The 135,354-nt window shown below is 39.7% G+C and overlaps 2 protein-coding genes across 4 annotated transcripts; one reads left to right on the top strand and one right to left on the bottom strand.

The window, feature by feature from the left end:
• Positions 1 to 18,014: 18,014 nt before the first annotated feature.
• LACTB2 (lactamase beta 2) lies at positions 18,015 to 56,525 on the bottom strand. Of its 2 annotated transcripts, none has more exons than NM_001243410.1 (7): positions 56,342 to 56,525; positions 48,893 to 49,056; positions 42,203 to 42,329; positions 25,791 to 25,969; positions 22,527 to 22,675; positions 19,580 to 19,661; positions 18,015 to 18,938 (listed from the first exon to the last, which is right to left on the bottom strand). In NM_001243410.1, exons 1-7 carry the CDS (start codon positions 56,461 to 56,463, stop codon positions 18,895 to 18,897), a joined length of 867 nt encoding a protein of 288 aa, NP_001230339.1. In that variant the 5' UTR covers positions 56,464 to 56,525; the 3' UTR covers positions 18,015 to 18,894. The 2 variants fall into 2 exon arrangements, with proteins under 2 accessions (NP_001230339.1, XP_084876493.1); XM_085020367.1 differs by lacking the exon at positions 56,342 to 56,525 and adding an exon at positions 51,679 to 53,198 and having other exon boundaries at positions 48,893 to 49,735.
• A 200-nt stretch (positions 56,526 to 56,725) lies between these two features.
• XKR9 (XK related 9) lies at positions 56,726 to 88,151 on the top strand. 2 transcript variants are annotated; one of them, XM_001924668.5, is made up of 5 exons: positions 56,726 to 56,760; positions 59,670 to 59,750; positions 66,439 to 66,988; positions 79,509 to 79,729; positions 87,455 to 88,151. In XM_001924668.5, exons 3-5 carry the CDS (start codon positions 66,717 to 66,719, stop codon positions 88,081 to 88,083), a joined length of 1,122 nt encoding a protein of 373 aa, XP_001924703.2. In that variant the 5' UTR covers positions 56,726 to 56,760; positions 59,670 to 59,750; positions 66,439 to 66,716; the 3' UTR covers positions 88,084 to 88,151. The 2 variants fall into 2 exon arrangements, with proteins under 2 accessions (XP_001924703.2, XP_084878271.1); XM_085022145.1 differs by having other exon boundaries at positions 56,726 to 56,833.
• The last annotated feature ends 47,203 nt before the right edge of the window (positions 88,152 to 135,354 follow it).

The raw sequence follows: 135,354 nt of genomic DNA, 5'->3' as shown, positions 1-135,354 counted from the left end.
GGCAGGTCACTGCTGTGGTTCAAGTTCCATCTTTGGAACTTCTGCATGCCATGGGTGTGGCCAAAAAAAAAAAATGTTAGCTCTTATTATTTTCCTACTTTCTGATCAAACACTTGCTAGTTTTACCTACCTCCAAATCACCTTCCAAATTTATATCAGAATAATAATTCTAACAGGATTTTTTGATGGCCTCCCTTCTCCTTCATGGAAAGGTAGCATGACTGAATGGCACTTCATGGTTTGGCTTCTGCCTGTCCACACAGGCTCATCCCTGCCTGCTTAGGCCCCGGTCTCTTGGTACCAGCATTATTGACTCCCTACCATATACACATGATAGTATGGCATCTTCCTAGACCCTCCCCTGGCTTCCTGCTGGCTGCTGCTTGTGTCTGGAATGTTTTATCCCCTCCCCTCTTCTCCCCAGCATAGGCCTACGGTTCCTTTAGGTCTCCCGCACATATGATCTCATGGAAACCTTCCCTGACTTCTGTGGTCCCTTCTAATGATTCAATTGCTTTTTTTTTTTTTTTTCTTTTTTGGCCACCCACTGAAAAAGAAAGTTCCCAGGCTGGGGGGTCAGATCAGAGCCGTATTTGCAACCTAAGCTGCAGCTGCGGCAATGTCAGATCTTTAACCCACTGTGCCAGGCCGGGGATCGAACCTGCATCCTGGTGCTCCCAAGACGTCACCGCAGCAGGAACTCCTTAATTGCATTTTTAAAAACAATTTTTTAAATGAAATATACTTTATGGTCACCTATTTCAAGAGTATATTTCGATGGTTTTTAGTATATTTATAAAGTTGGGCCACCATCCCATAATCTAACTGAGAACATTTTTATTATCCCCCAAAGAAAGACTTAGTTTTTTGTTCTTGAAACTCATATATGGAATGAAAGACAGACAATAAACAAGTCATTACCAATGGGATGGGCATTTTCAAGACTTGTTTTGGTGAAGGATGCAGTGAACATATTCTAGGTCATTTGGAGATTAATTGTCCCACTAAACTGAAAGGGACTCTTTCAAACCTTGAAATTTAGTTGTCACTGTTGTGTGAGAAAATACCCCCATTTGTTTTTTTTTGTTTGTTTGTTTTTTTCTTTTAGGGTTTCCTCTGTGGCATATGGAAGTTCCCAGGCTAGGGCTGCTACCAAAGCCACAGCAACACTGAATCCAAGCTGCATCTGTGACCTGTGCTGCAGCTCGAGGCAACATCGGATCCTTAACCCACTGAAATCCTTAACCCACTGAGTGGGGCCAGGGATAGAACCTGCTTTCTCATGGATACTAGTCGGGTTCCTAACCCACTGAGCCGCAATGGGAGCTTCCCCCACTGGCTTTTTTTCAGTTGCAGAAACCTACTATAATGTGGTCAGCCTAGGCCTGGGGGTGACCACTGGATTTGGCAAGACAGAGGTGCGTGTCAGTTTTCCAGGATGCCAAGACAGAGTTTGAATAATAAGAGATTTATCACCAATAGCATTTGTGAAAAGTAAACAGGAGAGGAGTGGGTAGACAGAGCCTCCAGCCCACGATGCTGGTCTGACAGCAGTGAAGGGAAGGAGGGAGGGCTGGGTGGGAAGAGCGTCAGACTGAGGTTCAGCCTGAGAAAGTTTCCCCCGGCTCAGTGCTGAGCTCTGACACATTGAGCAGAAGTGTGGGTCCTTGTTCTGCTGCTGTGCTCAGTCAGGGGCTGGGCACTCCTGCTACCTTCCAGAGAAGGCTGCAGCTCTCTCAGGCTCTGGTACCCACCCCTTCCGTGGCCCCTTGAAGCATCCCGTGGTCATTGTCTCAGGATATGCAGTATCCCTCGTGGTTTCCCCACGCCCTGCCCATACCTCAAAAGAGCCCTTTGATGAAAATTTCCCCTAATTATCGAATTTAAATTTGTCATTTGCTCCTGCTAAGATCCTGATTTATTGCAAAGATCAGTAGTGACCTTCAAGAGAGGTTTTCTTTGGGATGATGGGAATAAATGGCTCGTTGGAGTGAGCTCAATAGAGAACGGGAAGTGCCAGGATGGAGGCATGAGAATAAGCAACTCATCTGAGGAGAGTGTCCTCTAAGAGGAGCCAGAGAAATGGGCAAGGAGCTGGAGGGGGGTCGAGGGTTCTAGAGAAAGTTATTGTTTTCTTTTTGGAGATGATCTGTGTGAAAAATTGTTTTTTTGTCTGAAGTATAGATGATTTACAAAGTGATTCAGTTATACATGTGTATACATTCTTTTTTCATATTCTTTTCCATTATGGTTTATCACAGGATATGGAGTATAGTTCTACAGTAGGACCTTGTTTATCCATTGTGTTTGTAATAGTTTGTATCTGCTAACCCCTCCACCCCCCCCAATCCATCCCTCCCTTCCCATGGATATGATCTCTTATATATTTGCAGGCAGAGAGAATGACCCATTAGAGAGAGGAGTTTCTTCTACTGGAGGTACTTGCAGGTACCTAAGAGGTGAGGGCATTTAGTAACAGGGGTGCGGTTCCCACAGTAACCAGAGAGCAGGTTGCTGATAGGTTGAGAATGGCGAAGGGCAAGATGAAGTTGTCTTCAGAGTTCCCTGGTGGCTCAGTGGCTTAAGGATCTGGCATTATTAGTGCTGTGGTGCCGGTTTGATCCCTGGCCTGGGAATTTCTGTATGCCTCAGGCACAGCCGAAAAAAAAAAAAAAATAGATGAAGTTGTCTTCTGGTTGCTTCTATGTTCTTAGTAAAATATGAGATGAAATCATCAGGAGCGGGGACAGTGTACTGGAGTTTGAGGAGAAAATGGGGTAAAATTGTGGGAGGCTGACTGGATGAGAGGAATGTAATCGGCCAGCAGTGCCTACTTGAAACTTGGGGACCTAAATTTAAAGGGACACTGGAAGTTCCCGTGTGACTCAGCAGGTTAAGTATCCAGGGTTGTCCCCGCTGTAGTGCAGGTTCGATCCCTGGCCCCGGGGGACTTCCTCATGCTGCAGGTGCAGCCAAAAATATAAATACAGGTGGAGGGATGGAGAAGGCAGAGTGGGGGTTTGCCAGGCCAGCATGACCGAGGGGCAAGGACGTCGAGGGGGAATGAAGACCAGGCCAGGGGTGATGAAGCAGAGGCTATGAGCATGTGGCCCTTCCCCTCATTAATCTGTCACCCACCACCTTACAAGCCACCTTTTTTGCTGTGAAAGGCGAACCGCTCCTAACTGTGGCCCTGAGGCTGCCTGGCTCTGACTTCTGGTTGAGTTCAGCCAATGAAGACCACTGACCAAGAACCAGAAGGGAGTTGGGAGGTGTATCCCTCCACCCCCCCCATCCCCCTAGCCTTACTTTGGTTCTGGTGGCGGCTGTGTTTTCATGTGACCACAGCGCTGTCCGCCCTGCTCGCACCATCCCAGCTCTTTCTGGGCTCAGCACCTCCTGCCCTCCCCACCTCTTCAGGCTGTTGTTGGTTCCTCATCACTGGAGCCTCTGTCTCTGGTGGTTTCCTCAGCCGGCCCCTCCTCGGTCAGTGGGCCGTTCATGGGACTCTCTCCAGGTAACCCCTTCTGAGCGTGCCGTCTGTTCTTGTCATTTCGGTGTCCCCAGACCCAGAGGACAGAGTGCAAGGGACTCTGAAGGGGGTGCGCCCATGGGGTTGGGGTTGAAGATGCTTGGAGTGAGGCTATTGGCTGAAGGGGAAGTGGTCAGAGAGCAGGATGCTGGGATGAGTACTGGGGTCGCTGGCAGTGATGAAGGGTGAGGGTCACCAAGGCAGACCGATGGGGACATTTTGGAAACAAGGAGTCCAGGCAGTTGTGGGGAAGGTGCTCTCCACACACTCTGCACCTCCTGTTGTCAAGAGGGACTGAAGGAGCAGAATAGCGACTAGTGGGGGAGCCAACTAACGTCTGGCACAAAGGGAGAGGACACAGAGAGCCAGAAAGCTTGGTTAGTGGCTTGGGGGTAGTGGGTGGTGTAGTTGGAGAGTGTGGGCTTCCAGAACAGCTGGGCTTGCTTTCTTTCATTTTTCTTTTTAGGACCGCACCTATGGCATATGGAGGTTCCCAGGCTAGGGGTTGAATCGGAGCTGCAGCTGCCAGCCTACACCACAGCCATATCAACTCCGGATCTGAGCCATATCTGCAACCTGCACCACAGCTCGTGGCATCACCGGATCCTTGACCCACTGAGCGAGGCCATGGATCAAACCTGTGTCCTCATGGATACTAGTTGAATTCATTACTGCTAAAGCACCCCTGGGACTCCACTGGTGAGGTTCTTAACCCGCTGAGCCACAATCTGGAACTCCCAGAGGAGCCGGGCTTTCAGAGTGAGGGAGGAGACCTGTCTGTCAGGTGCACGGAAATGCCCACTGCCCCCCTGGGCTCTGTGGTGTGCGGGGCGTGGGAGGAAAGAGCAGTCACCTCCTGAGAAGACTGCGGGGGAGGCAGGTTTCAGTTTCCACTTGGGGCTGCGGGCAAGTTCCTGTGTAAGAGGGCAAAGAAGACGTGTGGGAAGGGGTGGAGGGTGTGGAGCTTTGCAGAGGACACAGTTGGGTTCAAGGGGCTGCAGCGGAAGGGCTGGGGGGAGGTGAGCTTAAGTCTCATAAGGGGATGGAGAGCCACGTGGAGGAGAGAACGGGCTGATGATGGGTGACACTGGAGGTTTGCCTTGGGAGGGGACTAAGCCCGAAAGGTGGGTGCTATCCAAATGGGCTTTTAGGGAAAAGTGGGGAATCGATTCTAATTTTAGCTTCCTTCTCAGGATGGGCGGCTTCAGAAGTTTATAGGGAGGCGTGACTGCCGTTAAGTCCTCTGAAGCTGGGTCACAGTGCTGGGAATGTGGTTGGTTCAGGAGGTCTCTCCTAGGCAGACTGATTGCTCAGGTGTGTCCAGTTTTTTTTTTTTTTTTTTTCCTGCTTGTAAGGCTGTGCCTGTGGCATATGGAGGTTCCTGGACCATGGGTCCAATCGGAGCTGCGGTGCTGCAGCTGGGCCTATGCCACAGCCATCGGTAACACCAGATCTGAGCCACATCTGCGACCTACCCCATAGCTTGCAGCAACACCAATCCTTAACCCACTGAGCAAGGCCAGGGATTGAACCCAAGGCCTCACAGAGAAACTTTTTTTTTTTTTTTTTAAGGCAACACCAATGGCACATGGAAGTTCCTAGGCTAGGGGTTGAATTGGAGCTGCAGCTGTTAGCCTATGCCACAGCCACAGCAACGTTGGGTCCTTAATCCACTGAGTGGGGCCAGGGATTAAACTTGCATCCTCATGGATACTAGTCAGGCTCGTTTCCAGTGAGCCACAATGGCAACTCCCATGTTGGGTTCTTAACCCACTGAGCCACAATGGGAACTCCCAGCTGTGTCCAGCTTTGGAGGCCATTGTGTATCCAGCATGATGCTGGCTCCTGGGTGTCTGGGTAACAGGTGTTTTGGCAAATGTAGCTTGGACCCCGAAATGTGGAGATTTTCAAGATATTTTTAATGATTTAAAAAAGGACAAAAAGGAGTTCCCGTCGTGGCGCAGTGGTTAACGAATCCGACTAGGAACGATGAGGTTGCGGGTTCGGTCCCTGCCCTTGCTCAGTGGGTTAAGGATCCGGCGTTGCCGCGAGCTGTGGTGTAGGTTGCAGACGCGGCTCGGATCCCACGTTGCTGCGGCTCTGGTATAGGCTGGCAGCTACAGCTCCGATTCGACCCCTAGCCTGGGAACCTCCATATGCCGCCGGAGCGGCCAAAGAAATAGCAAAAAGACAAAAAAAATAAAAATAAAAAAAATTAAAAAAGGACAAAAAGCAGGTTGTTTGAAATGGGGTCTATCCAGGAATATCTGTGGAAAGGGTCACTGTAATTGTGAGAAATAGAAAAAAAAAGGAAAGCTGGTCTTTGCCCTCAAAGAGGTTTCCTCTAGTTGGTTGTGCAAGACCTACATCAAAAGGGAAAAAACAGTTCTGAGATGATGGGAAAGTAAATAAGAATGTGTCTAATAGAAGTAAGAGCTTCACTTATGATGGAACATGTAATGTGAGAAAAAAGAATGTATACATATATGTGTAACTGGGTCATCATGCTGTGCAGTAGAAAAAAAAATAAAAGGTGAAAAAAAAAAGTAAGAGCTAAAGTGGACTGCTGAATTTCAACATCTAAGGGCAAAAGGATGGAAAAGCAGACATTAATATTCTTTGCATAACTACTGTGTTCCAGGTATTTTACTTTCACATGGGTTTTATCATTTCATTTTCACAGAAACCCTGCAAAATAATTGTTATTTTAACCTAGAAAATGGGGAAACTGGAGTTCCTGTTGTGGCTTAGCAGTAACAAACCTGACTAGTTTTGGAAAAAAAGAGAAAAAAAAAAAAAAGGAGTTCACGTCGTGGCAGCAGAAACGAATCCGACTAGGAACCATGAGGACTCAGGTTTGATCCCTGGCCTTGCCCAGTGGGTTAAGGATCTGGCGTTGCCGTGAGCTGTGGTGTAGGTCGCAGACGCGGCTCAGATCCCATATTTCTGTGGCTGTGGCGTAGGCTGACAGCTGTAGCTCCAATTGGACCCCTAGCCTGGAACCTTCCATATGCCGTGTTTTTGGCCCTAAAAAGACAAAAAAAAAAAAAAAAAAAAAAAAAAAAAAAAGGTGGGGAGACTGAGGCTCAGAGAAGTTAAATCATTTGCCCAAAGTCCCAGAGCTGGAATCTGTCTGACAAACCCATTCCTGTTTTAATATAAATAGTCTTGCGGGGATTTCACTTACCAGGATGACCCTGGACTTCTGCTCTGGAAACACAAAGCCTTTTTTTTTTTTTTTTTTTCTGCTTTTTAGGGCCACACCCCGGGCATATGGAAGGCCCCAGGCTAGGGGTCTAATCAGAGCTATGGCTGCCGGCCTATGCCAGAGCCACAGAAATGCTGGATCCTTAACCCACTGAGCAAAGCCAGGGATCGAACTTGCAACCTCATGGCTCCTAGTTGGATTCGTTTCTGCTGCCACGACATGAACTCCTTTTTTTTTTTTTTCTTTTTCAAAGCAGATCATTTATCTGTTTACACGCTTTGGTTATATCATTTACAGTAAGTTTTAGGAACATAAAGTTACACTCATGTTGTCAGGAAATTGTATTTCTCTGAGAAAGCAAAATCACTCCATTAATAGTTGGAAAGGATATAATTTTCTTGAGTATAAATTTTACTGCTATGGAAACTATAAACCAAATTTCTAATGCAGTGTTGTTACCCTTAGGAAAGTTTGGCAGGAAAGGACACGCCACGCTTGGAGGTGGATTTGGCGGTTGAGGGACAGCTGGCTGTGCAATGGTTATGCAAAGGCTGTGACCCACCTGGACCACTCTTGGGTCCCCCCAGGGGCGGGACTGTGACTTTTTGACCTGCGGAAGCTTAAGGAGCCCAAGATGGAGTGTCTATCCTTATTTATCCTCTGCCTTACTTGATTTTATTTGGTCTCCCTTTATTTGGCAAATCCAGGGCCTGAGCTAATGCTTCTTTGGTAGAAAAGAGATCAGTTCCAGAAAGTGGTGAAAACCAACTGAAGAAGTGGAAACAGAAAGTGTAACTGCTTTCCAGAAGTTTAGCTTCAGTGGGGAGGAGAGAGCAGGGTAGGTCACTAAGGAAGAGTAAGGGAGGGTTTTTGGTTTTTGTTTTGTTTTGTTTTGTTTTGTTTTTTAGGGCCACACCTTTGGCACATAGAAGTTCCCAGGCTAGGGGTACAGTCGGAGCTGCACCTGCCGGCCTACACCAGAGCCACAGCAACGCCAGATCCAAGCCATGTACGTGACCTATGCCAGACCTCATGGCAACGCTGAATCCTTAAGCCACTGAACAGTGCCTGGAATTGAACCCTCATCTTCATGGATACTAGTTGGGTTTGTTACCGCTGAGCTACAACGGGAGCTCCTTCTGTTTATGTTTGAAGGATGTGACAGTTGAGCACGTTTAGACAAGGAGAGAAGGGGGAAAGGCAGAGGTTGAAGGTACTGGGGAGATGGGGAGAGGTGGGAAGATTGGAGGACCGGAGTCTCTAAGGTTTGGGATCCTCCGACACAGGAGGAAGGGGCACCTCTTTTCACACTGGCAGGAAGGAGGGAGAGGGAAGGTCAGCAGAGCCGAGGCAGCCGCAGACTGAGTGGAGGTTCTGCCACATGGCGATGAGGTCAGGAAGGGCAGTGCCCGGAAAACTGGGAGCCATCTCCCAGTTTTGAAGGGTTGCATGGGGAGTGACAGCTGTAAGGGTGGTGTGAAAGATGACCAATGACCACAGGAGCAGGGTGGCCCTGGAGTGGCTTGGGCAGGAGGAGATAGTCAGCCCTACTGCAGAGGGCTTGGTGCTTTGAGGGGAAGGCTAGGATATAGTTTAAGCAATTGGTCAAGAGAATGTGGGACGAGGGGTGGAGGATGCAGGCAAGGTTTCTTTACAATGGCATCGATTTTCTTAGCTATAACTCTTGCAGTTGCAAGTGGTTGAAAAGAAGATCAAAAGAGTCAACAGATTCAAAAGAAACGCTTTGGGAATTGGGATGCATTGTGGGTCTTAGAAATTAGAACCGGCACTTGACCTCATCTCGATTCTCGGTATAGCTTTTTTTCTTTTCTTTCTTTTTTTTTTTCCAGGTTGGCTTCTTTTTTCCTTGTAGTCCATGGACTTCATTTACACAGCAAAGAACATGGTCACTTACAAGTTCTAGCAGAAAAATCCCAAGGAAAGACCTAGACTAGGTTGGCTTGGTTGTATGATCATTTCTGGGTCTCATATTTTCTCCACGGGTAGGGTAAGTGAGTCTTGTCTTAGAAGGTGCAGAGGTGGGGGCTGTCGGGCAAATAAGAACATGAACCAACATAAGTGTGTGGGGAATATGGTGGGAAGGTTCTAAAGGTAGAGGAATAGCAGGAAGTGGTTGGACCAGGAGAGAAAAATCCAACAGTAGTGTGGACATGAGTGAATGAGAGGAATAGATAGATGGAGTGGCTTGTATTTGAGGCGATTGACAGGGAGATGTGTAGTAGGAGGGATTTTTGTCTCAGCAGACACGGATAGAGGAGGGGGGTCTTACTTTGAATTTGTTTCACTTGCAAGAGGGTCCTAGTTCTCATGAACAGACAGGAATATGGTGGTAGGTAAATGGTTCCTGGGGAGACTGGTACATGGGGACACAGCAGCAGACTGGGGGGGGATGCTTCATAAAGCGACTAGGGATTTACCTTTGCCAAGGAGACCACCTAGTAGATCACTTTCACCTGAGGAGAATGAAATAATGGGAGCATCATTCTGCACAAAATGCTTTGCTCAACTGCTTCTAAAATTAGAAGGTCTTATGCCTCAGGGAATCTGTAACTGGTGAGCTGACCTGGTATCCTGTAGCCATCAGGAGAATGGTGTATGGCTCAGTGCCTAGTAGAACCAAGGTCTTGGGGTGGTGGCCAAGGATTTTTTGGAGCCGTTTCCTTGTTTGCATCAGCCTTTGTGCTGGAAGACAAAGCTTATATACAGTGCAAGTGAAACCAGTTAAAATGTAGACAATTCTTTGCATTCCCCTCAGCAGCGTTGATGCACAGTATTAATTTTAACCCCTATCGACCAGGAACATGATGCTTTTCCCCATTTCAAGTAAGGAAGCAGAGGCTCCATAACATAACTTGTTCAGGATTTTACAACTATGACATTTTAACCCCCAAGAGGAAAAAATGTATTTTTATCTTATAAAACTATGGTAAGATTTTACTAAAAGAGTAAATATGGAGTTTGTGGAGCTTAACTGATACAAGTCCAAGTGAAATAATCACAAGGACATATGTGAACGTGTTCTGTTAACAACAATAGCAAAAAATAGCAACTGGTATTATTATTATTCTAGACCCTCTATTACTTTGATTTTGTACTTCCTGGTTTCCTTTGATTTTCTTTTTCTTTTCTTTCTTTTTTTTTTTTTTAGGGCTGTACCTATGCCATATGGAAGTTCTCAGGCTAGAGGTTGAATTGGAGCTGCAGCTGCTGGCCACCAGCACAGCCTCAGCTAAGCCATATCTGAACCGCATCTGTGACCACCATCCGTATCCGTTGCAGCCTGCGGCAATGCCTCATTTTCTTTTAAAGTCTTCTGTCTTTTCTGTTTTCTGTCTTTGTTGCTGTTGTTGTTGTTTTTCAAGAACTTTCTCAACTTTGTTTTCCAACTATTTTGGTTACATATTTTTATTTTCCAAGGCATTTTCACAGAGCTGCTTTTCACAGTATCCCATTCTTGTTTTATATGTTATCATACCTTCTCTTATCTCTGTAAGGATGCTAATAATTAAAATTTTTTTCTCTATGTTGTACTGTTTTCCTGACTCCTACTCTTTCTCTCCTTGTTTGATTTATGTTTATATTAAGAGATAGTGATTGGAACCTGGATATGGGTATGTTGTCAAATTGTAGGTGTTACTGGAGGGGGATGTGGCCATTGTGTTGTCACAGACACCTAGAACTGTCTGTGAAGGTGTTTCCCTCTAGATCATTAACTATCTCCTGAGATGAACTTCCAATCTTCTACCTGGCTTTTTTTTTTCTTCTTCTTAAGGCCACACCTGAGGCATATAGAGGTTCCCAGGCCAGGCGTCAAATCAGAGCTGCAGCTGGGGCCACAGCCAAAGCCACAGTCACAGCCACAGCAACGTGGAATCCGAGCCGAGTCTGCAACCTACACCATAGTTCATGGCAATGCCAAATCCTTAATCCACTGAGTAAGGCCGGGGATCAAACCTGCACCTCATGGATACTAGTCAGATTCGTTTCCGCTGAGCCACGATGGGAACTCCCACCAATCTTACTGTTAGAGCAGAGCAGCATTGCACCTTCTGCAGCAGCTGGTGCCTCCAAGTCCCCATCTCCTTAAAGTGTTGTTAGGGTGAACTGGCTCTCTTCCCGTCTGCAGCAATTTTAGGCTCTAGTTTTATCACTTCTCTGACTCTATCCGCTGTCTTGCAAAATTTGGTTAAAATCTCTGCAGTCTCCTCTTGCACTGTCTTCTCAAGTTTACACATTTTCCTGTTATTTTTTTACTTGTGTCTCTGTAAATCTAATATATATTATTTTTTACTGGGTCTTGGGAAGGAGTGGCAATAAACATGCCCTCCATCTGCCATAAATCAGTACCAAGAATGACCTTTTCAAAGAATAATGCTTAATATGCTTTTTAAAACTGCCTACAATGTTACTGGCTTTTAATGTGGATTTGTTGGGGATTCAGAATTTCAGCATTTTTGAGCAATCTTTCTCGGTAAAACTGGTAATAAGCAGCCACATTTTGGGGCATTTAATGTTATCCAGTCCAATAATGGATATGATAGGCAAAACCAGCACATAAAATAGGAGTCTTCATTTAATACCGCTGACTGTTCCTTTTTGGATGCCCCTCTTGGCTGCTGTCACACACTCTCCAAGGGGTTATCTTATCCTTGCTCAAGCTTTCTTCATCTTTCTGGCTAATTGTCTTCCCTTAGACCCGCCCCAAGGTTGCTTTCATTGCAGCCTTAGTGCTGGGACCTTCCTCATTTCTCTGTCACCCAGATGACCTTCATAAGCTTCTGTGTACATTGAGGTGCAGGTCAATTTTGCCAGAGGGCAAGTAGCTCCCCTCTGTTCCGAGGACTAGCTCAGTAGATTGCTTGAAACAGACTCAGGCCTTTTATTTTGAAGAAATGTTTATGATTTACTGATTTATTTTGGCTTGATGTGTGATTTCATTTCCCAAACCAGGGACTGAACCTGGGCTGCAGCAGTGAACATGCCAAATCCTAAGCACTAGACCACCAGGAAACTCCCAACTTTACTTTTTCCTGAAGTGACAACATGGAGATAGGAAAATACTTGTAAATAACTTTAAAATACTCAAAAAGTCATCAGAAACACACAGAGAAGATGCAGGTTTCACAGAGTTGGCCTCATCATCCTATGAGCTACTGCAGAGAGCTCTGGTTTATTTATTATCTATTTTACGTACACTGGAAAGAAGAGCAAGCTGTTCAGTAAGGAATCAGGACTGGTCCAGAATCAATACTGGCCCCGGGAGTTCCCTTTGTGGATCAGTGGGTTAAGAACCTGACAGTGTCCATAAGGATGCGGGTTCGATCCCTGGCCCCACTCAGTGGGTTAAGGATCCATCATTGCCTCGAGCTGTGGTATAGGTCACAGGTGTGGCTCGGATCTGGCGTTGCTGTGGCTGTGGCGTAGGCCGGCAGCTGCAGCTCTGATCTGACCTCTAGCCTGGAAACCTCCATGGGCCGCAGGTGCGGCCGTAAAAAGAAAATGAAAATATAAGCTTTGACCCTTTTCTCCGTCTGAGAAAAGACCTTACCCACTCTGGCCACAGGGTTAGGCACGTGACCAAAGCTGGGCCAAGTACAGTTCCTCACATTTCCTTGATCACAGGGATGGGCCTGAGAAACGGGTAATGAGCCAGTATAAATCACTGAGTTCTTCCTCTCAGGTTTCCCAAGCTGAAGCTGGAAGAATTGGCTTTCCCTGCTGGCTATGAGTGATTAGTAGCCCACAGCTGCCTGTGACCCATGTCCCCCACCATGTGAGGGAGCCAGTCGGCGGTGGAGGTTCTGATCCGAAAAAGAGAGACAGTCTGGGGTGTAGTGATGGGATCCAAATCTTCATTCTTGTTCACAAGCCTGCTTTACCTTCATCCTTCTCAGGTTGGCTACATGTGCCAACCAACTACACTCCCTCCTTTTTTTTTTTTTCCCCCAGCTGCCCTGCGGTATATGGAGTTCCTGGGCTGGGGTCAGATCCAAGCCGTATTCGTGACCTATGCTGCAGCTGTGGCAACACCAGATCCTTTAACCCACTGTGCTGGCCTAGGGATCAAACCTGCATCCTAGGGCTGCCAAGACACTGCCAATCCCATTGCACCACAGCAGGAACCCCCCAATTTCCCTTTGTGCTTGGTTGAAAACAAGTGTCTTTCATATGCAACAAAAAGCATTCTGTTTAGCCCCACCTCTATAAATCTAAGTGCTCACTCGGCATCTTCCTCTAGATGTTCCTGGCACCTCAAATTCGCATCTGTAGGACAATGCATCATTCCTTCCTTCCCCCCGCCACCCGCCCCATTTCCTGCATTCCCTCATTCTGCTTATCAACACAGCTGCCCAAGCCCAGAAATCTATAGCTCTATTGGACTTCTTCCTTTCCACCTGATCCCTATCCCTCAAGACCTACTCGGTCTCTAAGTTCTCGTCCTCTTCTTAAATACTTCTCATATCTTCTACTACCTTTGTGTTTTGTTTTGCTTTGTTTTTTAGGGCCACACTATGGGCATATGGAAGTTCCCAGGCTAGTGGTTGAATCAGACCTGCAGCTGCCAGCCACAGCCACAGCCACAGCCATACTAGATACAAGCTGCACCTGTGACCTACACCGTAGGTCACGGCAATACCAGATCCTTAACCCACTGAGCGAGGTCAGGGGTCGAACCTCCATCTTCATGGATGCAGTAGGTTTGGTACTGCTGAGCCACAATGGGAACTCCTCTTCCTATGTTTTGAGTCTCCCTTGGCCTCTTTTTTCTCCTCACCACCCCCATGCTGAAAAGGCCATCTTGGAATGTTTATCATGCGTGATGCCTCTGTTTCTTTTTTGTTTGTTTGTTTTTTTGTCTTTTTAGGGCTGCACTCTCAGGCTATAGAAATTCACAGGCTAGGGGTGGAATCAAAGCTACAGCTGCCAGCCTATGCCACAGTCATAGCCACACCATTTTCGACCTACACCACAGCTCATGGCAATGTCACATCTTTAACCCACTGAGCAAAGGATTGAACCTGTATCCTCATGGATACTAGTCGGATTTGTTTCCACTGGGCCATGACGGGAACACTCATGATGCCTCTGTTGAATGGGGTACCTTTCTGATAAAATTTCCTGGGATCCTTCTGGTCCCAGATGCTTGGTCCAGAGCAGTTACCATATAGGCTGATCAGTTAACACCTAAGACAGGATGGCAGGAGAGCTCCTGAAAGGGATAAGGAAGATTAATTACACCAATCAGGTCCTTTTCTGTGAGGTGATCTCAATCTGAGACACCTAGGAGGCTATGCAGTGGTTGCAAAATAGAAGCTGAAGATTTACAGAGAGAGGGCAGAGGTAGACAGCTGGGAGAATGTAGAAACTCCTGAGTAAACAGAAAACGAGCCAGCAGAAGCAATGAGTAAGCCACAACTCCTGGGTGTATTGAGTGGAGGGTAAAGGAATTGGCTGGAGTGATGGAAACAAAAGGAAGAACAAAAGTACCGACACGGTCAGGGATAGACTCGCTGTTGAGGAGGTGACAAAATAATATGAGCCCCTCCGGACCACCACCTGCTGTCCAGTTGCTAAGTGGTGTATCCTCCAGCCTGTGTGGAGCCTGGCCAGATGACAGCACACCAGTTCCTGTAGGTTTCTGTCTCCCCATGAGCTGCTTCTTAGCCCTATGACCTCAACCCACATGGTTGAGTCATATAAGTTAGCTCCCCAACCATGCGATGCTTTGCCATTTCTCTGTTTATGTGCATGCACTTTTTCTTCCAACTAGAACCGCGTTTTCATCTCCCCAGCACCCTTCACTTTGTCACCTGGCTGCCGCTGACTCATCTTTCAAGATTGGGTGTAGGCTTCTCTAACCCAATCATGTTACACTCTTCCTTTATGCCAAACAATCTACCTCTACTGCATATTGTGAGTGTGTGTCTCCATAACTAGAATGTGAGCTTCTTGTGATAGCAGAGCTGCTGTTTTGTCCCCCTTAATTCCCAGTGCCTGGCCTGGTACCCACACAAAACAGGCTTAGTGAATGTCATTGTTTTGGTTAAAGTGCAGTTGCCTAGACTCATTCAATAACCAACACGTTTTAGTAACTGCCCATTCTCACCCCTCCTTATTGCAGCTTGAAGTGTGTCATGGTACCTTAAAAAGATGAGTCTGTGGCTTTGTGTGTGAGATTCCCCCAGTTCAGAATGCCCTTCTCATCTTTGCCACCAACTCCTCCCAAGAATGGGAGTAGGGAGATCAGAGTTAAGGGTTATTTCGGTAACCCAGGCAGGAGGATGAAGGCCTGGGCTAAGGAGCACTGGTGGAGTACGATGTGGCGATAAATTCTAGCAGTGGAATAGTTAGTAAGTACTTGGTAAAGCATTGGATATGAGATGAGGGAGGGGGCATATCAAAAATGACTCCTGGCGGAGTTCCTGTGGTGGCCCAGTGGGTTAAGGATCTGGCCTTGCTGTGAGCTGGGTATAGGTCTCAGAGGTGGCTCAGATCCCACATTGCCATAGCTGTGGTATAGGCCAGCAGCTACAGCTCTAATTCAACCCCTGGCCTGGGAACTTCCATATGCTGAATGTGCAGCCCTGAAAGGCAAAAACATAAAAATTAAAAAAAGAAGGGAAAGAATGGAGAAGCAAATAAGAGGTAACTAAATATTCACATATTCATATTATCACATTTCTTCCTGTCTAAATTCTGTGGTTATGTGCCTACTTAGGGATGGGAGCACTGATTTGATTTTTTTTTTTTTTTTTTTTGGTCGTGTTGTTGGGGAAGATACTTGTAATTATTTTTTCATTTACCATTTTAAACTTTAAATTTTTTGGCTGCATCTGGTGGCTTATGGAAGTTCTCAGGCCTGGGATTGAACCTGCTACTTATGCCAGCTTTGGCAACACCAGATCCTTTAACCCACTGTGCCAGGCTAGAGATTGAACCTCTGTAGCAACTGAACTACTGCTGTAGTTGGAGTCTTAACCGACAGCAGCAACTCCCCATATGAACCATTTTATTTAAATTTTTTGTTTTTTTTTTTTTTTGCTGTTTAGGGCCACAGCTGAAGCATATGGAAGTTCCCAGGCCAGGGGTCCAATTGGAGCTGTAGCTGCTGGCCTACACCACAGCTGCAGCAACATCAGATCTGAGCTGTGTCTTCGAGCTACAACACAGCTCATGGCAACACCGGATCCTTAACCCACTGAGGCCAGGGATCGAACCCACAACCTCATGATTCCTAGTCAGATTCGTTTCTGCTGCACCACAATGGGAACTCCTACTTGAACCATTTTAAAGTGTACTGCTGAGCGGCATACATTCACACCAAGGCATGTACAATCCTGACCACCACTCATCTCCAGAATTTTATCTTCCTAAACTAAAATTCCTCACCCACCAAACAGTAACTCCCCATTTCTCCCTCCTCCTAGTCCCTGGCATCTACCATTCTACTGTCTTTACCATTCTACTGTCTAACACGGGTAAGGATCCCGTGTTACTTCAGCTGTGGCAACTGTGGCTTGGATCTGATCCCTGGCATTTGCCTACTCTAGTTACCTCATGTAAGTGGAATCAATGTAGTATTTGTCCTTTAGCGATGGCTTCGATCACTTGGCATAATGTCTTCAGGTTTCACCCCAATTGCAGCATGTGCCAGAATTCCCCACCTTTGAAAGGCTAAATAATACTCCATTGTATGCATGTACAACATTTTATTTCTCTCTTCATCCTTCAGTGGACTCCTGGGTTGCTTTCACCTTTTGGCAACTGTGAATAATGGTGCCATGACCTGGTGTAGATAATCTGTTCAAGTCCCTGCTTTCAGTTCTTTGGGGGACCCACCCAGAAGTGGAACTATGGAGTTCCTGTCGTGGCTCAGTGGTTAACGAATCTGACTAGGAACCATGAGGTTGTGGGTTCGATCCCTGGCCTTGCTCAGTGGGTTAAGGATCTGTGGTTGCTGTGAGCTGTGGTGTAGGTTTCAGACATGGCTTGGATCCCGTGTTGCTGTGGCTCTGGCGTAGGCCGGTGGCTACAGCTCTGATTGGGTCCCTAGCCTGGAAACCCCCATATGCCGCAGGAACGGCCCAAGAAATGGAAAAAAGACAAAAAAAAGAAAAAGAAAAAAAAGAAGTGGGACTATTGGATTGTATGGTAATTCTGTTTTTGAGAAACCATTATACCGATTTTCATAGAGGCCGCACCATTTTACATTCTCACTGGCAATGCACAGGGTTCTAATTTCTCCGTATCTTTCTCAACACTTATGATTTTTTTTTAGTAATTAACCATCCTAATGGGCATGAGGTGCTAGCTCATTGTGGCTTTAATTTGCATTTCCCTCATGATTAGTGATGTTGAACATTTTTTCATGTGCTTACTGCCCTTTGTATATCTTCTTGGGACAAATGTCTATCAAGCCCTTTGCCCATTTTTGAATTGGGTTGTTTTCTGTTGTTGAGTTCACAGTTACTTTGAATGTGGAATGGTGTTAAGAAAACAACAGGTCTCCAGTGTTTAGAATGGTTTAAAAATGCTAGGGGCCTTGGGAAAAGGGGCAGGAAGAAGTGAGGATGGAAATGTTTTAAAGAATTTTTAAAAAAAGCCTTTAGGGAAGAGTAGAGAAAGCATACCCTCAGGATTCTGAACTCACGTTTGTATTGCCATTCGGTAACCTGATGGGTTAAATAAACATTGGTTGGCTACCTTAGACCCTATAACTCTATTTATAAAAACATTACTTATGGAATCCCCACTGTGGCGCAATGGGATCAGTGGTGGCGTCTATGCAGTGCCAAGATGCAGGTTTGTTCCCCAGCCTGACACAGTGGGTTAAGGATCCCGTGTTACTTCAGCTGTGGCAACTGTGGCTTGGATCTGATCCCTGGCCCAGGAACTCCATAAACTGCCAGGTGGCCAAAACAAACAAAAAGACACCAAAAAAAAAAAAAAAAAAGTTACTTATATAAAGAAATGCCCTGTCTTACAACCTAATTTTAAAAAAACTTTTGGGAGTTCCTGTCGTGGATCAGCGGAAATCAATCCGACTAGGAATCATGAGGATGCAGGTTCGATCCCTGGCCTTGCTCAGTGGGTTAAGGATCTGGTGTGGCCATGAGCTGTGGTGTAGGTCACAGACGCGGATGGGTCTGGCGTTGCTATGGCTGTGGCAGCTATAGCTCCCATTCAACCCCTAGCCTGGGAACCTCCATATGCCCTGGGTGTGGCCCTAAAAAGATAAAAAAACTCACAACCTTTTTTTTTTTTTTGATCGATTGATTTTTATTTTTTCTGCTGTACAGCATGGGGATCAAGTTACACATACATGTATACATACTTTTTCCTCCCATTGCTGTGTTGCGATGTAAGTATCTAGACATAGTTCTCAATGCTACACAGTAGGATCTCACTGTAAATCCATTCCAAGAGCAATAGTCACTGCCTTTTGATATATGATTCATATATGTTAATGACTATATTCTAAAACCTAAATTTGGAAAGTAAGTTAGTTATATTAATAGATGACAGAAAGAATTATTTATATGCAATGACTTTAACTGGAAATTTAATATTTTTCTAACACCAAACGTTGATTTACATGAATCACTTGTGGGATGCCATTATAAGAAGAATATACATGACACAGGGCTATAGAACTGATACATTATCATGATATAATTGAGAGAAACATGAAAACAAACCTGTAATCTACAGATATAGACAAAAGTTGTGGAAAAGAAAAGATTACACTGAAATCTGTGTTGTTAAGTGAAGCAGCTAGAAAAAACAGTATTACTGACTGCTGGTAATACATAAATAATCCTCCAAAATAATATCCAGTTTGAATTACATATATTTTATTATTTTAAAAGAAACTATTTCTTTTACCTATTGAAAATGGATAAATGATTGGATTTTGAATTTTTGGTAAAATATTATAAGACCTAGGTTAGATAGCCAATATTATAGGTGTAAAATATAATTTACATATTTTAGAATAAATACAATGTTATTTTAAAGTATATCTAGGGTTATTTTTATATTGTGTAAGCTATATTCTCTGTGAATAATTCCTAGTTAACAAAACATACCATTGTCTAAAAACAGCACAAGAAAAGCTTTTATTAATCAGAAACTAAAGATGAGCTCTCCACTTCTGGTCAGGATCCATGTTGCTAACTGTGTAAAGAAAATGAGAGAATACAAATTTAACAACAGCTAAGCAAACCACTGGATTTTAAGTTATCTTGTAGCTAGAAAAAGCGTGGGTTCCTAAAAGAATTCTGTTGGTCGACACAAAGTTGGTTTTTTTTCTTTTGGTACATATAAAAACGTTGCTGAAGCTTCTACCCAAAAGCCAATTACGAACCGCTTGGTTTCAGAGGAGCAAACTTCTAAGACTGTTAATTTGATGAATCAGTTTAATACCAGTGAACAATCAGCGAGTCACTGCTTTCATATTTCTGCGTTTACTACCTTTACTATCATTAAAACCTTTGGCTGTTTCTAAACCTTGCACCTGCAAAATCTGTGTGGTCTGCAAGAGGGGAAGCCATTTTCCTGCCACACCTGTGACTGTCGCTTTGTGGGGGGAGGGCTGGAACCCCACGCGGGATTCTAATTCCTGTGAGAGCTGCTGTTCCCATTTGTGGTCCAATGGCCTTTCGCTACTGACCCTCCTTTGTGCCCGTCTCTCTAACTTAAAGTGCCATTCAAGGGAGAACTCTCATGGGTGGTGGTTTTCCCTCAAAGGAAACTGCTTGGTTTGTTAAAAACCATTTTAAATGCTGGTGATAAAAGAACTAAAAGAGAATACTTACATATTTTCCCATCTTTTTCTAATTTTTTCAAATGAAGCAAGACATTGTTTTTGGCCATTTTATGTAAATGCTCAGGAATATTCTAAAAGGAAAATGGGGTGAAAGGAATGCAAAGGAAAAAAATTTTAACTCGAGCACATTTTTATGTAGTAATAATCAAAACAATTTCATCTTGTAGCTGTCTTACTCGTTTTTAAAATTCTAAATAGTTTTGATGATGCTATAGAGAGTTGGTCCTATGGTTTATTTACTGGGTGACATGATAATATCTTTGAAGATTTTTATACAAGTATGTATATATTTTTTTTAAGATTTTAATTTTTTCCATGAGAGCTGATTTTCAATGTTCTGTCAGTTTCTGCTGTACAACAGAGTGACCCATCCTCCAGCATGTTCCATCACAAGTGACTAGATATAGTTCCCTGTGCTATACAGCAGGATCTCAAGTATGTATGTTTCAACCTTAAAGCTTTTTCCTTAACTTTTGCTATGCTAGTAATGTCGTGTTGACAAGTGCTGTCTGAATGGTAAAATATTTATTCTCTATATATTGTATTTTATTAGTATAGCTGATTATAATATTATATAAATGCCAATATAGTGATTCACAATTCTTAAAGGTTATACTCCATTTGATACTTAATATAAAATATTGGCTTCATTCCTGGTGTTGTACAATACGTGCTTGCAGCTTATTTTATACATAACTGTTTATACCTCTTAATCCCCTACCCTTTTTGCCCTCTCCTCACCAATAACCACGAGTTTGGAGTTCTCTTGTGGCACAGTGAGTTAGGGATCCGGCTTCATCACTGCAGTGGCTTGAATTGCTGCCGTAGCTGGGGTTTGATCCCTGGGCCAAGAACTTCCACATGCTGCAGGCTCGGCAAAAGCAAAAACAAACAAAAGCAACTCACTAGTCTGTTCTTTACAGCTATGAGTCTGTTTCTTTTTCGTTATATTCACTAGTTTGTTGTATTTTTTAGATTCTGCATCATCAGTGGTAACGTATAATAATATAATATTTCTCTTTTATTCTTTTTTTTTTTTTTGCTTTTTTTAGGGCTGCACTTTTGGTGTATGGAAATTACCAGGCTAGGGGTCAAATCAGGGCTGCAGCTATCGCCTGCGCCACAGCGCACAGCAAAGCGGGATCTGAGCCGCATCTGTGGCCTACACCATAGCTCCAGTAATGCTGGATCCTTAATTGAGTGAGGCCAGGGATCGAACCTGCATCCTCATGGATGCAAGCTGGGCCCAATTTATCACTGTATAGTCTAGAGTGGCTAAACTCTCGAATAAGGAAGAAATAAACTTGCAGAATTTAAATATTTTATTTATTTATTTGGCCACACCCACAGCATATGGAGGTTCTGGGGCCAGGGATCAAATCCAAGCTGTAGTGATGACCTATGCTGTGGCAATATAAAATAATATATTATTTTAATATAAAATATTGGTTTCATTCCTGGTGTTGTACAATACGTGCTTGCAGCTTATTTTATACATAACTGTTTATACCTCTTAATCCTGTGGCAATGCCTGATCCTTAACCCACTGTGCCACAGTGGGAATGTCTACGTATTTACATTACCCATTTGCTCCTGGCACTTTTAATCTTCAGCCCTTTTAATCATTCATCTCTCCCTTTTAGAGCAAAGCACACCAAATATGATTTAATTGGTTTTTGATAATGTAGGCCTATGGGACCTTAAGGCCCTTTACTAACTGAAAGTGGCCCAGGTTCCTTTTCAAGCTCATCTTTAGTTATACTCTCATGTAGTTGTGGGAGTTGTAAAACCCAGGTTATCTTATTCCATTCCTAATCCCTAAGCTATAACTGCCTACATAGCAGGTGTGTAAGAAACATTTGCTCAAAAACTAAATTAGGAGTTCCCGTCGTGGCGCAGTGGTTAATGAATCCGACTAGGAACCATGAGGTTGCGGGTTCGATCTCTGCCCTTGCTCAGTGGGTTGACGATCCGGCATTGCCGTGAACTGTGGTGTAGGTTGCAGACGCGGCTCAGATCCTGCGTTGCTGTGGCTCTGGTGTAGGCCAGTGGCTACAGCTCCGATTGGACCCCTAGCCTGGGAACCTCCATATGCCGCAGGAGCGGCCCAAGAAATAGCAAAAAGACCAAAAAAAAAAAACCAAAAAAAACAAAAAAAACCCCAAAAAAACTAAATTATACTGATCAGCTGCCACATGGTGTTGATATGTAGGGATGTGCTCAGATGCCACTGAGTGAGGGGCTCCTTCTCGCTACATGAGATGACCCTAGTCATGTTCTTCTTCGTGGTCTTTTTCCTTTTTATCTGCTCTTAGGCATGGCTACTACTTCTATCATCCCAGTACCTGTCTCTGGCAGATCATTCCTTCTCATGTGCTGCCATTACCTTATGACACCAGACAATCACAAAGACGAGAACTGGTGTTCCCGCTCTGGCGCAATGGGATTGGTGGTGTCTCTGCAGTGCCTGGCACAGTGGGTTGGGAGATCTAGTGCTGCTGCATCTGTAGTAGTGTTGGCTGCAGCTGCAGCTCTGATCTGATCCCTGACCTGGAACTCCATGTGCCTCAGGGTAGCCATAAAATTAGCAAAACAAAACAAAACAAAACAAAAAACAAGACCAGAATCAGACATAAATCATAATAAAGCTAAACCATCAGGCTATTGCCAATGGTCTTTCCTACAGAGTCATAAGATGCTTCGTACTAGCTCAGAATGGTTATTTTTGTTCTGTGGGCCAGTGTTTGTTTGCCTCACTTCTGTGTTCTTCTTGGAAGTTGAGATTGCTGGTCTCAAATCTCTGCAAGTGACATTACTTAGAAAATTAACAGACACATTGTACTCTGGGATGTGAGGAGTTGACACATCTGTAACCTATTGGATAGATCATTCTATTAAAATGGTGGCTGTGTACAAACAAGAGAAATGAAAATTACCTTGTAAATCATTTTTACAAGCTCCATTGCTGTGAATGACTTTCCAAAGTTCTCGTCAAATACCGTAAGAATTTGCTGTTCTCGGATATTTCTATGAGAAATGTATTCTAGAATTTTAGCTTCAGCATTGTGGATTACTGGGCCATGTCCTAAATCAGAATGATTATAAAAGTTATTTTGACCACATAAAAAATTTTAAGTACAACCGAAGTTAATTCACTCTATTTAAAAATAATTCACACGGGGAGTTCCCGTAGTGGCTCAGTGGTTAACGAATCCGACTAGGAACCATGAGGTTGTGGGTTCGATCCCTGGCCTTGCTCAGTGGGTTAACGATCCGGCATTGCCATGAGCTGTGCTATAGGTCACAGACGCAGCTCAGATCCTGCGTTGCTGTGGCTGTGGTGTAGGCCGGCGGCTACAGCTCTGATTAGACCACTAGCCTGGGAACCTCCATATGTCGAGGATGCTGCCCTAAAAGGACAAAAATAAAAATAAAAATAAAATAAATAAATAAATAAGTAAAACTAATTCATATGGTGAACTGAAAAGTCATACTAGATACAAAACAAGTAAGAATTATCTGGAAAATACACAGGTAACAAAAGATTAAAAAAAATCACATGCGATGCCAAAAACCATTAGAGATTTATATCAAAAGCCATTATTAAAATATTACGATGTCCATAAAGAACAGAACATAAAATGTGACAATAAAAATATAGCAGTAAAAACAGTAACCACAATAGTAACAATAGGGAATATTCATAAAGTTTTCAATATTTGCCAGACACAGCTCTAAATGCTTAACATAGATTATTCTTACAAGAATCTCATGAAGTAGGTACTTTTATTATCCCCCTTTACAGCAGAAGCTGAGGCACAGGGAGGGTAAATGACTTGCCCACATAGTTACATAGCTAACAAGGGGTGGAGCTGTGGTTCGAACTCAGGAGTTTTTCACTACACTGTGCTCTTACCCACCATGCTGCACTTACTTATAAATAATTGAAAACGGGAACGTAAAAAGTAGCTTCATGTAAGTGACCAAGCACTATTAAAATTTGTGGAGTTCTCTCATGGCTCAGTGGGTTAAGGATCTAGTGTTTGTCACTGCTGTGGGCAATGGTTACAGCTGTGGAGTGGATTCACTCCCCAGCCGGGAACTTGGGCCAAAAAAAAAAAAAAAAATCACAAGAACTGCAGAATCTTAAGAATCTTCTGTATTGGCTAGAAATTCAGAAATGTTGATAACTTGGATAAAACCATACTGAAATTTACTTGCTCTTCAAGACAGTGAAAATGAATGCATTACAAACGTCTGCAAGTGTTTAAAGTAATTGAGAACAAAATATCTAGAAATGGACTAACCTGTTAAGTAAAGGGCTTGGGCTTTCAGATACTGACTATCATTTACTAGCTGTGTGGCCGTGAACATCTATGAATCTCTGAGCTCATGTCTTCAGCTACCTGCTTCACTGGGTTTTTGTGAGGACAGCTCTGTGATGGTCCCTGCACCGTGCCTGGTACAGTCTTTGGTATTTGGTAGCTATGGCTGCACAGGAGCTCCTGCTGGGCTAATAAGCCAGTTCACTGGATTCACCCAGAACCTGGATGAGGCAGCCTCTCATTAGGTTTGCTCCAGTGTAGGTGCATCAAAGGTCAATTCTCGGAGTTCCCGTTGTGGCTCAGTGGAAACGAACCTGACTAGCATCCATGAGGATGTGGGTTTGATCCCTGGCCTTGCTCAGTGGGTTAAGGATCTGGTGTTGCAGTGAGCTGTGGTGTAGATTGCAGACGTGGCTCAGATCCCGTGTTGCTGTGGATGTGATCAGCAGCTGTGTTCTGATTCGACCCCTAGCCTGGGAACATCCATATGCCATAGGTGAGGCCCTGGGGAAAAAAAAGTCTATTCTCTTCTCTTTCAAATCAGCTGTCAGCGTCCACTCCTTTTAGGTCATGTGTTAATCCAAATGCCAAGCTCTACTGTGTGTTTCCTATTCCCTCAGCAGTAGGACTCAAGAGAGAATATAAAGGTATTAAAGCTACCGTATTTATAGATGTTCCCCAGGCTCTTTGGAAACAAGTTAGAAGGACTTAAAAAAAGGAAGTAATCGGAGTTCCCGTCGTGGCACAGTGGTTAACGAATCCGACTAGGAACCATGAGGTTGCGGGTTCAATCCCTGCCCTTGCTCAGCGGGTTAACGATCCGGTGTTGCCGTGAGCTGTGGTGTAGACCACAGACGTGCCTTGGATCTTGAGTTGCTGTGGCTCTGGCGTAGGCTGGCAGCTACAGCTCCGATTGGACCCCTAGCCTGGGAACCTCCATATGCCACGGGAGCGGCCCAAGAAATGGCAAAAAGACAAAAAAAAAAAAAAAAGTAAGTAATCAAGTGTCTTCTTCCCTCTGAGGGCCTCTTGCTGGGTCCTGTATCTTTCTTAGCTTTTAGGAGGGAAGGGATATCCCTACTATTGAGGAGGGCAGTGACAGCTGAGAAACTAGCAGCAGGCTTCTTTTTCTGGAGAATTGAAAGAAACATACAATTTTACAGTTTAAATGGAAGCTACTGATATTTCTGTAGTGTGAATTAAAAAATTAGGCTCAGAGGAATTTCCATCATGGTTTACTGGTAATGAATCCGACTAGTATCAATGAGGACATGGGTCTGATCTCTGCTAAGGATCCGGTGTTGCCGTGAGCTATGGTGTAGGCTGCAGACGTGGCTTGGATGTGGGCGTTGCTGTGGCTGTGGTGTAGGCTGGCAACTGCAGCTCCAATTCAACTCCTAGCCTGGGAACTTCCATATGCTGCAGGTGTGGCCCTAGAAAGACCAAAAAAAGAAACCAAAAAACAAACAAACAAACAAAAAAATAAATTATGCTCAGAGGTCAAATGTAAGTTACCCAAGGTTGTTTTACAAGCTAAAATGTAGTCCACAACAGAATCAAGTTAATAAAACTGAAGATATCTTTTAGAATGAAAAAAATGTTCTGGTTCCAATAAGTTTATGTCCTTTGTTGAATCATGCTACTAGTAGGTATATGTTAAATAACAACCCTCAGACCTTTATAAAAGGTTATTAATATAACTCTCGGCCTTCTTTTTAATTGCACTGCTAGATAAGACTTAGGGGTGTAACTTAGAAGGAAGAAATTTATATGTGTCTCCCCAAGGCCTCAAACACAAAGAACACACAGAGCCAAATCAAAATGAATCCTCATCATGTGACACAAATGGTTTGCCAGATTAAAGAAATCACCCACCTGGATATATAACATTAGCTTTGACTTTTAATAAGTTTTTCAGGGAATTCATATAATCATAGAGGTCTTCAAATATAGTTGTTCCTTCCCCCAGGATGCAATCTCCAGAAAAGACGGCATTTTCTTCTTCCAAAAGCAGGGCCATATGATCATCAGTGTGGCCAGGTGTGTATATAACTCTGGTTGAAAGAAGAAAAGAGTAACAATTATGAACCCTTAGGCTTAAAAGAAACTCTAAGAAGGAAATTATTCTCTCTCCTTACTTCTGGACAAGACAGAAGTAAATGAGGTCAAGTTTTTTAAAAAACTCTTTTTTCTCTTGTGGCCCACTGAAAATTATCATTAGAAAACTCTTAGGTAGCAAAATCAAATTTCTCACTCTGAACTGTGGATTTAATACTTCTGCCACCTCTTCGGTCTTATTTTGTAAGTCATAAGTACTGATCACAACAAATTGGAAACCAGAAAGGAAAGTACTTGAAGGAGATAAAAATCACAATCACTCTCCTACTCAGTGCTTTATTATTTAAGAACTTTTTTTTCAAATATGTATGTATGTATGTATATATACATATGTACACACAAACACACTATGGTAGGACTGAGAAAAAAAGTGCTTTCATATGTTATGGTGGGAGTGCAAAATGGTACAGCTCATATGGAGAATTTGGCAATTTTCTAGCAAAATCGCATACATATTAATCATTTGATCTCTCATCCCACTGCTAGAATTTACCCTGCAAAATACACCTCTACAAATATATGTAAATTATTAATTATATGTAATAACAAACTATTAGGAACATCCAGATGTCCATCCATAGGGCACTATGGATACTAAAGTATGGTATATGCACACAATGGAATACTATGCAGCCATGAAAACGAATGAGGACAATCTCTATGAGTTGAAATGAAGTAATTTGCAGGACATGCTGTCAAACGATAAAGAGAAAAGTTCAGAGGGTGTTCCCAGTATGCTCTTTTGTCTAAGAAAGATGGGGAAATAAAAAATATATGTATATATGTCCTTATTTTTGCAAAAAGCAAGTCAGGGAGAATAAATAAAAAGTAATGAATACAGTTGCCTATGGGGGGTAGGCAGGTAGGGCAGAGGGAACAGAGATGGGAGACTTCTTCTTCTTTTTTTTTTTTTTTGCCTTTTTGCTATTTCTTGGGCCGCTTCCACGGCATTTGGAGATTCCCAGGCTAGGGGTCTAATCGGAGCTGTAGCCACTGGCCTATGCCAGAGCCACAGCAACGCGGGATCTGAGCCGCGTCTGCAACCTACACCACAGCTCACGGCAACGCTGGATCGTTAACCCACTGAGCAAGGGCAGGGACCGAACCCGCAACCTCATGGTTCCTAGTCGGATTCGTTAACCACTGCGCCACGACGGGAACTCCGGGAGACTTCTTTGATTAAAACTTTGAAAAAAGTTTTTTAACCTTCAAGCTATGTACATTTTAATATACTCTAAACATAAAATTAAAGAGATAAAAGAAAACCTTAACATTGAATACAGGAAGAAGTGAGGAGTTCCTGTTGTGGCTCAGTGGTTAACGAACCTGACTAGTATCCATGAGGATGTGGGTTTCATCCCTGGCCTGCTCAGTGGGTTAAAGATCTGGTGTTGCTCTGAGCTGTGGTATAGGTTGCAAATGGGGTTCGGATCTGGCATTGCTGTGGCTGTGGCATAGGCTGGAGGCTACATCTCTGATTCGACCCCTAACCTGGGAACCTCCATATGTCATGGGTGTGGCCCTAAAAAAAAAAAAGTGAATCTTACCATATACTAGGTAGATGACATAGCCATAGGCTTATTGTTGGCAGTGTTATTGATTATTGTGTTTCTGAAATGAAAGTGTTTATTGTATGATAGTATAAACAAATAAATAAACTGATGTGGAGAAGCAAGGTTTTCACTGTGGGTAAGGGAAAAATATATTTGAAATGAGGGAATTAAGGTTTTGGGGTTTTTTTTTTTTTAGCTTAGAAGTGGTCTTTACTGTTATATATAAAATATATCATTACACTGTTTTATATGTTACATATAATTTACATACATAAAGGTAAGGTATACCCATAATTATACACATATATACATACAACACACATATACATGAAACTGCCAACACTTATGACTTGAACACATTGGGACTTGAACCCACACTTTTTAAATTGGAATCACTCATCTGGTGTCTTGACTTACTGAGGTTCAGCTTCTTTGTGCCTCAGCACAGAAGGAATTCAGTGAGAAACAATGTGATAAGCAAGGAATAGGTTTATAAGATAAGACGATTGTGAGAGATGCAGGCAGGCAGGCAAGGAGGCTCTGCCCTGAGGATTAGGTGGGCTACATTTTTTTTTTGTGGGGGTTCTTGTGTTGTTTATTTTTGGGGGGGTTATTAATTGAACTGAGGAATCATGAATTCATCATTTCATTCTCTTTTTTAGCTTTGTCTTTAAAGTAAAATGTGTTATGGAGGCATTCTGTGTTAGATAGCAAGGAGAATCCTTCTTTAAGAATGCCAGCAAATAGAAAAAGACAGTGGAAGAAATAATAGAATAAGAAAAGTCACAATTTTTCTACTTCCAATGTATTAATTGATTAAGGCAAATATCATCAATAGGTGCTAAAACCACTGGATGAAAGACAGTTGGGAAGCAGGACAGTCCCCAAATCTCAATCACAGACTACTAACAACACAGGGAAAATAACCTTGACAATGAAGGGGGCTGGGGTCATCATGTTAACCAAGAGATCAAATTCATACCATCAGTAGTGTGACAACCTGACTTTATGTGTATCCCTGATGTGAGGTCATAAAATGCCACCTACCGTACATTCCAGCCAAAAAGGTTGAGGTGGGGTCTAATCATGAAGAAACAACAAGGCAAATCCAAAATGTGGGATACTCTACTGATAACTGACACAAACTGTCAAGGCCATGGTGGGGTGGGGGTGGCGAAAAGCAGAGGTTCTGTTCTGATTTAAACAGGCTAAAGAGACAGAATAAGGAAATGCAATGCATAAAACTTGATTGGATCCTGGATCAAAAAAAGAAATGGAAACAGGAGTAAAAGATATTTTTAGGAAAAACTGGGGAAATATCTAGGAGTGAGATGTCATAAAGTGTGCATTTTTTTTTTGGTTGTTGTTGTTGTTGGCTTTTTAGGGCTCTACAAGCGGCATATGGAAGTTCCCAGGCTAGGGGTCAAATTGGAGCTGCAGCTGCCGGCCTACACCACAGCCACATAGAATCTGAGCTGCATCTATAACCTACACCACAGCTCACAGCAATGCCGGATCCTTAACCCACTGAGTGAGGGCAGGGATCAAATCTGCGTCCTCATGGATACTAGTTGGGTTTGTTACCAGACAGTGGGAACTCTCTCAGAACTTATTTATAACTGGAAGTCTGTACCTTTTGACCACCTTCATCCATTTTCTCCACCCTCTACCTCCTGCTTCTTACAAATACCAATCTGTTCTCTGATTCTATGAATTTGGTTTTTATAGATTCTCCATGTAAGTGAGCTCAGACAGTATGTCTTTTTCTGACTGATTTCACTTAGCACAAGGCCCTCAAGATCACCCATATTGTTGCAAATGGAAGGATTTCTACATTTGTTATGGCTGAATAATATCCCATTGATACATACCACAGCTTCTTTGTCCTTTCATCTACTGATAGACACTTTAGTTGGTTGTGTGTTTTGGCTATTATAAATAGTGCTGCATGGGGGTGCAAATATCCCTCAAGGTAGTGATTGCATTTTCTTTGGCTATGTACCCCAGAAGTGAAATTGCTGGATTATATGCTTTTACTATTTTTTTGGCTTTTTTTTTTCATTTTTAAAAGTTTTGTTCACTTGCATGTGGAATCTAAAGTATGGCTCAGATGAACCTATCTATAGAACAGAAACTGACCCAAGGACATGGGCAGTGGACTTGTGGTTTCCAAGGGGGAATGGGTGGGGGAGGGAGTGGGATGGACTGGGCGTTTGGGGTTAATAGTAGATACAAACTGTTACATTTAGAATGGATTGACAATGAGGTCCTGTTGTAGAGCGCAGGGAATTATGTCTAATCACTTGTGATGTAACATGATGAAAGATAATATGAGAAAGAAAGTGTGTATAGGTGTATGATTGGGTCATTTTGCTATATAGCAGAAATTGACAGAACAATGTAAATCAACTATATTAAAATTTTTAAAAAGTTTTATTGAAGTATAGTTGATTAAAAATATTGTGATAATTTCTGCTGTAGAACAAAGTAATTCAGCCATACATGTACACACATCCATCCTCTTTCAAATTCTTTTCCCACATAGATTATCACAGGATACTGGGTAGAGTTCTCTGTGCTATATGGCAGGTCCCCATTGGCCAGTCTTTCCATATACCACAGAATAAATGCTTTTACTACCACTAACAGACATTTTTAAAGGTCTTTGGCATATTTATGTCTTAACAATATATTTTAATATCTGATTAAAATTTTTCACTTAATATACTGTGTTTTCCTACGTCATTAAATATTTTTTCTACAACATGATTCTTTTTTTTTTTTTTTTTTGGTCTTTTGTCTTTTTAGGGCCACACCCACAGCATATGGAGATTCCCAGGCTAGGGGTCTGATTGGAGCTGTAGCTGCTGGTCTACACCAGAGCCACAGCAACACCAGATCAGAGCCACATCTGCGAACCACAGCACAGCTCACGGCAACACGGGATCCTTAACCCACTGAGCGAGGCCAGGGATCAAACCTGCAACCTCATGGTTCCTAGTCAGATTTGTTTCCACTGTGCCATGACGGGAACTCCTAGAACATGATTCTTAATGTTTGCATAGCATTCCACTATTTGAGTGAATCACAATTCATTTAATTTCTTATTACTGGGCAGTTTTCCTCCATCAACAACACTGAGATGAGCATCCTTAAAAATGGTGTTTTTCGGTTGTTTCCTGATTTGGTATCAGAGGTTTTTTTTTTTTTTTTAAACAGAGCAGTTATGCTATTTACATATTCCTCCTATTCCTCCATAATGAATATGTCTGCCTCACTTTAGTCATTAAAGTTTAAGCTTTCTGGTTTTTAGATTTCCTTGCTGTCACCTTTGGGTATAGGAACTGCATTTTCTTTCCTCTTGTCTTTTTCTAGTGATTTGTAAGCGACACACACCAGTAGATGTAAGGAACTGAGCAAACGACCTTCTCTTAATGGCAGGTTTTCACTGAAATGTGAATAATACGTGTCTCAAAGGATTGCTGGGAGATTTAAAGACATGCATTTAAGCGCTCAGCATAGTATTTTGCACAAAGTTGCATGCTTAATAAATGGTATATATTTTATTTTAGTAGTGGTTTTATGAAAGTTTAAAAAAAACATGCTTTTTCTTTCTTATTAAAAATTTTAAGGCTGAAGCAGTTTTTGTCTATTTCACCCCAAGATAATAAAAATTCGGCATACCTTCATTTTCTTTGTCCTCTCCTCTAAATTTCAGTTCTTGTTGATAAACAAAACTATAATATTTTAAAAGTGTAACAAATATTTTATCTCAATAATTCCTATTCACCTTTACATGAAGGTTTATGTCTCTCCTGACAATAAGCCAGTTCTAGAGCTAAGTCTAAATAATTTGTTCTGTGAAGTAGCCCTTGGTTTCTCAGCCACAATCTTCTATATTGGTTATTTTTTCCTCTTATGAGTCCTATACTTTGAGGTATACTTCTATTATTGTGGGTTTCACATTGTTTTCCTGTTTATTTACTATTCTACCTCACAAGGCTAAGAACCCCTGAAAGGTAGGAATCTTGTTTTATTCTCATCTTTACATCCCCAGTGCTACACTCAGTAGTAGCTAATATATATACATTGGGCCACACCCACAGCATGTAGAAATTCCCGGGCCAAGGATCGAACCCATGACACAACAGCAACTCAAGCTGCTGCAGTGACAGCACTGGATCCTTAACCTGCTGAGCCACAAGAGAACTCCACTATATTACTTTCCAGTGGCAGGCACTAAGGGATTCACAGGCATTATACGTTTAATCCTTCTACTATTATGGGGTGGGTACTATTAATAATCTCTATTTTACAGTTTAGATAACTGAATCACAGGAGACAGCAATCAATGTCTGATGAAGTCAGGCTTACATTATATTTTATTTGGCTTAAGAGGGTAATTATCCTTCTCTCTGCCTATTCTAAGTAGTACTGCATCTTTATGTGCTTGGACTACTTTAAATACATCTTCTCAATGATGGATTTTTGGGGTGAGGATAGGGCAAATATAATTCTATATTTGTATTTACTATTTAGGAAATGAACGTGTGTTTCTGGTTAAAGACAATGGATTGAACACCTGCATCTTTACTTTTCTTCCTGAAACACCAACAAGTCAACCATAAAGAGATTTTTAAAAAATGGCATAAACCCACAGGGGGGAAGGAAATGAACCACATCATTAAAATTTTAGAAGCTAGGAAGAAGACAGATGAGTGAGAAGTGACTTAAGAGACACGAGAAAACAGAAGTCTTAGCTGGCAGTGATGAAAGCTAAGACCCAACCAGCTGTGCACCATGAAATTCTCTGGTCTCAGGATTTGGGGCACCAGGAACCTGACAGGAGAAGGTGAAATGGGGGAGGGGAGGCTAAAATATGAAGGAGGATTGGTTGAGAGTCTGTTAAACAAACATTCAGATCTTTGCCCTCCCATTTTTTTTTGTCTTTTTGCCATTTCTTGGGCTGCTCCCACAGCATATGGAGGTTCCCAGGCTAGGGGTTGAATCAGAGCTGTAGCCACCTGCCTATGCCAGAGCCACAGCAACGCCAGATCCAAGCTGCGTCTGCAATCTATACCAAAGCTCATGGCAACGCTGGATCCTTAACCCACTGAGCAAGGCCAGGGATGGAACCCACAACCTCATGGTTCCTAGTCGGATTCGTTAACCACTGAGCCACGATGGGAACTCCTCCCCTCCCATCTTGAGTAGCCTGACAAGCACTCCAGCCCCACGAAGGGAAGAGTTAATCTCTGAAGAGGGTAAAACAGGCACAGATGGAGGTAGTGACCCTACCCTGGAAACAGAATCCCCGAGCTGCCTTTCCACACTCAGCTTCCATCCTACATGAAGATTAGAAGAGTCTTTTCTGGGAAATGTTAACAACTCAGGAAGAGAGGCTCTAAGGTACCAGTGTCAGAAGTTCCCCATCTAAGCAACTCATCTAGATTGCCCATCGAATGTGAGGGGACTCACAACCTACAGAAGCCCTCCTCACATTCTCAGAGCTCCCAACTAGCTCTGTAGTCTCCCTTAGAAAACACGAGTAAATGGCAGATCACCAGGCAGCTGAAGAAAGCATCTTGCACAGAGGAGAGAAAACAAAAACAAAATAACTTGGAGGCCACACACTACGAGGAGGAAAATGTCCAAAAACCTAAGAAAACACCCCCCCACCCACCCCAAGGAAAAGCAGGCCCACAAAAACTGTATGTCCTCAGAGAAGAAACTGCAACTGTGAAACAAGAAAGGATAGTATGAAAGGAGCATTTATTAGGGAGCAAAAGGAGCTCCAGAAAACGAAAATGTGAGAAGAGAAATGAAAAATTTAATAGGATTAGGACATAAATCGGATAAAAACCTCCAGGCAAGTACAGCAAGAAAGGTAAAAAGATGGAAAATAGGAAAAGACAAAAGTTCGAGGATGAGTCTAAGAGTTCAAACAAAACAATGGAGGTTTTAGTAAATGAAGCAGAACAATACAGATGAGAGAAAATAATCAAGGAGAAACTTCAAGAACACTTGTGAGGACTGAAGGACACATTTTTCCAGACTGAAAAGGTGTCTCAAGGATCCAGCATTGTACACTCCCACCAAGGTACATCACTGGGAAATTCCAGAACATAAGTGAAGAATAAGAAAAAAAAATTGTAGGAATCAGAAAGGTTTCAGATTTCTTTATTGCAACATTATAATTAGCAGGCAATGAAATCTTGTTCATGACACTGAAAAGGAAAAAAGTCTTTCAACTTGGAATCTATACTCAGTGCACCTTAAATTTGTTGGATTAAAAAAAGACATTGTTAGACATGTAAGGTTTTAAAAATGCACCCTTTCTTGGGAAGATACTGGAGATGGGCTCTACCAAAAAGAGAAACTATTGGAAATGTGTTCTGCCAAAGGAGTACCAAGAAAGAAGATTATGGGTACCGGAAATAGGAGATCCAAGACTGGAGAGAGGCAAAGGGGAGCCCCCCAGATGAGTGTGAAGCGGATTCTGGGATGACAGTAGCGTCAGCCTGGAGGGAACCCATCCAGGACACAGCAAGTCAAGAGACTATGAAGCAGGTTCTTCCAGAAGATGATCCATTTAAACATCCTGGGAGGACATTTATATAATGAGCTGAATTAAGGATACATACATAGAAATCTATCCAAATAACAAAGCAATTATTAAAACTGCAGGAAAGGAAAAGTAAGCATAGTTTACTACATGGTTCAGCTGTAAATAATATGAATAACATAAACATTAAATTATGACATCAGAAGGCTGGAAAATAGGAATGGTGCCCATAAATAGAAGTAGAAAGACCAATTCTACTTTTTTCAGAGTGGGAAATTAATAAGTAAATACCTAGAAGGAAAAAACAAGATGTAGCAAGGGATCAAACAGTCCTTCAAGGTTTGTTACTGTTACTGCTCCACCCTGTTTAATTTTTTCTCCCTCGAGGCATCCATTTTCACCTATTTAATTACAGATGTCGGTCATATGCGTGTATTTTTCTGCACAACAAAGCCATACACTGTCAAAGACAATCCTGCAATGCCTCTTTTTCTCAAGGCTTTGATGAGCCTGCCTAGTGATCTAAATGTATTTTTAAATTTGGCTTTTAGATTCTGGAAGTCATGATAAATTTTTCTTCCTTCCTTCCGCCCTCCCTCCTTTTTTCTTTTTTTCCTCTTTTTAGGGCCGCACCCATGGCATATGTAAGTCCCCAGGCTAGGGGTCCAATTGGAGGTGTAGCTGCCAGCCTATATACCACAGCTCACGGCAATGACGGATCCTTAACCCACTGAGTGAAGCCAGGGATCAAACCTGCGCCCTCATGGTTACTAGTCAGGTTTGTTTCTGCTGAGCCATGACAAGAACTCCTGAGCTTTTCTTTTTATTTATTTTTTGGCTGTGCCAATGGCATGTGAAAGTTCCTGGGCCAGGGATTGAACCTGCGCCACAGCAGTGACCTGAGCTGCTGCAGTGACACTGCCAGATCCTGTGTCATAGGTGAACTCCAGTAATGTTTTCCTTCAACATTAAAGTTTCTTAGATTACATAATTTTTTTTTTATTTTTTATTTTCCCACTGTATAGCAAGGGGGTCAGGTTATCCTTATATGTATACATTACAATTAGATTACATAATTTTTTAAGTCAAATCTTGTATTAGAAAGAGAGTCGAGGAGTTCCTATTGTGGCTCAGCAAAAACCAATCTGACTAGTATCCATAAGAATGTAAGTTTGATCCCTGGTCTCGCTCAGTGGGTTAAGGATCCAGTATTGCAGTGAGCTGTGGTGTAGGTCGAAGATGTGGCTCAGATCTGGTGTGGCTATGGCTGTGGTAGGCCGGTGGCTATAGCTCTGATTCGACCTCTAGCCTGGGAACTTCCATATGCTGCAGGTGTGGCCCTAAAAAGACCAAAAAAAAAAAAAAAAAAAAAAATCTATAAAAAGTACACACAGAAGCTTAAAGTTATACGCATTAAGCTTAACTCACTGGATCAATTTACTATGAAGCCACAAAGAAGCTTCACTAAAAAGATGTACAATTGTCATTAGCAACTAAAGGCTCAGTATTTCACAGGCTAATTTTAACAAACATTTAAAAGTCAGATAACTTCACTACAACTTAATCTATGCCAGAACATTAAAAAAAGAGGGAAAACTTATGACTCCCAAACCTGATAAAGGTTGCACCAAAAGAAAACTACCACCCAGTCTCACTAATGAATATTGTTAGAAAAATCTTAACCAAAATATTAACAAATAGAGTACAAAAGCATATTTAAAAGTAATAACATCATGACCAAATAAAGTTTATTCAAAAAAATGCAAGGGTGTTTCAATATTGTAAGATCCCTGAAAATAACAGTAAAGCTATGGAGAAAACTAGTAAGATTATCTTCCTAGATACTGCAAATACATTTGACAAAATTTAACTCTTAAGAGTATTTAAGGAGTTCCCGTAGCAGCTCAGTGATTAATGAATCCAACTAGGAACCATGAGGTTGCGGGTTCTATCCCTGGCCTTGATCAGTGGGTTGAGGATCCTGCGTTGCTGTGAGCTGTGATGTAGGTTACAGACTCGGCTCAGATCCCACGTTGCCGTGGCTGTGGCATAGGCCGGCAGCTATAGCTCTGATTAGACCCCTAGCCTGGTAACCTCCATATGCCATGGATGCGGCCCTAGAAAAGACAAAAAAAAAAAAAAATTACAGTATTGAAGAAAATTGGAATGATTATAACTTAGAAGAGTTTCTCCTTTGCCTCCCCCCACCCACTGCCAAAAAAATCAAATCCTTGAAGTTCCCTTGTGGCACAGTGGATTAAGGATCCAGTGTTGCCACTGCAGCCAGCAGCTTGAGTTGTTGCTGTGGCATAGGTTTGATCCCTGGCCCGTGAACGTCCATATGCGGCAGCTGTGGCCAAAAAAAAAAACAAAAAAACAAAAAAAACAAAAAAAACAAAAAACCCCCAAAAAACCAAAAAACAAATCCTTAATATTAATTTTTGAAATGTAAAGCCTTAAAAATCTGCTACAAATGTAATAGATATAAAGTATAAGAACATGAGATACTAGTATAATGGGAACAATTATTTTTGAGAAGCATTAACTGACATTAAGAACTATTATGCTTTTACAGTTTCTAAGTATATGCTTTATATATTGCAAACAATTACAATTTTATAGTAGCACCAATGACAAGGTATTAAAGAGATGTTAGAAATCATCTCTTGTCTGATTAAATCTGCTGCAACCTGTTAATAAAAGTATTCAATGTTACATGAAAATGATTCCAGGAGGTATATTTCCAGCAACTATAAAAATATGTAAAGACAATTTACAGAATGGAGAAAAAAAAACTGCAAATCATATATCTGACAAGGAGTTAATATAATATGTAAAATAGATAAAGAATTCATAAATTCCATAGCACAAGAACAACCCAATTATAAAAATGACCAAAGACCTGAATAGACATTTTTCCAAAGACAATACATGAAAGACTGACAGGAACATGCAAAGATGCTCAACATTACTACCCACCATTCTCACTGCATTGGGAAATGCAAATGAAAACCACAATGAATATCACCTCATGCCTGTCAGAATGGCCATCGTCAAAAAGACAAGACATAACAAATGCTGGTGTGGACGTGGAGAAAAAGAAACCCTTGTGCACTACTGGTAGGATTGTAGATTAGTGTAGCTTCCATGGAAAACAATACGGAGAATTTTCAAAAAATTCAAAAAAGAACTACCATACGACCCAGCAATTCTACTTCTGGGAACGTATCCACAGGAAATGAAAACATTAACTTGATGGAGTTCCCATCATGGCGTAGCAGAAACGAATCCGACTAGGAACCATGAGGTTGTGGGTTCGATCCCTGGCCTTGCTCAGTGGGTTAAGGATCCTGTGTTGCTGTGGCTGTGGCTGTGGCCGGCGGCTACAGCTCTGATTCGACCCCTAGCCTGGGAACCTCCATATGCTGAGGAAGTGGCACTAGAAAAGGCAAAAAGACAAAAAAAAAAAAAAAAAAAAGAGTCTTCTTGTTAATATTTAAAACAATTGAGTTTTACTGACTTGACTGAAAAATGGAAATTGGAAGCCTCAGTCATAAGTAAATTAAATGTTTTATTGAGATTTTAGTATCAGTAGAATTTATATTCTGTGAAAAGATTCTTTATAGTCTTTTTTAAAAAGGGAGTTTAGTTTTTTGATTCTTTGTATTAGTTTTCCTCTCAAATCTTAAGAGATTTCCATACTTAGTCTATCTTAATCAGAATGCAGTAAAACAAACACTAAATAGAACTCAGATCATATGGAGAGCCTAGGCATCAATTCACTTCTGTGAATCTGAGATGGTACTCGACTGACCATCAGGAAGCAAGACACGAGAGACTTTGGGGGCACTGATAATGTTTCTTACTTTTTTTTTTTTAAAGAATTTTTAAAAATCTTTTTTTAAATTGACTAATGCTGATTTATAACATATGCATTTCATGTATACAATATTATATTTCTGCTTCTGTATACCCTACATGCGCTCACTGCCAACAATTTGTTCTCCGTCGTCACGGTAAGGTTAATCCCTTTACCCATTTTGCCCCTGCCCCTCCCCTCTGGTAACCACTACTCTGTTACCTGTATCTACACAGTATCTTCCTTCTCTCCTTCCCTCCCTCCCACTTCCTTCCACCCTCTCTCTCTCTTTCTCTCTGGAAGTTGCCACGCCATGGACTGAACCCACATGGCTGTGACCCAAGTCACAGCAGTGACAATACCGGATCCTTAACCTGCTATGCCACCAAGGGAACTCCCTGTTGTTTCTTATTTCTTTTTCTTTTTTTCAACTCATGTAACCTGTTTGTTATTGGAACAAACTTTAAGTACAGGCAAAGTACAGAGAATAAAAAAACAAACCATTATGCAGAACACACAACTGAGTTTTGCCATTTGCTTGAGATTAAAAAAAAAAAATACAAGAACAAGATTACAGATAAAGTTGAAGGTTTCTTTGTATTCTTTCTCCAGTGCCATTTACCTTTTTTCTTTCTGGAACTCCCTGTTCTTTCTCTTTTTTTGGCATATGGAGGTTTCCAGGCTAGGGATCGAATTGGAGCTACAGCTGCTGGCCTATGCCACAGCCACAGCAACGCCAGATCTGTGCTGCACATCTGCGACCTACACCACAGCTCACGGCAACGCCATATCCTTAACCCACTGAGCGAGGCCAGGGATTGAACCCACAACCTCATGGTTCCTAGTCGGATTCGTTTCTGCCGCGCCACAAGGGGAACTCCTCCCTGTTATTTCTTGATCTAAGTTCTGTGCATACAGTTTGTTCAGTTTGTAACAATTCATCATTGTACACACTGATTATATGTACACTTTTCTATGTTCTTTGTCTAATAAAAAGCTTAAAATACATGGTCTGTTCATGACAGATGGGTGGCAGTTAATTTCCAAGGACTAAACAGTCATAATCTGCAAACTAGGTATAGATCTGACATTCATGAATCTGTGATAATTTGCAAACCAGCACTGTGATTCTCACACCTCTGAGATAGAAGACTCAAGGAAATACCTACTCTTTCGACCCCTCTCACATTCACGAGGGCTGGTGTGTGTTGGGGGAAAGCCTGTATCCTCAAAAATACTTTTTGGGAGTTCCCATTGTGGTTCAGTGGGTTAAGAACCTGACATAATGTCTGTGAGGATGCAGGTTCGATACCTGGCCTCACTCAGTGGGTTAAGGAGCTGACATTGCCACAAGCCGTGGTGTAGGCTGCAGATGTGGCTGGGATCTGGAGTTGCTGTGGCTGTGGTGAAGCCCAGTAGCTGCAGCTCTGATCTAACCCCTAGCCCAGGAACTTCCATATGCCCCAAGTGTGGCCATAAAAAGAAAAAAAAAAAAAAAAGACTACTTTTTGAAGAAATATTAATATATTTGTTTTCCTTTGGTACCATGAGCCAATTACACGAGATACTATCATATTTTCAACAAGAGAAAGAAAATTCTCAGAAATGTGTCGGTTTATAAATTAAATTTTGTCGGAGTTCCCGTCGTGGCGCAGTGGTTAACGAATCCGACTAGGAACCATGAGGTTGCGGGTTCGGTCCCTGCCCTTGCTCAGTGGGTGAACGATCCGGCGTTGCCGTGAGCTGTGGTGTAGGTTGCAGACACGGCTCGGATCCCGCGTTGCTGTGGCTCTGGCGTAGGCCGGTGGCTATGGCTCCGATTCGACCCCTAGCCTGGGACCTCCATATGCCGCGGGAGCGGCCCAAGAAATAGCAACAACAACAACAACAAAGGACAAAAAGACAAAAAGACAAAAAAAAAAAAAAAAAAAAAAAAAAAAAAAAAAAAATAAATAAATTAAATTTTGTCAATCAAAACACAGTGGGTAAAAGTGAATGCTGTTTGGAAGGGGGCACAGATACCCGTTTCTTCATTTTCTCTTTCTCATTCGCCTACTCCTCTACTCGCCTCTTTGTAGACAGTAAATTTACTACACATAGGATAAATAACCAGTACCTTCTAAGTACCAGGGGCCGAGGATGTGACGATGGATCTGGGATCTGCCTGTGTCAGAGACTGGCTAGCTTATCATCAAACCTGGGCATTTTCCTGGGCACGAAGTCAAGCTCTATTTCCCAGTCTCCCCACAGTCAGGGGTGGCGCATCACTGAGTTTCCAGCCAAGGCAAGAGAAGGCCTGGTCCGTGAAAACCCTCCATGTAACACTCCCTCCTTGTTCTTTCTCCACCTGCTGGGTGGATGGAGGTGAGCATGGCAACCTTGAAGGCCAAGGACTGAGGGCAGTGGAATCACAAGATGCAAGGAGCCTGGGGCCTGACTTGCTGGAAGGCCACTCACTGATTGGGACCCTTTTTTGGACTTCATGCAAGTGAGAGGTAAACTTGTTTCACGTTTGAGCCATTACTCATTTCTGGGTTAGCTGACCACGGCAACTAGAATTAACTAATATTGTGAACCTGAGGAGTTGACTGCCTTTTCAGGAGATAACTACTGACATACACAAACTTTTATAATACAGTTTTAATAAGTGCTACAATGAAATATTAAAGGTTATAGGAAAGGTAGCAGAGGGAGCAGTTAGTTCTGCCTGAACAGGGTTCCTAAAGTAAACAGCATGTGGATTAAGTGTGAAGAATGAACAGAGAAAAATTTATCAGGGAGACAAGGTGGGGGGGGACGGGTGATGCCGAGTACAGCGGAAGGCACAAGCCAAGGCAGGACACACAGCACGTGCCTGGGGTGTCGGGGGCGGGGGCACGGGGGTGGGGGGACCGGGGTGACATCTGGCTGTGTTTGCCAGGGGAGGGATGGGAGCGAAGACCAGAAGAGTGGGGGTCCAGGCTGTGACATGGTCGGGAGAAGAATGTTATCTTGTACTCGGTGAGAGTTGTTCCAGGTTTCATGTGACACAGGGTATGAAGGGCAGATTGGAAAGGAGAAAGCCCACAGAGAGGAGCTTAAGGATGTAGCAGAGGTCATGGCCATGCAAAAAAAACCAGCACTGACAACTATTTCTGAGGTTAAAAACTAACCGGATGAGAAGTGGCAGGTGGGGGGAGGGGGAGGGCATAAGGGTGAAGAGGAGTCAGCTTCTATCTCAGAAGAAAAAAATATCTTTTCTGAAGTCAGGAAGCAAATACAGATTGTGGGGGAGAGAGAACCAGAATCAGTTCATTTTCAAAGTCACCGAGTTTGCAACACGTTTTTGAAACCCTTAGATAGGTCATGGGGAATTATGGGTCTGGCCTGAAATGTATTTACTTTAGGGATGGGTCATGTTTTTGGAAGTGAGAGTATGACAAAAGCCTGAATTTAACTGATGGATAGATCCCTAAATCACCCTAGCAGAAAATGCTAGTCTATTTTTAAAAATTTAAATTTTATTTATTAAAAAAGGTTATCAATTAATTCACAAGAATTATTTTATTTTATCTCATTTTTGGGCCACCCTCACAGCATGTGGAAATTCCCAGGCCAGGGATGATACCCAAGCCACAGCGGTGACCCAAGCCGCTGCCGTGACAATGCCAGATCCTTAACCCACTGAGCACCAAGAGAACTCCCAAAAGAATAATTTTAAAAAGGCAGAGTGGAAAGTCTTTCTTTTCCTGTGTTTCTCAAGCAACCCGTTTTTTCTCCCAGAAAAACCAACATGAGCAGATCTTTTGTAACTTTCCTGAGCTATTTTCACACATATATGCAGAAATCTTTCTCTCCCTGGAGTTCCCATCGTGGCGCAGTGGTTAACGAATCCACCTAGGAACCATGAGGTTGCAGGTTCTATCCCTGACCTCACTCGGTGGGTTAAGGATCTGGCATTGCCGTGAGCTGTAGTGTAGGTCACAGATGCGGCTTGGATCCGGTGTGGCTGCGGCTGTGGTTTAGGCTGGTGGCTACAGCTCTGATTGGTCCCCTAGCCTGGGAACTGCCATATGCCGTGGGTTTGGCCTAATAAATGGCAAAAAGACAAAAAAAAAAAAAAGAAATCTTCCTTTCCTTGCTTCTGTAACACACACACAGACAGACTCCCCCCTTGCCCCGCCTTCCCTGGCTCAAGGATACTTAAACTCACCGAAGAGTGGCGCCCTCAGTCTTAATCACATCTCCATCTTTCACATAAACATACTGTTGCTCTCCATCTCCAATAACTTCTTTTCTCTCAGGATGCCGGGGGAGTTTTTTAATGCAGTATGTAGTGTCTAGTCACAAAACATGTAAAATATACTGAGTCACATTTTATTTTTTTTATTTACTTTTTAAAAATTGAGTATTTTATTTATTTATTTATTTATTCGTCTTTCTTGGGCCACACCCACGGCATGTAAGTTCCCAGGCTAGGGGTCGAGTTGGAGCTGCAGCTGCTGGCCTACACCACAGCCATAGCCATGTGGGATCTGAGCTGCTTCTGTGATTTACACCACAGTTCGCCAGGGATTGAACCGGAGTCCTCAGGGCTACTAGTCAGGTTCATTACCACTGAGCCACAACAGGAACTCCCCTGAGTCACATTTTTTTGTTGTTCGATTTTTCAATTCTATTTTTTTATTTTTTATTTTTACCTGAGTCACATTTTATTCTTTTGTCTTTTTTGGGCCGCACCCACCGCATTTGGAGGTTCCCAGGCTAGGGGTTGAATCGGAGCTGTATCTGCTGGCCTACACCACAGCCACAGCAACGCAGGATCCGAGCTGCATCTGTGACCTACACTACAGCTCACGGCAACGCTGGATCCTCAACCCACTGAGTGAGGCCAGGGATCGAACCCACAACCTCATGGTTCCTAGTCAGATTTGTTTCCCTTGCACCACAACGGGAACTCCCTGAGTCACATTTTAAATGATAATTCATCCCTTTAACAGGTCAACTTCCATAGAGCAGTAAGAAGCCACAGAAAATGGGATGAATTACAGCAGCTCATCTCAGCAATGGTAACTATTTCTTCCATCTTAACAAAAGAGTTTTTAATTCTCTCATGCCCCTCCAGGTTTACACAAAAGCTTTTGCGTTTTTCTAGTCACTCCTATTTAATGCAAAAATTTCTAAGTAGCTCTTCATAATCTCAGCCAGTTTTGAGGTCAAGATGGTTGCTGAAGAGGCAGGAATACAGAACCTGGGAACTTTTATCTAGGTGCCTAACATAGAGCTAAAGAAGTCATGGCATTGTGGCAGTACTTAATCATAAAAGGATGATAATGCAAAGTTCTTTCTGTGACTGATGAAAGGAAGTCCCCAACCCCGGGGCTAAGACATCAAACCATTAAAATAAATGTAAGTCCTATTACCCTCACCAACACAGAGAAAATGAGTTACTTAACCAATCAACAGTTCAGTGGCAATTATCCAACCAGGATGCTATGTGTAGGAATACGAGCACCAGGACATCAAAGTGCTTAAAAACCATCATAGTTTGGGAAAGAAGACACAAACAGGCAATACCTGGAGAACTATACTTGGCACTTCGTTCCACTGAATGGCTGTTAAATGGGACAATTCAGCTAATAAAAGCAACAGGAGATGAGAAAAGGAGACACAATTAGTACAGGATTCAATAAATATGATGGAACTTGAGGTGTGACTTAAAGGAGTAGGATGGGAAAAGGTTCAGAGAAAGTCCTGTAGGGAGATGGAGCAGCATTAGTAAAGGCACCGAAATGAGGATGAGTGCAGCTTGCGTGCCAAGCTATGATACCAGCTTGTCTAATGCAAGACTCCGGCTGGGAAGAGCAGAGGTAAAGTGGGAGAAGTCAGATGAGCTCAGATCAGGGAGGGCCTGAAAGGGCCTTTCACAGGATAGAGAAATTTAAAATTCACTGGTATGTGGCTACCACACACATATATATATATTTTTTTAACGGCCACACCTGCAGCACATGAAATTTGCTGGGCCAGGGACCGAATCTGAATTTCAGCTGAGATCTATGCTGAGACTGTGGCAATGCCAGGTTCTTTATCCCACTGTGCTGGGCTGGGGATTGAGCCCTTGCCTCTGCAGCAACCCCAGCCACTGCAGTCATATTCTTAACCCATTTTGCCACAGTGGGAACTCCTAAGGTATACTCTTTAGTAAGAAAATGAAATAGTGTTATCAGGCTGATTAATATGGCAGCTCTAGGTGGCGATGAGGGGGAGAGATCAGAAATAATCCTGTAATAACCCAGCTGGAAGGTAACGAGCATGAGGCCTGGGGTGGTATCAGTGGAAATATGGAGAGAGAAAAAGACCTTTCGAGAAAAATTAACAAGACCTAGAAATCTGGCTAGAAGGGCGGATAACAAAAATAAAATAACACAACCAGACCTTTCCTCTCCAGCTCCAAACTCCGTTATTTTGTATCTTAAGAGGCTGAAGCAAAAAATAATATGCTAGTTTGGGCACTGACATTACATAATAACGCTGTCTTCATTCTAGAGGGAGATAGTGAGGTTTCTGTGTTTGTTTTTGTTTCATGTAACGAAAGTACCTTAAATGTAGCTTCTGACCTTTTTTTTTTAATGTGCATAATTTTGTCTTTCAGTAAAAAGTGGAGATACTCTAGCTCTAGTTATGAAATCTTTGGCAGATGATCCATTCAAAAACCTCTCATCTCAAAATTACAAACAAGTGTCACACTATAAAATAACTGTGTCAGTTTTTAAAATTATGTGCATATATGAAAACACATACCCTATTCACAATAGCAGTCTATGCAGGCATGGCGAAGGGCATGCTGAAAGCAATCATATGATAATAATAATTATTATTATTTTTGGCTTTGCCCATGGCCCATGGAAGTTCCCAGGCCAAGGATAAAACCTGTGCCACAGCAATGACCTGAGCCACAGCAGTGACGGCACCAGATCCTTAAATGGTAGGTCACCAGGGAACTTCAATAATTATTTTAAATAAAAGCTTATTGAGATGTAATTCAGATACTATAAAATGTACGCTTTTGAAATGTACAATTCAGTGGGGTTTTTCTTTCTTTTTTTGTCATATATTTAAAGAACAACCATATTGCCATAAAATTTTAGAACATTTTCAAAACCTCATACCCAATGGTACTCAGTCTATTTTCACCTTCTCCCAGCCCCTGGAACCACTTATCTTTCTATCATGTAATTATTTTAATTTAACCCTCAATTATTTTTAAGGTTTGAATAATGGATTATTATTGGCATGGATGCCGATGCTAATTATTTAAGCTGATACAAACATGTGGTACTGCTCTCCTATAATACTTTCTCATAAAAACACATTCTAATTGAATAGCACAGAAGCAAACGTCTGACTCCTAGGACTCAGTGTTAAATACATGGCAAAGGCCCGACTTCAGATGCAAAATAATAACTATCAGATAACAAAACAGGTTTTAAAAGATTTACTCCAAACCAAACCAAAACACACAAGCAGCCTGACGCTTTGTAATTCTCATGTCTGGTAAATTCTGGTTCCCTGTAAGCCAGTAAGTGTTCCGAAATCACATGCTGATTGTGTTTAAAATTTTTGGGAGTTCTCATCGTGGCTCAGTGGAAATGAACCTGAGTGGTATCCATGAGGACACAGATTTGATTCCTGGCCCCACTCAGTGGGTTAAGGATCCAGCATTTCCATGAGCTGCAGTGTAGGTCAAGGACATGGATCGATCTGGTGTTGCTGTGGTGTAGGCCAGTGGCTACAGTTCTGATTCGACCCCTAGCATGGGAACGTCCATATGCCACAGGTGCAGCCCTAAAATGACAAAAAATAAAAACCAAAAATTTTGTAAGCAGGTTTCTTCAGAGTTACTGTACCTTCCCATAGAAATCTTATAAATGGCAATTATAATTTTTTTTTTGCAATCGTAATTTTGGTGTGGCCTGTAAAAACATAGGTTATTAACACTGTAAAGTAGTTGGAAAACTTCTGCCATACTAATAATGAAACAAAAGTATAACAAATTTAAACTAGTAATTAAAATATGGAACCAAAAGAAATCATAAAGCAAAATGGAACAAGCATGCTAGCGATTAAGGATTTAGAGAATGAAGATATACACGAGACCTCTGGGGGCGGATTCTTTTTTTTTTTTTGTCTTTTTTTTTTTGCTATTTCTTGGGCCGCTCCCGCGGCATATGGAGGTTCCCAGGCTAGAGGTCCAATTGGAGCTGTAGTCTCCGGCCTACGCCAGAGCCACAGCAATGTGGCACCTGAGCCGTGTCTGCGACCTACGCCACAGCTCACGGCAACGCAGGATCGTTAACCCACTGAGCAAGCACAGGGACCGAACCCACAACCTCATGGTTCCTAGTCGGATTCGTTAACCACTGCGCCACGATGGGAACTCCTGGGAGCGGATTCTGAAAAGTACCTCTGAACAGTTTTCATGCTGAGCAATTCAAGGTCTGTGTGTAGCTGGTCGAGCTTCCATAAAGTTTAGAACAAAACACAGCAAACCATCTAAATAAGTATTCAAGTCTGCATGGCTATAAAGCAGTATCAAATTTATTCTCCATTTTCTTTAAATCAATATAATAGGTAATCTATTATATAAATATTCATCATTTTGTAGGGAACCCAAAACTGTTTTAATTTTTTTTTCTACTTTTTATAGGGCTGCACTTGTGGCATATGGAAGTTTCCAGGCTAGGGGTCCAACTGGACCTACAGCTGCCGGCCTACGCCACAGCCACAGCAATGTGGCACCTGAGCTGCAGCTGCGACCTACACCACAGCTCACGGAAACGCCAGATCCTTAACCCACTAAGCGAGGCCAGGAATTGAACCCACATCCTCATGGACCCTAGCCAGGTTCATTTCCACTGAGCCCCAATGGGAACTCCAAAACTGTTTTAATTTTTAATTGAAAGTAGCTGGTCAGATGTCCATTAACAGCTGAACGGACCCACAAGTGGTGGCACATGTGTACCATGGATGACTACTTGGCAATAAGAAAGGAACACACTACTGATGTATGAAACACGGGTGAGTCTCATACACTTGCTTTGGTGTAAAAGCAGCCAGCCAGTGAGTGGTTCTGTATCCTTCTGTTATGGGGAAACTTGGAACACAGTTACCTCAATCTTCAGTGAATTAAAGCAGGTGAGGGGGGGGGTCTCTGCAGCAGGGACCTCTTTTTGGGGTGGTGGGGGCATTCTCTGTCTTGACTGGTGTGGTCCTAGAGGTGCATGCCAAACTACTCACTTAAAATGGGTACATTTTACGTATGCAAGTTCAAGCTCAATAAAGCTGATTTATGAAGGAGAAAAAAAGGGGCCATAAATGTTTTAATTTTTCAAATTGACCCTCGCGCTAAAAGAGTTGACCAAGGCTAATTAAGGCCCTTCGCCTTGGCTTTTTTAATTTGCAAAATTTAATGATGGATGAGAGAAAGGAAGGTGAGGACAAAGTCAGACTGAGAGAGAGTGATTTTCTTCGGGGTGTGGTCCCCTTGGATTGGAAGCTAAGAGTTAGGGTAGACAGGTTTTTACAGAGGGCAGCCTGGTGAGACTGGGTGCTGTAGCTGAGGGTATCTTGGTGTCCCAATTATGGTCTCAAGGCCTAAAAAGGTAATTAAAAATATTAAAAAATGCTAGTTGAGTGAAATTTTTGTGAGCATCACTTAGCGAATGATGCTCTTGCCTTCCTTGTCCTTCCTGTCCTTGGACCCGCCAAGCACACCCCTATTCCAGCATCTCTGCCCTGGCAGTGCCCTGCTCTCAGACACTGTACGGCATATCCTCTCTCTTCCCACCTGGATGTCACCTCCACCACCCTCCTCCACTTTACTCCCTCCCGCCTTGCCTTCGCTTAGCTTAATTTTTCTTTAGAGCACCTGTCACCATCTGCCCTGTGATTCATTTACCATTTACCTTCCCTACTAGAATGAAGCTTCCTGAGAGCAGTCCTTTGTGAGGTTCCTTGTGCCAAGAATAGCTCCTGGATACAGCAGTCATTCCAGTATCTCTCTCTCTCTCTCTCTCCCTCTCTCTCTCTCTCTCTCTCTCTCTCTATATATATATATATATATTTGTCTTTTTGTCTTTTAGGGCAGCACCTGTGGCATATGGAGATTCCCAGGCTAGGGGTCCAATCGGAACTGTAGCTACCGGCCTACACCACAGCAGCGTAGGCTCTGAGCTGCACCTGCGACCTACACCACAGCTCATGGCAATGCTGGATCCTTAACCCACTGAGCAAGGCCAGGGATCGAACTTGCATCCTCACGGATGCTAGCTGGGTTCACTAACTGCTGAGCCATGACGCAATATTTGTTAAAGGAATGAATGAATGGATGGATGGACACATCTCTGTGTGTGATGGAGGGATACGGGAATAAGGGAGGTAGTAAAGTGTCAGTACTGAACACGTTTCAGGGACAGAGAACTGGCAATGTGATGATCTGTCCCCAGTATTTCAGTTCATCATGGTAAACGCCTTATATTGTGGAAGACCCGAGGCCACGGTGACAATGTAGATGGTACCAGCACCCACCTCCCAGTACGCATGCCAAGTTTTCACCGAGGTGCCTGGCACACAGTAAATGCTCTATTACTACATCTGAAATAGTAACTGTCACACCAACTGAAACTGACCTTCATCACTGGGCAAAGGGGAAAAACAGGAGGGAAAAGAGATCTGAAATAGAAAACAGATCATCTCTTTTGTTAAAACTAGGGACAATATTCAAGTTAAATTAATTTCTAAAAGTATTACGTATTCAGTCAATGGTTTCCTAGCTTTCTGGATTAAATAATTCTGAAAACACAGTTTTCTTCAATGAGCTTAACCAGTGTTTTCTATTTACCATTACTGATGCTTTTACAAATATCTTCTATGCCTCCACTATGATCACGGTGCCAGTGAGTCACTATGATTTCCTGGATCGCTGTGTTAAATTCCTTCAGCGCCTGCTTTAAACAGCTGATATATTCTGGAATGGCTGGTTCTCCAGTGTCAATGAGGATTCTCCTGAAAATTAAATGGAAGATAATTACGGTTAGAACATGAGTTAATATCAGCATATTTCTCACAAATATCATTTAAAGAAAATGCATGAATTGCTTTGCTTCCAATGTGCCTGAAAACCAGCTGTATGTTACTTTAGCCTGACAATGGTAATCTTGCCTTAAGAAAGTTCTTTGGAAAAACTTACAGCTAAATGTGAGTCTGAACAAGAAGTAATGGCAGTGATATTGAATGCTTACATAGCACTTAAGAGAAACGTGGTGCTGTTCCAAGGACCTTACATATTTTAAAAGTTGTACTCCTTAACACAGCCTTTTAGGGTAGGCATTTCATTACTCTATACAGAAATTATGTAACTTGCCCAAGTTATTCTCTAAAGAAATGGCAGAATGAGCATTCAAACCCAGATATTCTGGTGCTAGAAGATGTGCTGTGACCCACTCTGCTTTTGAGATCCTTTACAACAAACTCCAATGTTTCAGAAACATGAAAGAATCTGATTCAATGGTATTCCTTAAAAAACCTAGTCTTCTGCACTACATACTAGACGGATCACTGAAGTTTTTCATGTACATGAAAGTGAAGGCAGCAGGGAAGCGAGGGGGTGGATACCTGAACTGCTTCATTTCTTTTTTCTTTCTTTTTTTAAGGGCCACACCTGTGGCATATGGAGGTCCCCAGGCTAGGGGTCAAATCAGAATTGCAGCTGCAGGCCTATGCTACAGCCACAGCAACACTGGATTGGAACCATGTCTGCGATCCATGCCACAACTGGGGCAGCACTGGATCTTTAACCCACTGAGCGAGGCCGGGGATCAAACTCGAATCCTCATGGCAACTCTTTTGGGTTCTTAACCCTCTGAGCCACAACAGGAACTCCTGCTTCATTTCTTTACTCAAACAACCATATGTATTAGTTATATTTTTCTACTAGTGGTTCTGAATCTTGCTTATACTTGTTCATCCTTCCTCACTATTTTAAGGGACGATGGTCTTTCTGAAGCTTTCTTGAAGAAATAAAAGGGTGACATTTTCCTCTTCCAGAACCAATTCACAAACTTCTTGTTTTATTTTATTTATTTATTTATTTTTGCTTTTTAGGGTGGCACCTGCAGCACAAGGAGGTTCCCAGGTAAGGGGTCGAATCGGAGTTACAGCCGCTGGCCTACGCCATAGCCACAGCAATGCCAGATCCAAGCTGCATCTGCGACCTACACCTCACAGCAACGCTGGATCCTTAACCCACTGAGCAAGGCCAGAGTTTGAACCTGCAACCTCATGGCTCCTAGTCAGATTCATTTCTGTTGCGCCATGATGGGAACTCCAAGAACCAATTGGCAAACTTCTTAATTCATGCTGTTTCACAGTAATACCTTCCTATTTCAGGCTGGGGGAGAGAAGATTAGTCTCGATGAAAAGTCTCCGTCATTAAGGTATTCATTTGTCAGTAACTGTTCATGAATTATCTACTAAGTGCCATGTCTTTCCTATAGGACAAAAACCCATCTTCCTCTGGAAAAACAACCTGAGTTTGTACATTAATGATGATCTATATAACGGCAGTTCCAGTACACTGATGATGTTAGAGACCATACCAATTTTAGTCATCTGACTCTGGCTGATAAATGTTCAGTTAGCACAGAATTGAGGTCAGAAGGCACAAGAAAGGGAATAAACTTTCGGATTCAGAGGTTAATCATAAACTTGGTTTGGTGGGGACTTGGTTGCACAGTGGCTGTTCCATTCGGGACACACTGACTCTCTGGTGGAAGGGAGCTGCTTGGGCAAACACCGAGAACCATTCCTCCCGTGGCATAAATACCATGTCAGTGTACATCAGGAAAAAATGTTTCCTCCTTAACAGATAGCAATTCTATCGATGATGTCTGTGAAGGGTTACTACAGACAGAGTGTCATCTCTACGTGGGCTGGTGGACTTTGTTGTTTGTGGCCACGGACAACACCCCATCTCAGGAGGTCATTTTGCAAATGCAAGTTATGCTAATAAAGGGGATAAGAAAAGCATTTGGGAGAATCCATACAGGCCTTTGGCCAATTTATTCACTAGGGCATGGAGCCTGGTAACAGTCTGCTGTGTAAATGGAGAGAAACACTCTTTGACGGATGGAAATTAAAGTCAACTTCCTCGTTTAGGCATTTTATTTCTTCTTTTTTGGCTGCCCTGTGGCATATGGAGTTTCTGGGCCAAGGATCAGATCTGAGCCACAGTTGTGACCTGTGCCACAGCTAGTGCAATGGTGGATCCTTAACCCACTGTGCAGGGCTGGGGATCAAACCCACGTCCCAGCTCCAGTGACACCACCAACTACTTCACTAGACTGCCTTTTCCTATTTGTAGGAAATTATATACTTACCCTCAAGGTATTTATAACGATTTTGATCGTAAAGGTTAAAACTGCAGCTTTTAGGAGTTCCCATTGTGGCAGTGCATCAAGGACCCCACATTGTCTCTGAGGATGTGGGTTTGATCCCTGGCCTCAATCAGTGGGTTAAGGATCCAGCTTTGCCACAAGCTGTGGCACAGGCTGCATACGTGGCTCCATCTGGTGTGGCTGTGGCTGGCATCTGCAACTCCGATTTGACCCCTAGCCTGGGAACTTGGGCAGAGGAGGAACATGGAAATACTCATTGGAAGAGGTGGCCATTCAAGTGTTTGTTGTACTAGGCTTCATAGTAAGTCTGAGTGCTTTAGGGAAATTCATTTGGCATCCATGGGCTGCTGAGAATGAGGAAGGAAGACTGGTTAGAACTGCAGTTATCCAGCAGTATTAGAATTCTAACAGAGCAAGTGAAGGGAAAAAGCAGAGACTGCTCATTCATTTAGCCAATATTTACTGTACTATGTACAAGACTTGTTGCTAGGACTATAGTAATAAATAACCCTCCACTGAACTTATATTCTAGTGGGCCGTGGGGCTGGGGAAAGACATTAAGATTCTTCTTACAAAAAATGATTTTATTATTATTGAGATAAAGGCCATGGAGAGTTTGGGAGGCTAAGGCAGTGTATTACATTAATCTAGCACAGTCTAAGGGGTTGGGGAAGGTTTTATTGAGAAAACTTTTTTTTTTTTTTTAACTGAGCTCTAAAGGATGAGTGAGGTTGGCTGGGTGAAGAGAAGGATAAGTGGGAGACAGAGAGGAAAGCAGGCATGAAAGCCCTGCGGCGGAGTGGGTACGGATCAGCTGGCTGCGATGCGACAGTGATGAGACAGATGGATGCCTGAAAACCCAAGGCCTTCTCTTTTCATTTTCCAAAAAATAATACTCTCTTATGTTGATGAATCACAAAGCTTTCACTGCATGCCATATCTTTTCTATGACTTCTGATGTCAACTGAATTGCCACACCCTTACAAAATCACTCTTTGACAGGGACTGGGTTAAAATCCTAAATTGTCCCAGAACTCATAGACTTACGCCTCATTGGTCTTATCGAATGTTAAATCACAGACACATTTTGAAGGCTATTTGATTTATGGTATCCATAGTTCTCCAGGCCATGTGAAAACACACCTATTGTTTTGTGTGCATTTTTTTCTACCAAGTTCATAGGACACTCCTGGCACACTGCCTGAGACACAGGAGGCACTTAGAAATTTTTCTACTATGAACGAATGAAGGCTTTTTTTAAAAGATCAAACTGCATTTAAAATAGTAAGAAATAGGGAGTTCCTGTTGTGGCTCATCGGTAATGAACCCAGCAAGTATCCATGAGGACCTGGGTTCAATCCCTGGCCTTGCTCAGTGGGTTAAGGATCCGGTGTTGCCATGTAGGTCCCAAGTGCGGCTCAGACCCTGAGTTGCTGTGGCTGTGGTGAAGGCCGGCAGCTATAGCTCCAATTTGACCCCTAGCCTGGGAACTTCCATATGCCACAGGTGCAGTCCTAAAAAGCAAAAATAAATAAATAAACAAAATAAAATAAAAAAAAATAAAGTGTCCAGGAGTTCCCACTGTGGTGCAGCAGGATCTGAGGTCTCTGCAGTGCTAGTACGCAGATTCTAGTCCTGGCTCAGTACAGTGAGTTGAGGATCCACTGTTGGCACAGGTGCTGGGTGGGTTGGCAGCTGTGGCTTGGAATCTGATCCTTGGCTTGGGATGGCCAAAAAAAGAAAAAAAACAATCTAAAAAAAAAAAAAAAAAAAAGTAAGAAATATTATGTCTCCAAAAAAATTTATAAAAAACCACAGCAGAAGTGTTTTTATTAAAGGGCACGCTTCATCAAGACCAAGCTGTACTAATGCTTTACATATAGACTTCATTTTATTAAGTATGCAGCGAGGGAAAAGTTTCACTTTTCACCCATATATGAGGTCCTTGGAAACGTCACTTTGAAGTTTCTCCCATCAAGGGGAGGATGCCTTTCTTCATCCTTTGAGTATGGACTTACACTGGGTTTTCCTATAGCCAAGAAGCTGACATGAAAACTGATGGCCTGCCATTTGCAGGCCTCAATCTGTAGGTCTTTACAGGCTTCCTCTCACTCCACCAGAACCCTGAAACCAGCCAGTGAATAAACTAGGCGAGCCTGCTGGAGAATGGTGACAAACAACAACAACAACAACAACAACAAAACACCCCAACTAAACAACCCCCGCCCCCAGGCTCACAATACTCTTTTGGCTACATGGGGGAGAAAGGAGATTGAAGAAGGTCAAAAGGAGATGCAGAAAAGCCAGTTAGAGACTATTTTAAAAGCCAAAGTAAGCATTGTAATGGCATGGAATAGGTGACAGCAGTGGAAATGTAGAGATCTTCATAATGGCTTGGATATGTGTGTGCAGGTAGCAATGAAAAAACGTCAAGAGGGGTACTTAAGAATTTGTCTGGATCAAACGTGGGGATGGTCTGTTTACCAAATATGGATGACTGGACAAAGACCAGGTTTAGTGAGAAAGTCGGCGGGTTCAGTTTGGGAAACAAGGAGCTTCAAGTGGCTGGGAGTCATCCAACTAGAGATTTAAGAAAGCAGCTGCAGAGTAGAGCAGAAGTTGGTATAATATTGTAAATCAACTAGAATAAAAAAATAGATGAACAAGAATTCAACAAACTAAAAAATGGGGGGGGGGAGCAAGCAGTTGGTTACCCTGTCTGAAGATGAAGTCTGGATTTGTCTACATTGGATCTATACATTTAGGAGTTGTTAATGAATAGCATAGGTGAAGATGAGGATGCAGACAAGATCTAGGTAGAGAATGCAGGGAAGAAAGAGTGGGACTTAAAGCATTGTGAAGCACTTGAAACTTAAAATATCAGGTAAAGAGGATGGTTCTATAAAGGAGATTGTACAGGAGCAGTAGGGGGGTAAGAGGAAGCCAGGAGAATGTGGTGTTGGCACACGGGGAGGGAGTGGTCGGCATTGTCAAAAGAAACTAAAATTCAAATAAGATGGGAATGGAAAACTGCCACTGGACTTAGTGATGTAGAAGCCACCTGAGATCCTAGTGGAACAGATAGGTACCAATATTAAAACCTCTTACTTGGGCACAATTAACATTCATTACTAGTCACCTAACTTCTAGTTTTTTGTTTTTTTTTGTTTTTTTTTTTGTCTTTTTGCTTTTTCTAGGGCCACTTCCCGAGGCACATGGAGGTTCCCAGGCTAGGCGTTGAATCAGAGCTGTAGCCGCCAGCCTATGCCAGAGCCATAGCAACTTGGGATCCGAGCGGCGTCTGCTACCTACACCACAGCTCATGGCAACGCTGGATCCTTAACCCACTGAGCAAGGCCAGGGATTGAACCCTCGACCTCATGGTTCCTAGTCAGATTCGTTAACCACTGCGCCATGATGGGGAACTCCCCCTAACTTCTACTTTAGACAGCAGAGCAGCAACATCTAGCTCAACTGCATGGGCTCATCATCATCTTTTCTATCTATGAGCAATTCCACTGGCCTTTCCCATCTGGGTTTATGTGAGTCATAGAATAAGCAGTAAGATGGAAGACAGTGCATCTGCTTTCCCCTCAATCAGTTTTAGGTTCACTTGGCTACGCTGAGTGTGATTCTAGTGTTTAAAGATACAGTATGGATTTTTTCATACAACACGGCCCCTAAACGCAAGCCAACTTCTTCGTCTGGTTTTCAAACAGAACCAGCCATCTGTTTCATCGCTGGAAGAAAAGCTGGATGTGTTGAGCTTATTGAGAGACAATACCCTGATCTCCAACACAGTGTTTTCCTGAGAGACTTTCTAGGGTAATTTTGACTCTATGTAATTCCATCTTAGGTACTGACTTTAGGACTCTTTTAAGACATGCTGAAGAGGGAAGAGCTCACTTATGGCCTTCCTGGTGTGAGGAGTCCCAGCTAACTCAGACTCTATGTTAGATATCAGGTATTTTTCCCACTTAATTTTCTATCCTCCAAGATTCTCAAGACATCCTTTCACTCTGACCTTGCCTTGTTTACCCTGGACTTAACCTTTTGCCTGCTTGACTGGCAGTACTTCCAGACACACTGTCTGGCTGCTCCTAAAATTCTGATTTACTGGAAGATGGCAAATAGAGTAGGGCCTTCAAATGAAAACCCAATATACTATACCTAAGCTGTTTTTTAGTAATCGACTATATTTTACCAACTGTAACATGTCTCCACTGAACAATTACATTCTGGGCTCGAGGGGAACTACACCTTATTTTTATTTTTTGTTATCTAGAGTATGCTAAAAAGTACTACAAAAATATTGCTCAGTGCACGTATTGTGCAGTAAATTACATCTTCCCGTTTCTACATAATTCCACTAAAACAGAATGCATCTAACAAAAGAAAAATCTTAAAAGTACAGACAGATTATTCCATCCGCAAAATAAATAAGGCCACACATTAATAACAAAACAAAGTTAGCTCCTCTTTCCCAAAGGTTAAGGGGCTCTTTCGAGTTTCAGACTTGAATTTGAAGCAAGAAAACTCTGCCCTCTGCTGCTGAGTTAAGCAAAAGGCCTCAGCACCACCAATCCCTCAGGCGAGAAGTTACACTCTGCACCCAACACCAGTAAAATTCAGAAGGTGAGCAAACGCTTCCAAGCATTCTTAGCAATTCCAGGCGATCCTAGTTTCTCAACAGCTTAAACACGCTTTCATGGCATTCAACATCAAGCAGAGTAAATTGTGTCTCAAAAACAGGAAGTTTTTTTTTTTTTTTTTTTCTTTTCATTAGCCATTTGCAAGTTAGAGAGTTGACCCACCCGCGGCCAGCAGCCATCCCAGCCCCAGCTCCATGCTTCCCGCCGGCCGTTGTGTATGATTGGGGAAGAGGGGACATTTACCTGGGGCCGGTCCCCACCAAGTAGGTGTTGGTGCCCTGCAGAGTCATGGGACCCGGGTTACAGCCCAGGACGCGAATCACCCGACTGGACAGCCGTTCAATGCGCTGCAGGACAGCAGCCATATCTACCACTGCCGCTTACTGGCACGGGGCTGGCAGGCCGGCTGGGGTGCGCACCAAGCAACAAGGCCAGGGGCGGGGCCAGTGGTCGCGTGACACCGCTCTCGCTGATAGGAAGAGGGAACGGTCGCGGCGCAGGGGCGGGGCCAGAGGCCACGTGACGCCGCGTGCTTGGAGCGGGAGGGGAAATCGGAGGATTGCGGGGGCGGGGTCAGTGGTCACGTGGCGCTGCCGGGGTTTCACAGGCAGCGGCGCGGGGGAGTTCACTGGCTCGAGCCGCTAAGCGCGAGGAGCCGTGAGGTGAGGCTGGATTTCGGCCCGCGGCCGCCTGCCCCAGAGATTGGTACCTTCGCGGGAGTCTGTGTCCAGGCAGGCGAGTTCATCTGAGTGCAGGAGAGACATTTTAACCTGGGAAGTCTTGTGATGAAACAAGGGGCAGGCAGGTCTGGGGTTAGTTATTGGCTAGTAAATCCCAGGAGGCTCGCTCGAGGGGTTCACAGGCGAGGGTGGGGTGTGAGGAGTAACCTTTTATAAGAAATAGCAGTAACGGGCAGGGAAACAATATTTTCTGCGAAGAGCTAGACTTCGAGACAGATTTAAAGCATGTGTGGGATTAGCTGAATAGTTTCAGCAGCTTGGGCCAGAATGAAACGGCTTCCAAGCGAATCCTCTCGAAGAGCTTCTGGGATGGTAGAAAACTAAGTTTCTTTGAAAGGAGTCAGTGAAGCCCAGGTTTGACTGGGTTCCACCGGAATCCTATACCAGGTGGACAGGCACGGAAATGATCGATGCATAATCCAGAACCTTCACCAGAATTACACCCCCCCCCATAAAAAAACCAAAAAAAAAAAAAAAACAAACCCTCCCAATAAAAACGCCCCACAGAAGAAATAGCAATAACGATGATTTTTTTTTTAAGCGCTTACTATTGTGATGTTTTTTACAGCCACTACCTCATTTCATCTTCACAACATGAGGAAAGCATTATTTTATTTTATTTTATTTATTTTATTTTATTTTATTTATTTTATTTTATTTTATTTCTCATTTTCTAAACGGAGGTTTGGAGTTTTGTCTGGGTGGCAGAGTTTTGTGAATCCAGCCCTGAGTCTGAAGCCTTGTTCCCTCAACCTGCAAACACCCGCCCCCATCCCAGCAGGTGCAGGGAGCTTGTGTCTGCCTCCTTCAGCCACTCAACCACCCAGAGAATTCGGGCGGCCTCTTGGCCGGAGGCTGTGCCCAAGACAAAAGGGACCTCTGTAAGGAGGTTTTTTTCCTAGTTTGCTGAGCATTAACTGCCTCCGTATGAATTAGCCCTTCGCATTGAAAAAAGAATCCAGTTACACTTTACCTAAAAGAAAATGCGCAGATTCCATGATCAGTTTCATTCAGTTAGGGCAATTGTATGTAACCACCACCCCAAAAGATAACGTATCAGCTATCCCAGCCCACCAATTTTTTCAAAACAAGTTAGAAATTGACGCATTAGATGCTTGTGGTTCTAAGGTTTAGGACATACACTTTTTTTTTTTTTTTTTGGCCTGGGGGCTTGTGGAGTTCCCAGGCCAGGGGTCAGATCCGAGCCTCTGTTGCAATGCTGGCTCTTTCCTGGACCACTGTATCCCAGTGCTCCCAGGACGCTGCCGATCCCATTGTGCCACAGTAGGAACTCCTAGGACATTTTTTTTTTTTTTTTTTTTTTTTTGCTTTTTAGGGCCACATCTGCGGTATATGGAGGTTCCCATGGTAGAAGTCGAATCCGAGCTACAGCTGCCGGCCTACACCACAGCTACAGCAACACCAGGTCCCAGCTGTGTCTGCGACCTACATACACCATAGGTCGTGGCAACGCGGGATCCTTAACCCACTGAGTGAGACCAGGGATGGAACTGCATTCTCACCAATACTAGGCAGAGTCATTACCACTGAGAAAAATCTGCTGGAACATCAGCACATCTTTAAGAGGGTGGGACAGTAATTTTGTGGGCAGCTCCATTCTCTTATCCCTTAGTTTTTTTTTGAATTAGAGTTTCCCTTGTGCCTTCCATCTTGTTTTCATTTAATTTAATTGTTAAGCTCTTCATTTGGTAGATGAAGAAATGGGCCCAACAAATAATGTAAAAGTTAAGTGACTTGAGTAGAATCGTACAAGGAGATATTGGGCACGAGCAGAAGAGCAGGAACAGAGTGTAGGTGATGAACTTGGTTTAGACAAATTTAAATTGAGGTTATTGTGGGATAGCCCCATAAAGGAATCTGTGTGGTTAGAGGTATGAGTTGGGCTCAGAAGAAAGATTTGGCTACAGATAGAACATTGAGTGTTTGTGAATGTGTTTAGCAATGACTTAGAATTTAAATTCCTCCCCACGAAATAAGACCAGTGATGTTTACTTTCTGTTCAGTTTACAATAATTTATCAGTTTACATTTACAATAATTTGTCATCTACCTGTAACATAGAAAGTATTATTGTAACTGGGGGGGGGGGAGGGTGAATGAGCTTTCTAGAGGCTTATAATCAGGAAGGAGATGGACATGATCTTATTTTAAAGCATATGTAGATAAATCCTTGGGAAGTATCGATGAAGTGATGAAATATGCAAGGAGGAGGGGCCGAATCAAATTGATTGGGGAGACCTGGAAAGCTTAAAGGTGGTGGGTTTTGAGCTGATTCTTAAAGAACTGATAGAACTTTATCAGAGAGTTCGAGGTAAAAATGCGTTCTAGACAGTAAATACCCTTGAGCAAAAGCTTGGAAATGGAAGAACTCTAGTGTTTATTTTGGAAATAGAAACCAACAATCATATGTTCTTGGGGCATAGGGTTTCAGAAGGTATATAGGTTTGAAAAAGTAGGTAGGGCTCCATTAATGATATGTTGTAAATTCTTTATTAGAGTATTTCAAATTCAAGAATCTCTCTCCTTTTCACACGTGAATTGTCCACTTGGATATCCTGTGAGGCAAATTGTATTTTCTTAAAACTTAATTGATAATAGAGTAAAAGCCTGTAACTTTGTCAACCAATAAAAGGAGGCACAGAATCCCTTCTTCCAATGTGATAGTTATAAAGGGGTGAACTGTAGTCACAGTGATGTGGACTCTGTTATCTCTGGATTAGAAAATCCTACGTATGACTAACAGGTGATTTCAGTTTCATTTTAGTTTCAGTCTTAAAGGTTCACACACCCCTTAATTATACTTGTTTTCAGTGAAGAAGAAATAAAATATTCCCAGGATGAAGATTTTCCAGACGTGACTTTGAGTTAAAGAAGCCTTTTTATATTTGACAGGTAAGTCTATATTTCTCGTGTGTTAAATTTGGTTGAAAAATGAAAGTCTGCTAGTTTGTACTTCTTCAGTATCTTCTTTATTGGGAAGAGATCTCTGTACACAGACACACAGGGGACAAAGGTTATGTGTTTTGGCTGGCAGCCAGGTAACCTACACAGTTGGTTTGACTTCTGAATAAAGTTGGATTGAAATGGTCCTATTAAGTCAATAAGTGCAACGAATTCTCTAAGTGAAGTCAGATTTTGTAGGTGGCATTATGTCTTCTAAGTGGATATTGGAACAGTGACCATTAGTAGGGATAAAGATGAACTATCCTTTGTACAGGTTATACAACTACAAGGTTATTGAAAGAGCTTCAGGCTCTTTTTAAATTTGTTTTGTTTTAAACTAGAGCAGCTGTAATTATTACATACTTTGCTGGGTAGTTTTCTTTCCATTTGGGGTTTGTTCTGCTTTACTAAATTAGGAATTGAGAAGTTGCCAGATTAGATTAGTTCATTGAGTCTGATGTTCTGCCAATAATGCAGTTTCTAAGTTTCTTAGAAATTATTTTTTCCTATCTTGTAAATTTTAGACCAAAATGGCTAGTGTTTCCCTTATCCATGCCAGGTAGAGGAAGCTCTCTTTGGGGGGAGAGTGATTAAGAAATGCACATGTGGGGTGCTTAAATATTATAATCTGTAATTTTAAGGAAATTATCTATAGGTTTACTTCATTTTATTTCCCTTTGCTTTATTGGGTGTCACAGGTGTTGTATTTCTCTCTCTCTCTCTCTTTTTTTTTACAAATTGAAGGTTTGTGGCAACCTTGCCTCGAGCAAGTCTACCAGTGCCATTTTTCAAATAGCATTTGCTCACTTTGTGTCACTGTGTCACATTTTGGTAATTCTCACAATATTTCAAACTTTATTATTATATGTTTTATATAGTGTTTTGGTGATCTGCAATCAGTGATCTTTGATGTTACTATTGCAAAAAGATCATGACTCTCGTGATTAGCATTTTTTTTTTTTTTTTTTTTTTGTCTTTTTGCCATTTCTTGGGCTGCTCCTGCGGCATATGGAATCTAAATGGAACTGTAGCCGCTGGCGTACGCCAGAGCCACAGCAATTCGGGATCCAAGCCGCGTCTGCAACCTACACCACAGCTCACGGCAACGCCGGATCGTTAACCCACTGAGCAAGGCCAGGGATCGAACCTGCAACCTCATGGTTCCTAGTCGGACTCGTTAACCACTGCACCACGACGGGAACTCCCATGGTTAGCATTTTTTAGCAGTAAAGTTAAGATATATACATTGTTTTCTTAGACTCAATGCACATTCAGTGAACACATTTTTAGGCCTAATCTCAGACTTAATACAGTTCAGTATAATGTAAACATAAATTTTATATGCACTGGGAAACCAAAAAATTTGTGTGACTTGCTTCATTGCAATATTTGCCATATTGTGGTGGCCTGGAACTGAATCCACAGTATCTCCTAGGTGTGCCTATATGTTAAAATCATTTTACTTATGGGGGTTTGGGATTGGCCTACGCACACCGAGGTTTGTGGGATGGTCGGCCAATGGGGACCATAGCGCAGGGAACTCTATCCAATATTGGATAATCTGTATGGGAAAAGAATATGAAAGAGGATGGATGTGTGTACACGTATAACTGAGTCACCTTTTTGTACTGCAGAAATTATCACAACCTTGTAAATCAACTATATTTCAATAAAGCTTAAAAAAAATCAGTTTACTCATGAGAGATAGCTACCTAAAGACCAGCATCCCTAAGCCTCAGTTCTATGATCTGTAAAATGGGGCCAGTAATACCCTTCTTATAGAAATGTGTGTGAATGAAATAAAATCAAATCTGTAGGAGTTCCTGTCATGGCACAGCGGAAGTGAATCAGACTAGGAACCATGAGGTTGTGGGTTTGATCCCTGGCCTCACTCAGTGGGTTAAGGATCCGGCGTTGCGGTGAGCTGTGGTGTAGGTCGCAGACGTGGCTCAGATCTGGTGTTGCTGTGGCTGTGGCATAGGTCGGCGGCTACAGCTCCAATTGAACCCCTAGCCTGGGAACCTCCATATGCTGAGGGTGTGGCCCTAAAAGGACAAAGACCAAAAAAAAAAAAAAAATTGTAGAACACTTCACATGTGGTAAATACTCAGCAGTGGTAGCTACTATTCCTATTATCTATTCTTCCACTATATACCGCAATTTTTTTTTCCTAGATAGCAAATCTTAGGAAATTATATTTTTTAGAGGATGTTAAAATAAGACTTGAATACGCATTAAACAAATCCAATATAACCATGTTAAGAAATCTGCCAATATTTTGTGGAACTTTTGTTTCACGTATTTGAAAAATAGTACATTAGACTTCCAAACTTGCTGTTCCTCCCCCCTGGCAAGCTTCTCCGTATGATAACTCCATGGCTAATTTCATTACTCAGATGCCACCTTCTTAATGAGGCCTGCTCTGACTAGTCTAATTAAAATTACAACCTGTGATGCACCTACCTCTACTCCAACTCCTGATTTCCCTTAACATGCTGTTTTTTTCTTTTGCTTTTTAGGGCTGCATCTGGAGCATATGGAGTTTCCCAGTCTGGGGGTGGAATCAAAGCTACAGCTGCCAGCCTACACCACAGCCACCACAATGTGGGATCCAAGCCAAGTCTGTGTCCTACACCACAGCTCATGGCAACTCTGGGTCCCCAACCCACTGAGCGAGGGCAGGTATCAAACCCACATCCTCATGGATACTAGTTGGATTTGTTTCTGCTGTGCCTGGAAGGGAACTCCCCATTTTTTTTTTTTTCCTGTGGCTCTTATCTTCTAATATTTAATTTAATTTTTTTTTTTTTTGTCTTTTCTCAGGCCGCACCCGAGGCACATGGAGGTTTCCAGGCTAGGGGTCGAATCGGAGCTGTAGCCGCTGGCCTACGCCAGAGCCACGGTAACGTGGGATCCAAGCCGCATCTGTGACCTACACCACAGCTCATGGCAATGCCAGATCCTTAACCCACTGAGCGGGGCCAGGGATCGAACCCACAATGTCATGGTTCCTAGTTGGATTCGTCAACCACAAAGCCATGACGGGAACTCCTCTTATTTAATTTACTTATTATTTTTATTGTTAATTGGCTATCTCTGCTAGGGTTTAAGTTCCATAATGGCAGGGATTTTTGTCTCTTTGTCACTTGGTAGAGCCCAAGAGCATAAAAGAGACACAAGAGACTTTCTAAGTAAATAGTTAATTCAATTAAACAGAACCTTTTGATTAAATCTCATCCGCCTAAACGCCATGCTTATCCTGGGCATGATGTCTTTGATTTTAAGATAAGAAACCAATTGCAGGGAAATTCCTGGCCTGCTAGATTGGAAAAACTCAGATTTTAAAATTATTTTTTCCCTCCTGTTTGGTCTCAACATTCTTAACCAGAAAAATAGTGATAATGAACTTCTGTTTTGTTCTTTAAGAAGAGTGAAATATCTTTTAATACTGTTTTGAAGACTTTTAAGCAAAATGCTTATAAGTGGTAAAATGACAAGGGCAATCTAAGTATTAGGTTTTGTGTAATTTTAAGTAACGCTTTCCTCTCCTGGTTTTTAAAGTAATAAATGTTCTTTATAGAACTTGCAGGCGATAGTCTGTTCAGGCCGCCCTAACAGAATACCATAGACTGGGTGGCTTAAACAACAGGTATTTATTTTCTCACAGTTCTGGAGACTGGCAGTCTAATCATTGTGCCAGCAGGGTTAGTTTCTGATGAGGCTTCTTTTTTTGTCTTTTCTTTCTTAATTTTATTTGGCTGTGTCTGTGACATACAAAAGTTCCTGGCAAGGGATTGGACCACGTCCCAGCAGTGACAACACTGGATCCTTAACTCACTAGGCCACCAGGGAGCTCCAGAGGCCTCTTTCTTTGGGTTGAGGGTGGTTCCTTTCTTGCTGTGTCCTCACACGGCTTTTCTTCTATGGGTGTATGTTGGGGGTTGAGAAGGCGGAAGACAGATCTCTAGGGTCTCCTCCTCTTCTGATAAGGACACTAGTCCTGTTGCATTAGGGCCCCATACCTGTGACTTCTTTTAACCTTATTATGTCCTAAAAGTCGTATCTCTTGATGCAGTCACATTGGTGTGTAGTACTTTAACATGTGAATTTTTGGGGGCAACTATTCAGCCTGTAAATACAGAAAAGAATGAAGAAAAATAATCTGTAATACCATTAGTTCCCCAGATAAAAGCACTGTTAACATTTAAAAAATATTTCTCCACTTGTATCACTTGTATTTCCTTTGCATTTCCAAAGCTTTGAGATTATAACATAGTATTTTTTTTTACTTAACATTCTTTTTTTTTTTTTTTTTGCTTTTTAGGGCTGTGCCTGCAACATATGGAGTTTCTCAGGCTAGGGTTCAAATCGGAGCTGCAGCTGCTGGCCTACACCACAGCCACAGCAATGCCAGATCTGAGCTGCATCTGTCATCTACACCACAGCTCATGGCAATGCTGGATCCTTAACCCACTGAGCGAGGCCAGGGATCAAACCCACACAATCTCATGGTTCCTAGTTGGATTGTTTCCGCTGTGCCATGATGGGGACTCCTTTACTTAACATTTTTTAAAGTGAAGTCAAAGATTGCAGACTCAGATGCTTATAGATTTCAGGTAGTCAGGCAAGGTAATAATGATAGCTAACATTTGTTAAGCCCTAAATGTGCCATGTACCTTTCTAGAAGCTTATTTGTATTATGTGTATTATCTTTCTTAACTATCATAACAACCCTCGAAGGTATATACCATTATTATGAAAAAAGGAAGTCACGGGAAGGTAAAAGAACATATTTAAGGAAACAGAGCTAGTAGGTAGCTGCATTAGCATTGAATCCAAGCTGTGGAAATGACTGAAGGTGGGTGTTTGGCTGCTGTGGTGAACTTGAGAGAGCCTGCCTCGTCTAGGGAGACACCTACTGCTCTCGAATGAATGTTAGTCTACTGTAGCAGATCTTTGAGTTTTTGGATAGAAGGGAAGAATCTGGGTTTTTGTGTGAAATGTTGGCAATTAATGAGGACAATTAAAAAAGTCACTATTAGGGGAATTCCTTTGGTGGCTCAGGGGAAATGAATCTGACCAATATCCATGAGGATGCAGGTTCAACCCCTGGCCTCGCTCAGTGGGTTAAGGATCAGATGTAGCCGTGAGTTGTGGTGTAGGTCACAGACACAGCTCAGATCTGGTGTTGCTTTGGCTGTGGTGTAGGCTGGTGGCTACAGCTCTGATTCAACTCCTAGCCTGGGAACTTCCATATGCCTTGGGTGCAGCCCTAAAAAAGACAGAAAAAAAAAAAAGCCACTGTTAAGTCAGACAAATATTATCTGCAGATTGCATCCAGCCTACATTTTAAAAATAGGCTTTGGAGTTCCCGTCATGGCGCAGTGGTTAACGAATCCGACAAGGAACCATGAGGTTGCGGGTTCGATCCCTGCCCTTGCTCAGTGGGTTAACGATCCGGCGTTGCCGTGAGCTGTGGTGTAGGTCGCAGACATGGCTTAGATCCTGCATTGCTCTGGCTCTGGCGTAGGCCAGTGGCTACAGCTCTGATTCGACCCCTAGCCTGGAAACCTCCATATGCCACAGGATCGGCCCAAGAAATGGCAAAAAGACTGAAAAAAAAAAAAAAAAAGAAAAAAAAAAGAAAGAAAGAATAGGCTTCATAGTAGTAGAACCTACCTCTTAAATTTGATGTAAGAATTAAATGGTGGCATTTTATATACAATATCTAGCTCAATGCCTGGCATATAGTGCTAAGTAAATGTTAGCTAACGTTAGTAAAATAAATATTTTCTTGTCTTTGAAATTCTTTGTAAGTATCATTTACTATTGTTTTTAAGAAATTATAGAATACATAAGTACATATCTGTTGTAAAAACCCAAACAATATGAAAGAATATTTAAAGGATGAAATTACCTTTGCTTCTTATTTTCATTTCCTCTCCCCTCTCCAAATAGAATTAAAAACTACATATGCTATATTTATCCTTCTGAAATTTGCTTTTTTAACTTTTTTAATGTGTCTTGGAAATCTTCCAAAGTCAGTTTATACAAAATTACTTCATTCTTTATTAAACATTGCATGGCATATTTAGTATAGATGTAGCATAATTTATTGAATTAGGCTTCTTAATTGTCAATTGAGTTGTGTTCAATTTTTTGCTTTTGTAAAAAATGTTCTACAAGGAGCATTTATCTTTGTGCACATTTGTAAATATTTCTCTAGGCTTGAGTCTTAGATGGAATTGCTGAAAGAAAGCATATTAAGAATTTTCACAGCTATTGTACCTTTGTTAAATATCTTTTTAGTAGCTTTGTAATATTCCATTTTATGAATTCATCATTTTTTATCAATTCCTTTTGTTGATACATTTAGATAATTTCCAATTTTTGCCATCTTAAATGAGTTTGCAGTAAATATCTTTGTGAGTGCGTTATGTTTTTTAAAAGGTAAAAAGTCTGAGAGGACGATGTCAACTAGTAAGTATATTTCCATCACTTTACTTTGCCAAAGCTATTGTAAGAGTTATATTTAGTGGTAATATATTATTTTTAGAAAAAGTAGAGCTTTGATAAATTCCTAGGGTTTTTAATATTATACTCAAGGTTTTAGAATCTTTTACATGTTTTGTTTTAGGTGTTGTCATCCATAAGGAAGAACACTGTGAAACAGAAGATTGAATAAAGCCTTGTATCAACTGGATTAGAGGTTTAGAAAAGAAAGTTAAAATTAGTCACTTTGGTTTCAGTGTTCAAATTTCATATTCTTTCATCTAAATAGATTTAGGGAGTAGAAATTAAAATTCAGTACTATACCAGAGGATGTGCTGACATTCTGTATTTCGTTTTTGTTTTTTGTTTTTTTCCTTTTTTATGAGAGAAGGAGATAGATAACCAGGAATATAGTTATTCATAATGAAATATACGAAGTTGGATTTTGTGACGTCAGTTCTTGGAATTATAATCTATATCATCGATTTAATTGTGGACATCTGGGTGTCTATCAGGTTTTTCCATGAAGGACAGTATGTTCCTGGTGTTTTAACTGTAAGCTTTGTGCTCTTTGGAACACTCGTGGTCCAGTGTTTTAGTTATTCTTGGTTCAAGGCTGATTTAAAGAAAGCAGGCCAAGAAATTCAGCATTGTTTTCTTCTACTTCATTGCTTGCAAGGAGGAGTTTTTACAAGGTAAGCACATACTTTTTGATCATTAACACTATTATTCGTTTATTCAACCATAATCTACCTTTCTGAATCTGTGTAGTCAAGTGTACAAAGTTCCCCTATTTGCATGTAGCACAAGGGTTACTTGCTTCTCACAACAGTGCTTGTATGAGTCGTTGTACTGCCAGAATTTTCTAGGTTCATTAATAGAATGTTTTAATTTACCTAAGTTACTTTTTCTAACATATACTTATTTTTTATGGGAAGGAAAAGCTCATTTCTATGTCTTACGAATCTTTTCTCCTCTATTTTATGTTTTAGGATTGATTATATAAATATAGCCTATCACTTGCAACTCTGATAGAGTACTTAGTTTTTTAAGTTACTTATACCATTGATTTAACAAAATGAAATTTTCCTCGCAATCATGCAGTAGCCAAGTGGTTAGCTAAGTACAGAATCATCCTCAGAACTAAAACCAACTGTCAGAATCATGTTTAAAACTTATTTTATGGTTAAAGAATCTAAATAAGCCCTGAGAATTCTATGAGTCTCCATGTATCTAATTTCAAATGACTGTTTCATTATTTTCATAAAGGATTTAATTCTCTTAAAGCAATATAAAGGTAAAGAAAAGAATTAAAGACAAATATTAAGAGGATAATGTACTGTTTTGTTACAGTTAGATTTTGAATTTGGGCTATTTAATAGCCATCTTTCCTGAGAGAGATTTTAGTGGCTATAGAATTCTAGATGAAGAGTTCGAATTGTTACTCAGTGGGTTAAGAACCTGACTAGTATCCATGAGGATGCGGGTTCAATCTATGGCCTAGCTCGGTGGGTTAAGGATCTGGCGTTGCCGCAGGGTGCAGCATAGGTCGCAGATGCAGCTCAGAACCTGAGTTGCTGTGGCTATGGCGTAGGATGGCAGCTGCAGTTCCCATTCAACCCTAGCCTGGGAACTTCCACATGCTGCAGGTATGACCCTAAAAATACCAAAAAAAAAAAAAAAGAAAGAAAAAAAAAAAAGAAAAAAAATCTAGATGAGTAGTTATTTTCTTTCTGCATTTTACATTCTTTTATCTTTCTGTTGTCACTGTTGAGTAGTTAGATGTCAGTCTTCCTGTTGTTCTTTAGAAGTGTTTTGTCTTTTTCCCCTCTGGCTGTAGTTATGATTTTCCTCTTTATCTTTGGGTTTCTACAGTTCATGATATATCCAAGTATAGATTTATTTATATTACTCTTGGTTGGGATTTGCTTGTTTTATTGATTCTGTGGATTATTATCTTCTGTAAGTTCTGCACAATTCTCAGCCATTATCTTTTCTAATATTTTCTTTACTACATTTCTGTCTCTTCCTTCTGGGACTCCAAACAAATAAAACGGAGACCTTTTTGCTGTACCTAACATGACTGTTAGATTGTTTATTTGAGATTTTTCTTGTTTCCTGAGATAAACTTGTATCACTATAAACTTCTCTCATAGAATTGCTTTTGCTGTTGTGTAGATTTAGTGTTGTTGTTTTTTCATTTTCATTTGTCTCCAGGTGTTTTTTGATTTCATCTTTAATTTTGTCAGTGACCCATTTATTGTTTAGTATCATATTGTTTTTGTTGTTTGCATTTTTTTCTTATAGCTGATTTCTAGTTTCTTGGAATTGTAGTCAGAACAGATGCATGATATAATTTCAGTCTTCTTAAATTTACTGAGACTTGTTTTGTGACCTGTTGTGTCATCTATCCTAGAGAATATTCAGTGTGCACTTGAAAAGGATGTATATCTTACTGCTTTTGAATGGAATATTCTATTGATAATCTATTAAGTCCATCCGGTTTAATGTGTCACTAATTTAAGTCCAGTCTTTCCTTATCCATTTTCTGTCTGGATGATCTCTGCATTGACATAAGTGGGTTGTTAAAGTCTTCTACTATTTTTGTGTTACCATCAGGTTCTCTCTTTGTGTTTGTTAAAATTTGTTTTGTGTATTTAGGTGCTCCTATGTTGGGTACACATACATTTACAATTGTGATAACATCTTCTTCAATTCCTTTATCATTGTGTAAGACCTTCTTAGTTTCTTGTTACAATCTTTGTTTTAATTAATTAATTAAGCTTTTTCAGTGCCACACCTGTGACGTATGGAATTTCCCAGGCTAGGGGTAGAATTGGAGCTACATCTGCTGGCCTGCACCACAGCCTCAGCAATGCAGGTTCTGAGCTTCGTCTGTAACCTTCACCACAGCTCATGGCAATGCCATATTCTTAACCCACTAAGCAAGGCCAGGGATCAAACCTGCATCCTCTTGGATGCTAGTTGGGTTCGTTACTGCTAAACCACAGTGGGAACTCCTACAATCTTTGTTTTAAAGTCTATTTTGCCTAAGTATTGCTACTTTAGCTTTCTTTTGATTTCCATTGCATGGAATACCTTTTTCTGTACTCTCACTTTCAGTCTTTGTGTCTTTAATCTAAAGTAAGTCTTTTATATGTATCACGTACGTGGGTCTGATTTTTTTTATATGTTTGTTGTTATGTTTTTTGTTTATAAATTTGTGCAGCTACCTGATGGCTTTTTTTTTTTTTTTTTTGGTTGTGCCTGTGGCATGTGGAAGTTTCCAGGCCAGGATCGAATCCACACCACAGGAGTGACTTGAGCAACAGCAGTGACAATGCCAGATCCTTAACCTGCTGTGCCACAAGAGAATTCTTAGTCTATGTCTTTTGACTGGAGCACTTAGGCCACTTATATTCAAAGTAATTGTTGCTAGGTATGTCTTATTGCCATTTTGTTAACTGCTCTGGGAATGTTTTATAGGTTTTTCTGTTCCTTTCTTCTTTTACTCTTTCCCTTATTTGACGACTATCTTTAGTGTTATATTTGGGTTTCTTTCTCTCTTTTTTTTGTGTTATCTATTATAGATATTTGGTTTGTGATTACCATGGGATTCATGTATAACAATCTTATTGTTTCATATTGGAAGGCAGCTATGCTCACCACTACACCAGCAACACATTACTGATTGTTTTATGTTGATACATGATTATTTTAAGTTGATGATGTCTTAAGTTTGAACTCATTCTAACAACATTGCATTTTTTGCTCCTCATCACCCATATTTACTATTTTTGGCATCATATTTTATATCTTTTTGCTTTGTGTTCCCCTTAACTATTTTATTGTGAATATAGATCATTTTACTACTTTTGTCCTTTAACCTTCCTACTAGCTTTGCGTGTGGTTGATTTACTATATTAACTGTATATTTGCCTTTACCAATGAGCTTTCTCCTTTCATAATTTTCATGTTTTTATTGTGGTTTCTTTTCTGCTTAGAGAAATTCCTTTAACATTCCTTATAAAGCTGGCTCAGTGATTCTGAACTCTTATAGCTTTCGGTTTTTTAAAAACTGTATGTCTCCTTCAAATCTGAATGATATCCTTGTGGGTAGAGTATTCTTATTTGTAGGTTTTCTTCCTTTCATCACTTTTTTTTGGTCTTTTTATCTTTTCTAGGGCCACTCCCACAGCATATGGAGATTCCCAGGCTAGGGGTCTAATTGGAGCTGTAGCCATTGGCCTATGCCAGAGCCACAGCAGTGCGGGGATCTAAGCCATGTCTGTAACCTACACCACAGCTCACAGCAATGCCAGATCCTTAACCCACTGAGCAAGGCCGGGGATTGAACCTGCAACCTCATGGTTCCTTGTCAGATTCGTTAACCACTGAGCCACGACTGTATCATGCCACTCCCTTCTGGACTGCAAAGTTTCTGTTGAAAACTTAGCTGATAATCTTATGGGAGTTCTCTTGTACATACAGAGAATTTGCTTTCTTACTGATTTTTTTTTTTAAGTAGTTAAGGGTATTGGGAAAACTAGGTAGCCATTTGGGGAAAAAATATGTAAATTATAACTAGACCTTCACACAAAGGTCAGGCTTAGCCCATGCTCTAGCATGGCACATAATCTTGAAAAGAGTTTAGCCTGTTTTTTGGTTAAGATGAAATCTTTAGAAGTGTATTGATAGAAACATGGAGATGTGTATTGTGAGAGTTTTAAAATGTTGCAGTTTATATCTTCAGTTTCCTAGTCTTTGAAGTGACAGAACATAGGCTCTAATTCTTCCTAACGAGAAGAAAATCTCAAAGGATAAACTAGCAGAGTTCTGTTTCTAGAGTACCGTTTTCCCCATCCCTAACACTGAATCCAAACCATGGGGACAAGAAAATAATTTTTTCTCTTGTTTGCCATTTAAAGATATAGATCATAGATTGTTGAAACTGGAAACTGACCAGAATGGAAGTAAGAGGAAGCAATAGCCAGTATATGTAGCATAAGAACAGTAAAGGGGAGTTGTCTGGTGACCCAACAGTTTAAGGATCCGGTATTATCACTGCTGTGGCCCAGTTTCAGTGGCTTACCCAGAAACTTCCACAGGCTTGATCATGGCCAAACAACAACAATGACAACAACAAAAATACAGTGAAGGTTTTTTGATTCACTTTAGAGTTGGGATAATTTAAGATTTAAGATTGCATGTTATGAACTATACATCTGGGTAAAATACCAGACACCAGGATAATTTTCAAATGAATCAAGTATTTAAAAAAATGCATATATTGTAAGGAAACATGGGAAAATTCCTTCATAGCATTGAAATGGAGAATGCCTGCCTGCCTGCCTGCCTGCCTACCTACCTTCCTTCCTTTCTTTCTTTCTTGTCTTTTTAGGGCCGAACCTGTGGCATATGGAGGAATTGGAGCTGTAGCTGCAGGCCTATCCCACAGTCACAGCAACGCTGGGACTAAGCCAAATTTGTGACCTACACACAGCTAATGGAAACACTGGATCCTTAACCCACTGAGCGAGGCCAGGGATCCAACCTGCATCCTCATGGTTACTAGTCAGATTCATTTCCACTGAGCCATGATTAGAACTCTGAGAAAGCCTTTCTAACCATAACTCAAAATCCCTTAGCTATAAAAATTATGGATTTGATTATTAAAAAATGCATGCCAAAAAAACAAAGCGAAACAAAATGCATGCCAATAAACAAAAGGAAAAATCTCCCCAACAAACAAAAGCAGAGCAAAAAGGAATACAGCTTTAACAGGGGGAAAATATTAGTAACTTCTGAAAGAAAAAGGTCTAGTGTTTTAATATTTAAAGCACTTCTGAAGTCAAAAAGAAAAAGATCACACATGCATTTGAAAAATGGGAAAAGAATAGGGATAGTTCAGAGAAGGGGAAATGCAAATGGCTCATAAGTTTTTTGAAGGATGCTAAGCCTTGTTCATAATTTAAAAATTGCCAATTAAAACTTCATGGAGATATTATTCTTCACCTACCAGATTGGCAAAAATCCCAGTGGTAATACACTCTCTTGATAAGGCATAGGAAAAAAGATACACTCACACTTTGTTGATGGGAGTGTGAATTGGTACAATCCTTGTGGAGGGTAGTTTGGTTATATTTCAAACCCATATACTTTTAGGCCAGTTTTCTCTCCTGGGAATTTATTATACTTGCATACATGTAAAATGACATATGCGCAGTTTTTTTTTTCCAATTGTAGTATTGTTTGTAACAGCAAAATATTGGAAACAATAGAAATGTCTGTTGATAGAGTTATGGTATATCTATGCAACAACATGTACATAGCTATTACAAAGAATGATAAAGTACTTCATGTACTAAAATGGAGAGATCTCCAAGATGTACTTTGAAGTGAAAAGACAAGATGCAGACAGCAGGTATAATATGCTACAATCTGTGTAAAAAAAAAAAAAAAAAAAAGGTGGTGAAAAGGCATATGTGTTTATGCTAGTTTGTATATGCAAAAGAAACTCTAGAAGGGTACATATGATGCTAGTAACAGTGAATTTATTTATTTATTTTTTGACCATGCCTGTGGCATGCAGAAGTTCCTAGGCCAGGGATTGAACCAAGCCATAGCAGTGGCAGTGCCACATCCTTAACTGCCAGGCCACTAGGGAACTCCTGTAACAGTGAATTTTTAAGGTCATGGGAGAGGGCAAAAACAGGATAGGTAGGTCATAGAAGTGGGATGGTGTTTTTTCAGTGAATAACTTTTTTTTTTTTTTTTTTTTTTTTGTATTTTCTAGGGCCACACCCTCGGCACATGGAGGTTCCCAGGCTAGGGATCGAATTGGAGCTACAGCTGCCAGCCTACGCCAGAGCCACAGCAACTCGGGATCCAAGCCACATCTGTGACCTACACCACAGCTCGCGGCAACGCCAGATCCTTAACCCACTGAGTGAGGCCAGGGATCGAACCTGAAACCTCATGGTTCCTGGTCGGATTCATTAACCACTGAGCCACGATGGGAACTCTGAATAACTTTTTTTTGAATTATGAGAATATTCTGCCTATTCAAACAGTTAAAAAAAGAAGAAAAAGAAAACTTGAATTAGGTTTGCTAGTAGTGATAAACAGATACTTGATAAATAGACACTTTCCACTTTTTGTCTTTCTTTTTTTTCCTCTTCGCATTTTTTTTTAATTGCAGGAAATGGTAGAATATTGAGATAAATAGTGAGAAATAAGCAAAAATTAGAATATATCCTAAAAATAAGTAAATTATCCCAGGGTTTGTTTAAGTATGGAAAAACGTGAGATTTACTAGACTACAAATTCATTTCCTTACAGAATAGATAGATTGGGTTTGTGTTGGTAGAGGAAAGACAAGGAATGTCAACATGAATTATTTATTAGGTATAAGTGCCTGTTGCTACTCAGTATGCTCTTACTGCTCAGGGGTCTGTGGAGTAAAACATTTCATTTTCCAGAATATAAATTAGATGACACTTTTATATTTCCATTTTATGTACGACTTGTGGTAAAACTGTCCTTTTTGCCAAAGGAGACTTTTCCTTTGATGGATATATGAAAGGCATTTGAATTATTTAAAATAGGGAAGCTATTACTGCTCTTTTAAAACAACTGGTAAAAAAAGTTCAGGTTGTATAAAAGTTCAGTGGGAGATGAGTCTCCTTCCTCCCACAGATCCCTAGGCCCTTCTTTGTAGAGTTTCTTAAATGGGCATTAAATAGTTGAGCATTTTTTCTTACCTATTCTTCTATTTAGAACTCTTTAGAGAGGTTATCTGGTAACGTCAAATTTCCTAGGGTGCAATATTTATGAAACTTAAGGATCCGAGCCCCTTACCTCAATCTCTAAATGTTTGGGGATTTTCTTAGATATCTTATTGTTGATGTCTCATTAAATTTGGTTTTGGTTAGAGAACATACTTTGTATGATTAGAGTCTTATTAAATTTATTGACTTGTTTTATGGCCCAGAATATAGTCTAATTTGGTGATTATTCCATGTGCATTTGAAAAGATTTTGTTAACTTGCGGGTTTTTTTGTTTTGTTTTGTTTTATTTTGTTTTTGTTTTTTAATGGCCTGTGGCATATGGAAGTTCCCAGGCCAGGAGTAAAATCAGAACTGCAGCTGAGGCCTACACCGCAACCCCAGCAATAACAGATCTGAGCTACATCTGTGACCTATGCTGCAGCTTGTGGCAATGCCATATCCTTAACATACGAGTGAGACCAGGGATCGAACCCACATCCTCACAGGTTAAGTTGGATCCTTAACCTGCTGAACCACAACAGGAACTCCTGTAACATGCCATTGTTGAATGTAGTGTTCTATGAATATAAATTAGAGTAATACTCTGATAATGTTATTAAAATCTGTATTCTTACTGTTTTTTTCTTTTGGCCTACTTTTTCTTTCAATTACTGAGGGTGTTAAAATGCAACACCAACACTGGGAATTTATCTTTTTCTTCCTGTACTTTCCACAATTTTCATGTATTTTGAAATTCTTTTGTTAGATACGTACAGATGTCTTCATGAAAAATTGATTTTTATATCATTATTATATATCATTTTATATCATTTTTATCTGTTAATACTCCTTGATTTGAAATCTATTTTGTTTGTCATACTAGTATAGCCATAGCAACTATTTTTTGTGGTTTCCTTTCCAACTATCCATGTCTTTGTGTTTAAAGAGTGTGTCTTGCAAATCACAGAGTTGAATCTGGATTTTTTATCCAGTTTTACAACCATTTATTTATTTTACTTTTTAGGGCAGGATCTGCAGCATATGGAAGTTCCCAGGCTAGGGGTCAAATTGGAGCTGCAGCTGTTGGCCTACACCACAGCCATAGCAACGCAGGATCCAAGTGGCGTCTGTGACCTACACCACAGTTTATGGCAAGGTTAGATCCTCAACCCACTGAGCAAGGCCAGGGATAGAACCTGCAACGTCGTGGTTCCTAATCACATTCATTTCAGCTGTGCCACAATGGGAACTTCTACATTTTCCTCTTAATTTGCATGTCAATTAATTTTTTATTGTGTAGTGGACATTGTGATTGGTACCTGTGGAGACTCTGGTTTCTGTTATCTTCCACCGAAGAGAAAGCAGACAGTTAAAGTATTGGTAAATTGCCTTGGTGTGTTACAGTAACTTGATTTAGGCTTTGTTAGGGAAGGTGTATTTTGATTTTGTCTTTAGTCCTAGGAAAAATCTCATAGATCTGAAATATGGTCTTTACCTCTAAACATGGCCCTTTTAGAGTTTCAGTGGCATACCTGAAGTACTTACCAAGCCCCTCCAATTTGGTGGAACTCAAACTCCAAACTCTTCCCTGTGGTAGATAGCTGCTAAAATCTTGGCTCTGGTTCCTTCTAGCCATTTCCCCTAGGTTCCTTGCAGTCTCACCTCCATACATAGTAAGGGTTGGCCAAGGACTTAAGGAGAGTATACACAGATTTTTTTTTTTTTAAATTTGACTCTGTGACTCCCTCTTTTCCTTAATTTCTAACCACTCTGGTATATTTAACCTCCATTCTCTGACTCTTTGAGTCAGTAATAATTTGACTTTCTGCTTGAATTGTTATCTGCTTTGTGCCATTGGGACTACGGGATGCTGTTAGAGGAAAAGCCAGATAAATGTGCATCTCAGGCAGTATGGCTCCCTTCTTTCAAGGGTTAAGTGCTCAGGCTTCTTCCTACTTTTGGTTACTCTTCAGTGCCTTATTTTCTTTAATATTTTGTTTATAATTTATCATTGTCTTCAGCAGGTAGGTGAGTTTGATGCAAGGGAATCCATCATTACTGGAAACAGTTGCCTCTTTATCTCAAACAAAAGAATACACTGTGATAAAATATGCTAAGAAAGCTCCTTATGTTTCTTTTTCTTTGGCCTCTCCATCATTTGTCCCATAAAACCAAAACGATATCCTGTTAATTAAAAAATTCATCAATATTCCCCTTTCCATGAAATTATCTTCAGATAAAAAGAACTTTGTATAGATTTGGCATTAATTGCTACAGAGTTGGAAAACATTCCTCCCTAAAGTAACTGGAAATACTAATGTGCACATCTGTAAACAGCCTCACCAATTTTTTTGTTTTGTTTTGTTTTTGTAGTTTGTTGGTATAATGGACACTGATACAATACTTTAACATGTGCCAGGTACTGGTCTAAGCATTCACATGTATTAACGCCCTTAACCCTCATATCAACCCAATGAGGTAGGTAGATTACCTCCTTTTTCAGATAAGGAAGCTCAGAGAGATTAATCAGAGAGAGATTAAGCAAGAAAGTGATGGAGTAAGGATGTGAACCCAAGCATTCTGGCTTTATTAGAGTCTGTACTCTTTTAATCAGTTTGCTTACTCTGCTAACTCTCCTAGTCTGTGCTGCCTGTAGTAATTTTGCTCTGGGTAATATACCTGTTACTATTTGTGAATTTTTCAAGTTTTTCAATTACTAGTATTTATCCTCTTTGTTTAAAAGGGTAGATACCTTTAAGAACAGGAACCACATGCTATATTACATATTAGTCTTACATAATATACATGCAGGAATTCCCTTTTGTGCCAGATACCCAGAAAAGACTCAGACAGAATCCCTTATAAATATTGCCTATAGATCCCAGAGAATGTTAATCATTTTTACCCCTGTACTTTCACAACATAATATTTACATTTCTGTTGAGTGATTATTTCTCCTACCTTGTATTGCAACTAGTAGTTTACAGGCTTGACTTTACTATTTGAAGGTGGAAGTCATGTCTTCACTATTTTTGTGGACATTCTTCCCTGGCATCTAGTCTGCATTGAATGTAATGAATTAGGTTATTCTAAAACTGCGATGGTAAAGATATACTTTTATTTGCTAGGTGAAGAAGCTTTGCATATCCATATATATGTATACATCTTGTTTGCAATAAGAATATCTTATATTTGTATTTTATTTTCAACTTTTCAAAGTCCTTTCAATACCTACCATCTCTATCTTTTTGGAAAAACTGTCACATGCTTTCACTTATTCATTCAGTAAATATTTTCTTTTCTTTTTTTTTTGTCTTTTTACCATTTCTAGGGCTGCTCCCTCAGCAAATGGAGGTTCCCAGGCTGGGGGTCAAATTGGAGCTGTAGCCACTGGCCTACGCCAGAGCCACAGCAACTCGCAATCCGAGCCATGTCTGCAACCCACATCACAGCTCACGGCAACGCCGGATTCCCAACCCACTGAGCAAGGCCAGGGATCGAACCCGCAACCTCATGGTTCCCAATCAGATTCGTTAAGACTGAGCCACATTGGGAACTCCAACATTTTCTAAGCACCTACTGTGTGCCAGGTGCTATTCTCATTGCTTTGGATATAGCAATGAACAAAACAAAGTCGCTGCTCTCATGCAGATTTCATTCTTCTGAGCAGGTACCAGTAAATAAAAATAAATAACAAGTCAAGAGGTGATAAAGCAAAATAACGTAGAAGAAAGAGTTAGAATATCCTGAATGATGTGATCTGGAAAGACGTCTGTGAGGCAGTGAAATTTGAATAGATACCTGAATGAAGTTAAGGAGTAATTTTGTAAAATTTCTAGAGTTTAGAAGAGCTCCAGGAAGAGGGAGTAGCAAAGACAGAGGCTTTAAGTTGGGAGAAACAGCAAGAAAGGAATACTAGAAGTGTGGGAGAAATCAATTAGAAAGATAGTGGTGGCGATGGTGTGTGTGCGAGGCAGATTATGTGGGGCCATGTAAGATGTGGTGAAGACTCCATTTTATTCTAAGTATGATGAGAATCACTGGACCATTTTGAGTGGAGGAGTATGAATTGTGGTTAACAGGTTCAGTCTAGATACAGTGTGGAGAATAGGATGTATAGGGAGCAGGAGCAGACCGATTGTGAGGCTATTGAAGTAATCTAGGCTAGAGAATGTTGGCTGCTTAAACTAGGATAAAGACAGTCAAAGTGATAAAAATGTGTTTAAATTTAAATATATTTGAAGTTAGAACTAAGAGGCAAGAGACTCTGCTGAGGAATTTTCATAGGGTATGAGAAAAAAGAAAGAATTTGGAAATGATTTCCACGTTTTTGACCTGAGCAACATGATGAATGTTAGTGCCCTTTAGTGAAATGGGAAACACTGACAGAAGGAGCAGGTTGAAACAGGCTATATATATCACTGCCCTAATTTTCTATACAAGGAAGCTGATGTGTAGATAAAGAGTTTTGGTAAGCTTTAGATTAGAATCCTGGTTGTTTTATTGCTAGCCTCAGATATTTTTGAAAGAAGTGTCTCAAATTTTTTGTTATTAATTTTACTTGAATGATGATAACTCAGGTCCATTAAAACATTCGTTGTAAAGAAGAGACTGAGCAAGGATGTTTTAGGAGTCTTGGAAAGTTTATATAATTTCCAGGATGATAAAATGGTCAAAGAGCCTAGCACCTTGAAGATTATTAAGTATAGTTTGACCCTTCAGCAATATGGGTTTGAATTATGTGGGTCATCTTATACATAGATTTTTTTTTCAGGAGTAAATACTGCAGTGTACACGATCTGTGGTTGGCTGAATCTGCAGACATGGAACTGCTGAGAGTCAGCTGTCAATTATGCACAGAGGGTTGACATCCCTAAACCTCCACATTGTTCAGGGGTCAACAGTAATTATTTGCTAGTTTAAGCTGAAAGAAGATTCAATCTCATCTCCAACCTCGACATTATCATAAGGTCATATATCTGTCTTTTAGTTAAGATAAGTTGCATGAAGTGAAATTTGCAGTTTGTCTTTCAGAAAGTAGTGGTTAAGACTAGGAATTATAAGATCTAGGTTTGGACTCTAGGTCTGCCCATTAGGCTCTGTGAAATTTTCAGCAAATCACTCTTGTGTTCTCAGCCTTACTTTTCCCATCTGTAAATTGGGAATAGTACCTACTTATCTCACATAATTATTGTGAAGATGAAATAACGTCATGTATGCCTAAACAGTGCTAGCACACACTGGCACATCAGACATGCAATAAAAATTATGAAGTCTTGAATCTCAAGAAAGCCACCGTGAGATATTCATAAAGTTGAGAGAAATTTGTGGTAGAGAAAGCTTGTGAGAAATTCTATACCCATGTTGCCTTTTCAAAATTATTATGTATATTAACACACATGTTATAAAGAATATATTACTGAAGATAGATGTTCATGTTTACAGGTATTGGTTTGCCTTGAAAAGGGGTTATTATGTGGCTTTCAAGTACAGCAGCAAAACGGATAACTTCGTGGAAGAACAAATTGATCCTCATAAAGAAGTTATAGATAGGGTGACTGATTTGAGCATGCTCAGGCTGTTTGACACCTACCTGGAAGGCTGCCCACAACTTGCTCTCCAGCTCTACACCCTTCTGGAAAATGGTCAAGCAAATTACACTCAGTGTAAGTCTTTTTTTTTTCTTCTTCTTTGTTTAGGGCCATACCTGTGTCATGTGGAAGTTCCCAGGCTAGGGTCAAATTGGAGCTGCAGCTGCTGGCCTATACCACAGCCACAGCAACACTGGATCTGAGCCACGTCTGCGGCCTGCACCATAGCTTGTGGCAACGCTGGATCCTTAACCCACTGAGCAAGGCCAGGGATCAAACCTGCATTCTCCTGGATACTAGTCAGATTCTTAACCCTTTGAGCCACAATGGGAACTCCTGTCAGTCTTTCTTAATACACTGTATGTCATTGATACTTTATGTCAACTTTGTAGCTCTTTGGCAGGTTTTAGAATTATTTTTATTATTTTTCTCTTTATTTATTTTGGCAAAAGTACATTGTTCGAAAATCAAAAAGAATATAAAGGTAAATTGTCTCCCGCCCACTTCTTGCCATTTTTCCTTTGTCTGCCCAGAAAGGAAATTACTATCAACCTTTTTGATTATTGCTTCAGAAAAAAAATATTAAAAGCCTATCTTTTTTTCTTTTTTCTTTTTTCGAAATGGTAACATAAAAACTATCTTTGTTTTTTGCACTTAACATATCTTGGGGATCTAAACATCAGTACAGAAAAAGCTGTCTCATTTATTTTTAGTATCTTCATAGTATTACAAGTTATGGATGTACTGTGAGTTATTTAACAAGCTCTATGTTAATTTAGCTTGTTTCTAGTATTTTACTATTGCAAAAAAAATGCTGTAGTGAATAATCTTATGCATGCATCATTTTGCATATGTAAAGTTTATCCATATGGTAAATTCCCGGCATTGGAATCATTAGGTGAAAGAGCAAGTTCTACAGAACAAATGAAAGTTTTGCAAGTTGGCCAATATTTTGCTCTTTATAGCTGATTTTCTTATTAGGGTTAAATGTACATTTTTAAAGGACAATTTGATGTTGCCATTAAAAAATCTTTGTGTTTGAGATATTAAAATAACTATTTGCCAAAAAAGTCTTAGTTTTCATTAGCGACTAGAGTTGCATGTAAACTTGGAGTCACCTCAGAGTTGCAGACGGTCCTCTCCCCTGGAGTTCCCTCTATGCTAGACTCACAGTTCATCCCCCCAGTCTTCCTGTTTCCAATTTCCCATAAACCTCAAGATTGTAGTCCCTTCTAATATTTTTATTTTTACTTTGATTGTTAGTAGGACATTGAAAGAGCCTACTGGGTATGAGACCTCTTTTTCCTTCTGATGCAAAGGATTTGTGGGTTGGGGCTAAAAAGTTCTGTATTTTATAGTCCTCGAAGCTAAAGTTCAACATTTAAATCTTTCAGCCTGTGTTGTGGTAGATCTGCTGATGTTAACTGTGGCTGCTTCTGTGTGGTGGGATTATAGATGCTTTTATTTACTTCAACTTCTTTATATGGTTCTGAACTTCCAAATTTTCTACAGTAACCATGTATTGTTTTGATAATCAGGAAGAATAATTCAAAATGTAAAATATATACATATATATAAATCTATATCTGTTTATGTATAGTAGTACTTCAGAAGACTGAACATACTATTTTATCTTTGTTCCTTTCTGAAATCATGCTAAAGAGGAGAGTAAAGGAGTAAAAACAATATAAACCCTTAAAAAGAAGAGAATGCAGAGTAGAATAGTAGCAGATTAGGAATATCAAAAAAAGAGAGAGAGACAAAAATATCAACAAATAGGGAGTTCTCTTGTGGCTCAGCAGGTTAAGGATCCACTGTTGTCACTGCTGTGGCTTGGATCGCTGCTATGGCGTGAGTTCAGTCCCTGGGCCCAGGAACTTCCACATGCCACAGATATGCCCCCCCCCCAAAAAAAAAGGAAAAAAGAAAAGAAATATCAACCAGTATTGAAAGCAGATGGAAAACTTGGGTTATTCAGATCAATTCCATCACCACTGATGGCTAAATTATTTGAATAAATCCTCCCTCTGAAATTATTTAAAACAATTGGATAAATATTTTCAGAAAATACTTTATCCTCATAAAAACTTAAAGCAGTCTGATACAACAGGCCAAAATATGCATGAAAGTGGAAATGCCACAGAATTGAGTAGGACTCTGAAGGCATTTATACCCTGGGTTTTTTTTTTGTTTTGTTTTTTTTCTTTACAGCACCTTATAAACAGCAGGTTCAGTTTTGATGGCTTAAATCTTCCCTGGAAGACTGGAGACAAAACTCAGGGTCCTCACAGGGGAGGGACATCTACTGGAAAATTCTAATCCATAAAGCTGGCACTTCAAACAGCACCCTCCTCAGGGCAAAAGTGAAGTTACCTACCTCTCTCTCTGCCTCTAAGAGACTGCAAGGAATGTTGCCTTGGTGCTGAGTAGAACAGGGGAAAATGTTCCTAAGAAGTTAGAACATAATTTGGAACCAAAATTCATATCTCTGGCTAGTAGAAAAGGAAAACAGGTGTTCCCATCATGGCTTAGGGGTTAACGAATCTGACTAGCATCCATAAGGACGCAGGCTTGATCCCTGGCCTTGCTCACTGGGTTAAGGATTTGGTGTTGCCGTGAGCTATGGTGTAGGTTGCAGACATGGCTTGGATCTGGTGTTGCTGTGGCTCTGGTGCAGACCAGCAGCTACAGCTCGGATTAGACCCCTGTCCTGGGAACCTCCATATGCCACAGGTGCAACCGTAAAAGACGAAAGAAAAAAAAAAAGAAAAAAAAACGAAAAGGAAAACACTTTCAAGACAAGTAAGAGGCAAGCTATGAATATAGTTTAAAGTGGTCCCAGACTGATAGTGTCCCTGGCTGTCTGGAAGAAGCAAGTAGAAATCCTCCCTTGAGGAGTTCTCCTTTTCCCAGACCTCAAGTAATTTTCAGAGTTCCCCTGGTGGCACAACAGGTTAAGGATCTGCCGTTGTCACTGCTGTGACTCAAGTGCAAGTTTGATCCCAGGCCCCAGAACTTCTGCATGTTGTGGGTGTGGCCAAAAAGAAAAAAAAATCCTTTTCACAAATAGTTTTCTAAGGGAAATGAATGGTTCACAGTAGTTTATAGCACTAGAAGAAATAAGGCACCAAGAGTAATAATAAGAATCAGCAGAAATAGGAAAAAAAACTCATTAAGACTTTAGATATTGGAATTACCTGGTGCACTGTATTATGTTGAAAGGAGTAAATGATAAACTGGAAAATAAAGACTAGGAAACTATAAAAAAATGAGTTTTATATTTGAAAAAGAAAGAAGAATTTTTGAGATGGAAAATAAGAGAAGTATTAGGAGTCATAGACGATGGGATGGCAAAGTCTAGTGTACATCTCATCAGGGTTCATGAAGGAAAGGAGAGAAGGAATGGAACAGAGACAATATTTGAAAATTTAATGGCTGAAAAAATTTCAGAACTAATGAGAGTCACATACCCACAGAGTCAAGAAGCTCATTATATCATTAGGAACTAAGTAGAAAGAAATGCATACCACAGCATATCATTACTAAAGGGAATTCCAAAGAATGTCCTTCAGATACAGTAGAAGTGTTCTGAGATGCAAGAAAATAAAGAGCAAAGAAAGTAGTAAATATGTGGGTGAATCTAAATGAAAACTGTACAAACAAAATAGTGCTATGTGGCTAAGAAAAAGAGAGAATGAAAGTATAAGACAGCAATAACATGTAAGTCAGAATATTGAACAGAGTTCCCCGTGCTATACAGTAGGTCCTTGTTGATTATCTGTTGTATAAAGAGTAGTGTGTAATCTGGATTTTTTTTGAGGTGTAAAACTAAAACATTTAGAGAGTTAATTAAAAAAAGTAAAGTAATGTTAGGAAACCTGAATTAGATATTATATTAGTCTGCTTGGGCTGCCATCGCAGAATACTATGGACTGGGCAGCTTCACCAACAGAAATGTATTTTCTTATAGTTTTGGAGCCTGGAAATTCAAGGTCAGGATGCCGGTAGGGTTGGTTTTTGGTGAGGACTCTCCTTGGGTTGCAGCTGGCCCACCTTCTTGCTGTGTCCTCACATGTCTTTCTTCTGTGGATGGAGAGAAAGTGAGATCTTGGGCGTCTCTCTGCTTACAGGGACACCAGTCCTATTAGATTTGAGGCCCACCTTTATGACCTTATTTGATCTTAATTATCTCCCTAAAGGAGATACTATACCATCTCACAGTATAGTCACATTGAGTGTTAGGGCTTTAACACATGAATTTTGAAAGACTACAATTCAGTCCATAAAATTATGAAAATAGGCTTTTTTTAAAAATAAGAAAATAAATGACAGCAAATTACAAGGATAAGAAAGCTAATCAACACCAGAAATTTCTCAAGAGAAAGAAAAGTAATATATTTTTATTATTTTAATACTCTCATCTAAATTTTATTATCAAATCAAAAGCCAATCAGAGTACACAGGCAAAAAATTTAGAAAAGAAAAATTCAATCTTTTTTCTAGCATAGTTAATTGAAACATGTTTTCAATCTTTTATTTTTATTTTTGCTTTTTAGGACCACACCCAGGCGGCATATTGAGGTTTGCAGGCTAGGGGTCTAATCGGAGCTACAGCTGCCAGCCTGCGCCACAGCCAGAGCAATGCCAGATCTGGGCCGCATCTGTGACCTACACCACAGCTCACGGCAACGCCAGATCCTTAACCCTGAGGGAGGCCAGGGATAGAACCTGCAACCTCATGGTTCCTAGTCAGATTCGTTTTTGCTGAGCCACAATGGGAACTCCCAGTTTTTAATGTATTTTTAATTTAGAAAAGTTTTTTGCAACTCTATAACTTGTTGATATACATATTTTGGATTGTTGTCACATTTGGAAAAAACTCTACCAATTTCTTCAATAATGTGGTATAAGATCAGAGTATACCAAGATTTTTTTTTGATGAAGTAAATAATTTTAAATACTTTTTGAATTGACAACACTAGTTTATTGTTGATGCCTCATTTCGTGAATACTGAGGGTCTTATACTTTCTTCACTGATGTCAGCAATGTGAATTCAGAAGAAACTAATAAGAATCTATGTAGTATGATCGGGAAAGTTCATTTCGTACTGAGAGAAATGAATAAGCAAAGGCATGATTTGGCAACGACAAGGAATTCAGTTTGGATGGAGTATAATGTACAGATTAGATTAAGGAAATGAGAAGCAAAAATATGTTGGAACCAGGTAGGCAAAGTGGAAACTAGGAAATAATGTCAAACTAATAGTGTCAACTGGATGAGGATAGACAGTCATGCCTTGACATTAAGAAATCAAAGGCCTGTTGATGGCAAGATAGTAAAATGTTAAGATCAGGCAAACTGCTTGAAAATCATAGATCCGTCACTTACTAATCATAATTATTCAGTTAAATCCTGTAAACATATCTCCCTAAACCTAAGCTAGTCTCAGCTCAGTTTCCCTTTAGCCAGGTGCCCAACATGACCACAGCCTCTTCGGTACACCAAGGGAAAATGTGAGAGAGGGTAATAACTATGAGTAGAGACAGGGAATTTAATAAACTACAATTAAAATGTCTTGTTTTTCCAATTTTTATTAAAATGTATGACAAAGCACATTGCTAGGTCATTGCTAGGGCTTTGCTAGGCTTGGAAGGAGTCTGGGCATTTAAGCTTCACTATCTTCATGATAAATCTGCCTCTGAGGTAAAAGTTTTAACTTTAATATGTTTAATGTGCATGTTGTGATTTCTAAGGAAACCATCAAAGAATAAAAATAGCACATCAGCAAATGACATGGGCAATTGGATTGAATGGATGATAAAAATGGCCCATACCAAGCCTATCATTATAACGTTTCAGAGATAAAAAGGTAAAGATAAGATTTTAGAAGATTTGAGAGAAAATAAAATCACTTAAGAATAGGGAAACTGAATGGCATTGAAATTCTTAACTATAACACTTGAGATTAGAGCATAATAGCACAATGACTTCAGGGTTTCAATGGAAAACATTTTTTTAAACTGAATTTTATATCTAATGAAACTGTGTGCCAAACATGAGTATAGAATAAGACATTTTGAGGTATAATTGGTCTCAGAAGTTTAGCTTACATGCAACTTTTCTCAGAAATGTCTGCAGAAGGCTTGATCAAATCATGAGAATGAAGCAAGAAAGAAATACTGAAACAGGAAACAGGAAGTCAACACTGAAGAGAGGTGAAAGGAAGTCCTGGGAAGATAGAGAGCAAACCTTGACAGCAGCCACCTTTGAGCGGAAGAATCATGTCCTTAAAACACACACACACCAACTAATAGATGTATATAGGGGAGTTTAATTTATTTAAAGAATTTGCTAAGAAATACTGATAAAAGTCATGAATAACTAGGCAAAACAAGTGAAAAGTTTTAAAAGGAAGTATAGTCAGCATGTGGAACTTGGCTGAGCAGTTAGAAAAAAGGCTGTGCTTATGTAGTTATACTAAGGTAATCACTGAATATTGATGTTACTAAATATTGTGATTTGGGGGTAGAAGGAGGGAGAGGAAAATGGAAAGAGGTTATTCATATATGTGTGCGTGGATAAAAATTTCCTCTCCCCAAATAGGAAATAAAGAAGCAGTGTCTAAAGTAGATAATATCATAAGTAGCACAATAAATGTTTTATTTAGAAAAATGAAAGTAAATGTCAGAAGAAAAGCTAGAAAAGTTGGTAGGGATTTTTTTTCTGAGAGTTGCACCTGAGAGGTGAGAGGGGTAGAGGAAATTACTACTGTTTTTCCTATAAATTCTATAGCACTTACAGACTTTTAAAAACTATGTATGTACTGGATTGGTAGCAATTAAAACCAATTATAAAAAGACATCACAGGGCAGTTTAGGGGAAAGTGATGTTTTACTTCAAATATTTTTCAATTAAGGAAGAAAAGTCCAGCTAATTGTGCAGTCCAGAGTGGTATATGCTAAAACCAGGAGAGTGGACAAAGGCATTTATAATCCTCTTCAATAGATAGATCTATCTTAAGTCTGCCTTTATTCTGCTCTAAATTATTTCTTTTTTAGTTCTCTAATATGTTTGCTTTTAGTTTTATAAGTCCCCAGCTTTGACCATTGGGATTAATGACATGCCTTTCCAAAGCAGTAATGAACTTACTTTTCTGTTATTTGTTGGGGGACAGATGGGGTAAAGATGTCAAGCCTATGGACATTTTAAGTTTTAGATCTTATTTGTTAATTTGATCCATCATCCTAAAGATATGGGCAATTGAGCTGTTAATACCTTATACGTATGTTAAATTTTCTGTTTAACCTCCTCCTTCTTCCCACCTTCTCTCTCATGCTATTTCTTAGTGAATTAGATATATGCCCAAGGTCAAAGCCAAAAACACTGGAAAAGCTAGGACTATAACTGCAGCCTCTTAGAGAACTTCCAGAAAGCATTTTCCATTGTACCAGTTGATAAATAAGATTTGTCTAGTGAGTTTATTCAGAATCTTTTAAAGCAGTCTTATGTAGTGGATAAGTACACCAACTTTAGAATCAGGCAGATTTCAATTCAAATCTCACCTCTCTGCAACTTGCTGGCTGTGTGACGTGGGTCAAATAATACGTATATATTCTCTTAAGCATCAATTTCTCCATGGGTAATACAGGAATAATAATATCTTTTTGAAAGGATTAGATGAGATGAGCATGTAAAGTATCTGACATGTGTTTGTGAGTGAAGCGTGTATAGCATTGTAATAATTTAATATTGCTGTTATAATTCCTATAACTATATTTAAATTTTTTTTTTTTTTGTAGATGCAGCCATCATGGTCTCTTGCTGTGCTATTTCTTGCTCGACTGTTGATTATCAAATAGCTTTAAGAAAATCCTTGCCTGATAAAAATCCCCTTAAAGGACCCTGGCCCAAACTCATATATCTCTTTTATAAGTTATTTACATTATCATCCTGGATGTTGAGTATTGTACTTCTTTTATTCCTAAATGTTAAGGTAGCTTTATTTCTGTTGTTACTTCTTTGGTTTTTAGGTATATTGTGGGCATTTAAAGAGCAAACTGATTTTTGTGCTTCCAGGAGTATGGAATTCATATACAGGATTGTTGTTGGATTTATTCTTACCTTCACGTTTTTTAATATTAAGGGACAGAATACCAAATGTCCAATGTCTTGTTATTATACTGTAAGGGTATTGACCACATTGGGGATAGTGATTGTGTTCTGGTTTTGCCCACTCTCTATTTTTAATTCACATTATTTTGTACCTATCAGCATCACTATAGCTCTTACTCTTCTTCTTGGAATTATTTTTCTTATTGTTTATTATGGGACTTTGCATCCAAACAAAAGTAAAGAAACAACACTGGACGAAATTGATGGAAAACCAGTTCAAAGAGATTGTAGAATGAAGTATTTCCTAATGGAATAAGCTATTCATTTACAAGATATGCTTTCTTATTTTTTGTTTCGTTGGTTAGTAAAGAAAATGTTTGTGTACATGTGTGTTTCTTATTTTTGCCTTGAATTTGAGATCAGTTCTGGTACATTAATTATGAAGGTTAGAGGGTATAATAATGTTTTTATTTTATAAATTAATTTCTTACTTGGTTTTAAAAATCTTAGGCACTTAGATATATTTGCCTCTGGTCTGGTAGAGTTGCCTTCTTGAGCCTGGATTGAAAGAAATGGCCTGGTTCCCATTATTAGATGGCTGGAATGAACTTCCCTTCAGCTTTTCCCTGATAATTTCTGAACTAAAAGTGATCTACTTGTTGTGGGAAGCTAAAAGGAAGAGAAGAGCAGGATACTCATTCTTCTTTCCTCTATTTTCTTGGTCCAGTGCATATATTTTGAGTTGGGGACAGATTGAGTAGAGCAGGGATAGGTGGGAAGAGGAAGAAAACAAAATAAAATTTACCGTCTTAACTATTTCTAAGTATGCAATTCAGTAGTATTAACTATATTCACTTTGTTGTACTGCTTTGTAACATTTTCATCTTGCAAAACTGAGACTCTGTTCCCATTGAACAATTCCCCGTTCCTGTCTCTCTCCAGCCCCCAGCGACCACAGTTCTTTTTTCTATTTCTATGAAGTTGGCTACTGTAGATACCACATGTAAGTGGAGTCATACAGCATTTGTCTTTTTGTGACTGACTTACTCCACTTAGAATAATGTCCTCATTGTTCTTCCGTGTTATAGCATGTGACAGGATTTCCTTCTTTTTAAAGGCCGAGTAATGTTCTGTTGTGTGTGTACATATATAAATATATATAACACATATGTGCATACATGTAATACATATATGTATACATAATATGCATGTGTGTATACATGTACATATATGTTTTATATATAAAATACATATATATTTTATATATTATATATATATGTATATATATAGCACCACATTTTCTCTATTTATCCTTCACTGGGTTGTTCCCACCTCTTGGCTGTGTGAATAATTCTGTAATGAACATGGGTTTGCAAATATGTCTCCAACGTTCTGCTTTCAACTCTTTGAAATATATACCCAGAAGTGGGATTGCTGGATCATATAGTTATCCTATTTTTAATCTTTTGAGAAACCTCCATACTGTTTTAGTGTAATGTCTGCACCATTTTACAATCACACCAACAGTGTACAAAGATTCCAGTTTCTCCACATGCTCACCAACACTTGTTATTTTCTGCTTTTTTGGGGAGAGTGGCTGTCCTAATGGGTATGAGGTCATATCTCATTCTAGTTTTGCTTTGCATTTTTCTGTGATATTGAACAACTTTTCATGTACTTGTTAAATATTTATGTATCTTCCTTGGGGGAAATGTCTATATGTGATAAGCAGTTAATACCCAGAAATAGAAATAATTATAACTCAACAACAAAAACTCCCAAATAACTTGATTAAAAAATGGGGAAAGTAAATCATATCAAATAGTTTTTTGCATGATTCCTTCTGATAAGAACTAAATTTTGGTTCTGGGGATAATAGGTAAGACATTTGGGTTAGGTGGAACCCCTGGAACTAGTGAAATTTTTTCCATCAGATTATCTTTTCTTTTTCAGTTCTTTACCCTTTCTTTTCCTTGGGTCAGCTCTTCTCAAACGGAAGCCTTCTCTATTACCAAGAGAAAAAAATATGATTTCTATATTTAGTCTCATAACTTAATATAAAATTGCTGTATAGCTTTTGGGAAGAAGGTTGAACTTACTGGATAAAACACATTTCAACTATTTTTTAATTTATTTTTATTTATTTATTTATTTTTGTCTTTTTGTCATTTCTTGGGCCACTCCTGCGGCACATGGAGGTTCCCAGGCCAGGGGTCGAATCGGAGCTGCAGCTGCCAGCCTACGCCAGAGCCACAGCAACGCAGGATCCGAGCGTCTGCGACCTACACCACAGCTCACGGCAACGCCGGAACCTTGACCCACTGAGCAAGTACAGGGATCGAACCCTCAACCTCATGGTTCCTAGTCAGATTCGTTAACCACTGCGCCACGACGGGAACTCCTGAATTTATATTTTTGAATGTAAAGCTATTCAAAAACAGTATGTCAAACCCTAACTCTGTGCCTAGCACTTTTAGGTACTACCATGGATATAAAACAAGTATAGAAAAGAGTTATATTCCTTGAGCAAGTTGCATACTGAACCATTTACAGAATTGACAGGCTGTTTTTCAGGATATTTACTGTTTGCAATTTTTATTTTATAGTAAATGAAATAAATATCAAATGACAAAAGTGATTATATTTATGTGCTTATATAGAGTATATAAAACTCAGTATGTCTTCTACACTGCTCTTTAAGAAAGTTGGGCAATGTGGAAAAACTTCTTGTAGGAGCTAGAGAACCTACAGTTTACTTTGGGCACATGATCCTTGTATTGTGAATTTATGGCGTTTCTCCCTTTCTCTGCATGTTTGGTATGTATGTATACATGTATGTTTGAGAGAGTGAAGCTGAGAAAAGAAGTTAGGCTCACTTAGCAGCACCTGAGTCAGAACTTTAACTCATAAAGGAGCCAAAAGACTTTTGAGTGATAAAATGAAAGTGCTCTTCATTCTCTCCTAAAAATTTAAATGTCCATGTATTACATCTTTTCAGCCGAGAGAAATTCTTTTAGCATTTTCTGTAGTTAGGTTTGTTAATAATGAATTCTTTTTTTTCCCTCTTTACCTTAACTTGTCTTTATTTCCCATTCAGGTTCCCCCCCCCCCCACCCCACCGCCATCTACAACATACGGAAGTTCCCAGACCAGGGATCAAACTCATGCTACAGCAGTAACTGAAGCCACTGCAATGACAACACCAGATTCTTTTTTTTTTTTTTTTTTTTTTTTTCTTTTTGTCTTTTTGCTATTTCTTTGGGCTGCTCCTGCGGCATATGGAGGTTCCCAGGCTAGGGGTCCAGTCGGAGCTGTAGCTGCCAGCCTATGCCGGAGCCACAGCAACGCGGGATCCGAGCCGCGTCTGCGACCTACACCACAGCTCACGGCAACGCCAGATCCTTAACCCACTGAGCAAGGGCAGGGATCGAACCGCAACCTCATGGTTCCTAGTCGGATTCGTTAACCACTGCGCCATGACGGGAACTTCTACAACACCGGATTCTTAACCCGCTGAACCAGTAGGGAATATCTCCCCTTCATTCTTATAGGATATTTTTGCTGGTTATAGAGTTCTGGGTTGACAGGGGTTTTTGTTTTTTCCTTTAAGCATTTTAAGGATTATTCCACTAATTTCTGGTCTCCATTGTTTCTGATGAAAAGTTAGTAATAATTCAAATCATTGTCCCTCTCTATATAATTTGTTGTTTTTCTCTGAATGTTTTAAGATTTTACCTTTAGTTTTTGTTTATGGTAGTTTCATTACTATGTTTACGGGTATAGTTTTTATTTATCCTATTTTGGGTTCTCTGAGCTTCTCAAAGCTGTAAATTTCACCATATTTAAAGGTTCTGGTATTCTTCATATATTTGTTCTATCACTTTCTCTCTCTTCTTGAACATCACTGACACATGTTAGAGCGAGCTATTGATATCATCCCATGGCCCCAAAGGCTCTGGTTGCTTTTTATCTAATTTATTTTCTCTATCATTCATACTAGATTTGTCTTCAATTTCATTGACTTTTTCACTCATCTTCAAATTGTTATGCTCATCCAAAGAATTTTTTAAAAAAAATTCAGATATTTTTATGTTCTAAAGTTTTCATTTGGTTCTTTTTTATTACTTCTACTTCTCTGCTAAGATTTTTTATCTTTATTCATTATGAACATATTTTCCTTTATTTCCTTGATAATTACTTAATAGATGCTTTAAAATCCATATATGTTAATTTCAATATCTGAGGCATCTCACGGTTGGCCTCCACTGATCATCTTTTCTTTTGAGTATGTGTTGTATTTTCCTGATTCTCCCATGTCCACAAATTTTGAATTGTATCCTATATGCTATGAGTGATGCACTTTAGATGCTCTTGATTCTGTTTGCTTATTAGAGCAATATGTTCTTTTTCTTTTAGCAGTTAGTTAACTTTAATTTTAAACTATGAACTCTAAACAATCTTATTTGTTTGCCTTTGGTGTACCGCTTAAAGTTGGCCCCTCGTGTGTGTATATTTCACAGTCAGTCAGAGATTTGGAAAGAATTAATATATGGAATGAGGCTCACTGTATGTCGGTTTTTTCGTTTCTAGGGTTTTCACCATCACTTTTCAGTAGCTCCATACTCTGTCCTCTGAACCATAAAGACTGCAGCCTTTCTATAAGAGTTTATGTACTTAGCATGAAGTGTGCTAACTGGGGTCTAAGTTCACCCAATGTTATTTCTTCTTTCCAGTGTTGACTGCTTTTCAATGTCTGCTTGCTTTTTTTGCTTTCAGGTGGGTTTTTTTTTTTTTCTTCCCATGTTTGGTCATACTGGTTTTTTTTTTTGTATTTTATAGTGGCTTTTTGTTTTTGTGAGAGGGTTTAAATGGTAGGAGATATAGCCATCTTTTTATTAATTAGTAACATTTTCAGAATATTTCTGTAATGTTTGTGTTCTTTCTCTGATATTTGCTTGAAAATGATGTATAAATTAATTTTATTCAATATTCAATCCTCTCTTATTCTTATTTGACCCTTACAAAAAATGGGCAATAGAGATGCCATTATTGTTATCACTACCCTTTAGCTGTGAAAACCAAGCCTCATAGAATTTAACTAACTAGCTAAAGTTCACAGAGATCAAATCTCATACTTTTGAACTCAAATCTAATTTACTTTATGTGGAACCATGCTTTTTTTTTTTTTTGTCTTTTTGCCATTTCTTGGGCCGCCCCTGCGGCATATGGAGGTTCCCAGGCTAGGGGTCGAATTGGAGCTGTAGCCGCCGGCCTACGCCAGAACCACAGCAACACAAGATCTGAGCTGCGTCTGCGACCTACACCACAGCTCACGGCAACGCTGGATTGTTAACCCACTGAGCAAGGGCAGGGATCGAACCCGCAACCTCATGGTTCCTTGTCGGATTCGTTAACTACTGCGCCACGATGGGAACTCCCCATGCTGTTTTTTTAATCTGATAAATAGATGAACTATCAGCTGCCTAGAGCTGGTACTAAGTTAAACATGCTTTCAAAATTATTATTAAATTACTTATTTTGCCTACAATACAATTTTTAATTAATTAATTGATTGATTGATTTATCTTTTGTCTTTTTAGGGCCACACCCATGGCATAAGGAGGTTCTTAGGCTAGGGGTTGAATTGGAGCTGTAGCTGCCAACCTACACCACAGCCACAGCAACACAAGATCTGAGCTGCATCTTCGACCTACACCATAGGTCATGGCAATGCTGGATCCTTAACCCACTGAGCAAGGCCAGAGAGTGAACCTGCAACCTCATGGATGCCAGTCAGATTCATTTCCACTGAGCCATGATGGGAACTCCCAACACAAAACAAATTTTTGGAAGTCTGTCCCAGATATTTTATTGCCTTATTTCAGGATGGGGCTGAGGTTGTGTCGCTGATAGCTTGAATAAATCAACTAACAGTGTACAAATAATGGGAAACAGTAATTTATGTAATGGAAAAAAAGGGTAGAAAATAATATACATCTAATAAAGGACCTGAATGTTAAATATTCCACACAACCTGGATGGAATAATTATTCCATTCAACACATAAATATGTGTTTACAGCAAAGAAACAAATGGGTGGATCCGAGTCAGATGTTTTGGCTAGTTAGCAAGCTCTTAAAATGAACTTTTAATATCTTATGAATTTACTTTCATTCATTTTATCCTGTAGTTTTCTCTGTCATTCAGTTATAAATTTTTAGCACTTTGAAATCTTCCCCAACTATGTCTAAGCTTTTTCTAGATTATGCTGCACATATAAAAAGCCTTTGAAAATTTTAAAAAGCATGGAAATAACTGTGAATAATAGTCTCACTAAGGAACAGTCATATGCACTGTCCTAGACAGGTTCCTCAGAGAACCAATAGGACATATATGTGTATGTATAAGAGGAGATTTATTATAAGAATTCGCTCATGGTTATGGAGGCCAAAATGTCAGCTTTCTGCAAGTTGGAGAGCCATGATAGCCTGTGGTGTAATTTTGTCCAAGTCTGAAGACTTAAGAATCATGGGGCTAATGATGTAAGCACTCATCTGCATCCAGAAACTTGAGAACCAGGAGCAGCAGTGTTTGAGGAGAAGTGAAGATGGATGTTGTAGCTCAAGCAGAGAGAGCAAATTTGCCCTTTTTCTGTCTTCTTGCTCTATCAGGCCCTTGACAAATTGGATGCTACCCACTCACTCTCAGTTCACCAACTCAAAGGGTAATCTCTCCGAGAAACACCCAGAAGCAATGTTTTACCAGCTATCTGGGCATCCCTTAGTCCAGTAAAGTTAACACATAAAGTTAATCATGACCTATATACTTTCATATTTACCCATTTTTTTTTCTGTCTTTTTAGGGCTGCATATGGAGGTACCCAGGATAGAGGTCAAATTGGACCTGTAGTCTCTGCCCTACACCACAGTCACAGCAACCTGGGATGCGAGCGGCATCTGCGACCTATACCACAGCTCATAGCAACGCCAGATCCTTAAACCCAGAGCAAGGTCAGGGGTTGAACCCGCATCCTCATGGATAATAGATTCCTTTCTGCTGAGCCACAATGGGAACTGGACATATTTACTTCAAATACAAATAGATTGTGTTCCTTACTAGTGATTCTCGAATGTTAGTTTGCTTTAGAATCACCTGGAAGGTCCATGAAAAATGATTGCTGGGCACCATCCATAGAGTTTCTTTTCAGTAGGTCTTGGGTGGGCCTTTAAATTTGTAAATCTAAGAAGTTCCTGGATGTTGCTAATGCTGCTGGTCTGCCCACCCACTGGGCTTTGAGAACTTTTGCTGACTTTTGAAAGCTAGTATCACTACTAATAACCAGTGTTAAAATAGCCACTAGAGGGCAATGGAACCACAGACAAATTGGATATGCTACTTCATAGGTTCCTTGGTGTATGCTATCAACTAGAGTATTACCACAAACCATAAGAAAACCCAGGCCAAACGTTAATTTCCTGTACAGTATCTTGAGGCTCCTTCTCAATTGTAGTATAAATCAAAGCTTGTCTTTGTGATGGTGGGGGTCGTAGAGGTATAATGCAACTCTAACTCTGGCTGATGCCCATTTCATGATCACAATAAATTAAAAGTTGGACTTTTCTAAGTTGGAGTTTATAGATATACCTGGAAGTTTTGGGGGTTTCCCATAGAGACTACGTTTTGATAATAGTTTTAGTTTGTTATGGAAATAATTCTACTAAGTGGTATTTATTGTTTTAAGATGTATGGCTTTTATTTTGTGAAAGTGAGACCAAAGTGCTTTTTAAAAATATTAAACTAAGTATACACTAAACCTCAATCCACAGAACATAGAGATCCACAGAGTACAGGGAATTTGTAATTCTTTTCTCCTAGATATATTGTTTTGATGGATGAGAAGGATTAGAGAAAAATCAAAAGAGGTAATTTGCAGGATTATCATTATATTTTCTTTTTGCTTTGAAAGTCCAAAAACTTAGTTTGTTTCCTTGCCTTATATTATTACCTGGATGACCTTGATGATCTAATTGCTCTAAGTCTCAGTTTCTATAGGTTAGAATGAGAATTATAGAATAACAACTATCTCTCTGGGCTGTTGTGAAAAAACAGCGATATGCTATATGTGATAGTGTTTATAAAATGGAGCTATAACATAACTAACTATAAGATGGTAACTATCTCTGAAATTTTCTATTTTTGGTAGACTTTCACAAGTATGCAGTGTATGTGTTTGATGACTTTATTATACTTTTGTAAAATTGCTTCCACATGTGTAAAATAGCAATACTCATATTAAAAATTTGGAGTTGTGGCAAAATATAATTTTTTTTTGCATATAACATCTTAGTTTTTCATTAGTTTTTTCTTGTGTGGTTAAGTGTTCTTGATTTGTAGAAAATATAATCTACAGGGACTGCTAAATACAACTAGTTAATAATGAGATCAAGATGAAGCTTAAATTGCAAATAATTTTCTGGCCTTTAGAAGTATACATGAATATGTGTGGTATGTATATGTGTGCATGCGCTTAGTGAATGGTAGGGTTTCATTAAATATTTGTTGTTACGTAGTGTTGCTCATTTTTTTTCTGGATTAATTACAGTTATGGTTGCTTTAAGGTTAAACATCAGTTTTACTTATGGTGTTTGTTTCATGTCTAGTGGTATGCTTGTTAACTAGACTGTAAGCTTACGTAGATCAGGGATTGTATTTCTGTGTTCCTCAGAGGATGTTGCATAGAATTTTTGGGGGTTTCTAATAGCAACAGAATACTATTACTTTTTCTGAAGCCCTGGAAAAGTGAATATATCTTATTCCCCAGACTCTAGGGAAGTCATCAGATTTCTCTTTGGGGCAATGAATCAGTCCCTCAGCGTGTACTTCTGAGGTCTGTCTATGTGTTCAGTACTGTGGTAGGATAAGGCTTATTAGTAAGTAACTGTTTCTCCGTGGATTGTTCACTGCTTCAGAGAGTGATTTGTGTTTTTTGGTGACCTATGGATGAAAAGCACTTTTTAAAAAATTGTGGGAAGATTACTGTGGTAATCTTTTTTTAAAACAGCTTAATTGAGATAGAAATCACATACAATTCACCTACTTAAACATGTACAGTATGCAGTTTTAGTATATCCACAGACATGTTCAACTCTTACCACAGTCAAATGTAGAACATTTCCATCACCTCAAAAAGAACTTCAGTACCTTTATCTATCACTCCTATGATGGTTAATTTATGCATAGATTTGGCTGGGTCACAGTGCCCAGATACGTGGTCAAATATTATTTTGGACGTTTCTGTGAAGATGTTTTTGGATAAGATTAACCTTGGACTTTGAGTCAGCAGATTGTTCTCCATAACATGGGTGGTCCTCATCCAATGGTTGAAGCTTGAATAAAACAAAAAGACTGACCTCCCCCGAGCAAGAGAGAATTCTGGCCTTTGGACTTGAACTACAGAATGAGCTCATCTTGGGTCTCCAACCTGTCAGCCACCCTGAAAATTTTGGACTTACCAGCCTCCGTAATTGCATGAGCCAATTCCTTATAATGAATCTCTTTCTCTATAAATACACATCCTTTTTGTTCTGTTTCTCTGGAAAACACTAACTAATAACCTCTCCTCCCCAACCCTGGCTTCCCGATCTTCCCTTCCTCAGCTCCCAGCTCTAGGCAACCACTAATCTACGTTCTATCTCTATAGATTTGCCTATTCTGGACTTTCATGTGAATGGAATCATGTAGTATTATGTGGTCTTTTGTGATTGGCTTCTTTCATTTAACATAATGTTTTCAAGGTTCATTTATGTTGTGGCATGTATCAGTACTTCATTTCTTTTTATGTATAATAATATTCCATTGTATGACGAGACCACATTTTGTTTATCTGGTTGTTCATTAATGGACATTTGGGTTGTTTCCACTATTTGGCTATTATTAATAATGCTTCCATAGACATTTGGTACAAGTTTCTGGGTAGACATATGTTTTCATTTCTCTTGGGTATATACCTAGGAGTGGAATTGCTGAGTCATATGGTAACTCTATGTTTAATTGTTTGAAGAACTGCCAGGCTATTTTTCAAAGCAGCTATGCCATTTTACACCCCTGTCAATAGTGGATGACAGTTCCAATCCCTCCACAGCTTTGCCAACAGTTGGTATCTGACTTTTTTATACTAGCCACTATAGTGGGTAGAAATGGTATCTCATTGTGGTTTTGATTTATGTTTCCCTAATGGCAGGTATCCTTTCATATATTTGTTATTGGCCGTTTGTATGTCTTCTTTGGAGAAATATGTATTCAGATTCTTTATTTTTTATTTATTTATTTATTTATTTATTTATTTATTTATTTATTTTTTTAAGTTACACAATTTATTTATTTTTTATTTTTAGATTCTTTATTTTTTAAATGGGTTATTTGTCTTTTGTTACTGACTTGTGAGAGTTCTTTATATAGTCTAGATTCAAGTCTTTTTATCAATTGAAAGCGTTTGATCTCTGAAGTTCCTGTTGTGGCTCAGTGGTTAACAAATCTGACTAGGAACCATGAGGTTGTGGGTTTGATCCTTGGCCTTGCTCAGTGGGTTAAGGATCTGGCGTTGCCGTGAGCTGTGGTATAGGTTGCAGATGGGGCTCAGATCCCGCATTGCCATGGCTCTGGCGTAGGCTGGTGGGTACGGCTCCTCTAGTCTGGGAACCTCCATATGCCATGGGAAGCATCCCTAGAAAAGGCAAAAAGACAAAAAAAAAAAAAAAAAAAGAAAAATGAAAGCACTTGATCTCATTCCTTGATGGTGTCTTTTGAAGCACATTTTAAAAAAAATTTTTGATGATATGCAATTTATCAAATTTTTTCTTTTGCTATTCATTTTTTGGGTGTTATATCTAAGAATCCTTTGCTAAATCTAAGGTCATGAATATTTGCCTGTGTACTTTACCCTGAGTTTTATAGTTTTTGCTCTTACATTGATGTCCCCAATACATTTTGAGTTAATTTTCATATATGGTGTCAAGTAAGAATCTAGTGTCATTCTTTATACATGGCTATCCACTTGTCCCAGCACTGTTTGTTGAGAAGACTATTCTTTGTCCGTTGACTGGTCTTGGCACCTTGTTGAAAATCAGTTGGCTAAACAGATATAGAATTATTTCTGGACTCTTGATTCTATTCTCTTGGTCTATATTTCTGTCCTTGTGCTAATATTATACTGTTGTGATTACTGTTGTTTTGTAGTAAGTTTTAAAATTGGGAAGTGTGAGTCTTTCTAGTTATTCTTTATCAAGGATCTTTATTATGGATCCTTTGCAATTCCACATGAATTTTAAGATCAGCTTGTCAGTCTCTACAAAGAAGTCAGCTAGGATTTTGATAGGAAGACTAGTTTGGGAAACATTTCCTTTTTTTTTTTTTTTTTTTTTTTTTTGCCTTTTCTAGGGATGCTTCCCATGGCATATGGAGGTTCCCAAGCTAGGGGTCTAATTGGAGCTGTAGCCACAGGCCTACACCAGAGCCACAGCAACGCGGGATCCGAGCCGCGTCTGCAACCTACACCACAGCTCATGGCAATGCCGGATCCTTAACCCACTGAGCGAGGCCAGGGATCGAACCCACAACCTCATAGTTCCTAGTCAGATTTGTTAACCACTGTGTCACAATGGGAACTCCAATATTTCCATTTTACAATGTTAAGTCTTCCAGTCCTTTCAGCATGGTATTTTTAAAATTTATTTAGATCAGATCTCTTTCAGCAATGTTATATAATTTTCAGAGTATAAATTTTACACTTCTTTTGTTAAATTTACTCCTAAATATCTTATTCTTTTTGATGCTATTGTTAGTAGAATTGTTTTCTTGATTTTTATTTTCAGATTGTTCATTACTGGTGTATAGAAATACAACTGATTTTCATGTATTGATTTGGTATCCTGCAACCTTGTTAAACTCATTTATTAGTTCTAATGGCTTTTTAGTGGTACCTTAGGATTTTCTATATACAAGAGCATGTCATCTACAATTTGAGATAATTTTATTCTTTCACTTCAAATTTGGATGCCCTTTCTTTTTCGTACTTAATTGCCTTAGCTAGAACTCTCAGTACAATGGTGAATAGAGAGTGGTGAGAGCAGACATGACTTTTATTCTATTTTATTAAAGTACGGTTGATTTACAATGCTGTGTAGAATGCTTGTCTTGCTCCTTATCTTAGGGGGAAAGAGTTCAGTCTTTCACCATTAATCATGACATTAGCTGTGGGTTACTCATAAATGCTCTTGATCAGGTTGAAGAAGTTCCCTTCTATGTCTAGTTTGTTTAATGTTTTTGTCATGAAGGGATGATGTATTTTTTTCACATTCTTTTGAGATGATTATGTGGTTGAGATGATTTATGTTATTCTTGTTTTTGTTCTATTGACATGATATATTACTTTAATTGATTTCAGATGCTGAACCAATCTTGAATCCCTGGAATAAATTCCACTTTGTCACTGATCTTTCTCCTCTCTTTCTGGTACTGTTTTATCTGTATGTTGATATGCTTAATGGTTTCTCACATTTCTCTGAAGCTCTGTTTATTTTCCTTCATTCATTATCCTCTCTGTTCTTTAGCTTACATAGTTTCTCCTGTCTTCAAGTTTACTAGTTCTTTCTTCTGCCAGTTCAAATCTGTTGTTGATCCCTTCTAGGAATTTTTTTTTTTTTTTTTTTTTGGTTATTGCACTTTTAACACCAGAATTTCCATTTGGTTCTTTTTAAAAATAATTTCTGACTTTTTTTTTGTCTTTTGTCCTTTTAGGGCCACACTTGTGGCATATGGAGGTTCCCAGGCTAGGGGTCCAATTGGAGCTGTAGCTGCTGGCCTACACCACAGCCACAGCAACACTAGATCCGAGCTACATCTGCGACCTACACCACAGCTCACGGCAATGCCAGATCCTTAACCCACTGAGCAAGGCCAGAGATCGAACCCGCAACCTCATGGTTCCTAGTCGAATTCGTTAACCACTGCTCCACAGCGGGAACTCCTTTTTTTTTTTTTTTTTTTTTTTGGGTAATTAAACATTTTAAGTAGTATATTGTAGCTACTGTGGGCACTGGTCCCCTCATTCTGGGGTTTGTTATTGTTATTTGCTTGTTTGTTTGGTGATTGGCTGGATTATTTTAGTGAAGTTGATCTTTCCTCTTTTCTCTACCCTGGGTTAAGACTCTGATGCTGATTCTCAGGGAGGCATAGCTTTAGATTTGCTCACAGTCACTTTGGGATGACAGCAGCACTGGTAGGACTCTTTTCCACCCTGTCCCTGACCACACTCATCTGTTAAAACTACTAAGTGTTGGCTAGTTCATTTTTTTTTTTTTTAACAAAAAAATGCCTTGGAATATAAATTCCTCTACAAATGAATCCAATCAATTTATAGTCCTTTGGACAGAATAACTTCTGAGATCAGTGTTTGATATTTGTTCTGACCCCAGGAGGACTCCTCTCAGCTGTCTTATTTCCCAGTTTTCTCCTGCAAATTAGCCAGCCTAGAGTCTGGGTTTTTACTTCATTAGACACATAAATATCCTCCCAATTGCCTTTCACCACAGCCTCCACTGTTTTTGAGAGTGCTCTTAGGTTAAATTTCTTCGGGCTCTCTTACAAATGAAGTCAGTTTCTGTGGAAAGAAATCAGGAGCTGTTTTATGACTGCTTCTCCCCCAGCTAAAATCTTTGAGCCAGGGCTCCAGAGGTGTGTGTGTGGTTATGATGGCAAGCTCTTTCTGGGTGAGACTTCCACTAAAGAAGCCTTAGTTCCACAAGTGGGAATTGGGTGAAAGTAGGGAGCTACCACGTCTTGACTGCACTTGCCTGGGGCTTATCCCTAGAAACAGGCAGCTGGTGCAAGATGAGGAATAGTGAAGTCTTGCTAACTCTCCGGAGGGAGACCCTAAGAGGGGGCTCTGTGTTCCTGGCTGCAGGAATTTTAAGTGGAGTGTCTGCCTTGTTGTGTAGGATGTGGGGTGGGGAGAGTGGTCTTGATTCAAATACTGTAGAGTCTCACCTTTCTTATAGAAACTTCCTTAGGTTTTCTTGAATAGATGTTTCTTCATTTGCCTATTACACTTAAGATTGTTTCCAGAGGTATACTTGCTTTTTAATAATTCTCAGTTTCACTGGGGTGTGATTCAATGGAGCTCTTCGTGCTGACATGCCACTATTCATAGCAGTGTGTTGTTCTTGACAACTGTCCACTAACCTGGTATTATGAAGATTCATACAACTCAAGCCAATACAAGAGTCTTTTGATTCAGTGTGGGAATTCAGGGGCCTTCAGTCACCCATTTAAATATAATGTCTTTATGTGGAGCTGCTCAGATAATTTGAATCCAGGATGCTCTAGGAGACCCAGATCCCAGTTCATTTCTTTCTGAACACTTTTCTATGGCACAGTGGAAACATTTTTTTGTCTTTCACAAATAACAGCTGTATTTAGACAGTGTTCTTTTTAAGTCAGTCTTGATGACATAATTTCTTGGGTTTAAGATTAGAGTAGCTCAACAGCTAGCATTTTAAGTTGTCACTCACCCTCTTGTTTATATTATCAGCAATAGCCAAGCCAGCAGGCTTGGGCAGCGCAGTAAAAGAGTAATAGCAGAGCTCTGCATGTGTGGCCTTACCCTACTGGCACTTCATGTGGAGATGCCTGGCTGGTCGAAAGCAAATCTCTGATGTGCTGGCCCGTGTTACTTGTGATTGTTTAGGATGAGTTATTTACAGGTCTGTCTAGCAATCTGTGACAGGATTCCTCAAGGAATCCTTGAGATTCCACTGCTAAGATAGTGATATGTAAACAAAAAGAGCAGGGGTGCTTTTTAACTGTATTGTACAGGAAAACAAAATTTCTGTTTCCACCATATACTCAAATATACTCAGTTATCTTAAATAATACATATCATTCTTTCTAAAAGGGAAGGATACTTTGCCTACATAGGAAGCAAAGCTGAGTCAGCTAAGGACTTATAACAAGGGAAGATTTAAAATAGTTAGAGATAGTTTTAACAAATTTGGCAATATTGGCAAGAAAGAATTCTTAGGTTTGTACTAATCCCTCAGATCTGATTTTTCTACATCTTTCACTGGGATTAGAAAATCAAATGTCAAGATAATTTCCTACTCTTGGCTATAATATGCAAATGCCTGCTTTCATTAAATACTTCATCCCTTCCCTTTTCATTATTGGTCCATTTGGGCTATACAGGGAAAAATGTTTAGAGTAAAAAGCCTTTCCAATTTTCAGTTGTAAAGAGTTTGTTGTTCTGCCAGAATTGTCTTGCCAACCATTTTCTTTTTGGTAATCAAGAATATAAGCTTTTATCATGGAATTTTCGTCCAACTCAGGTCCATTTAATATACAGCTGAATGTGCACTGGCCTCGGTACATGAAACATTGTTAATAGGACTCACTTCTTCAGGGAATAACAGCTATTTAAAAAGGGGAGTAGAGGGTAAGGAAGGGAAGGAAAGGAAGGAAAAAAAGAAAAATGAATAGCTCTTCTAAGGACCTAGTTTAGTAATGGGATATATGCAGATGTGTTTTTTCTTTCTTGTTGTGAGGAATGTTTGAAAATCATCTGTCTGACAGATCATACATCATTCTTGACCTTATCATTTTAATCCAACAGTAAATAGAAAACAAAGAATTATTTTTCTTTGAAGATATGCTCATGACATCTTGCAGAAGCATTTTTAGTAAGTTTAAGTTAAAGATAATAAGCTATTTTTCCTTTTGTCATTGTGTAGGAGAGCATTCCATGGAGTTGTTTTAATTACCCTATTGGTATGTACCATGACATCTGATGGCATTGGTGAGCTCACCTGATGGTCCACAGAGAACCCTGATTTATGAACCCATAATAGGGTTTCCAATAAACATTTGTCAAAATAATGTATTAGTTCAAACCAAAGCCTTCTTTATTTATTCATATAAAAGAGCACTTAACTTTCAACAAAGAATTGCCTATCATCAAAAACACTCTATAAATGAATCAAATTTATGAAGACACAGTTCCAGAGGGTGGCTGTTCAAAGATTACAGCTTATTTTAACTCTTTAGAAGACTTAGTGTTCTAATTGCTTGTTTTCACCATATTCCTTCATATTTTTAAGTTCAAATAAAGTATATTTTAATATTCACTTGTTAAGGTACTCATTACAAAATGAATCTAATGACTTTAAAATATTTATCCAATTATGAATCTTTAGCAAGTATCATTTTACAGCTATTTCAGACTCTGTTGTGACAGCATATTTTTACCCATTCTTATTCAGTTTACCTCTAAGTAAGAACAAAATATTCATTGCCCTGAAACAACTTTATAAATTGCTAAGGCTTCCGATAAAGGAATCATCATTGGTCTCTATTTTAAATTTTACTTGTTTATGCTTTAATAGATTAGTCTTTGTTTCTGTTGGAGTTCCACATCAGTAAGTAAAATATGTAATTTACACAGCAGGTATGCCTTGGCGCCTTCCCTTTGTAGGGTACCTATTACAAAGCACCTTATGAGGTATTATTTTAATATGTAATTTTTGTTGTTGTTGTTGTTGTTGTTGTTGTTGCTATTTGTTGGACCGCTCCCGCAGCATATGGAGGTTCCCAGGCTAGGGGTTGAATCGGAGCCGTAGCCACCGGCCTACGCCAGAGCCACAGCAACGCGGGATCCGAGCCGCGTCTGCAACCTACACCACAGCTCACGGCAATGCCGGATCGTTAACCCACTGAGCAAGGGCAGGGACGGAACCCGCAACCTCATGGTTCCTAGTCGGATTCGTTAACCACTGCGCCACGACGGGAACTCCCTAATATGTAATTTTTTATTGTGGTATAATATGCATAACATAAAATTTGCCATTTTAACCAGTTTTGAGTGCACAGTTCAGTGGCGTTAAGTACATTCACAGTGTTGTATAACCATCATCACTATCCATTTCCAGAACTTTCTCATCAGCTTGAAGAGAAACTCTGTACCCATTAAACAGTCTCTTCATTCCTTCTCCCCCCAGCCCTAGAGACCTCTATTCTATTTTCTTTATGAATCTGACTATTCTCAGTACCTCATATAGTTGAATCATGCAATATTTGTCCCCTCTTATCTGGCTTATTTCACTTATAAAAATTTCCAGGATTTAACCATATTGTAACATGTAAGAGAATTTCATTCCTTTTTATGGCTGAATTATATCTGATCATATTTTGTGTATTCATTCATCTGTCAGTGGACTCTTGGATTGTTTCCATCTTTTAGCTATTGTGATTAATGCTACTCTGAACATTCATGTACAAATATATGTTTGAGTCCCTGCTTTCAACTCTTTTGGAGTAGAATTACTGGATCATATGATAATTCTGTGTTTAACTTTTTAAGGAATATCACTATCCCCTTTAACAATTTATTAAAAGTGTCATTCCTTGGGCAAAATATTGGAGTCATCCTGTGTCATGATATTATTTGAAAATGTTAATGTATAAACAGGTTAAGTTCAGCTGTTCACATCAATAAGTGTTTAAAGAACACTCATCATGTTCTAAGTAGAGTGATAGTCATTGAGATCACAAAGATGAATAAGATAAGGTCCCTGATCTTAAGGGATCTTTATAGTCTCAAGTCTTAAAATTCGGTAACTGATAATAGTCTTAAGTCTGCTGTAAAGTTTGGTTAGCTTTATTGATTTGAGTTTGAAGCAAAAATAAGTTTTTCAAGTCCTTCTTATATTTTTAACAAAAAATATAGAGACACTACTGAAATTATGAACTATAAATGGTAGACTTTTGGTAAAGAAAGTTTGATCCTGAATAATCTTGTGATCATATCTAGAATAATTTTGTGATTATAAGATGTAAAAAGGGATTTACAGGGAGTTCCTGTTGTGGCTCAGTGTTAAGGAGCCTGACTAGTATCCATGAGGATCAGGTTTGATCCTGGACCTTGCTTAGTGGGTTAAAGGATCTGGCATTGCCATAAGCTGTGGTGTAGGTCGCAGAGGTGGCTCTGATCCTGTGTTGCTATGGCTGTGGTATAGGCTGGCAGCTATAGCTTTGATTCAGCCCCTAGCATGGGAACACCCATTTACTGTGGGTATGGCCCTAAAAAGACAAAAAAAAAAAAAAAAAAGGATTTATGTGAAGGAATCTCAGCTTGGGGTTTGTGAGAAAGAGGTTAGAGAGAAATACTGTGGGCTGTAAGAGGAACTAAGGGAGTCCCACTGGTGTATTCTCTGCCTATAATTTGAGTAAAACTTAATCCATGTAGAGGTGGAACAAGGTTCTCCAGTATTTTTTTTTTTTTTTCTTTTTCTTTTTATGGCCACACACACAGCAAATGGAAGTTCCCAGGTTAGGGGTCTAATTGAGCTATATAGCTGCTGGCTTACACCACAGCCACAGCAACACTGGATCCTTAACCCACTGAGTGAGGCCAGGGATCAAACCATGTGTCCTCATGGAGACTACATCAGGTCCTTAACCTGTTGAGCCACAATGGGAACTCCCTCACCACTACTTCTGAAAAATGGTGATTAATTTTTTTTTTTTTTGTCTTTTTGTCTTTTCAGGAACACACCTGCAGCATATGGAGGTTCCCAGGCTAGGGGATCAATTAGAGCTGTAGCCGCTGGGCTACGCCACAGCCACTGAAACACGGGATCCAAGGTGTGTCTGCAACCTACACCACAGCTCACGGCAATGCCAGATCCTCAACCCACTGAGCTAGGCCAGGGATTGAACCTGGGTCCTCGTGGATGCAAGTCGGGTTCATTAATGGCTGAGCCAGGACAGGAACTTGGCTTCCTTCTATTTGGCATGGCTTTACCTTGGCTCTCACTGCTGCTGCCTTTGTCTCAAGTCTCTGCCATGAACTCAGAGAACCCTGGCTACCTCCTCTAGCCTCTTCTATGGGTTTCCTGGCTCCTCATCATAAAGCCCCACCACGACTGCTCTCCTCTTAACTTCTCATTCTTTCCTCAGTATGTGAAATCTTTGGGTTTACTCTGCCAAATCAGAGATTAGGGATGATAATTAGGCCATCTTTCTGCATTTCTTTTTCTGCCTCCTTTACTCTGCTGGGGCTGTGCTGTATTAGTATAGTGTTGCCTTGCCCAGTGGTTTTTGCTCCTGAGTCCTAAAGGGCAAAGAGCCCCTTTGCCCTCAACATTCCTTTTATCTTACTGAAAAGGTTTTGTCCCTGCCTCTGGGACTTCAGCCTGGAGAGGTTAGGTCAGGAAATGCCTTTCTTTTGCAGCTTCCCTTCCCCCTGCCTTCCTCTTCCCCAAAGCCATTGGCAGAGGGAGGAACAGGCTTTTACACTTGCCTTTTTTTTCAGGACTTCTTTTTTGTAAAAATCTCTGATGAGTCAGACAGATCTGTCTCTTCACTCATTAAACAGGGAGAAAAAGGAAAAGGAATTTAAAGAATCCTTTGTTCTCATATAAAGCCTGACTTTCAAGACTATTTCCTATCCTGTTGACATGAAAATTCTATTTTGTGGCACAGGTGATTACTTTTTTGCTTTTTTTCCAGCCACACCTGTGGCATAAGGAAGTTCCCAGGCTAGGGGTCGAATAGGAGCTGGAGCTGCTGGCCTACCCCACAGCTCCAAACTGTGTTTGCGACCTACGCCACAGCTCACACAGCAACACCAGATCCTTTAACCCACTGAGCGAAGCCAGGGATAAAACCTGCATCCTCATGGATTCTTAGCCTGCTGAGCCACAATGAGAATTCCTTTATTTCTCTTTATAATAATGCTGCAACAATCCTCATCTTCTCACCCCATTTTTCAAGGAAGGTGTATACGTTAGGATGTCTATATGGTTATGTAAAAGAGAAGGCCTGTTAATATACTTCAAAAAATACTATGCTTGCTATCAATGGATCAGGTGACTGTTTTAATCTGGCTTGCGTGTGACATAAGCCTATAAGGGAAGATGGGGTTAAACTAGCTCAGAAGAAAATGCATTTTATGCTGATTGATATGTAAGCTGGTGGTACCTAAAATGTTCCTTGACTGTATCTATTAATGATATCTTGTGGATCAGCCTTCAGATAATACATTCTCACTTGTCCCTTAGCCCCATTTTCTAAGATTTGGGTAAAGCAAATGGCCCAATTCTGCTGTAGCATGAAGCCTTTAGGATCTGGCAAAAAGATAATTTTGAGTATTGACAGATCTTTGTAAGAATCACTTTTTAAAAATAAACATTGGTTTATGAAAAAAACAAGAAAATAAATAGGTTTAAATAGGTTTTATTTTAATTTTATGTATTTTATTTTTGCTTTTTAGGGCTGCACCTTTGGCATATGGAAGTTCCCAGGCTAGGGGTTGAATCAGAGCTATAGCTGCCAGCCTATGCCACAGCCACAGCAACACGGGATCCAAGCTGTATCTGTGACCTATACCACAGCTCACAGCAATGCTGGATCCCTGACCCCCTGAGTGGGGCCAGGGATTGAACCTGCATCCTCATGGATACTAGTAGCGTTTGTTACCACTGAGCCACGATGGGAACTCCTTAAATAGGTTTTTAGATTAAACAAAATAAAATATACAAAATAAAAATGTTTTGTTTAAAATGTACTATTGAACACTTTTATAGTTATACTTGATATAAGTAAGATGGCCTAGCCAAGAACCAATCTTGTATTATACCTGGCAAATGGATACTGTAATAAGACCAGGACAATGCCTTTATCTTTGCATTATTACAGTATGTTTCCTCTACTAGATTATAAGCAACTTGAGACCAGGATTGTGTCTTACTCATTTTCGTGACCCCAGACTCTAGAGTGATAACTGGAAATTATAAATATTAACATGTGTTTGCTATCTGTGTAGATCTTTGCTGATCTCTGAAGCAGACACTCGTGAAAAAGAATTCAAAGGAAATGATATCTCTCTTCAGTGTTGTATGCTCGGGACAATACTCCATCATGAAAGAACCTCATAATTTGAATTTTTACTTGTGTTGACCCTGAAATGAATATGAATGGCCCAGTTTAATAACAGGCAGGGATTTTGGTGAAAAACAGATTTCTTGCTTAATTTCAGTTTAAAATGCCATGATATGCCTTGGTTATCACAGCCTTCACAAGCCAACAAGCCAGGGATCCTATAACATTTAGGACACTGATAGGAGTTTAAAAATATATAAGGTTTCATTTAATGTACTGCAAGTATTCTTGATTGTGATATCTCCTTGTCATAACATCATACTGAAATACCATAGCAACTTAAAAAGTATTTATTCAAATGTTAAAAAAATTAAAAAACTCATGAGACAAACAGCAAAATCAGTCCTTTAATTTTTGGGTTATGGGTTCTGAGTCTTTGCTTTTTAGGACTTAAAAATATTTCAGTTTTCCCCATTTCTAGGCAGATGTAAAGTTTAAAGAGTTTAAATGGCAAGAATAAAACATTGTTAGTTCCAGTTGAATAAATGTTTTGAGAATTGTTATTATTATTGTTTTATATAAAAGGTTATTTGTGCATGTAAGGGAAACATATTTTTGTGATAAACCTATTACATAGTCATTGTGCTATAACAGAAGTCTTCTTACTTTGTAAAAAGCCCCAATATTATGATTACTGAGTGCTCAGAAATGTTCTTTGAGTGGTTATAAACAGATCTGACCAATAGATACGGTGAAGTAAGCAGTTTATAAATGTCTTTGAGGGATTTTTAGTTTGGGTTGCCCAACTGAAAAAGGAGTATTATTTGGCATGTCTATGGATATAATGGTATGCTGGGCAGCAGGTCTGTGGCTTAATTCAGCCAGAGAATGTGCATTAACAAATTGGCTCTGTCAGTGATGGATTATGCCTGAAAGAAGTTAACTGAATGCAATCTACTGGCCATGGTCATAGAGCAACACAGCTTTTTTTCTTCTTCCCATCAGGCTGACTTTTCTGTTGGCTCAGCACTTAACAAGCTCCACATGCAAAATTAGATGATCCTGGTTGTGGTAAAGCGGCCTCAACGTGTGCATTTTGGGAAAGGAGAGAAATACTTAGATTAAATTTTGTGTGTTAATGTTTTAGAATGTGTGTAGATCAGACTCTGGGAAGGAAATTGATAGCTTCATGGTGAAATGTTGGCATCCCATTTCTAACTTCCATTCGTCAGTTAAAAAGGGGAAGTGTTCAGGGTCAAAAACACTGATTTATTTGCTACCTACAAAGACAATAAATGGACAAAATGAGTGTGTCATTGTAATATTTGGAATTAAATCCCCATGTAAAACCAAGCCATTTAATTAAGTCCTTAAGCCAATTGGTTGCAATGGACCTTTCATTTCTTTGTAATTTTTGTTAGGTTTAGTAAGAAGGTAGATCATGGCTGTTAGTACCCAGTTGCCTTTAAGTTTGGAGATTTAAAATTTAGAGCAGTGGTTCGTTAGAAATGATTCCATACTGTTCTTTTGGTACTCTTTAATAATATTTTTCGCATTTTATTTGCACTGCCCAGAGGATGGACGCTTGTACCTGTAACAGCACATTTCTTCATGCCGGATGGAAGTTCTCAGATGATGATATGCCAGTTTTCTAGGTTAAAGCCTTCGCAATTAGGCCTTTCATTTCTAAAAAAAATAGCGTATAAATTGTGTAACCAATCCATTTATTACTGATTGGGCCACAATATGATTTAGTAACAAATCTTAGTGGTTTGACAAAACAAAAGTTTAACTCTCACTCATGCTACATGGCCACAAATGATCATCAGGATCTCTGACAGAGGTTCCATTTGGACAGATGCTTTCATGATAGCATGGAAGGGAACATGTTAAATCATAGCCTGACTCTTAAAGCTTCTACTTCATATCCATTCACATTTTGTTGGCCAAAGCAAATCAGAATTTGCCTATTCTGAAGTCTCAAAGATTTTCTCCTATGTTTTCTTCTAGGAGCTCTATGATTTTAACATGTAGCTTTGTGAGCCATTTTGGGTTATTTTTGTGTGTGTCATGAGGCAAGGATTGAAGTCATTTTTTTTCTGTATGGATTTCCAGTTGTTCCAGAACAATTTGTTGAAAAGACTCTCCTTTCCCCATAGAGTTAGCTTAGCATCTTTGTAAATAACAAGTTGTCTGTTTGTCTATCTACCTACTTATCTATCTATTATCTGTCTTTATGTATCCATTACTGGGATGTCTCTCTGGTCCATTGCTGTATGTGTCTATCCTTAGCCCAATGCCACCTATTCTGATTATTATAGCTATAAGTTTGAAATCAGTAGTGTAAGTCCTATAACACTGTTCTTTCTCAAAATTGTTTTCACTGTTCTAGGTCTTTTATAGGTCCATCTAAATATTGTAATCAACTTATCAGCCTTTAAAAAGAAGCCTCCTGGGATTTTGACTGGGATTGCTTTGAATCTTTGGGCCAATTTAGGAAGGGAGGATTTATATGTTAACTGTATCGAGTTTTCTAGTATTTCCTCGTCTACCTAGGTCTTTAATTTTTCTCAACAATAATTTATAATTTTTAGTGTATATAGTCCAAAAATTTATCCCCAAGTACTTCATTTTCATGCTAATGCAAATGGAATTATTTTCTTGGTTTCATCTAATTTTCATGCTAGGATATATAAATAGAGCTGATTTTTTTAAACCTAATGAATTTTATTACATTTATAGTTGTACAATGATCATCACAACCCAATTTTATAGCATTTCCATTCCAAACCCCTAGCCCATCCCCCTAGCCCCCAACCTGTCTCCTTTGGAAACCATACGTTTTTCAAAGTCTGTGAGTCTGTATCTGTTCTGCAAAGAAGTTCATTGTGTCCTTTTTTTAAGATTCCACATGTAAGTAATAGCATATGATGTTGGTGTCTCACTGTCTCACTAATTTCACTTAGCATGATAATTTCATTTAGCATGATAATTTCACTTAGCATGATAATTTCTAGGTCCATCCTTGTTGCTGCAGATGCCATTATTTCTGGCTGAGTAATAGTCCATTGTGTTTATGTACCACATCTTCTTTATCCACTCCTCTATCAATGGACATTTAGGTTGTTTCCTTGTCTTGGCTATTGTATATAGTGCTGCAATGAACATTGGAGTATGTGTATCTTTTCAAGTCATGATTTTCTCTGGATAGATGCCAAGGAGTGGGATTGCTAGATCAAATGGTAATTCTATTTTTTGTTTTCTGAGGAATCTCCATACTGTTTTCCATAGTGGTTGCACCGATTTACATTCCCACCAACAGTGTAATAGAGTTCCCTTTTCTCCACACCCTCTCCAGCATTTGTTTTTTGTAGACTTTTTGATAATGGCCATTCTGGCTGATGTAAGGTGGTGCCTCAGTAGTTTCGATAAGCATTTCTCTAATGATTAGTGATGTTGAACATCTTTTCCTGTGTTTTTTGGCCATCTGTATGTCTTCTTTGGAGAATTGTCTGTTTAGACCCTCTGCCCATTTTTTGATGGGGTTGTTTGTTTTTGGTATTGAACTGCAGGAGGTATTTATAAATTTTGAAGATTAATCCCTTGTCAGTCCCTTCATTTGCAAATATTTTCTCCCATTCTGTGGGTTGTCTTTTCATTTTGTTTAGGGTTTCCTTTCCTGTGCAGAAACTTGTAAGTTTAATTAGGTCCCATTTATTTTTGTTTTTATTGTCATTGCTCTTAGGAGGTGGATATGAGAAGATATTGCTGTGATTTATGTCAGAGAGTGTTTAGCCTATGTTTTCCTCTAAGAGTTTTATAGTGTCCAGTCTTATATTTAGGTCTTTAATCCATTTTTTGTTTATTTTTGTGTATGGTTTCTAATTTCATTCTTTTACATGTGGGTGTCCAGTTTTGCCAGCACCACTTATTGAAGGGACTGTCTTTTCTCCATTGTATATTCTTGCCTCCTTTGTCATAGATTAGTTGACTATAGGTGTGTGGGTTTAATTCTGGGCTCCCTATCCTGTTTTGCTGATCTGTTTTTCTGTTTTTGTGCCAATACCTTCTGGTTTTGATGACTATAGCTTTGTACTACAGTCTGAAGTCAGGGATCCTGATTCCTCTAGCTCCATTTTTCTTTCTCAGGATGGCTTTGGCTATTCTGGGTCTTTTGTGCTTCCAAACAAACTTTATAATATTTTGTTCTAGTTCTGTGAAAAGTGTCCTTGGTAATTTGATAGGGATTGCTTTGAATCTGTAGATTGCCTTGGGTAGTATAGTCATTTTGATAATATTGATTCTCCTAATCCAAGAACATGGTATGTCTTTCCGTTTGTGTCACCTTTGATTTCTTTCATCAGTGTCTTACAGTTTTCAGAGTGTAGGTCTTTTGTCTCTTTAGGTAGATTTATTACTAAGTATTTTTGATGTGATGGTAAATGGGATTGTTTCCCTGATTTCTCTTTCTGATCTTTTGTTGAGTTTGTTGGAAGTTTTTTAAATCGCAGTTTCAATTTCAGTACTTGTGATTGGTCCATTCATCTTTCCTATTTCATCTTGTTTTAGTCTTGGAAGATTGTACTGTTCTAAGAACTTCTCCATTTCTTCTAAGTTGTCCATTTTATTTGCATATAGTAGTCTCTTATGATCCTTTATACTTCTGTGATGTCCATTGTAACTTCTTTTTCATTTCTAATTTTATTGATTTGAGTTTTCTCTTATTTTTTCTTGATAAGTCTGCCTAAGGGCTTATCAATTTTGTTGATTTTTTTCAAAGAACCAGCTTTTAGTTGCATTGATTTTTTTCTATGGTTTTGTTTCTATTTCATTTATTTCTGCTCTGATCTTTATGATTTCTTTCCTTCTGCTAACTTTTGGTCTTGTCTGTTCTTCTCTCTCTAGTTGCTTTAGATGTAAAGTTATGTTGTTTATTTGAACTTTTTCTTGTTTCCTGATGTAGGCTTGTATTACTATAAAGGTCCCTCTTAGAACTGCTTTTGCTGCATCCCATATGTTTTGGATTGTTGTGTATTTGTTGTCATTTGCTAGGTATTTTAAAATTTCCTCTTTGATTTCTTCAGTCATCCATTGGTTGTTTAGTAGCATGTTATTTAGTCTCCATGTGTTTGTGTTTTTGCAGTTTTTTTCTTGTAGTTGATTTCCAGTCATATGGCATTGTGGTCGGAAAAGATGCTTGATATGATTTCAATTTTCTAAAAGTTTTCAAGGCTTGATTTGTGGCCCAGAATGTGATCAACCATATATATATATATATATATCACATATATACGTATATATCACACACACACACACACACACACACATATATATATATATGTGATTGTTCTAAGTGCCATTTATTTGTCTCTTAATTGCAAGTGCATCTCCATTGTCCTGCATTTATACTCTTCTCTTCTCATGATTTCTGATTTTAGTAGCATATTTGTGTGTGGATGATTTCCAACCTTTACTATATGTATGCCTTTACCAGTGAGCCTTGTCATTTGTAATATTTCTGTTTCTGGTTAAGTCCTTTTCTTTTCCACTTAGAGAAGTTCCTTTAGTATTTGTTGTAAGGCTGGTTTAGTGTGCTGAATTATCTTAGCTTTGCTTGTCTGTAATGCTTTTGATTTCTCCTTCAAATCTGAATGAGAGCCTTGCTGGGTAGAGTAATCTTGGTATGAGGTTTTTGCCTTCCATCACTTTAAGTATATCATGCCACTCCATTCTGGCCTGCAGAGTTTCTGCTGGAAAAAAAAAATCTGCTGATAAACTTAGGGTTCCCTTGTATGTTATTTGTTTCTTTTCCCCAGCTGCTTTCAATATTTTCTCTTTGTCTTAATTTTGGTCAGTTTGATTAATATGTATCTTGGGTGTTTCTCTTTGGGTTTATTTTATATGGTACTCATGCTTCCTGGATTTGAGTGAGTGGTTCCTTTCACATCTTAGGGAAGTTTTCAGCTATTATCTCTTTAGATATTTTTTCTGGCCCTTTCTCTCATCTCCTTCTGGCACCCCTATAATATGGATGTTGGTGCATTTAACATTGTCCCAGAGTTCTTTTAGACTGTCTTCATTTGTTTTCAATCTTTTTTCTCTTTTCTGTTCTGCATCCATAATTTCCATTAATCTATCTCCACCTCGCTTATTCATCCTTCTGCCTCCTGTATTCTGCTGTTAGCTGCTTCCAGTGAATTTTTTATTTCAGCTATTGTATTTTGCATCTCTTCTTGTTTAAGTTTTATATCTTGTATCTCTTTGGTCAGTGTTTCCTGTAAGTTATCCATTTTTGCCTCCAGTTTATTTCCAATGTCTTGCATCATCTTTAGCATCAACAGTCTAAAGTCTTTTTCCTGGAGGCTGAGAATCTCCTCGTGGCTTGGCTGTTTTTCTTTCTCCCTCATCTGAGTTATAGTCCTCTGTCTTTTCATTTTTGTAGGTTTTGGTTGTGGTGACCTTCTTACAGAAAATAGAGTTGTAGCCTCTTGTACTTCTGATGTCTGCCCCCCTGTGGCTGAAGTTGGTATGGGGGGTTTGGTGTAGGCTTCCTGATGGGAGGGGCTGATGCCTGCCCCCTGGTAGGAGGAGCCTATTCTAATCCCTCTGGTGGGTGGGGCTTAGTCTCTGGATGGGATTAGAGGCAGCTGTGTGCCTGAGGGGTCTTTAGGTAGCCTGTTTACTGAGGGGTGGGGCTGTGATCCCACATGGGTTGTTGTTTGCCCTGGGGCTTCTCAGCAGCTGGCTGATGGGTGGGGCCAGATTTTCCCAAAATGGCCACCTGCAGAGAAAGGCACACTGCTGAATATTCCCAAGAGATTTGCTTCCAATGTCCTTCCCTCACAACAAGCCACGTTCACCCCTGTTTTCCCAGAAGGTCCTCCAAGAACTGCAGTCAGGTTTGACCCAGATTCCCTTGGAGACTTTGCTTTGCCCTGGGACTCAGTGCGCGTGAAAGTCTGTGTGTGCCTTTTAAGAATGCTCCGTTTCCCCCAGTCCTGTGGAGCTCTTGTGCACAAGCTCCAAGGCCTTCAATGCCAGATGCTCCAGGGGCTCTTTCTTCCAGTGCCAGATCCCCACAGGTGAGAGTTTGACGTGGGGGTCAGAACTCTCACTCCTGTAGTTGAGTCTCTGTGAACCAGTTAGTTTTCAGTCTGATCCACCATCATTTCTTTCTTTTTTTTTTTTTTTGTCTTTTGTCTTTTGTTGTTGTTGTTGCTATTTTTTGGGCCGCTCCTGCGACATATGGAGGTTCCCAGGCTAGGGGTCCAATCGGAGCTGTAGCCACCAGCCTACGCCAGAGCCACAGCAACGCGGGATCCGAGCCGCGTCTGCAACCTACACCACAGCTCACGGCAACGCCCGATCGTTAACCCACTGAGCAAGGTCAGGGACCGAACCCGCAACCTCATGGTTCCTAGTCGGATTCGTTAACCACTGCGCCACGACGGGAACTCCCCACCATCATTTCTTATACAGACTACAACAATGGCATCAGACTGGTGTTTTTGTCTTATTTCTTTCTAGTCTGTTTCTACAGGAGGAGAGTGAATGGTCTTTTACAAATGTAAATAGGTTTATGTTAGTCTTCAGCTTAAAATGCTTGGCTGGTTTCCCATTGTATTTATAAATAAAATCAAAACTTTGTGTCATGGGCTGTGAGGTCTTATATGTTCCTTAACTATGATCCTTAACTTCTCATCTTCTTCTCTTTGTTTATTATACTCCATCCACTCACTATGTTCTCTCAGGTTTTTAGATACCTTTTTTCTTTAGCACTTTTGCTCGGGTCATCTGCTTGGAATGCTTTTTAATGTAATATTCATATGATTATCTCTTTTTCAGTGTAAATCATCAGGAAGTCCTTCCCCAGTCACCCTAAAAATCATTCCCCATCTAGGCACCGTTATTTCCTATTACAGCATCTTATTATTTTTCTTTTGGAGCACCTTTCTTACATTACATTCTTTTAATTTAACAGTTTACCTGTTTATTGACTATCCTTATCTAGACCACAACTTTCAAGCGTGTCGAGATTTATGACTTAATTATTGTAAGAATACAGCACTTAAAATATGACTGTTTACCACCATACCATTAGTATTTAGCACTCTTTGGTAAATTAGTGATTGGCTGAATCTATCTGAAGACCTTAGAGGTTCTGGAGAAATCTGTGAAATCTGAGGGCAAATAGTAGCATTGGACAACATTTGGCTGGGTTGTGCAGAATGCATTTAATAGTCTGCGACTTTTATTTGTACCGGATTGCTAAAGGGAAATGTACCTGGGGCTTGAGTGGCCTTAGAGACTGTGCCATTTTGACATACCTCTACTAAGTCATTACAAGAGAATTGAGTTACACACTGGTCCATTGACAGTATGGTTGCAGTTTGGCAAAGCCAAGTCCATGGCTGGCCATCTGTGTCTTAGGTCCTTCTTTAGCTCTGGAACGGTGAGACAAAAACACTCCTGTCTTTCTAAAGCTGATGAAGAACAGACTTCTTCCCTGGAATGGGGCCGAATGGTAATGTGCCTCTAAGGACTGCGTTGAGTAAACCTTTAGAGCAAGGTACAGTCAAAGCTGATTAAAATCACACTATTTTATAACACTGCTTACAGGCAAAGACATATACCAGGAAGCTGTGAAGAAAGAAAGCTGGCTGCTCAACCAATGGCAGCCTGGATCTGTTCTCTCACCCCTTGAGCTGTTTGTTTAGCACTGCATGGAAACAGATTTCCTGGTTTGTCTATTACACCTCTTATTTCTCCTGTGTGTCTGACTTAGTGATAAGATGCCTGTAGATGTATAAGAGTTTTCCACCTTGAGAGTGAAAGTTGAGGTAACACTTCTGTTTCTCTGTTGCTTCCTTGAAAGAAAATATTTAGTGCTGTCTTAGAAAAATTGAGAAAAAGAATCATACTTGTTCAAAAGAATCATATATTGAAGAAGTCTTCAGTATGTTACTAACATATAAAGCACTGCCATTCTTTGAGAGACTGAACTATATTTCCAGGACATGGGGCACTGGTGTTCTAGCCCTCAACCTTTTCTGAGCAATGAGGAAAAAAAGTGTTGTTCCTGGGATTTAAAAAATGGTTCAAATTATGACTCTGTCACTTAACAATTTCAGGACTTTAGGAAAATCACTTAACATCTCTGAGCCTTAATTTCCTTATGTAAAATAGAATAACAGCTGCTCTACCTAGCTCTTAGGGTTGTTTTAAGAATCTAATAAAATAATGAGTGTGAAGGTGCTTTGTATCCTGTAAAGCTCTTTGCAAATGTAAAGTACTGTTGTCCTTGCCAAGGCTTTTTTTTTTTTTTTTTCCTCCTTTTCTTAAAGAAAATGTTGACATTCTCCAACCCTTAGTTAATCATTCCTCTAGGGCCATACTTTTTTTGCAGACAGAGCAGGTGTCAGGCTCTAGGATGAGACTTGGAGGAAAACAGAGAAGAAGCCCTAGAGTCTTTTAAGTGAACTTCCTTCCTTCAAAGAAAGGAAGCCTGGCTCATATAAATCCCTTTTTCCTTGTCACATCTCTTCTACCAAGGCCCCTAAAGAAATACAAATTCTGATAGAGAGCATATCCTTGGAAGAATACTGTTAGGATATATTTACTAAAAGGGAATTATAAATGCATTACTTTGATAGACTTAACCCATTAATTCATTGTGAAGGAAAACATCAACCAATCAAAAATGAGTTTAGGAGTTCCCACTGTGGTACAGTGAGTTAAGAATTTGACTGAAATGGCTTGGATTGCTGCAGAGGTATGAGTTTGATCCTCAGCCTGGAACAGTGGGTTAAGGATCTGACCTTGCCACAGCTGTGGTGTAGGTTGCAGCTGTGGCTCAGATTTGATCCCTGGCCTGGGAACTCCCATATACCGTGGATGTGGGACAGAAGGGGAAAAAAATCAGTTTAATTCATTGTTATATATTTATTTATTTGTTTATTTATTTATTTATTTTGTCTTTTTGCCTTTTCTAGGGTCGCTTCCCGAGGCATATGGAGGTTCCCAGGCTAGGGGTCGAATCAGAGCTGTAGCCACCGGCCTACACCAGAGTCACAGCAACACGGGATCTGAGCCACGTCTGCAACCTATACCACAGCTCATGGCAATGCCGGATCCTTTACCCACTGAGCAAGGCCAGGGGTCAAACCCACAACCTCATGGTTCCTAGTCAGATTCGTTAACCACTGCGCCATGATGGGAACTCCCAGTTTAATTCATTGTATTGCATAACATTTAATTTTTTTTCCAAGCAACAGTATTTTGCTTAAAAGCAATCTTATTTTCCTTTTCTAAATTGCATCAGGACAGTTTTAATGGTTTAACTATAACTCTTGTCCGTTTTTCGTAAGTGCCATAGATGATCTTGTCAAAATTATTTCATATACTTTGGGAAAAACAGGAATGTTTGTGGCCATGAGTAGTATAAGTAGGAGATGAAGGACTCTTTATATTTGAATCTGGTAATTTCCCCCAAACTATTACACTCTTTATATCTGCCTCAAAAGTTAGAAATATAATTTCCTGATTATATTTGTGTAATGATTAATTTAATAATAAATAACAATAATTTATATTAAGAAAAGCAACAGGAGTACATTAAAATTCTGGCAGAAGGGTTATAGGTTAGATAATCACTTTAACTTAATGACTAATCAGGACAGTGAAATGGACACTTTCAGTACTCACTGCTAACTTTCAGTACTGGTTCTAAAGTTCTAAAGCAGTAAGTTTAGCTTTTAGCAGTAAGCATGACTTGTTTCCTTCATCCCTGCTCCCTACTACAGATTTGTGATTTTACCTACTCTTAAAATGCAAACAGGAGTTCCCATCGTGGCTCAGTGGAAATGAACCTGACTAGTATCGTGGCTCAGTGGAAATGAACCTGACTAGTATCCATGAGGACGCAGGTTCGATCCCTGCCCTTGCTCAATGGGTTAAGGATCCAGTGTTACTGTGAGCTGTGGTGTAGCCAGCGGCTACAGCTCTGATTAGAACCCTAGCCTGGGAACCTCCATGTGCCATGGGTGTGGCCCTAAAAAAAAATGCAAACAGAGCAGACCCCTCACCTGCCCCACAGCCCCAACATACACAATTTTTTCATGAAATGAAGAGAACAGTTAGTAGCATTTCAACCACTTGATATTAATAATATTGGATACTTTGCAATTAATTTATATAAATCACTACTTGCTTCTTAGAAAACTTTCAGAATATCTATCTACTGGCCAGAGTTTCAATGAGAGGTAAAAAAATGTTCAGTTTGCCTTGTGGAATATTATATGTATAGTATACTAAGGGGCTATTTCTTTTATGTTTGATACCCTGTCTGGATGTCTTTTGGTCTTTGTGATCCAGAATTGTTGACTCTAGTTTTTTGGACTGTAGTCCCAGTAATACAGCATAACTTTGGGACCTGACATTTATTGAGCTTTGGGTAGCCTGTATTTAAAAAAATTTGACCTAATTAAATGGATATTTCCTAAATTATAGATGAAAGATTCTATACCTTGGCTCTAATTGCTGCAATTTGCATGAAAACACCTCCTCCCTCCTTCCAGAAGTAGAATGCAATTCCAAGGCCCAAGGTACCTTTCCTCAGCTTCCTTTATATTTGGAGAGGGGCCAATGCAAAAATCTCTATAGCTGCCCTGCCATCCACTCTTTCCTTTCCTTTCCTTTCCTTTCCTTTCTTTTTCTTTTCTTTGGCTGCACCCATGGCATATGGAAGTTCCCACGCTAGGGGTCGAATCGGAGCTATAGCTGCCGGCCTACACCAAAGCCACAGCAATGTGGGATCCGAGCCATATCTGTAACCTACACCACAGCTCACAGCAGTGTTGCTTATGGCAATGCCGGATCCTTAACCCATTAAGCAAGGCCAGGGATCGAGCCCACATCCTCATGGATACTAGTTGTGTTCATTTCTGCTGTGCCACAATGGGAACTCCACTCTGTCTTATACTATTCCCAATCACTGCTCTTTCTTTTTCTAATTAGCACCAATAGGAATGACTCATAATTTAGGTACTTTGGAACTCAAAATCTCATGGTTGCTAAAAAAAAGTATACAGGAGACTAGAATTTCTTGTAAGAAAGGATAGCTATTGGAGAGAGATTCTTGTGCTTGGGTGAAAATATTTTTATTTCGTATTTTAAAATATTTTCCTGTCTCAGTGAGGTAGGTTTATGAGTTTGTCCCTGGAGAGAAGTTTTGGATGAGGGTGGGGTGAGGGCAGAGGATGGGGAAGAAAGGTTAAATCCTTGACAAAGTGAACAGGGGTTGTTTAAAGGAGTTGAGATGATGCTGAAGGAAGGGTACTAGAAAAGCTGAAGCTAAACTTCGCCCATCTCACAACTTTGTCTAAAGCAGAAATGCAGTCTCCATTCTCCAAGAACTTGAAGTCTAGTTTCTATAGCAAGATTTTTGCTGTGGAAGTGTGAATTCCTGGAATACATTATCAAAATAATTTATAGTCTTTTGAGTTTTTAAGAAGTTTTTTCTTTTTCATTTTTTTTTTTAGTGAAAAGAGATAACAATATTTTTAGTAGCAAGATTGTATTAAATAGAATACTGTCCAGAGAATACTGGGAAAAATATGCTGTATATACAATGACTGAGATCATGACTAAAGAAATGCAAAAGACCATTTTCATTTAGGAAAAAACAGACCATTTTCAGCCATTACGTGCTTTTATAAAATGAATATCTGAATACTTGGTTAATTTTACCCTCTACTTTAACGTATTTTAAGTGTTAGCAGGGCACCTGCCACATAGTATGTGGACAATGCTTATCTGTTGTTTTTAGCACAACTGTAAGCATAAGATTATTGTTTTCAGTCTAGAACTTCAAGAAGTTTAGAGCTATGTTTGCTTTTCTCTTTTATTCCTGAGGTTTTATAGCTCTGTTCTTTATTCAGGGCTGGCCCGTCATATTTAGCTCTCTATTTTCTAGCTTAATAATCTTATTTTCATGTTTTTCCACTAGCATTGTATTAGTGTGTTTCGGCTGCCATAATAAAATGCCATTATCTGAGTGGTTTAAACAACAGAAATTTGATTTCTCAGGGCTCTGGAGGCTAGGAACCCACCATCAAGGTGTTGGCATATCCGGTTTCTTCTGAAGCTTGTCTCCCTGGCCTTGCAGATGGCTAGATGGCCAGATGCCTGCCTTCCGGCTGTTCTCACATGGTCCCCTCTTGGTGTGTATGTATGCTGTCTGTGTCCTAATCTTTCCTTCTTATCGAGACACCAGTCACATTGGATTAGTGCCCACTCCTTTGACCTCGTTTTATCCTAACTACCGCTTCAAAGGCTCTGTCTCAAATACAGTTTGAGGTATTGGGGATTAGGACTTGAACATGTGAACTTTGGAAGGAATAATTCAGCCCCTAACAACCACCTTGAGCAATCCTCTTACTGCTTCAGGAGTTCAGATAGGTTCCCCCAAAATGTGTAATAAGAACAAAATGAAGACTATATAGATTGGAAAATCTTAAGGTGATTCTGTCCTCTTGCCAACCACACACCAAAGACCTAAAAGAAATTGAACACTAAACAAAGTTAAATGAAGTCTAAATAAAATTATATATTCTCATTCTCTCTCTCTCATTCTCTTTGGCAGCCATGGACAGATACTTATACCTTAGAACATTAGGAAAGGCAAAGAATGATGTCTGGTGAATATGTATCATTACATGAAGAGAGTTATTTTATGGCCTTCTTGAGTTGTGGTATATGGTCTTAGATTTTGGTGGGCTTGATTTAAGTGAAAGAAGCGTATCTTGAGAGATATAACTCTCAGATGCAAGGACTCAGTAGGACGACAAAGACTAGCTAGTATTAACAGAGGTGTTAATCATAATCACAGAGGTCCTGCAAGATTTCAGTGCTTTCTCAACTCTCAAAGGAAGCTTAAAATATTCAGTACGACAGGTTTCAGTGGCAAGAGTATTTAACTTTGTGTTGAATCAAGTTCTACATTCCTCACCATTCTTTGGGTTCTTTTTTGTGTGGATCTCTGAAATGTGGAGTTCTGAGCCTTGACTCAAGTTTTTCTAGAAGTTCTCTTTTCCTGTTTTTTGGGGAATGATAAATTGTTCATGTGTAACTTTCCCCCTGTACCCCTCTCACCTGGCCCTGCTCCATCACTGATTATATCCTCAGGTTTTTTTCTTGCTAGAGTTCTCAGCTGGACTTGGTTGACTTTCAGATCCTTAAATCATTGAGAGAATTTTCTCAGATATCTTGAAAATTTGTTAGCTTGTGTGCTTCTCTGAGTCCCACTGCCTGGGAGATTTATTTCCACATTTTATGTCTTCCCTCAAAGTTTTCCTGGACTAGAACATTTTAAACTCATGCAATTCTCTCACAGAATCCTGACAAGATATCTTACCTTGGAAAAATTATCCCCAGTTTCTAGTAAAAATGACATTTCCTTGAAGATTGACTCACTGGTTCTCTCTTCAGCTCCTGAAAATACCAAGTTTTTATAGTTTTTCCATAGACCACCCTGAAGAACTTCTTTTGTTGAAGATTCAGTCACTTCTATGTCTTCCAAACAAATCACACAGCCATGTCTGTGAATGTCATTGCTGTCCTCCAGAATTTTAATAGATAAGCCATGGGGAAATCTACTAGACACCTGGAAACTTAAGGATCCTTTGAAAATTGATCATTCATTTGTGGGATCTATGGACACGCTCTATTAACTATCCACTTCCTTCCTCTTTCCTCCTCCCCTGCAATGACCATGCTAAAAAATGGAATTTGCTGCAAAGAGATGTAAAAATGAATTATACTTCCTTTAGAAAGGTCCAGTTTCTTCTTTTGAAAATATATAAGATGTATTTTGTAATTGATTTTAAAATTAGAGCATGTAGTAGAATAAATAATTCCTCAGAAAAAAATAGACCTCAGAATAGTACATAAATGTGTGTTGATAAAGGTGAGTTTATATCACAGCTTGTTTGGGGGGTCTTTGTTTTCTAAGGGAAGACTGTATTAGCTGTGCGTTGGGCTCAGGCATTTATATGGAAAATTCTCTGATGCTAAATTTTAATCTCCCCAAATTTTGACAGGGTCTGAAGTCAAAACTGGGTGTGGACTATAGAGATCAGGAGATGAAATTTGAACCGATCAGTTTGTGTTGTGTTGGAAGCCTTGGGAAAGGTCTATTTGCCTCTCTTCCATTAGCAGTAAGATCAAACATTGACCTCTTTTGGTTTGTCTACTGTTTTTTATTGTTGAGTGAGCATTCTTTATCCAATGACATAATGAGATAACATAAATTTTGCCTTTTGAGAGGATAGAAGACTTCAGTTTAGCCTAATTTAAGTCTAATAAGATGGCTTAAATATTCTGAAATTTAGAGGCATGGAAACTTGCCTTCTTCTACTCATTTAAAGTCTTTTGTATTGATTTATGTCATTTCCTTTAAGAATTATAGTAACTCAGGATGGTTGATTTTGCAGGTTTTCCCTTGCCCACATATAGATCTTTTTCTGTTACAGCTAGTTTGATAAACTCTTCACGTAATATCGCTATACTAGTCTCAGATATTATGTAGATAGAAATGTTTAATATGTTAACCTAAGTAAAATTTTAGCTTCTTTTAAAATAAAAATTTTCATGTTATAACATTGAAAATGAATAAATTTGGGGTGATGCATTTGTATCCTCTTCTAAGTGTAGCTTAAAAAGAAAAATGATTTCTTAAAGCTATTTTTTGAAACCATTTAAAAAAAAAGTTAAGTAAAACACAATGCAGGCTACAGCCTCATAATATGTAGCTTATCTAATGATCCCCCAACTTTAAAAATTTGTTGAACATAAAAGCGGTGCTAATCTGATTAGTAACTGTGATTGAGTAAATCTACTGTAAAAATGGACCGTGTTCTGGTTTTTAACATGATACCATGAAAGTCATTTGAGAACTGCCTCTGTAGAACATAAAAGTCTCTTTGATGAACTATTTATTCCATGATTAAAAACTGTATTTATACATATATATGCACACATATGTGTGTGTGTATATATATAATTTATATTATTTTCATAAATAGTTATAAAATTTAGTTCTTGGAAACTGATAGGTAGAAAAGGAAAACCATGTGATACGAACAAGCATCAGTCAAGTCTGGATGTGAGTGTGGTTACCAAAAAATTAAGACCCAAAATTATCCAGGGCTTTTTTTAACTTTCACTCCACCCTTCTCCAGTCATATGCAGAGAGAAGAGAACTCATACCTGAGAGACTATTGTGGGTAGGCATTTCACTTATGGTACCTCATTTAATTAGAAGAATAAGAAGGACATTTGGCAAGTCTGTGATATTGAAAATGTCTGTTAGCTGTATGGTGAGACCTTAGGAATATTCCTCAGGACTTCTATCTAGCCTGTAGCATATTTTTATATGTCACTTTAGCAGTCACAGATACTTCTTTTAAAGCAAAGAAGTTCATTCCTTGGCCTCCACATACACTGCAATTATTAGACCTTTTGCAAAATGCCAAAAATCTCTGACAGTTTAAGCAAAGTCCAGAGAAATGTCAGCGTTGCTTATTCATGTATTTATTGAGGGAAAAAGGAGGTCATTTTCAAATTGTTAATGTGCATGAAAATATACCAAGAAAGGAAGGGTGTTAGGCAAGTAAAAGAAAAATTGCTTAATTCATATTAATCTGGAGTTTAAACTGAACCTTCCATTTTTATCATAGTTGGTATCTGTTAAAATGTCAAATTTTGTGATCCCATTTTAATATTTAATATTTAATATTAACAAACCCAGTGAGCACCTTGTTTATAAAGCATCCACTTGATGCTTTTATAAAGCTTTTTGCACAAGAATTATGAGGTTATTAACAATATCATAAACTATGAGTGCAGACATCATGGAAGACACTTTATAATATGTGAGATGGGAGCAATTGACTGAACGAAATTAGGGTTTTGTTTCAGCTTGGCTGCTTGGCATTTTTCCTTGGTTGCATAGCAACTTTTGAAAGAACTGACCAAGTTTGCTACCATTTGAAGGATATCGAACAGCAAGATGTTTGCACTGTGACAGAATCTTCCATCTTCAATGAAGATGGATGTTAATGAATGTTTTTAGTGGATAAAAAAGTAAATGCCAGGTAAACTTGGATTTTAGATGCATGATTTAACTGTGAAATCACCAATTCATGTATCCCTTAGTTCACAGTGATACTAACACATGATTGGTCTCCCTTCTGTAACTTATGCATATATAGGGAAGAAGATAGTAGTGATATACTATTTGGAGATTGGGGCAGGAGCTTCTAAGGGTTGGGTGGATTCTTTGGGTTGACTCCCTAAACATTCAATTTAATATGTAGGAAGGACAGGTGGAAGTAGGGCTGGGTAGTAGTTAGGAGAATAGAGTATACCAACCATGATGGTTAAATTACCCCAATTGTATTGTCTTTTGGGTCACTAAAGAATCCTGAGAACAAAGTCTAGTTCCCATTCTAAGATCTTTATATGCATTAATATTTCCAACTTCACCAACAATTCCCCAACAGTTTTTTAGTTATCACCTTTTAGGAGAATTAAATTGCTTTCATTGCCAATGAGATTCAATCTGCTTCCATCCAAGAAGGAAAAAATTTCCTATTGCAGATTACCATAACTTTTACCAACAGAATAAGTGGCATGTGTGATAATTCTTTGGCATTTTTTTGGTCACAGATTCTTGTGTGGTGGTTTATCTTTTAAAGAAAAAGGGAAGTTTATTGTCGAAGTGTGAATTAGAGCCAACTCCTACTCACCAATGTGTGACCTTTCGTAAATTATTTAATCTTTCTCTACCTCTCTCTCTATATATATATTTTAATGCACAGGAGACTTTGGGGGTGATTTCTTACTTTTTATTTTTTGTCTTTTTAGGGCCACACCCACGGCATATGAAAGTTCCCATGCTAGGGTTTGAATTGGAGCTGTAGCTGACGGCCTACACCAGAGCCACAGCAATGCCAGATCCGAGCTTTATCTGCAACCTAACGCTGGATCCTTAAGCCACTGAGCGAGGCCAGGGATTGAACCCACGTCCTCATGGATACTAGTAGTGTTTGTTAACTGCTGAGCCATGATGGGAACTCCTACCTCAATATCTTATTTGGGAGAAAGAAAGTCATTGGGTTTCTGTATAGAATAAACACAAATTAAATACAAATCAGGCACTTAATATAATGAGCACTCTTTAAGTTCTGGCTACAAGTATTATTGTTATTGTTATTTGTTATTGTATACTTTAATTTCCATGAATTTCTGAGGATCCTTAGGACCTAGCTCTGGGTTAGGAAGTAGAACTTTTGGACTAAGGAGTTGACAATTTTTTTTTTTTTTCTTTTGTCTTTTGTTGTTGTTGTTGTTGCTATTTCTTGGGCCGCTCCCGCGGCATATGGAGGTTCCCAGGCTAGGGGTCCAATCGGAGCTGTAGCCACAGGCCTACGCCAGAGCCACAGCAACGCGGGATCCGAGCCGCGTCTGCAACCTACACCACAGCTCACGGCAACGCCGGATCGTTAACCCACTGAGCAAGGGCAGGGATCGAACCCGCAACCTCATGGTTCCTAGTCGGATTCGTTAACCACTGTGCCACGACGGGAACTCCTTTTTTTTTTTTTAAACCATCTTTCTGTAAGGCTCTGCGTTTTTACTCCTGTAGCAATTTGTGGTGATTTTTGCCATATAATACGTCTTTCCCTTTCTTTCCAAAGATGAAACCTATGTTCTGCTCTCATGAATGTTTAGACCCAGGATGCTTTTCATAATCATTATTTCCTTTAATTCTCAAAGTAGTGTCTTAAGTTGCTATCATTATAATGTTTTCCATTTTACTGGTAACGAACAAACTTAGATTCCTTAACCTGCCCATGGCCTCACACCTAGTAAATATCCATGCTTGAAATGCAGGTATATCCCTGCTGCATCCTGCCGCCTCCCTGGCAGAAATGACTGAAATTCTTTTCACCTGTTATGATCCTAGAAGCAGTTTTTCTTATGTGTCTGAGCAGCTGTAAATGCACTTCTTGGTTCCCATCCCATAAACCTAATTCCATCTCAGGGTCATTCTGCACAGCTTGACTTACACATAAAAATTAACTTTTAAGAGGTTTACTTTAGCTTGATAGCCATCTATTCACTGATCTAGAAAGCAGGTATCCTGAGTGCAATTTCCTTTCTATAAATGAATACATTGCCCCACTCTTCTGTGAGCTCATTCTTATAGAGTATCACATTTGCATCATTGTTCCAGACTGGATGAGGCCATACCGATCTGCAGTTCTCAAACCTTCTTGGTCTTCAAATTTCCACAAACAACTGGGCCCGGGCATTCATGGGACCCGGACATGGAATTTTTTTTCTCTTTTGAAGAAAAGTAAAAGGAATGAAAACTGCAAAGTACTTGGCAAAAATAGGCGCAAATAGCTCTTGGAGTAGAAGAAATGATTTGTAGAAAAAGAGGAAAGGCGCTGAATTCCTGCAACATAGACAAAAGATGGTGGGGGTGGGTAGTCTTTACTTACAGGGTTGATATTAAAAAGGAATTCTGCCAAGGAGAGTATGAGCTGAAAGGAAGTTTAGCAGACTGTTTAACGTAAAACACCCACAAGCACACACTTAGATTAATATCATTAGCTAACCCCTATTCAGTGTTACTGTGTGCTAGTCGGTTAACTCATTTAATCCTCAAAACAGCCTTGTGAGTAGGTACTCCTTTATCTCTGTTTTATAAATGAGACTTAGAGAGGTTAATTACTTGCTCAAGCTCACAGAACTGGTAAGTTGTGGAACTGCTAAACACATCCTTAGTAGTATTTACCATGCTCTGTAATTATTTATGTGCTTACTGTCCATTCTCCTCCACCAGGATGTAAGCCCCATTAGGGGAAGCCAACGTCTGTCTTTTCACTGGTTCTCAAAGTACAATTAAGTGTAAGAAAAATCACATAATAATTAAAACATAAAAAAGTTTTAAAGAATAATGCAGTGGGTATCCACAGACTCAGCACCAGGTTAAAGATATGGCATATTATTAAATTACAGTTGAAACTCTCTGTGTACCTTTCCCAGATGTACTTACTTCCTAAAGTAACATATGCTCTGTCTCTCTTTAAAAGATATATTTCTAATCAATATATAGTATTATTTTGCATTTAAAAATTGAACTTTTATAAAAATGTTTATATGTATATATCTTCTGCAACTTACGCTATTGTTTGTGAGATTCAACTAGGTGGCTATATGAAGCTTTAGTTCATTCATTTCTACTGCAACATTGTATTCTATTGTAACAACTATACCAATATTTATTCTTTCTCTGCTGATGGACACTTAGGTTCTTCCATTTATTTTCATGTAGTCCAAATGCATATTAGCTTTCGAATGACCAACTTACACTGTTAATTAATTTTTACATGTGTTGTTGCTAATCTATACTTTCCCCATCTTGTTACAGTTCATTTTCTGAAAAATTTTAATGGAGGACCTTATATTTTGCCCAATTATATTTCACATTTAAATTTTCAAGGTAGATTTTTCACTTAATCTGTCTTGTTAGCGTCATGCAATTTTTCAGTTTGTCAAATTTTTTGGCCACCCAATATTTTAACTCTCCTTCTATCTTAATGTTATTCATAAATTTGACAAGAAATGCTTCTATACACTTATTTAAGCCATTGATAAGAATTATCCTGAATATTAATAGGACCTGTTATCTGATGCCGCAGAGTCTGTAATTTACAGTGGTATGGTTTGGATTTACCACGGATCAGAGCAAAACTGGTGAATTTAGATCTGAGCAACTAGATTTGAGGAGGTAAAATATACGTTACTTTAAACTACCACAGATTCAGAAAAGATCCTGGGACTGAAAACTGCTCTGGATTCTCTGCAAGTACGATCACTGAGTTGGATTAGTTGATCAGGGGAATGAGTGAGAATTTAGGGCAATTGAGTAAAGACAAAATCATGCTGTGTTTTTTTACCTTAGAGTGACTCCTAATATATCACATCTTTTTTTCCTTCTTTTTAAAATGGTTTCTGTGGTTTGAATTTAAGACTCTTCCACCTGTCAACCACGAGGAGGAGCTATGGTCTAACAAGGAAGAAGCTTGCTTCTTCTGGTTGGAAGTGGCAGCTAAAAAGATTATTATTATTATTATTATTTTTTCAGAAAAGAGGCCACATCTTGGAAAATTACCTTTATCAAAAATGACACATGTAAGAATTTACATGTGTGATCTAGTCTTTATTTTCAAGAGGAAAAGAAATAAGACAATTGTATATAATTCAAATAAATCCCCTTCCACTAAGAAAAAAGTGGAAGTTTTCTTTTTCAATTGGTTAGATATATGGAGCAGACTAATTGGCTCATTATTTAATTCTTCACCAAGAACCATAGGCTTTACAGTGGACAGGATCTCAGCATCACATGGTTTATTTCTTTGCCATCGGGCATTCGGATGTTAAAGTTTTTAAGAAATACAGTATGGGCTCAATAACCATTTATTGAATGAAGGAATTAATGAATGATCATTCGTTAATGTAGGCCAGGTAGGTTAGGTTGATTGACTGTGGGCAAACAAGAAATCAGCCAATGGGATAAGGATTTGGGAAGAGGAGTGATATCACAAATCCCAGATTTCTAATGCCTTGGGTTATACATCATATACAAAATCATGCTGTCCCTTCTGTCTTCCCTGATTAAATATAGTCTAGATGTTAGTTAACAAACTATTTTTAGCTGTATTCAAAATGTAGTAGTCTGCTTTAGGGTACAGTGAGCTTCCAGCCCCTGTACATATATAAGCGGAGGCTGGCACAATCCACTTGTTTTGGGAGGTTGTAGAGGAGATTCTTGAATTAGATGTAGCTTTAGATTTTTTTTTTAATTAAAAAAAATTTGCTTTTTAGGTCTGTTGCTATGGTATATGGAAGTTCCCAGGCCTGGGGTTGAATTGGAGCTGAAGCTGCCAGCCTATGCCACAGCCACAGCAATGTGGGATCTGAGCTGTGTCTGCAACCTACATCACAGCTCAGGGCAATGCCAGATGATCCTTAGCCCTCTGAGCAAGGCCAAGGATTGAACCTGTGTCCTCATGGATAGTCAGGTTCATAACCTGCACAGCCACAATGGGAACTCCAGATGTATCTTTGGAATAGCTGATCTCAAAGATTCTTTTCACTTTTTTTTTTTTTTTTTTTGTGCTTTTTTTAGGGCCACACCCTCCATAGGTTCCCAGGCTAGGGGTGAAATTGGAACTACAGCTGCCAGCCTACGCCACAGCAATGCAGGATCTGAGCTGTGTCTGTGACCTATACCACAGCTCACGGTAACATGGGATCCTTAACCCACTGAGCAAGGCCAGGGATCAAACCCACAACCTCATGGTTCCTAGTCCGATTCATTTCTGCTGAACCACAATGGGAACTCCTCTTTTCACTTCGAATATTTTATTTTATTTCATTCTGTTCTATTCATTAAAGAAAATATTTTATGATGGATAATTTTAAACATATAGAAAAGTAGGAGGAATTTTACAGTAAGTTTCCATATACTCACCACACAGATTCTGTCACTAACATTTCGCTATCATTACCCTATTACGAATCTATCCATCTCTCACTCTTTCTTTCTTTTTTTTTTTTTTTTTTGGTACATTTCAAGGTAAACTGTAGACATCAATAGATTTCTCCTTACTCACTTCGGCATGTATAATTTATAAGTAGAGTCAATTTTCGTTTGGTTTTTTTAGGTAAAATTTTCACCAGAAAATGCAGAAATCTTAAGTGAAGATTTGCTGAATTTTGACAAATGAATATACCTTATAATGTGTTCATTTCTGCTGTATGGCCGAGTGACTCAGTTACACATACATATATTCTTTTTCATTATGGTTTATCACAGCATATTGAATATAGTTCCCTGTGCTGTACAGTAGGACCTTATTGTTTATCCATCCTATATATATACTAGTTTGTCTCTTCTCATCTCAAACTCCCAATCCCTCCTCCCCAGCCTCCTTCAGCTTTACAACCACAAGTCTGTTCTCTATGTCTGTGAGTCTGTTTTTGTTTCACAGATATGTTGGTTCGTGTTACGTTTTAGATTTCACATATACGTGATATTATGTGGTATTTGTCTTTCTCTTTCTGGCTTACTTTGCTTAGTATGATAATATATTATTTTAAGGTTTTCTTTTATGAAGTCGATCATGTACATCTTCTAAATTATTTTATGCTTTTTATTTCAAAATAATAGGCCTCATTGGAGACTATTCCCTCTACTACACAGTGGTTAAGAACACGGGCTGTGGAGCCAGAATATCTGGGTTCAAATTCCAGTTCTACCTCATAGGCATGTGATCTGGAAAAAGTTACTTAACCTCTCTATGTCCCAATTACCTCTTGTTATAGCTTCTTGTACATACCACTAATACCACTTATTTAATTATATTGCAATTATTTTCCCATATATTTGTTTCCTCCACTAGGCAGTGGGCTTTTTGAATCCAAGCCCAAATATTACTTCTGTATGTAGTGTTAGTAGCAAACATAATACACAAAATAGCAAGTGCTCAGTAAATGTTAGTTGAATAAATGACTTAATAAGGCTTTGAGGGGTTAAGACATAGTTCTCAACAAGGGTCTATAAGAAAATAAATGAGAAGCTTGGGGTGGGAAAGCTGATTTTTTTCTTTCAGATTGTCAGTGTGCAGGGAAGTGAGCTGAAGAGATGGAACAAAGGTCAAATGTATTTTGGAAGTAGGGTGCAGGACAGAGCACCGCCCTGAAGCAATCTGAGCCCTGGCAGAAGGGAAGGAATGGAGCAGGAGAAACAAACCCAGCAAACTTCACAATTAGTCCTGCTTGTGCTCAAGTCCTGACTCAACTCTGCTTTGTAGGCAACAAAAACACCTATTGAATTCTTGTTATCCTTGGATTAATGTAGATTTTATAAATTGAGGAGGAAGCGGTGTTCTCTTAGGGTCACTGAGCAGGCCATGGAGGAGGCATATTCCCTCTCTCTGCTTCTCTGTTTCAACATTGAACTAATCAGAAGCAGATAAGGGAAGGATGGTTGAAGATTAGCAGCTAACGTTGAATAAAATGTCTTGAGGTTTTTAACCAGTATCCCTTATTTACATGTTCATGATCCTTCACTATTGCTGAAAATCATCTTCCAGTTAGGGTTTGAAATCTCCTTGAATATCATTGCTGAGACAAAATTTCAGGCATTTGGGGTTTTGTAAGTGACAAAAATTTTTGTTCCTTTAGAGAACAACTTAAGGACTGCTGAAAAGAAAGACTGATCTGGGCAGTTTCATTGTGGCTCAGCAGGTGAAAAACCCAACACAGTGTCCATGATGATGCAGCTTCTGTCTCTGGCCTCACTCAATGGGTTAAGGATCCTCACTAAGTGGGTTGCCACAGCTGGGTCACAAGCCTGCAACTGCAGCTTCAATTCGACCCCTAGTTCAGGAACTTCCACATGCCTCAGGTGTGGCAGTTAAAAAAAAAAAAAAAGAAAAAAAGCTGATCTGGGACCAAGTATGATTATTGTTAATATTTTTCAAGAGTTGATTATTGATTTTGTCAATTTTTTTTTGTCTTTTCTAGGGCCACACCCGTGGCATATGGAGGTTCCCAGGCTAGGGGTCTAATCAGAGCTGTAGCTGCTGGCCTATGCCAGGGCCGCAGCAACACAGGATCCAAGCTGCATCTGGGACCTACACCACAGCTCATGGCAACGCCGGATCCTTAACCCACTGAGCGAGGCCAGGAATCGAACCTGCAATCTCATGGTTCCTAGTTGGATTCGTTAACCACTGAGCCACGATGGGAATGCCAAGAGATGATTATTGAATATGTTACTAAATAAGAATAATAAGGATGATAATAGATTTGTTGAGCACTTACTATGTGCCATACCCAGTGCAGAACAACTTCACATCATTGATCTTTTTTATTCTCACAACCCTCCTATGTAGTAAGCATTGTTGCACCCACTTTATTGAAAGTTGAGGCTCAGAGAAAGCAAAGAAAGAGCATATATCAGGTATTTTATAATTTGATTTTGTTAGGTAAGTTTCATTACCTTCCATTTCCTGGACGAGAAAACAGACTGCAAAAGACTCAGGGAACAAACGCTTATTAAATAACCGAATATCAGTCATTTTATTAAATGCATTTCCATTTGTTTGACTTCATAGCCTCATGACAACCCTGCCAGATTAGGTACCATCATCTTTACATTACAAATGAGAATACCGAGGCTCAGGGACGTTAAGTAATTCCTTCAAACTCATGTATGCAGTGAACAAATACAAAACAGAACTGGGAGTCAAAAGCAGTCGCATCTTTCCTTAACCTCAAAGATAGGGTGTTCTCTCTCTGACACAATTTGTCCAAGTCACAAAGTCAGAAGTAAGTTTCTGCCTCAAAGTTTGGCTCTTCTTTCTGCTACATCCTGCTGCTGGTTTCATTTTGTTTCATCATGTCCTCTGCAAAGGTAGAGAAAACAGGTCAAGGGTTTGCAGTTGATGAGACATTTCCAAATCCATGTGATCAAGCGACCTGGTATACTCTTTGTTGCTAGACTAAATACCGTGATAGCAAATCCTTCAACCTTTGTTTATTAATATCATGTTTTCAGCTTCTCATATTTTTTCTTGGCCTTTTTTAAATTGTGATAAGGTGAAACATATGACATAAAATCTACTAGTGTAACCACTTGACGTGTACAGTAGTGTTAGGTATATTCGTATTGTCGTGAAACATATCTCCAGAACTTTTTCATCATGTGATACTGAAAATCTACACCCATTAAACTCTAATTTTGTCCCCAAGCCCTTGGTTGCCACCCTTCTACTTTCAGTTTCTATGGATTTGACTCAAAATCTTGCATAAGTGAAGTCATATAGTATTTATATTTTTGTGACTGGCTTATTTCATTTAGCATAATGCATAATGTCCTCAAGGTTTATCCATGTTGTAATATGTGACAGGAGTTCCTCCCTTTTTAAGGCTACTTATCCTTTAACTTTTTCCACCTCCTGTTGCTGTTAAAGAAAATAGCATAAACTGGTCTATGAGGATGTTTCCTGATATAGATGTCCTACAATCTTCTTAAAGGTAAGAGTGTTGCCCTGAAGAATGAAATATGGGTAAGGAGCTCCCACTGTGGTGCAATAGGATCAGTTGCATCTTGGGAATGCTGGGACGTGGGTTTGATTGATCCCCAGCCTGTCACAGTGGGTTAAGGATTTGGCATTGCCACAGCTGCAGCTTAGTTCGTGGCTGCAGATCAGATCTGATCCCTGGTCTTGGAGCTTCATGTGCTGCAGGGTGGCCCCCCAAAAATAAGTAAATAAAATAAAATAAAATAAAATAAAATAAAGAAATGAAATATGGGTGAAAGAATATTACCTAATTCTGTATTTATTACACTCTATGATTTGAAGTCATACTGGGCAGATAGGGAAATTTCATAAAACCCTGAAGGACTGAATTTTGCCTGTATAGCTATACCTACAATATAAAGAAGTATACTTCCAAGGAATTTCACTAAAAAGAATTTTAACCTCTGTTTTGAAGGGTGAGCTTGCATCTTTGT

This window comes from Sus scrofa, chromosome 4 (assembly GCF_054392235.1).
Source record: "Sus scrofa isolate SSC_HxYL_T2T_F1_AM1 chromosome 4, Sscrofa_HxYL_maternal_Yorkshire_Landrace_v2.0, whole genome shotgun sequence".
NCBI lineage: Eukaryota > Metazoa > Chordata > Mammalia > Artiodactyla > Suidae > Sus > Sus scrofa.
Note: the sequence above shows the minus strand (reverse complement) of the source record. Positions and strands in the feature narration are given on the sequence as shown.

What these genes read in the sequence shown, in the direction of transcription:
- XKR9 (XM_001924668.5), top strand. Translation starts at nt 66,717, where the DNA reads ATGAAATATACGAAGTTGGATTTTGTGACGTCAGTTCTTGGAATTATA. An exon ending in CAAGGAGGAGTTTTTACAAG is followed by an intron (nt 66,989 to 79,508) that starts GTAAGCACATAC and finishes TCATGTTTACAG; the next exon opens with GTATTGGTTTGCCTTGAAAA. An exon ending in TCAAGCAAATTACACTCAGT is followed by an intron (nt 79,730 to 87,454) that starts GTAAGTCTTTTT and finishes TTTTTTTTGTAG; the next exon opens with ATGCAGCCATCATGGTCTCT.
- LACTB2 (NM_001243410.1), bottom strand. Translation starts at nt 56,463, where the DNA reads ATGGCTGCTGTCCTGCAGCGCATTGAACGGCTGTCCAGTCGGGTGATT. An exon ending in TTGGTGGGGACCGGCCCCAG is followed by an intron (nt 49,057 to 56,341) that starts GTAAATGTCCCC and finishes TTTAATTTTCAG; the next exon opens with GAGAATCCTCATTGACACTG. An exon ending in AGAAAAAGATGGGAAAATAT is followed by an intron (nt 18,939 to 19,579) that starts GTAAGTATTCTC and finishes TTCTTTACACAG; the next exon opens with TTAGCAACATGGATCCTGAC.